The sequence below is a fragment of the Elephas maximus genome, chromosome 19, assembly GCF_024166365.1.
Source record: "Elephas maximus indicus isolate mEleMax1 chromosome 19, mEleMax1 primary haplotype, whole genome shotgun sequence".
Lineage (NCBI taxonomy): Eukaryota > Metazoa > Chordata > Mammalia > Proboscidea > Elephantidae > Elephas > Elephas maximus.
Genome location: NC_064837.1, coordinates 64,530,177 through 64,651,379, shown reverse-complemented (window position 1 = coordinate 64,651,379; position 121,203 = coordinate 64,530,177). Strand labels below are relative to the sequence as shown.

Sequence of the window (121,203 nt, the reverse complement as noted above, 5' to 3'; positions counted from 1 at the left end):
TGGGCAATCCCTCTGGTATTTGAAATCCTGGTGGCATAGTTTCCAGCACCAGCGCAACCCACCAGCCACCACAGTATGACAAACTGTCAGAGTGGTAGGGGTTTGATAAATAAGCCAAAAGAAGCTTGCTAGAGACCAAACGGTCCTGCAGGGGCCACAAGTTACTGTCCAGGTCTCTGGCGCAGGCTGCCCCCTGAGCCTACACCCCTAGGTGGCAAATGGATATGTGTTATGGATTGAGTTGTGTCCCCCCAAAATATGTGTCAACTTGGTTAGGCCATGATTCTCAGTGTTTTGTGGTTGTCCTCCATTTTGTGATCTGATATGATTATCCTGTGTGTTGTAAATCCCACCTCTATGATGTTAATAAGGCAGGATTAAAGGCAGTTATGTTAATGAGGCAAGACACTCTACAGGATTAACTTGTATCTTGAGTCATTCTTTTTTGAGATATCAAAGAGAGAAACAAGATATAAAAGAGAGAGATTAGATATAAAGAGATACAGGATATAAGAGATACAAGATACAAAAGGGAGAGAGAGAGAGAGAGATCTCATACCACAAAGAAAAAAGAGCCAGGAGCAGAGCGTGTCCTTTGGACCCAGTGTCCCTGCACTGAGAAACTTCTAGACTCAAGGGAAGATTGATGACAAGGACCTTCCGCCAGAGCCAACAGAGAGAGAAAGCCTTCCCCTGGAGCTAGTGCCCTGAATTTGGACTTCTACCCTCCTAGACAGTGAGAAAATAAATTTGTTAGAGCCATTCATTTGTGGTATTTCGCTTACAGCAGCACTAGATAACTAAGACCGTGTGCCTCAATCAGATTCAGGCAAGCTCTGAAGATGTGTCATTAATAGAAAAAGCCCTCCCAGCTCGTGCTTCAGACCCCTGGGTCTAATTTATTTGGATCAGCCATAGGAGACCTCTGATACAGGCCAACTGGGCTACTGTCTCGGTTACCTAGTGCTGCTGTAACACAGATACCGCAAGGGGGTGGTTTTAAGGAAGAGAAATTTGTTTCTCACAGTTCTGGAGGTTAAAAACCCAGATCAGGATCTTGGCCATGTGGCTCCTTGTCAGTAGCCCCAGGCATTTCTGGGTTCCTTGGCTTGTAGACAATGCTCACAGGGCATCTGTCTTCCCTGTTTGTGTCTCTGTGTCTATTCTGGTCTTTTTATGACTCAAAAGTGATTAGGTTTAGGGTCAACCCTACACTGGTCTGACCTCAATAACATAATCAGAGAAAAACCCTATTTCCAAACAGGATCACATCCACAGGTACAAAGGCCAGGAATTCAACAGATATTTTTGAGGGGACACAATTCAAACCATAACAACTAGAGCTATGTTTTTCTCTTTCTTTGCTATTCCTTGGCATGCATAAATCCCACCCAGGATGGTCTGTGGGGGTCGATGGATAAAAGTAAGAGAAGATTCTAAACAGGGAGGCCCCCATTCCATCTTACTAGAAGGCTCATCACAAACATCTCCATCCCAAACCATTTCCTCTGCTTGACTTCTCTGTATTTGTCAGCGACAACGCTGTCCTCTATATCATCACACTTCAAAATCAAATTTGACTTCCTTTTTCCCTTCATCCTCTATACTCCAGCCTGTAGATTCGACCTCTGCAAATGTTTCTCCTCTTTGTCATCTCCTGGTCTTGCCCTTGTCCACCCTCTGATCTGTCTGCATGGAAGGACAATCCTCCACTTATTTATCTGGCTAGCCCCTTCTTCAAAACCCATCTTACCCATTACCTTTCCCTTTCTTTTGAGGAGCTACCCCTGCTTCAATCCACTTGGGTCTGGTGAAGCCCATGACAGCATCTCATCCCACCCCCAGCCAAGCATAAGGCATGCCAGCCAGGCTTGGCCTTGCTCACAATGATTGGTCCAGCTGAGTGGGCTATGAGCCAAACTGGGCCAATCAGAGCCTTCCTCTGGGATTTTGTTACACTGAGAGGCAGGAGCTCTCTCTCACCTTTGGGATTACTGGCTGAGATGATTGAAAGCAGGAAGGGGAAGGGCCTGGATCCTGCCTACACCCTCCCTCATCACCAATACCTGGCACAGTGCTGAGTGAAGACAAAGTTACACAGCGGGTAAGCACCTGAGCTGGTTCAGACTTCAAAGCCCATAAGCACCATAAAACACGTTTTCTATTTATGGTTCCCATTTCAATCCCACAAGCTCACCACCAGGCCTTAGCCACCACCGAGGCATTTGCTCCTGGGTCTCTGGCTCTGGGAAGCAGGGCAGAGCCAGGAGGGGACCCCAGAGTTGACCTTGGTAAGTGGGGCTTGTCACTTTTCCTTTACCTCCCTCTGGGGCCAGGGTATCCTCCTTCAGAGTCCTGCTCTGAGGCCCATGAGTGCCTGGATACCACTCTGAGGGGAATAGAATACTGGGGCAGACCCTCCCAGTAGCCTGTTGGGCTGTCATCATTTTAAGCTGAAACATCAGAGGTTAAGTGGTACATGTATTAATCAAGTCGGCTGAGTGGGCAAGGTCAGACAGGAGGGGGGCAGTCTCACTCCGGGTGTGCGACACTTGGACTTCAGTGTGCTGTGGTCTGGCCGCTGCTCTCCCCACTTTCCAACTCTGCTTGGGTGTGTCCCTGCACCCAGACTGGATCTCGCATTCCACATTCCACACCCACGAGGATGGTTTACCCAGCAGCCTCTGGTTGGTGATGACGTGTCACCGTTTTGTCTGGTTCCCTTTTGGAGGAGAATAAGCAACAGCTTCCTGGTGAGGCAGGTGGGTGAGGTAAGTGGGTAAGGCAGGTGGATGAGGTGAGTGGGTAAGGCAGGTGAAGGTCATTGGTCACAAGGACAAAGCTGCATCGAGCACTGTGTCCATCCTCGGAGCTTCAGCCAGCCGCCCCTTGTCCAGCGGCATCTGTGGGGCTCTTGTCTTTTCTCCCACGGCCCATTCCTCAAATGCCATTGCAGCACAATGGGGTTCTCTGTACCCACGGCAAAGGGTCTGCAGATGGCTCACCTTTCCAGGCCCAAGCAAAAGGCCAAAATTCTAGTACAGCCAAAGAATGTTCTCCCTTGGGGCTCACTGTCCCAGATCTCACTGAGGGGTCCATCCCTGTGCCCAGGCTAACACAATATGGAGCTGGACTTTCTCCTGGGGCGTTTTATCTGGATAGGCTTTTCTCCCTTGCTCGGCCTTGGCTCTATCGACCTTTTGAAAAAGATTATTGTGGTAAACTCTATAGAACTAAAATTTGCCCCTTTAACCATCTTTAAGTGTATAATTCAGTGACGTTGGTTACACTCATCACGTAGTGCAACCATCACCTCTCTTCATTTCCAAATGTTTCCCATCACTCCAAACAGAAATTCAGCACCCCTTAAGCAATAACTCCCCATTTTCCCAGCCCCTGGTTACCACTAATAAACTTTTGTCTCTATCCATTTGCCTAGATATTTCATGTAAGTGGGATCATACGGTACTTGTCCTTTTTGCCTACTGACATTTTGGGTGGGATAATTCTTGCAGTGGGGGGCCGAGGTGCACACTATCTGATATTGAGCAGTATCCCTAGCCTCTACCCACTAGAAGCCAGTAGCATCCCCCCACCCCTTGTGTCAGCCCAAAATATCTCCAGAGATTACCAAATGTACCCTTGGGGGCAAAATTACAGCCCTAAAAACAGTACCAGAGCCCCTCCCCTTCCTTGTATCCTTCATAGTGAGGGGCCTATCACAGGAGGGGGGCCCTGGGTGGTGCAAACGATTCACGCTCAACTGCTAACCGAATGGTTGGAGGTTCAAGTCCACCCAGAGGCATCTTGGAAGAAAAGCCTGGCAAGCTACTTCTAAAAACTCAGCCATTGAAAACGCCGTGGAGCACAGCTCTACTCTGACACTCATGGGATCATCACGAGTCAGAATCAAGTGGACGGCAAATGATTCCGGGGAATTTGCAGAACGGGATGCAGGTGCCCTCAGCCTGCTGCCCGGATGGCAATGCTGGGTGGCAAGTGGAACTGGCCTAGCACACTCCTCTTTCAGGGGCTGGAAACCCTGGGAGCATAGGGCGTATGGTTTTAAGCACTAGGGAGCTAGGGCTGAGGTCCCCAGTCTGCTACTAACGACCATTGGACTTGGATGTGCTGCTTTCTCTCTCTGTGCCTCACCTGCCTCATGTGTAGCATAGGGATGAAGGTGGGGATCTCATCCCTGGGGCCACTGCGAAGATGAAGTCCAGAATGCAGGGCCCAGAGAAAGCGCTCAATACATGTGAACCACAGTTATTGTTTTCTCAAGGTCTACTCAATGCTTTTTCCTTTGGACACTGTGATAGTTAATTTTATGTGTCAACTGGGCTATGGTTCCCATTTGTTTGGCCAAACACTAGTCTTGTTGCTGTTCCATAATGTAATCTAATGTAAAATGTAATGTCATTCCTTTCCATAATGTAATCTAATGTAACCAGTCACTCAGCTGAGAAAGGAGTTTCCCTAGGATGTGTTCTGCCTCCAGACTATAAATAGATATGCTGCACTCTTCCTGTCACCTGATCTATGAATGGACCTTGGCACATAAGCCTGCAGCAGTCTCCAGCCTGTCACCTGACCTATGGATTTTGGGACTTGGCAACCCCCCACAACTGTGTTAGCCAATTTCTTGAAGTAAATCCCTGTCCATCTATTTATCTATCCATCCACCCAACCATCCAACCACCCATCAGTTCATCCATCCATCCATCCACCCATCCACCCATCCACCCATGTGTGTTTCAAGAAATCAACTGACATATTGCATTGGGCAAAATCTGCTGCAAAAGACCTCTTTAAAGTGTTAAAAAGCAAAATGTCACTTTGAGGATTAAGGTGCACCTGATCCAAGCCATTGTATTTTCAGTTGCCTCATATGCATGGGAAAGCTGGACAATGAATAAGGGAGACTGAAGATGAATTGATACATTTCAATTATGGTTTGGCAGAGAAGGTTGAATATACCATGGATTGCCAGGATGAACAAATCTGTCCTGAAGGCAGTACAGCCAGACTGCTCCTTAGACAGCAGGATGGTGAGACTTGTCTCATACTCTGGCCAAGTTATCAGGAGGGACCAGTCCCTGGAGAAGGACATCATGCTTGTTAAAGTAGGTCAGCAAAAAAAAAAAAAAGGAAGACCCTCAATGAGATGAACTGACACAGTGGTTGCAACAATGGGCTCAGGCATAGCAATGATGGTGAGGATGGTGCAGGACTGGGCAGTGTTTCCTTCTGTTGTGCGCAGGGTCGCTATGAGTCCAAGCTGATTCAATGGCACCTAACAACAACAACAAATCTATGTGTGTGTATATCTCTCTCACTGGTTCTGTTTCTCTAGAGAATCCTCAGACAGGCACGAAGGTCAGCTGGCCCTGGGTCCCTCCCTAATAACATTCTTACATGGGCATTTTTCAAAGGGCATTTAGGCCCCCCGTCAGGATCACCTGACATCCATGGACTGATCAGGGTTCAGAGGACTTCTCCTGGTACAAAGTTGGCTCTGAGGCACCCTCTTGCCCTACCACTGTCTCCGGCCATGGTCACCAACTGCTCTGTGGCACATGGATTCAAGTGACACCAGGAGAGCCCACTACCCAGTGCCTGGCCCACAGTCAAAAGCTATGCAAGGCTTGGGAGTGAGCCCGCCTGGGCTCCTGTCCCCACTCTGCCCTTCACCAGCTTGATGACCTCCAGCACGTCCCTGCATCTCTCCCTGAACCTCTGCTTCCTCAGCTGTAAAGTAAGGATAAGAAGCCCTGGTGGCACAGGGGTTAAAGCGCTCAGCCGTTAACCTAAAAGTCAGTGGTTCTAACCTACCAGCTGGTCCTCTGGAGAAAGATGAAGTAGTCTGCTTCCACAAAGATTACAGTCTTAGAAACCCTACGGGGCAGTTCTCCTCCATCCCATAGGGTCACTGGGAGTCGGAATTGACTCGATGACAAGTGGTTTGGTTTGGTTTTTTAAAGTAAGGTTACTATGAGCACAGACCTTACAGGATGCTTTCAAGGCTGATGTCAAAAAACATGAGGTGCTCTGAGCACAGGACGCATAATGAGCACTAGCTGTTGGCATTGTGGTTGTTAATTTAATCTTACAAGAATAAGAAAATGGGAAGCTTGGAGCACACAAAAGTAGCCACACTCATTTCACCAATGGCTCTGACACAACGCTCAGACCTCCGACGTGGCTGTCTGCACAAGTGCCCAGCGGAGTGGCTTTGACAGATAAATTCTAAGTGGATGGACTTTCTTGGCTCCCGCCTTGTATGTGGATGGGAGAGTCACTCTGGCGGGAGGTGAAGGACCCCCTCAGTCTTTCCAACGCCTTGCAATGGCTAAGACAAGCCCCACTGAGGCTGTGCAAGCTTGTGAAGGAAGACGATTGTCAAGGAATCAAAGAAGACATCCAGGGCCAGGCTGGGAGGTGAAGTGGCCTCAGGGCTGGTGTTCATGGTGGCGAAGGCTGACAGGGACCAGATCTGGGAGAAACCCTGCCTCTTCCCTTCCTCTAAGGGGCCGCCTGGGACTCCCCCAGTAAGTCAGTGTGGGCCAGTGATTTGCAAGGGTGGGAGCAGGCCAGGTTCCCCGGTGGCCCCCCAGCCCTCCCTTACACAGTGATGCTTTAAGGAGGAGCCCAGGCCCCCACTTGTGTGCCCTGGGCCATCCCCAGGGGTGGGAAGGGAAGGCACATGTGTTGTGGGGCTGCGGTTGAAGGCTGACCTTCTAGGCTGGGGTCTCCTCCTCACCCCTTTCTTCCTCGCCCTCCATCTCTTGGTCCAACATCTCCTCCTCCTCCTCCAGATTTCGTTTCTATCAAGAGAAGACATCACGGCCATGCTGGTGGGGGGCAGGCCTTTCCCTGGGATGTTAACCCCGCGAGCACACCAGCAGCTAACCCGTTGCTACGCTTCCTGCAGATAGTGCTGACAGCGCTGGGCTGGCAACGGCCTCTGTGTGCTCAGAGGGTGCTGGAGGGGGTATGGCAGACTGGGGGACAAGTCCTGCTTCTGCTGCTTGCTGACTGGGCCACCTTGGGCTAGCTCCTTCCTGAGTCCCAGCACCTCAGCTGTAAGGCTGGCCTGACACCTGGCATGGCTGAGACTAAGATCAGAAATAATAGGCTTCAGGGCCCAACACAGGAAACATGTACCCTGCACAGTCACACATGGCCCCTCGCTTGGAAGGACCCCAGGCTTGGTTTAATGCTCTGCTATTTCCGTCTTGAAATTGTTCATAATTTTTTTTAATAAGGCCCCCCCCAGTCTCATTTTGTACTAGGCCCTGCTAATTCTGTGGCCAGCCCTGCTCACAAGGAGAGATACTGGCGTACGCTTGCTTGTTCTTTTCCTTTCCATGCTGTTTTTTTGCTTGTCACATCTTGGCATCATGTCTGCGGGCCCCTAAAGGCAATGGCCCATCCCGACACTGTCCTTTCTTTCTCTGTTCCCTGGTACAAGAGGGTCTGGGAGGCAGGCAGACACCATCTTTGTAGCTCAATCTTCTCATTTTCCAGATGGAAAACTAAAGAACCAAGAAGCTAAGTGACCAGCCCAGGTGATAAGCTACAAGCTGGGGCCACGGGCAGATGAGTTAAATCAAGTCACATCCCTGACACCAGGCTTAGGGGAGCTAGGACAACACACCCCATGGCGTTCTGGGGACCTCAAAGCTTGCTCATACCCAATAGCTCACTTATCCCCAAAATCCTCACTCAGTAGGTCAGCGTGCATGTTCCAGGTTTGCCTTGGGGAGGTAACTGCCCTCGAGGAGGCTAAAGTCTGTTTGGAGACTTAAGCTCCCGCTGGAGGATTGCAACAATTTTTCCCATTTGCCAGATGGACAAATTAAGGTCCACCCTGCAAGGTTTGAGCAAGGCTCAAGGCGTTCCTGGAAGTGAGCAAGCAGAGCGGAGCCCAGGAGCCACGGCTCCCTACCCCCAGCCCAACAGTCCCTGCTGTGGCCCAACGGTCCCTGCTGTGACCCTACAGGCTTCTGCTTCTTCTTCATAGCATCCTTCTCCTTCCTCTTCAGCTCCGAGAAGATGACCTCGAAGAACTCCTCCTCAGCCTTGGTGACCAGCCCCTCCAGGTCTGTGGCAGTCTCCTCCTCCCTCAGCTCCTCCTCCTTGCCCTCAGCCTTGCCCTTCTCTTTCAGCCGCATCTCCCGGTGCCTGGCCTCCAGGATCTTCTCCCTTCGGGTCTCACGTTCAAATACCTGGGCATACAACGACAGAGAGGCCAATGGGGAAAGAGGCGGGGCAGCCTATGGCTACTGGCATGGTGGCCAGGCTGGGCTTTTACTGAGTGCTCCTTGCTCCACTCAAGGCAACCTCTGAAGAGGTCGGTGTTTAGGGCTGATATCGGGGTTAGAAGGCAGAAGGAGCCAGGCGCCAGGTTTCCCAATTCCGAGGAGCTCCAAGTACATAGATGCAGGGTAAAGAATGCTCTTTGGAGCTGGGCAACATGGCGGCCCTGGGCCCACAGAAAGACCAGCTCAATGGAGAGACTAATCCCAGGCAGGGCCAGGAGGCTCTCTTCAGGACACCTCAGCCCCCCAGTGCCCCGGCTGCAAGGTGGCCCCCAGTGCCCAAGCTGCAAAGTGTTTCCTTCCATTGGTTTTCTACTGAGATTCTACTAAGCTTTCATTTGAAAGCTTATATATGTGTGTGTGTGTGTACATAGATGCATATATGTGTGTTGTGTGTGTGTGTACCTATAGATGTGTATAAATAAAAAAAAAACTCATTGCCATCAGTTGATTCCGACTCATAGCGACCCTATAGGTCAGAGTAGAGCTGCCCCATAGGGTTTCCAGTGAGAGGCTGGTGGATTCAAACTGCCAACTTTTTGGTTAGCAGTCGAGCTCTTAACCACTGCACCACCAGGGCTCCATACATATATATACGTTTTTTCTTTATGTGTATATACATATGTAGAGAGTTTGAAATGAGACAAACTGACCTAGTCAAACCACTATATTTACAGCTGGAAAACTGAAGCCCAGAGAAGTAAAGAGACTTGCCCCAGGTCACCCAGCCACACAGTGGCTGAGCGAAGACCCATTCAGACACTACAACCACTTACAACACTCATTCCAGGACACCATGCTGCCTCCCCAAAAATGCTCATCCATGTCCCTGGGGGCAGGTGGGAAGGGCTGTGGGTTTTCTCTAACTGGCCACCTGCCATGGGGCTAGGTCAGACACGAGCAGGTGGGACCTTACGGAAGACGCTATGTTCTTCTCATTCCTCTGGAGGGTGGCGAGCCCGTGCGAGACCTCCAGCAGGGTGGTTGTCCCCAGCCGGGAGCCACAGGCAATGAGGCACCCGTTGTCCTGCACCCGGAGGCAGAAGAGGGCTTCATCACATACCTGTTAGAGAGGCCAGGCCAACCCAGGTAGAGAAGGAAAGGAAAGTCACATTTGTCTAATTAACTGACCTCTGGGGAATCTTAGCCAAGCTGCCCTGTTCAGACACCCTCAGGGACTCCCCATGACCCACAGGAGGAAGGTCAAATGTTGAGATTGCGGGTCAAGATCCTTCTCCATCAGCCTCACCTCCCACCAGCCCCACACTCCTCCTGAGGTTCCCACATGCACGCCTGCCATGGCCCCATGCCAGCGCATCCAGGTCTAGCTCAGGTCTCAGGATAGATTCAAACTTAAAGAGTCAGACATGGGGGTCCCACTTCCAGGGTTTCTGAAGAAACAGGCCTGGGGGGTGGGGGAGGGTGCGCATCTGCTTTTTAATTTTTTTTTTTTTTATGTTTCCCCCAGGTGATTCTCACTTTCCTAGGGACACTCTCTTCCAAAGGCCAAGTGGTAGTTAGCCAGCATGAGACTTCCCAGAGAGACCCTCAAACTCAAAGACACACCCAAACCCATGCATGGATGTGTGTGCTCCTGCCCCCAAGAACACGCCCCTACCCAGAGTCCTCACATCAGAGGGGCCCCAGCTAACTGAAGGCCTGGGTGAACCGGAGAGTGGACATGACCTTCAGGGTGAGGGCTGGGTCACACTGCTTGAACACAAAGTCCCAGATGTCCAGGGTTCCATCCATCTTGGTGGTGAAGAAAACTGCCGGCCTTGAGGGGCTCCAGGCGCCATCGGTGAGGTAAGCCATGTGGTACCTGTGGGCAGTTAGGCACCACCCGTCAGGGGCCACTGTGGGTCGGGGGAAAGAGAGGCTGCTTACCCAGAGTTCTGCTCTCTCAGCACCCCAGACCCCAGGATCTCTGAGCCTGAAGAAGCAGGACACTCTTCCTTGTGTCTGATTTCTGCCATCAAAGCCTCACCTGCCTAACCACTCGTGGGCTGCATTTTAAAGGACTCTAGGGTGGTTGTCCCTCAGGCTGGCTAGCCACTGGTGTTTCTGCACAGCTGGAGTCCCTGGGTGGTACAAACAGTTAATGCTCTCAACTGAAAGGTTGGTAGTTCAGGATCATCCAAAGGTGCCTCGGAACAAAGTCCTGGCGATCTGTTTCTAAAAATCAGCCACTGAAAACCCTACAGAGCACACACGGGGTTACCATGAGTCAGTGCGAGTCAACAGCGACTGGTCATGGTTAGCTCCTGGGAACAGGCAGCTGTTGCTAGCTCTGGGCCCGGTCCCCCCAGCTCTGGCTCGGCTGAAACGAGTCAGAGGACGGACATGCCCAGAAAAGTTCACAACATTGATTAGGAGAGTGTTATACTTTCTTCTTGGTTTAATCCAGATTTTCCAAAATTTCTGCAGTAAACGTGGAATATTTTAAATAAACACACAAGGTGGAGACTGCGATTTTATGCATCCCCCATAGCAGTACAATCACAGCTGGGCCTGTGGTGGCCATGCCAGAGACTCCATTTCTCAGCCTCCTTTGCAGCCAAAGTGGGAGAGGAGATCAAGACACATGGAACGTTCTAGAGATTTTTTTAGTTACAGGCTGCAGGGTTTTCAGGTCTCTCTAAATGAGTGAGCCATGTAGGTAAGAGGAAGGGATGGCCCAGGGTAGGTATGCTAGATAAACTGCAGGATACCCATTAAATTTCATTTCCAAACAACGAATAATGTTTTAGTGTAGGTATGTCCCAAATATTGCACGGGAAATACTTACACTAAGAAATCATTCATCGTTTGCACAAAATTCAAATTTATCTTGGCATCCTGTATTTTTCGCTGCTGTTGCTATTAGGGAAACCCTGGTGGCATAGTGGTTAAGTGCTATGGCTGCTAACCAAAGGGCTGGCAGTTCGAATCCTCCAGGCGCTCCTTGGAAACTCAATGGGGCAGTTCTACTCTGTCCTATAGGGTCACTATGAGTCGGGATCGACTCAACGGCACTGGGTTTGGTTCTTTTGGTTTGGTTCCTGTTAGGGAAACCCTGGTAGCATAGTGGTTAAGAGCTACTATGGCTGCTAACCAAAAGGTCAGCAGTTCGAATCCACCAGGCACTCCTTGGGAACTCTATGGTGCGGTTCTACTCTGTCCTATAGGGTCGCTACGAGTCAGAATCGACTTGACGGCAGTGGGTTTGGTTTGCTTTGGTTGCTGTTAGGTGCAGTGGAGTTGGTACCTGCTAAATCTGTTAAACTCTAGGCAGGGGGAGGCCGGGGGAGGGCCTGGGCTCCGGAACACAGGCTCACCCGCTCCCCCTAAGGGCGAGTTCTGAGAAAGGCCCAGGGAGAGGGTGCTTCGCCCAACACCCATGCCTTCTCTCCTTTAGCGCATCCTGGCAGCCAGCAGGTGCCTGCAGAGTCCAAGCCATGTCAGAAAGGCTCCAAAAGTTTTGGGGAAGGGCTCCACTTCCACTCAGAACCTCCACGCAGGAGATATTACTTTGCCAAGTGATTAACTGAATCAAGCCACTTGGTACCACAAGCTCTGGCGGACCAGTGGAAAACAGCAGGGGTGATTTTCTGTTTTATGATGGACTCCTGGGCCCAGCTGGTCCCTTCCACCCCTCCATCCCTTTCCTGTCCCCAACTTCTGCACTTACTTGGTCCACATGATGGATGACTCCCGGCTGTCTTCAGACCAGATGCGGGCCGTCCAGTCCCCGACGGTAAGGAAGTTCTTTGGGTAGAAGGGGTTTCTCTGCAGGGCGTAGATGGGGCCGTGGTGGCCAGAGAAGGTGCACACAATCTTCTCGGCGGGCGTCTTGCCCTTGCGGTTGCAGGAGATGACAACGCCCTGCTCTGTCCCCACCATGAATTTGGTTGGCTGTGCGGGGGGGGGCACGGGGGTGGAAGGTCCCATGAAACAATGGCGGCTCAGGGCTCTGATGGCGTGGAGAGCAGCCTGCTCCAAGGGGTATGCAGGTGTTGGAAGGGCCTCCAGTAAAAGTCTTTGCTCAGGCTGTGCCCCCTCCTAGAGAGCTGTCCTCCCTGCCCCCACCTCAACAGACCCCTCCCTTCTCTAGAACCCACTCAAGAACCACGTGCTGACTCTTCTAGGCCCTGGTGAGGCTCATCATCAGTCCGCTCCATGGAGCATAATTGTCTCCACTAAGCAATTTGCCATAAAGATCACCAACACTTGTTTTTATTTATAGAGAACATAAACAAGGCCCAGAGAGGGGACAACCCCGCGTGTGTCAGAGTAGAGCTGTGCTCCACAGGGTTTTCAGTGGCTGATTTTTTGGAAGTAGGTCACCAGGCCTTTCTTCTGAGGCACCCCTGGGTGGACTCAAACCTCCAACCTTTCAACTCTTGGGCTAGCACATCAACCGTTTGCACCACCCAGGGGCTCCTTTGACCAGATCATTCCAAAGATCGGTAGAGCCTTATCTGACAAGACAGTGGCACTGATGATGTTGTTATTTTTGTTAGTTGATTTCAAGTCGGCTCCAATTCATGGTGACCCTGCCTGGTCCTGTACCATCCTCAAAACCGTTGTTAGCGTTTGTGCCCATTGTTGTGGCTCTTGTGTGATTCCATCATATGGAGGGTTTCCTTCCTTTTTGCTGACCCGCTACTTTACCAACCATGATGTCCTTTTCCAGTGGTTGGTCTTTCCTGATTGGCCTTTTGGATTGGTGTCCAAAGTAAGCGAGCCAAGGTCTTGTTGTCCTTGCTTCTAAGCACCGTTCTTGTTGTATTTCTTCTAAGACTGATTTGTCTGTTATTTTGGCAACCCACGGTAAATTCAATATTCTCCACCAACACCACAATCCGAATGCATCAATTCTTCTGTCTTCCAGCACCAACCATAGCACTGTCTAAATTACATGTCCCCGCCCAGTGGTAACTCGGAGCAGGTGTCTACCCAGCACCCAGAAAATGACCTGCCAGCAGGTGCTTCGCCTCCCCTGCTGGTGGAGGAGGCTTATCTTACTTGATTTTGTAGCCCAGTAGCTGGCATACAATTGTTGCTCAATATGTGTGTGTGGATTGCATGAATGAAGGAAGGTCTCCTGACCACTGACCCAGAGCTCCCGCCAGGCCTCTGAGCACAACCCCCTCCATCATGCAATGCCATGCCTTGTTCACTGTTCCCCCTCTTAACCTCCAGGTCAGACCATACGTCTACATGGCAGGACCCACCATGGCCAAAACAAAAGGACCTGGTCAGCTTGGGAAGGGAGGGGCTGTACTGAGTGGGCAGAGGGGGTGGGAGAGGCCTTTGCAGGCAGGCTGAGGTGTCCCCTATGGGTGACAAGCCCACCCCTACAGAGCTCCCTGATTAGAGACTGTCATGAGTTGAATTCTGTTCTCCAAAAAGATATGTTGGAGTCCTAACTCCCCAACACCCCCATCAGTGAATGAGGCCTTATTTGGAAATAGAATCTTTGCAGATGTAACTAAGGTATTGTTGTTGTTGTTAGGTGCAGTGGGGTCGGCTCCCACTCATAGTGACCTTGTGTAACAGAATGAAACACTGCCCGGTCCTGCGCCATCCTCACAAACGTTATGTTTGAGCCCATTGTTGCAGCCACAATGCCAATCAACCTCATAGAGGATCTCCCCTAAATTTGTAGGTGGGGCCATGGTGGCCAGAGAAGGTGCACACGATCTTCTCAGCAGGCGTCTTGCCCTTGTGGTTGCAGGAGATGACCATGACCCGCTCTGTGCCCACCATGAATTTGGTGGGCTGTTGAGGCGGGGATACAAGGGTGGAAAGTCCCATGAAACAATGGTGGCTTGGGGCTTCGGTGGTGTGGAGAACAGCCTGCTCTGAGGGGTCCGCAGGCTCTGGAAGAGCCCTCGGTAAGAGCCTCTGCTCATGCTGTGCCCCTCCTAGACAGCTGTCTCTAGGGCCGGTCCTAGTCCAATGTGACTGGTGTCCTTAGGAGAAGAGACACAGAGATGCACAGATGGAAGACACGCATGTGAAAATGGAGCCCATGGGAGTGATGGTGCCATAAGCCAAGGTACACCTTTGGGGCACCAGAAGCTGGGAGAGACAAGGATGGATCTTCCTCTAGGGCCTTCAGAGGGAGCATGACCCTGCTAACACCTTGACTTTCAGACTTCTGGCCTCCAGGACTGAGAGAAAATAAATTTCTGTCGCTTTCAATGCCCCTGCCTCTGCCCCCTGCCAGCTTATGGTACTTTGTGTCCAGCAGCTCTAGGACATGATTATAGAGGCCATCCCAACACAGCTCAGACAGGCGGGACAGGCTGGCTGTTCACTCACTGTTTTTTTCTCTGGCTAGGCATCAGAGGGGAACAGACTGCCTCCCCAGGGATGCTCTTGCCCACCACCCCCAGCTGTCCCCGTAAGCACGGCCAAAGCTGCTGGCTTCCACCAGGAAGAAGGAAACAGCCTTATCTAGCTCTATCCTGGCTGGTTCAAGAGATTAGGAAGGGGCATCAGATGCAGTTGCTGCCACCAGGGGGAGCAAGAGGGCTCTGAAAACGCAGTGCCTAAGACAGGCTCTAAGGAGCCCCAGCCGCACGGTGGTTAAGGGCCAACTGAAAGGTTCGAACCCAACTGGAGAAAGATGTGGCAGTCTCCTTCCATAAAGATTACAGCCTAGGAAACCCTATGAGGCAATTTTACTCTGTCCTATAGGGTCTCTATGAGTCAGAATCAACTCAACAACAATGGATTTAAAAAAAAAAAAATTTTTTTTTTTTTAGCGGGATATTAATCTGGCCCATTCCATTTCAAACTCCTGCTGAGAATTTGCATTTTTACATAAGAATCACCTGGGGATCTTGTTAAAATGTAGATTCTGATTCAGTATATCTGGGAGTAGAAATGCAAATTCTCAGCAGTGGTTCAAACCGGAATAAACCAGTTCAAAGCTCGGGTTTTAGGATCTACTCTGAACAGGGGAGGGCCCACCGAGGCACCCCAAGGGGGCTTCGGAGTCAGAGCCCTGGACTTGAGCCCCAGCTTGACAACGTACTATGGCACGTGATTTAACCTCACTAAGACTTACTTTGTTTATCTGTCGAGCAGCGATGATAACATTACCTCACAAGATGGTTATGGCACATTACAGAAGCTTGACGCGTCACATGAGGTGTTGGACGTGTCCAGCACACAGGTTGCACTCAGTAAGAGACAGGCGTGGAGGAGGTGGGGGCTAGTGGTAGTGGGGTCCTTATCATGTAGCACCTGGTCTAGAAATTCTTGTGTCCAGGTTTTTCTGGGTCTTTCCCATCCCAGCCTCCATACCCGTGCTTTGTCCTCTTAACCCAGGGTTGGGGGTTAGTTAAACAATCCTCCCCCTCATCCCACCAACACTCAGCCCCAGCCTTGCGTGAGGACTCCCAGGGCAGGGAGGAGGCCAGAGCACCTCCTACCTCCCAGGGGCAGAGGGATGATGTCATGTGACCCCGAGGCAAACAAGTGACAACCCCAAGGGGGAAACCAGGCCTGGCTTCAGTGAGACATAACCAGGAACCAGTCCGAGTCAAGAGCCATTTGGAAAAGTGGCTCTCTTGCTTTTTTATTGGGGGGGGGGTTTCATTTGCTGCTTCTAGAAGATTCTCTCCTCTGACACATTAGCATTACTTCTCAACTTTGAAATTTACAATTCCTTCGCAGATACTAAGTGCTGTAATTACGCTCTGGGTGTCCCAGGAGACTCCTCTGATATCATTTCTCTCTCCCAACACTCCTTCTTCCTCAAGAGAAGGTAAAATGACCAGCCCAGGGCCCCACGCCAGGTAGTGGCAGGGCATGGGCGGGAGATCAGGCCTTCTGATGTCGGTCCTGGGCACAGCTCTTCCCATAGAATGGAGCTGTTCTAGAACCTTGTCCTGGTCAAAGGAGTCCCTGGGCGGTGCAGACAGTTCATGTGCTAGCCTACTAATTGAAAGGTTGGAGGTTCGAGCCCACCTAAAGGTGCCTCACAAGAAAGGCCTGGTGATAATACTTCCAAAAAATCAGCCACTGAAAATCCTATGGAGCACAGTTCTACTCTGGCACACATGGGGTTGCCAAGAGTCAGCATCAACTCAGTGGCAACTGGTTTGCCCTGGTGAAAAGACTGCCTTCTGGGCAGCCCAGCTACTAGCCCAACAGTGACTTCTGTGAGAGAAAAGCCTTCCTTATTCAAGAAGCTCTGCTGCCCCCTGCTGGACAATTGTTGTAACGACCACACAGGTCTAGGACTACACAGAGAAGGGCGGTCCCTGGAACTGCCCAGTACACAGTGTAAGAAGCAATGGGCTACCAGAAACATATGATACACTGGCCACGGCCTGCCCTTAGCTCTGGCCACCCTGGCAATGGAGGTCAGGGGAAGGAGGAGAAAGGGCACTCACCAAGGTCGACTCGAACTCCAGGGAGATGGCGCCCAAGGCGTTTTCCAGCATCTCCTTTTTGCTGATGTCCATGATCAACACCTCAGTGGGCTCGCTTAGCTTGCGGATGTCCCACCACATGACCTGACGGGGGAGGTGGCGACATTGAGACATCGAGGTCCCGCGATTTCCCCAGCTTTTGCCTTTCCCACCCCTCTGCCTGTTGACACATGTTGAAGGAGCGCCTTCTCTGCGCCACCAGGGGCAGAAGGGCGCTGACGGAGCTCCCAGCCACTCCTGAGTGCAAACGCACTCTGAGAATGAGAACCGACACTCTGGTCCACAGTTACCAAACCTGGCTGATCACCAGAGTCACTGCTGAACTTCACAAAATCCAGTTGACTACCGAATGAAAACCGCCAGATGCAGGCTCAGGAATCCGTATTCTTAAAAGCTCCTCACAATATGGCAACCCATTGCCGTCATCAATTCCGACCCATAGTGACCCTACAGGGCAGTAGAACTGCCCCATAGGGTTTCCAAGGCTATAATCTTTACGGAAGCAGACTGCCACGTCTTGGAGTGGATGGTGGGTTCGAACCACCTACCCTTCTGTTAGTAGCCAAGCACTTAATCACTGTACCACCAGGGCTCCTTTGGAAATACATAGCAACATTAAAAATGCACATACAACTATGTTTAAATGTTGTCGTCTTTGTTGTTGGATGCTATCCAGCTGATTTTCAACTCATAGGGAGTACATGTGACAGAGCAGAACCGCCCCATCAGGTTTTGTAGGTTATAATCTTCACGAGAGCAAATCACCAAGTCCTTTCTCCCCGAAGAGCTACTGGGTAAATATGAGCCACCACCCTTTCCGTTAGCAGCCAAGCACTTAACCATTGAGCCACCAGGGCACCTAATGTTTAAGTGGTACCTTATTTTAATTTGTAATTCTTTAATTATGAGTGACATGGAGAGATTTTGAGAAATCTTTTGAAGGACTTTTGTTATTTGTATTTCTTTTTCTTTGAGCTTGTTATCTACCTTGCACATGTTTCTATGGGGCTGGTCATCTTTTTCTGATTGATATGCAAGAGCTATTTGTATATTAAGGAAATGGTCCTTTTGTCATTTGTGTTGCAAATATCTTTCCCAGTTTTTCATTAATTTTCGCCCTGTAAGAATCTGTGAATTATTTTATAATTAAATCTATCACTATTTTAAAAAGAAACCTGCACATACACTCTGACCCAGAAACCCCACTGCCAGGAGTATAGGCTATGGATGTACCTGCAGCGTATGCAATAATCTAGACAAATTTATTTGTTGCTACATTATAACAGCAAAAGATTAGCTTCTACTTAAATTAGGATACTCCCACATAATACAGTCTTTAACAGGCACGGGGCAGCTTTTTATGGAATATGAAATTGTCTCCCAAATATGTTAAATAAAAAACATCAAGTGCAGAACAGTGTGTAAGACACAAAAAGTGCAATGAAGAAGGCTATGTACTTGCATGTATATGCAGAAACTCTCTGCACACGTAAGAAACAATACCAGGGGCTGCCTCCAGGAAGGAGGACTGGGAGGCTTGGGGACAGAGGTGGGATGGAGACGTGTCACTGCCTACCCTTTTGAATCTTTTGGGTTTTGTTCCATGTGCATGTATTACCTGCTATTCAACTTAAAAAATAAAATGTCAAAGAGAAGATTCCCCCAGGCGATTCTGACGGTGGACCAGGGCACGCCTACTCCTCCCAGCCCCCTACGGCACCTGGCCAGGTAGTACCTGCCCGTCTGTGGAGGCTGAGAAGCACTCAGTACCCGTCTTCGACTGCAACCAGATGGTGCCGTACACAGGGTCCCGGTGGCTGAACTCGATGGTGGACAGCTCCGCCACCAGGCTGCCCTTCCGGGTGTCCCAGCAGGCTGGCGGGCAAGAAAATAAAGGGTGGTGAGAGGGGGCACGGGCTGCCTTCTGGGTGCAGAGAGCAGGGGACAGAAAGCTGATGTTTCCCTCGTTTTGGCAGGAACAAGGTTTTTCAGAATCACGACTCAGTTCAGGCCATCCTGAGATTTCTACCAGCTCTACCTATGGAGAGACTTCCAGAGCCCAAGCTCCATTCATTCTGTTGAGCCCCTACCACGTGTTGAGCGCCACTCTGGGCACTGGGGAGGCAGCTGGGAATAGGGCAGACACGGTCCCCAGGGAGGCGAGAGGGGGCCCCTCAAGCACAGCCTATGGTGTGATTGCTATTGTGGGGGACACCTGGGAGGGTGGTCAGGGAGGGCCTCCTGGAGGAAGTGACAGTGCTGGAAGACAGAGGAGTAGCGTCAGCGGAGTAAGCCGGGCAGAGAGGAGGGGAGAGTCTCCGCCAGCAGGAGAAAGCATGTGCAAAAGCCCCCGAAGGGGAGGACACCATGGCCAATCCCTCCTGCTGCACAGTTAAGTGCTCAGCTACTAACTGAGACATTAAACTTGTTACTGTAGTCAATTTCAACTCATAGCAACCCTACAGGATGGAGTAGAACTGCTCTATAGGGTTTCCAAAGAGCGGCTGGTGGATTCGAACTGCTGACCTATTGGTTAGCAGCTGTAGCTCTTAACCACTGTGCCAGAAGGACTCCTAAAAGGTTGAAAGGTCGGCAGTTCAAATCCACCTAGAGGTGCCTCCAAAGAAGGGCCTGGAGATCTACTTCCAAAAAGTCAGTCATTGAAAACCCTATGGAGCACAGTGCTACCGTGACACACATGGGGTCGCCACGAGTTGGAATCAACTCCATGGTGTCTGGTTTGGTTTTGGGTTCTCCATTTTGTCAAACCCATCTCCTCTTATCCTCTGCTCCTTTGCTGCCTCCTTAGGGAAAGAAACCCAGAGAGAGAGGGAGCTTTGCCCTTTACTCTGATCCTCTGTTAGCGCTTCACCTTTTCTGCTTTACCAATAAGTGAAGCTTATCTATTTTTTGTTCTGTTAGTGCTTTTTTTTCCCCCACCCCGTTACTCAGAGCTGTTTCTAGGAAAGCTGGTTTTGTGTAACAACAAAATATCCAGTTCATATATTTCCTTAATATTTCTCCAAGTGCAAGGCACTGGCCCCTGGACTAGCCTGGCCCAGAAATGCATTTTCTTTAGCCAAGCTTGCTCTGCTTGGGGAAAAGCCGTGCTTGAGGCTGGTCCCACTGGTCCCCTGATGCTCCTTCCCGGCCCTTTTCACAGGCAGCAGGTCTGAGCGGGCAGGAGAAGCCTCTGAAATGGGTTATGAATAATGAGTGAGGCGAGGCTCCTGAATAAATCACAGCAGTGTGGCTCCACTTCAGTCTTTTAGAGCCTTGGCACCCAGGTAATTTGGCAGAGAGATTTGTGGGGGCTCCTGTCTCTTCCATAACTCAGCAGCTCCCCTGGGGAAAGGGGTGGGTCTGAGAAGATGATCAGAAGCTTCCAGAAGGCTGAAGGCAGTGGCCATATAAGATTCCCAAGGAGAAGATTCCCAGCTGTTATGGATTGAATTGTGTCCCCCCAAAATAGGTGCTGTAAATCCTAACCCCAATACCTGTGGTTAGGAGCCCTGGTGGTACAGTGGTTGAGCACTCGTCTGCTAATTGGAAATGGTGGTTCGAACCCACCAGCCGCTTGTCGGGAGAAAGATGTGGCAATCGGCTTCCATAAAGATTTATAGCCTTGGAAACCCTGAGGGAGTTCTACTCTGTCCTATAGGGTCTCTATGAGTCTAAACCTACTCAGCAGGTTTTTTATACCTGTGGTTATAATCCCATTTGGGTGTGGTTTTCTTTGTTATGTTAATGAGTCAGTATTAGTGTAGGGTGTGTCTTAAATCCATCTTTTTTGAGGTATAAAAGAGCAGATTAGACAAGGAAGCAAGCAAGCAGAGATGGGGGAAGATAGATGTCATGCCACCTGGAGATCATTAAGGAGCCAAGGAATAGAAACTGAAGAGACAAGGATCTTTCCCCAGATCCCACAGAGAAAGAAAGCCTTCCCCTAGAGCTGGCGCCCTGAATTCAGGCTTCTAGTCTCCTAAACTGTGAGAAAATAAATTTCTGTTTGTTAAAGACACCCCCTGTGGTACTTCTGTTATAGCAGCACTAGAGAACTAAGACAATCTGCCATTCCTGCTCCACTCCCAAAGGCAAAAGGGGGGAGGAAAAGGGCATGTGAATGCGGGAAGGGTAGGTGACCCTTCTCATACCCAAAGCCAAGTCTGGCCTGGGGTGCAGTCAGGATAGGTTAGGCGTATGGTTACTCCAGGACTAGAGGTGAAGGACAAGCAAGGACTTTCGGAGCCGATGTGGGCAGGTTTCTTCCAAGCTCACTAAATCAAAACTAAGCCCGTTGTCCTCGAGTTGATTCCAACTCGTATTGACCCTATAGGACGGAATACAACTGCTCCATAGAGTTTCCAAGGACCACGTGGTGGATTCGAACTACCGACCTTTTGGTTAGCAGCCATAGCTCTTAACCACTACGCCATCCAAGCTCATTAGAGATCAAAAACAGCAGTTTTTTTGAGGCTAATGAGTGGGTGCTGACCAGACCAAGAGGGACCACCTGGGGGCTCAATGCTGACTGTGCCTCATGAGGCATGATGTTATCATGGCCATGTGGTGAGGCTGTTAAGAGCCCTGAGCCCTGGGGCTTTGATGGAGCTTCCTGGCTGGTGACAATGCACGGGAGAAGGTAGCACGTCCCTCTTCGGGACCTGGAAGTTTCACATTGTGACCTCTTCCAGGCCTCATTCTATGTATCTCTTCATTTTTTTTTTTTTTTAGTTATAATAAAGTTGAAGCCATAAAAAGAAAAAAAAAAAAAGAAAGTCATTTTTGGTGGAGCAAGGACATTTAAAAATTCTCTCTTCCATAAAAGCAATGAACTGGCAAAAACTGTCATAATCAATTTTTCAGACTCCAGAAGTTAGCCAAAGGCTTGCAGCCACCTGGGAAGCATGTATTCAAGAAAAAATAGCAGTTGTTGGTAAAAACAGTAAGCTTTGTGGCATTTTAACTTGCCCTCATCCTAACCCCCACTCTCCAGGTGTGTGGTAGCCTTGAGAAGTTACTGTTGTTAGATGCCATTGAGTTGGTTCCAACTCATAGTGACCCTGTGTACAACAGAACAAAACACTGCTTGGACTTGCACCATCCACACAATCATTGCTATGTTTGAGCCCACTGTTGCAGCCACTGTGTCTATCCTGTTGGGGGTCTTCCTCTTTACCAATGACCCTCGAAAAGTAACAGCCCACATTCCTGGTGAAAACCAGTAGCCTGGCAACCACCAAAGGGAGCAGAACAAGGCCAGGACTTTTTTAAAGTGTCATTCCCAGAGAACTGCCATTATTTGACCTACCTGGTGGTTCCTTGGAACATCCCACTTGCAAAATTATCTGTATTTGATTTGATTCAGAGCTCACCCAGTGCAAAAAGCCTTTTCATTGGGGATGATTGTCAAAAATAATTACAGGCAATTGATTACTTTTGTGGCTTCCTAAGGTAGTGGGTAATAGGTGGGGCAAACAAAAAGGTAATCAAGAAGCTTAAAAGGAAAATGTGGAGAATGAGATGTTCATACAGCTTTGAAAAGCTACTACATACTCCTGGGAATCTAAATGGCCATGTGCAGGGCTAGGGCTGTGCACATCAGCAAAGACCTCATAATGCCCTAAGTTCTCACCTCTAGCTGACCTTGAGACTCTTCACAGAGGCTAAGGCAAAGTTGTCAACTGCCTGGCTAAGTCTTTAAGCCACGTCCTGGCACACACATAGAACACCCCAGCAAATGCTGGAAGATCTACTGGCTCCAAATGTTTAAGGAAATCTCTGTCCCATCACTAAATGACCACCAAGCTAACCAAGCAGAGTCTTTAGTGGCCACACACGGCAAAGAATACAGACTTTATAGAATTAGTTCAGAAAATTCATTAAATAAACTAACAACAACAACACAACAAACAGCAACAACAACAAACCCTGGGGAAGAGTAAGGATCTGATTTATAGAGTTGCCACAGTACATATTTGAAATGTACAGTTTTCAACAGAAAATCATAAGACATGTCAAGAAACAAGAAGTATGACACATATGCAGGGGGAGAAAGTAATAAGTAGAAAAGTCCCTGAAAAATTATTAGACAAAGACTTTAAATCAGCTATTTTAAAATATTTTCAAAGAAATGGAGGGAACCACGACCAAAGAATTAAAGGAAAGTGTGGGAACAATGTCATACCAAATAGAGAATGCAATAAAGAAATGAAAATTACACAAAAAAAATCCAGCCAAACAAATAGAAGTTCTGGAGTTGAACAAGAACTGAAATAAAAAAGGAGCTCAACAATAGATTTGAGCAGGCAGAAGAATCAATGAACTTAAATATAAACCAATTGAGATTATCCATTTTGAGGAACAAAAGAAAAATAACAAAGGAAAAAGAGCAGAGCCTCAGAGACCTGTGGGACACCATCAAATGTACCAACATATGCATAATGGGAGTCTCAGACAGAGAGGTGAGAAAGGGGCAGAAAAATATTTCAAGAAATAATGACCAAAAGCTTCTCAATTTTTATGTAGAACATTGATCTACACATCTGTCATGGATTGGATTGTGTCCTCCCAAAATATGTGTCAACTTGGTTAGGCCATGATCCCCAGTATTGTGTGGTTGTCCTCCATTTTGTGATTTTCCTACATGTTGTAAATCATAATCTCTGCCTGTGGTTAAAGAGGACTAGGGCGGAATGTAACACCCTTGCTCTTGCTCTGGTCACATTCCTGATCCAATGTAAAGGGAGTTTCCCCAGGGTGTGACCTGTACCACTTTTTATCTCATGAGAGATAAGAGGAAAGGAAAGCAACCAGAGAGTGGGGACCTCAAACCACCAAGAAAACAGTGCTGGGAGCAGGGCGCATCCCTTGGACCTGGGGTCCCCGCACAGAGAAGCTCTCAGACCAAGGGAAGACTGATGACAAAGACCTTCCTCCAGAGCTGACAGAGAAAGCCTTCCCCTGAACCTGACACCCTGAGTTTGGGCTTGTAGCCTACCAGACTGTGAGAGAATAAATTTCTCTTTGTCAAAGCCACCCGTTTGTGGTATTTCTGTTATAGAAGCACTAGATCACTAAGACAACAACCAAGAAGCTCAATGAACTTCAAGTAGATATAAGGTGGTAAGATAGGATCACACAGTATGGCCCATAGCTACCAGCCTGTAACCTCTGGGCTACCTAAGTTTCTTCCTTTGGCATCCAAAGTCCTTTATGATCTGATCCCTACCCACCAGGCTAGGCCAACCTTCTGGAACTGTGCTGAGAGCGCACAGAGTCCAAACTCACCAGAATTTCTGGAATGAACCCTGACATTCCACGCCCTCTGCACCTCTCCACCTGGAGTGTCGTTTCCCTGTGTTCCTCCTTCAAACATCATTGCCTCCTCCATGAAGCCTTCCCAGGCTGCCCCCATGCCCTGCCAACTCCCCTTCCCCAGGGAGAGTTAGTGTCTTCCTCCCCATGCTCTACCTCTGTGCCTCCTAAGAGCCCTGTACTTCGGTACCTACTGCACTAAATGATAATTAAATCATGATTATCGGTTCCCTGAGACTGAGCTCCCTGAGGACAGGGACTGCCTCTTATCATCCCTTTACCTCTGGCCCCTGTTACCATGCCTTGCTCAAGAAGGGTGCTCAGTAGATGTTTGTTGACTTTATTTGAACTATTTTCTTTTTAACTTTTTATTTTGAACTGATTTTAGACTTACTTGAACTGCTCCAGCTGGAGGTGATGCTGAGGTATCAGTACAACCTCACTCTCTTGGGTGTCAGGAGTTGTTAGCCGTGGGAAATCCCTGCCTACTTTTCTACTTCCATCTCTGTCCCCGACCCAAGCCCATGCTGGCAGGTGACCCTGGTCCAGACGGCTGCAGGGTCTGGACTGCCTTAGAGCCCAGGAGGAGGCTGAGTGGTTTTCTGGCTAACTCCCGGTCGCTCCTTACCAATCTGCCCATTGTAGCAACCTCCCAGGAGGACGTGGGAGTCCTTGGGGTTGTACTCCAAGGTGACCAGGGGCGAAGATGGCCTCAAGGCAATTTCAGGTTTGTTGGGGTTTTCTATAAAGAAGAAAAAGAAAAATCCCACTAGGCCTGGAAAGATAAGGACAGGGTCAACAAGTTTAACCCTTTCTCTAGGCTGCAGCCTCTGGCCCCTGGTGACCAGAATCTAGCAGCCTTAGCCTTAGGGCTCTTCTAATGGTTTTATTTGATGATCACATTTGGGTGTGTGTGTGTGTGTGTGTATGTATGCTTTCATGATACTTCTAGTCCATTTCCCAGGTTTGGTTTGAAACAAGTTTTTGACCCTAAGGTTTTTACATAGTCATCTTTCCATTAACTCCTCCAAGCCAGTTTCTTCATCCGTATATCAGGATAATATAATGGTGAAGCCCACTCATGGGGTTGTTGTAAGAACTCAATAAACTTCTCCGTGTTTGGCACCTACACCTACTAACAGGCGAATGTCTACTAATAACAGCTAATGTTTTTTGTGATAATGGCGATGGCAAAGGGAAGTCTGAGTGTGAGATGCCACCATCACCTGGTACCTAGCCAGGGGCTGGCCCTCAGAGTGAGCCCTTCCATAAACTATGGTCTCTGCTCCCAAGGGCACCCATTGCCTCTGGTAGCCATTAACTATGGGGAAGTGTCAAGAAAGGTGGGACAAATGGGGTCCCCTGGCCCTCCCTCTAACGTCCCTTCTCAGTCTGCTGGGGACTCCTTCTGAGATGTTCTTCAGGGCCAAGAATTGGGATGCCATGGGTCTGGTCTTTAATGCCCTGACTAAGGATCTGGAAATGAAGGCAGTTTCCTACTTCTGATTTGGCTTTGCTGGGCTGCACCTGAACCCGGTCAAGGAGGGGAGAAGATAAATGGCTTCCTCCTCGGTCCCAGGCCTCTCCCTGTGAGGGACAGCTCTGTGAGTGCCTTCTATCCCTGCTTTCACCTCCTACTCCCTACTCTCCCTGGCTCCTTCCTGCCTATACCCTCAGCCCTCCCTGGCCAATGCGACCCCTCACTTCTCACCCATGTCCCAGATGTACGAATCAAAGCTCATGCCTACAGGTGCCCGCTGAAAATCCAAGCAAGAATATGCCACCGCCAACTTCCGGTTGCCATCGGGGTGCCAGGAGAGATGCGTGGCTGCCCGTTTGATTTCCTGGGGATCCCTTTAGGAGAGAACAAAAAGGGAAGCGGACTGAAGAGCAGCGCCCCCAAAGTCTATCTTTTTTTTGTTTTTTTAACTGCGGCACAAATATATATATATAAAAAAAATTGCCATTCCAAATTTCTGATTTACTGAATGTTTTCTTTTAAAAAGTCAAATATATTTAAGCAATCACATTCACTCAGAGAAATTTATTTTAAAAACAAAGTTCATAGGACTCCCATAAATAGAAAAACCAATCTCACCAGCCATAAATAAAAGGTAATGATAAAAATTAAAACAGTGGAACAGGAATATTAAATTTCTCCTGCTGAAAATTTTGAGCCCGGGATGTGATTTCCCACTGTTATTTACAAAAGGTGTTAAAGACCAGATAGACCCAAACTGAGACCTTCTCCTTGAAGGGAAGGAATGAATGAAAGGAGGAAAGGAAATAACTCTCTCACCACGGGATTCAACCACTTTGTTCCTCCCTGGGTGCACTCTTATGGTATAAAGAGCCAGGCTGGGGCTCAGGAGACAGAGTTTCACCCTTGGTTGGCCCCCATCTACCAACTGGCCCCCACCCATTGCATGCCTTTGAGCACCTCCCCTCCCTGGGCTCAGTTTCTTCACCCGTAAAGTGTGCAGCTTGGATGGGATGACTTCTAATATATCATACTGCTTGGATAACCCATGTACGAGGCCAGACCATTGCTGGGGGCAATGGAGGAAGGACAGCCCGGCCTCCCACGCCCTCTCCTGAACAACCTTTGCTGCCGGCCCTACCCTACCCTCTGCTTAGCACACCACAGTCACCCTGCACCAGAATGAGTCCTTTCACACTCAGTGGAGGATATCTGTGGGAAAACTTCCTGCTGGCAAACTTTCGTCTTTAGACGTTATTCCCAGGTACATGCCCATCAGTGTTGGACCACAGTCTTATTTGCCTGCAGTACTGCTGGGTCACAGGGGTGCCGTACTTTGTCCTGACTATATTGTTGTTGTCATTAGGTACCATTGAGTTGGCTCCAACTCACGGTGGCCCTATGCATAACAAATCATCGCCCAATCCTGTGCCATCCTCACAATAGTACGTATGTTTGAACTCATTATTGGAGCCACTGTGTCAATCCATCTCATTGAGGGTCTCCTATCTCGCTGACCCTCTACTTTACCAAGCATGATGTCCTTCTCCAGTGACTGGTCCCTCCTGATAACATGTGCAAAGTAAGCAAGATAAAGTCTTGCCATCTTTGCTTCGGAGTACTTCCTCTAAGGCTGATTTGTTCATCCTCCTAGTAGTCCATGGTGTATGCAATATTCTTCAACACTAGGATTCGAATGTGTCGATTCTTCTTTGGTCTTCCTTATTCATTGTCTAGCTTTCACATGCACATGAGGCAACTGAAAATATCAGAGCTTGGGTCAGGCATACCTTAGACATCAAAGTGGCGTCTTTGCTTTTGAACACTTTAAAGAGGTCTTTTGCAACAGATTTGTCCAAAGCAATATGTCATTTGATTTCTTGACTGCTGCTTTCATGGGCGTTGATTGAAATCTTCATAGAAATCCAAGTAGAATGAAATCCTTGACAACTTTGATTTCTTCACTGTCTATCACAATGTTGTATGTGGGCCCAGTTGTGACAATTTTCTCTATACTGCATGAATCAACACCAATTTCCTACACCGCTTTGCAAATTCCCTTAGTTTTTCCCCAGAGTCTGCCCTCCCCTTCCTTCAGCCAGACCCACCCCCAGGGTAAGGACTTCTCCACTGGGTTCTTAACACTCTGTCCCTTATCAGGGTCTTCGCACAGAGGGGATTGAACTCATGGCTCAGAGTAATCGGCAAGGAGTAGGTGGCTTTAGGAGCACCTGCCTACAGGAAAGGAGCCCTGGTGGTGCAGTGGTTAAGAGCTTGGCTGCTAACCAAATGTCAGCAGTTTGAATCTACCAGTTGCTCCTCGCTTGGAAACCCTCTGGGGCAGTTCTACTCTGTCCTATAGGGTCAGTATAGTCGGAATCGACTTGATGGCCATGGGTTTGGTTTTGGTCCACAGAGTGACAGAGTTGGCTAGACACCTGCCTGGCCTTTGAGGTACCTGAAAACATTGATAGTTTTAGCGGAAGGGGCCTCCTCTGTCACCTCCACCGGGTCCTCATCATCGAAGTACTCCTCATAGATGTCGATGGCATTGTTCTGCTTGATGCAGTGCTCCATGATCTGAGAAGAAGACACCAGTGATCTGAGCAGTAAAGAGAAGTCCTTCTAGACTGAGTAGGCCTGGGATGGAGTCTGGAAGGGGATGCCAAGAAGTATCTAGTGGGCTTTTCCCATCCTTCGAGCCCATGCATTCTCAGCAGGGATGCTCTCGCCCCCCAGAGGGTGAAAACTGGCTCTTACAGGGCAAAATCATATTATTCCTTTTATGTGTGAGGAGCCCTGGTGGCTCAGTGGTTAAGAGCTCTACTGCTAACCAAAAGATCAGCAGTTCGAATCTATCAGCCGCTCCTTGGAAACCTTATGGGGCAGTTCTACTCTGTCCTATATGGTCGTCATGAGTCAGAATCTACTTACCAGCGACGGGTTTTCTGAGGGAAGAACATACATACACACAGCATATAAACAGATATACAGTATACCTACGGCATTAAAATGTGTTTAAAAGTGTTTCTTCTTTAGTTTAAACTGAGAAGAAAACATTCTTTTGTGGTTATGAGAAGGGGGAAGGAGGGAGGGTGGGACAGGGTATTCACTAATTAGATAGTAGATAAGAACTACTTTAGGTGAAGGGAAAGACAGCACACAATACAGGGGAGGTCAGCACAATTGGACTAAACCAAAAGCAAAGAAGTTTCCTGAATAAACTGAATGCTTCGAAGGCCAGCATAGCAGGGACAGGGGTCTGGGGACCATGGTTTCAGGGGACATCTTAGTCAACTGGCATAATAAAATCTACTAAGAAAACATTCTGCATCCCACTTTGAAGAGTGGCGTCTGGGGTCTTAAACGCTAGCAAGCAGCCATCTAAGATGCATCAACTGGTCTCAACCCACCTGGATCAAAGGAGAATGAAGAACACCAAGGACACAAGGTGATTATGAGCCCAAGAGACAGAAAGGGCCACATGAACCAGAGACTACATCATCCTGAGACCAGAAGAACTAGATGGTGCCCGGCTACAACTGATGACTGCCCTGACAGGGAACACAATAGAGAACCCCTGAGGGAGCAGGAGAGCAATGGGAGGCAGACCCCAAATTCTCATAAGACGAGACTTAACAGTCTGACTGAGACTGGAAGGACCCCAGTGGCCATGGCCCCCAGACCTTCTGTTGGCCCAGGACAGGAACCATTCCCGAAGCCAACTCTTCAGACATGGATTGGACTGGACAATGGGTTGGAGAGGGATGCTGGTGAGGAGTGAGCTTCTTGAATCAGGTGGACACTTGAGACTATGTTGGCATCTCCTGCCTGGAGGGGAGATGAGAGGGTGGAGGGGGTTAGAAGCTGGTGAAATGGACACAAAAAGAGAGAGTGGAGGGAAAGAGTGGGCTGTCTTATTAGGGGGAGAGTAATTGGGAGTGTGTAGCAAGGTGTATATGGGTTTTTGTGTGAGAGACTGACTTGATTTGTAAACTTTCACTTAAAGCACAATAAAAATTATTTTAAAAAAAAAGTGTTTCTTCTTGAAAATCGATATTTTGTTGTTGTTGTGTTAGATGCTATCGAGTTGGTTCCAACTCATGGTAACCCCATGTGTTACACAGTAGAACTGCTCCGTAGGGTTTTTTGTTTTTTGACTGTAATCTTAATGGAAACAGATTGCCAGGCCTTTTCTTCTGCAGTACCACTGGGTGAGTTCAAACCGCCAACATTTAGGTTAGCGGTCAAGCATAAACTGTCTTTGCCACCTAAAGAACTTTATGGCATTAAAATTTTCATGGGGCAGAAAGAGGCAATTAGGAAGCAAGTATCTGAAAAGTAACTGGTTACTGTGCCCGGCAGACTAGACGTTCACTCCAAATTTGAATGAATGAATGAATGATCCCTATTGGCAGGGAGTTTCTGGGTGGGGTTCTTTTGGAGTCCTCTGCCCAAGGGGTTCCCCACTTTTCATACCAACATCAGTTGCCTTTGAGTTGACTCCAACTCATGGCGACCCCATGTGTGTCAGAGTAGAACTGTGCTCCACTGGGTTTTCGATGGCTGACCTTTTGGAAGTAGATCGCCAGGCCTTTCTTCAGAGGTACCTCTGGGTGGACTCAAACCTCTAATGTTTCAGTTAGCAGCTGAGTGCCTTAATCATTTGTACCAACCAGGGACTCCCACTTTTTAGAATTCTCCCTACAGCCTGGTTAGCACTTGTATCTCCCTGCCTCATCCATCTTCCTGCTGTTGTGTCCCCAGACAGACGCCCCCTAAGGTCAGCAGCCAGGTCCCTTCCCCTGAAGAGCTACATGGACTCAGCACAGGGCTGGGCACTTGATCGGGCTTGACCCCCCACTTGGGAATGAAGTGGCAGGTGGGGCCCAGACAGGTAGAGCTGAAGGAGCTTACCGAGCCGAGCTGCGTGATGGCGTTAATGTAATTCTCATCCTTCTCCACTTTCTTCCGGAAGCGGATCGTCTGCTCCAGTTCCAGGGGGTTCACATCCTTGGGCCAGCCCCCCTCGACGTGGTTAACCCCCCTAGTCTCCATCTCGAACCGCTCTGTGTTGGCCTAAACAGAGAGCTACAAGTGAGAAGATGCCCACCCAGGCGTGAGCATCCGGCTGCCTCTGCAGACCACGGCCTGGGGCTCCCAGGCAGCCAGCCACTGGGATGGACCCATGAGGCGCCCCTGGCCAAAACCACCACGTTTTCAGGTCCTGTCAGGGAACTTTCTGGTTCGCAAGCAGATACAGGTAGCCATGAAATGCCACCCTGTGGAGTTAGCAGCTTTGTACCTGATGCTAGTGGCCACGGAAAATTCAATTCTGGCCTTACCTGAGTCCTAATGGACCAGAGGAGCCCAGCCATTTGCCCTCTGAGATTCCAGTGAAAAAAGAAGTAACATTCGTTCTCCTCCCTGCCGTTTACAACGTCACAGAAATTGATGCATAAAAACAGGGGGTGGTGGTGAGTAATTTGGAAAGGCCTAGTGATGAGGGTTGCACAACACAATGAATGTGGTCAGTGCCACTGAATTATACGTGTGAAGATTGTTGACTTGTCAGATGTCTTGTTATATATATTTTTACCACACACACACACAGACAAACAAGAGTTTGGATTTGCTTTGCCCATCTGCTCACTGTAGCAGGTAGGATGGCCCATTCATTTTACTCCTTTCCATTTTTAAGTCGGCTCTCACAAAAGCTTAATGTCTCAACAGGGCGGAGCTGCTGACAGGAGAGCCCTACTATGATGTGACTTCCACGCGCCATCTTGTTTAGTTGGCTATGCCAAGGACCTAGGCGTCCTGGTCCCCATGACAGCAATCAGCTGTGGGAAAGCAAGGTCAGTTCATTTGAACTGTGAGTCACGGGTACTACCATACCAACCTGGCAGCTGAACGTCAGTTTTGGCCAAATTGAGTGTGATTTTTCACTCAGTTGAGTCTGGACGTGAGTAATGGCTTGTCTCATTCCATCAGATTTTCCCTCAGCAGTTCTGGCCCAATCATTAGCTGATCACCTGATTCAGACAGAGAGCTACCTGGGCTTCCAAACAGCGTGATCATAGCCCTCCATTCTCTCAACCTGAAATTTTCTTCAGGCCAGAGCTTTCTAGAAGACATTTTTCTTTTCTCAAGTTACCTACTAGATTCTAATCCCCACCCCCTCACAACACCTCTCCCAGCTGTAGCAAATGCTTGAAATGACTCCAGTAGGACACTGAGTGCCTTCCTGAGCCTGGACACTGCAGTGGGTCTGGGATGACTCTGTCCCCTCACCGCCAGCATCTCCACTGATCCCCTTTAACTGGCCTCTAGGTGGACAGGGACACCCAGTCCCACTGACCCGTGTAGCCCGCCGCCCCGCTGACCTGGGCCAGGGACACACCTCATGCTCCGACATGCTGGTGGAGCACTGGATACCCGTGTCCACAGGGTTCCGCTCCACGAACTGCTCAGCCAGTTCGGGGTTGGGCTGGATGTCGATGTTCAGCTCAGCCTGGCGGTCTGAGAAGTTGCATTGCTTCCCGAACTCGCTGCGCTTCTTGAGGTACACATACACGATCTCCATGGTGCTGGCTGTGAGGGCAGAGGACAGGTGTGGGAGGGCCCGGCCTGGCTGCTGCCAGTCTCCATGGGTCTCGCCAGGGGCATCCCCAGGGTCTCAATCTGGTGAGGGGTAAGGGGTCTGTTATGGATTGAATTGTGTCCTCCAGAAAAGATATGTTAAAGTCTCAATCCCTGGCACCTGTGAGCATGACCTTGTTTGGAAATAGGGTCATTGAAGTTGTTATCAGTTACCATGAGGTCATACTGGAGGAGGGTGGGTCCCAATCCAATATGAGTGATGTCCTTATAAAAGAGAAGAGACACAGAGAGAGAGAGAGATGGAAGGAAGGTGGCCCTATGACAATGGACTTACAATGCAGCCACAAGCCAAGGAATGCCTGGGGCTACTAGAAGCCAGGAGAGACAAGAAAGATCTTCTCCTAGAACCTTCAGAAAGAGCATGGTCCTAGTGACACCCTGAATCCAGACTACTAGCCTCCAGAACTATGAGACAATAAACTTCTGTTCTTAAGCACCCCGAAAACCAAAACCCATTGCTATTGAGTCGATTCTGTCACATAGTGACCCTAGAGTGACCCTATAGGAGAGGGCAGAACTGCCCATAGGGTTTCAAAGGCTGTAATCTTTATAGAAGCACACTGCCACATTGTTCTCCAGCAGAGCGACTGGTGGGTTCAGTTAGCAGCCGAGCACTTAACAACTGTGCCACCAGGGCTCCTTTATAAGCACCCAGTTTGGGGTGATTTGTTACAGCCGCCACAGGTGACACATACAGCTGCATTTGTCAGAAGTCTGCATCTACAGCTTTAAAAGTCATTTATTGAGTGCTGACTATATGGCGAATGCTGTCTTGTTCAATACTTACAATTACCCTCTGAAACGGGCAATAAAATTACCATCTTACTTTTTGAAACTCAGAGATTGTCTGCTATAGAGCTGGAAGATAAGCCTTCTAGGTTGGGAGGCACTCAAAAATACACAGTGGCTGCAACAATGGGCTCGAGCATACCAACGATCACAAAGGTGGTCTGGGACCAGGTAACGTTTTGTTCTGATGTACGTAGGGCTGCCATGAGTTGAAGCTGACTCGATGGCAGCTAACAACATAAAGCTCCTGGCCCTGCACAGGGTCCAAGGAAAACAGCTGTTGGCTGGGTGATGGGGGTGGGGGATGGAGTGGAGAAGATGAATTTTACGAGAGCCTTGCTGTGGGAGGTATAAAACCAAAGGCTTTTGGGTTTTTGTAAGCAGGTGTTGCTATCTTTGACTGAAACAGAAACTAGGCAGGAAAATGCTTAGAGGGCGTGTTCCCTAGTCAAAAAAAAAAAAAATCCGTGGACAAATACCCAAACTTACAAAACTGATCAAACACTAAATACACAACAGAAATGCTAAGGAAGTAATTCACTTTACAAAGCAACTGTGTAAACGGATTTTTGACCAAGAATGCCCTCAAGGACACCCAAAATGAATTCCATTAAAAAAAAAATAACCATAAATCTAGTAACACACACTTTTCTAGGAATGCATGGGTTTTTATAACATGCCAAACTGCCCGCTTCATCCTCGTTCTAATTACAGCCTCCATTATTTCACTTACTCATTCAACACTTATCAAGACCGACTTTGAGTAATCGAGACAGTCCAGTACTGGCATAAAGATAGACATACAGATCAATAAAATGAAACCAAAGTCCCGAAAGAAATCCATACACCTACGGTCGATTGGTTTTGACAAGGGTGCCAATTCAATTCCACAGGGAAAGGCCATTCAAGGGGGAAAGAACAGCGTCTTCAACAGATGACGCTGAGACAACTGGACATCGTCGACATGCCAAGGAGTGATCATAAATCCTTCCCCACACCATCCACAAAAATAACTCACGATGGATCAGAGACATAAATATAAGAGCCAAAACTATAAAACTTTCCAAAGAAACCATAGTAAATCCTCACGACCTTGGTTAGGTGAAGATTTCTTAGCTATGACATCAAAAGCGCGGCACATAGGCCAAAAAAATGATTAACGGGACTTTACTGAAATTAAAAACTTTTTCATTTCAGAAGACACCATTAAGAAAATGAAAATACAAGCCACAGACTTGGAGAAAATGTTTGCAAATCATATATCTGATAAAAGACTGTATCTAGAATACATATATAAAGACCTACTAAGTTCCAGGCACCATGAACAGCCATTTGTGGGCACCCTCTCACTGCCAGCTCGCCACAATCCCCAAGGCAGTTACTATGACTCCCATTTTACAGATGAAGAAACTGATGCTCAGGGAGATTAAATGACTTGTCCGAGGTCACAGTTCTCAAGTCCAGGCAGAGCCAGGACCCAGGCCCACCTGGCTTTAAAGCCGTGGTTCTTAACCTTGCTTACACATTTAGAAACACCTGGAGGATTTTGAAAAATCATGCCGCCCGGGGTTGGACCCCAGACCAACTAAATCAGAATTTCTTGTCAGTATTTTTTAAAGCTCTCCAGGGAACTCCAATGTGCAGCTGAAGTGGAGAATCACTGATTTAAAGTGAGGGGCTCTTAATCTCTCATACCTGGGGTGCTCGTTAAAAATATACACATTCCCAGACTCTACTCCTGGAGATGCTGATCTGTATGTCTGGGGTGAGGCCTAGAAATCTGTATTTTTCACAATCACCCCAGATGACTATTGTGATCAGATATGTGTCTAATCCACCTTCCCCCAGCCCCAGGGCTTCAAGGAAGCAGACCAGGGGGGCCCCAACTGGTGGACCCTGGGATTAGGGCCAAGGGCTGTGCAAGAACCTAGAAGGAGGTGCCAGGGGCACCCTTGGGCCCTGGGGCAGCTCCTGGGTCCCTTTGCAACCACAAAGTTGTTCCCGGAAGGCAGACCGCCCCATCCCACCCTCAGCCCCTGCATAAGTCAACCTGAACCAGATGCTCATGGAAAACAGTTTGTCCCTCTTTCTTGTGGGTTTGGAACTCTCTGCCCTGGGTTGAAGCAGGCTTGGAGGGCAGAGAAGAGGATAAAGTACAAATTGCAGCAGGTGGCCCTAAAGTGTTTCACATGGACAAAGACAGGGCTTCGTGAAAAAGAATGCAAATTGAACTACAGTCTCCCCCTCTGCCACCATACTGTCACAGCTCAGCACCTGTGCCCCCCCCGCCCCCCGGACTCGGGCAGTTGTGGGCTGTCTGTCTCGCCTTTAAAATGACAAGTGCTGTGAGCCAGCCAGCTCCCAAGGGACACAAGGAGGCTTGAGAGAATGAGGAAACTCCAGGAAGACACAAACAGCCTCTTTGGCCCGGATCATCTTTTTAACAGCTTTGCCTTCCTTCTCGTTGCTTCCCGAGGCCAAGCCAGGGTGAGAACAGACGCATTGTCTGCTTGTCTGGAGGCAGACAGAGAGGATATTTAAAGGCTGGCCCGGTGATGGGAAGACAGCTCATTCGAGGACCCAGAGCAGGCTTTGTCTCAATAGCTAGCAGGGCATCAAGATGAATATCGAGGTCAGGACAGGGGGTCTCAGGAGATGTTCCCCTCACCATGAGACAAGTGCTGCAGGGTGGTTTCCCCTAAACAGTGCGGAGGTGGGAGGGTGGGGGGGCTGTCTGCCCACGGGGATACGAGGGAGGCGGGGGCAGAGTTGAGGCCCTCTGGGTGTTTCGGAGGAGCCTGTCCACCGTGGGAACCATCAGACTCGTCAGACCCAGAGGCATTGTGAATGCAGCGGTGAGTCTCAAACACAAGGACTCGCAGAGCCTGACTGCACTGGTCCCAACATCAAAAACGCAGCCGTCTCCTGCATCCTGGGGCAGTCAGATGGAAACGTTCTCCGATTATAAGAACAAAACTGCCTTGTGCTGCGATAATGAGCAGATGATTCCTGGAAAGAACCTCCTGGGCTTAAAAGAAAGTGCATTTTCCAAGCTAGGAGTGAGGCCGAGTCTGCAGTGATGGTGGGAACGAGGGGTAGCAACATGGGAGCCTGGTGGAAGGCCTGTTGGAGGGCCCCCCTGCCCTTTGCACTGGACTCTGTAAAGAGACAGTTTTCCTCTTCTTGGTCCCTGGTGGCAGCCCCCTGGAGGAGTCACGAGGAAGAAGGGGCAGAGGAAGCACTTCCTTCCCTCTCTCTACTCACCTTCTGGAGTTCTGTGGTCCTGGTGGTGCAGTGGTTAAGTGCTAGGTTAGGCTGCTAACTGAAAGGCTGGCAGTTCAAACCCACCAGCTGCTCTGAAGAAGAAAGACGTGGCAGTCTACTACCATAAAGATTACAGCCTTGGAAACCCTGTGGGGCAATTCTAATCTGTCCTATAGGGTCACCACGAGTCTGACTCAATGGCAACTTTTTAAAAATTTTTTTATTGTGCTTTAAGTGAAGCTTACAAACCAAGTCAGTCTCTCATACAAAAACTTATATACACCTTGCTATATACTCCTAGTTGGTCTCCCCCTAATGAGACAGCACACTCCTTCCCTCCACTCTCTATTCTCGTGTCCAGCTTCTGACCCCCTCTGCCCTCTCATCTCCTCTCCAGACAGGAGCTGCCCACATAGTCTCATGTGTCTACTTGATCTAAGAAGCTCACTCTTCACCAGTATCATTTTCTATCACATAGTCCAGTCCAATCCCTGAAGAGTTGGCTTTGGGAATGGTTCCTGTCTTGGGCTAACAGAATCATGACCTCTGGGGTCCTTCTAGTCTCAGTCAGACCATTAAGTCTGCTCTTTTTATGAGAATCTGAGGTCTGCATCCTACTGCTCTCCTGCTCCCTCAGGGGTTCTCTGTTATGTTCCCTGCCAGGCAGTCATCAGTTGTAGCGGGGCACCATCTAGGTCTTCTGGTCTCAGGCTGATGTAGTCTCTGGTTTATGCGGTCCTTTCTGTCTCTTGGCCTTGTGTCTTTGGTGTTCTTCATTCGTCTTTGCTCCAGGTGGGTTCAGACTAATTGATACATCTTGGATGGCCATTTGCTTTTTTTTTTTTTTTTTTAATGGGACTCACTGTCCCTACAAAAGAGGCTGACCTCCCTAGGGATCCCCCACCCCCGCATACTTTCTGCTAGGGTAATGTGAGTAACGGGGTCACCCCGGGGTGAACTCCACCAGGGAGATGGGAGATATAGGGAGCTGTGGAAGGAGGAGGACATGGAATCAACCAGGAAGGTGTTGAGGACAGGAGAGGGTGGGAGAGGGCCCCAGACCTGGAGGAGGATGTGGATATAATGTTCACCTGCTTTCTCATGCCAATGTCATGTCCTTGACAGAAAAGCTATGATCTTTTATTCCCCTCCTATCCCCAGTGCCTGATGCTGGAGAAGGGACTCAATACTCGTTTTGTCAGGTGCGGAGTGCCTAGCCATGAACATGAACCCTACACCAGGCTCTCCTTCAGAGCTCCCCACAGCTCCTCCTCTTCCTCTTCCCATGTGAAGAATAAAGTGGAATGATCCCAAGAGGGGTGGGATTGAAATGCACTTCTGCAGTTCAAGAGTACGTGATAAACTTTGAGCTCTTTACAGGAAAGAGGAACATGCACAGGCTATGTGTCCTTGAACATGATATCTGTATAATGGGCACAGTATAATGGGCACAGTATAATGGGCACAGTAATGCCCACTGTGGGGCTGAGAAATAAATGAAGTGATCCATTCAAAGTACCTGCCACTAGGCAGGTGCTCAATAATTATCAATATCCTGCCTCCCATGCTTCTCAGAAAGTTCTCCTAACCAGCCAGTCTTCCCACCACCCAGTCCACAGCTATATTTCCCATCCATTCAACCGTGAACCTTCAGGGTGCAGAGTGTAGCGGGGCCCCATAAACGTAGGGGGTGCAGGAGGCAAGGTGTTCAGAGTCGGCAGGATCCTGAGACTTGGGAAGTGTGCAGGGCGGTGAGACTATTGGGCCAGGACCCTGCCAGCCCAGTCCTGGCACCCACCGTGTAGCAGAGCTATCCTAGGAAGACGCACCCCTTCCCCACTCCCACACAAGGAGTTTCTCGCCCCTTTACCCTCCTTTCTCCTCTTCAGCTCCGACGTCTTCCCCGCACCCTCCGTTCCCCCTTACCCTCGGTCCGCTTCCTCCGCCGCTGGGCCGAAGGGGAAGTGCCAGAGCCTGGGTCTCGGCTCCAGCGCTTCTCAAACGGCTCCGGGAAGCGGAGTTTACCGGTTGCCTGGCAACCCCGGCTGGGCCCGGGACGCGGGGCGGGGCGGGGCGGGGCGAAGACGACCCAGAGCACGTGATGGCCCTAGTCGCTCTGCGGGAAAGGTGCTCAGGGTCCTCTCCTTTTTCGGGGCGGGTGGGGCGGGGGAGGGGGTCCTCTGGAATTAGGAGATTAACCGACAAGTTAGTGAAAGGCTGATAATGATCGTAAGTGTTCTTAGGGCGCCTTGCCAAAGTGACTTTCCAAGTCTACAAATCGCACTGGGCAAGATACGGAGAAATACAAAGAGTAGTCTGTGCTGCCGACCTCGCGAGCCATGGTTAGTGATGTCGGTTCTGCTATTTGTTTGCTTGGAATTTTGGCAGTCATTTTGCCACTCCTTACCTCATTTTGGAAACCCTGGTGGCGTAGTGGTTAAGTGACCAAAAGGTCAGCAGTTTGAATCCACCAGGCTCTCCTTGGAAATTCCATGGGGCAGTTCTACTCTGTCCTATACACTTGCTATGAGTTAGAATGGATTGGACAGCAATGGGTTTGATTTTTTTGTTGTTGTTGTTCCTCATCCATAAAATGGGAATTATAACCCCCATCCAGGGGTGGATTATCCAATAAGCACGGTGCTTACCTTGCTTGCCAGGTCATCTGTAGTAAAATTGTTCACTACAGATTAGCAAGTAAGCAAAAGTGAGCCAGTGCTTACCTTGCTTACTGGGCCATCTGCCCCTGTCTGGGATTATACATTTGAAAGAGGCTTTGATTCTGTAGGAAGGTGCTGTGGCGTTGGGAGAGAGACAGATGCCAGCCATACCTAGAAGCAGAACCTTTGATGTGGTGAAAAAAAAAATGTGAAACTGTTCACTACAGATGATCCGGTAAGCAAGGTAAGCACTGTGCTTATTGGATAATCCACTCCTGTCCCTATCCCACCCTCTGCTACCATATCCCCAGCGCCTTGTGTAATGACTCCATCTGACTTTCCCACCAGGACTGGAAACCCCTTGAGAATAGGGGCTGGAGTCCCCTGAACTTTGTATTTCCACAGCTTAGTTCAGTGACTGGCACATTGTACCCACCCAGAAACCCAACCTGTTGCTGGGTTGGTTGATTCTGACTCATAGCAACCCTATAGGACAGAGCAGAAATGCACATTAGGGTTTCCAAGGCTGTGAATCTTTATAGAAGCAGACTGTCACATCTTTCTCCTGCAGAGCGGCTGGTGGGCGTGAACCGCCAATTTTTTGGTTAGCAGCCGAGCGCTTTAACCACCGCATTACCAGGGCTCCTTCAGCACATCGTAAACATGCATTAAGTGTTGAATGAATGAGTGAGATGAGTTGTAAAGATTGCAGAAATGGCAGTTGTTTTGTTACCTATTTACCACAATAAAAAAACTACAACCAAAAAAAATGAAAAGAGCCATGTTTTTCATGAAGTTGAAGCTATTAAGTGAGATAATGTAAACTAAAAGAAGGTGCTTTGGGGTTAGAAGACATGGGTTCAAATCGCAGGTTGGCACTTACCAATCGTGTGACTCAACTTTCCTCATCTGCAAAGTAGGGGGACAGTGGCAGTTCGTACAGGATCATTGGGAGGATTAACTGGGATGAGCCTGCAAAGTGCCGATGGCAGGGCCAGCACCTGAATGACTGTAGCACTGTAATGCCCACGGCGGATGGCTGGGCTTGGCATTCAAGGAAGGGCGCCGGAGATTTGGACTGGGGCAGACAGAGAATGTGTCATCCCAGACGTGGGATTTGAGGTTGGCAGGCCTTGAAAAGTGGTTACAGGGAGTTGCAGGGGAGGGAGGAGTAGAGCATTCCAGATTGTGGGGAGGGCATGTGAACGGTGAACTGTGGTTGTCCTGGGGCAAGGGTGTTTCAGGGCACAGCCAGTGGGCTGACAGTCCCTGCAGGGGAAGAATCAGAGAAGAATTTGCTTCGGTCAGCTGGGGTCAGCTTGGGGGGCAGTCCTGAGACGCAGGCTAGGAGACCCGCTTCCTGTGGGGAGCCCTGGACAGGCTTTGGAGCTGTGGAAGCACAGGAAGAAAATGAACACCCCTCCCTCGCTCACCCCACTTCTCCTGATGTATCTTCACCCCTGCCCACCTGCCACCAGCAGGGTGGACGTGGCAACATCACCCACCAGATGGCCCATTTGCCAGGCCACACTCACCAAAGACCTGGCCCTAAAGGCCTGCTGCCACCAGCCCTCCCACTGGGCCCCGCTCCTGCTAGCTGCTCAGAGCAAAGGCCTCCTTGAGGGGTGACTGGGGCCAGATGAGGAACATTACTTGGCTTTTGTGGTCAGAGACCAATCAGATCCAGGCAAAGCTTCCAGAAGAAATGGATCCATTCTATAGGGGAGCATCGGCTGGTGGGGATGGCCCGCAGACACCCTCCCCGCCCTGCCCAGAGCTCTGAGAAGCTGAGGCCTCTCTTCAAACCCACTATTCTGGGTCTGGGGGAAGGAGGGCAAGTAGGTAAGAAGGGGAAATAGAAAAAGTCAAAAGGAAAACTGCAGCTTCCTTTCTCATATTATCTCTATGGTTTAGTAAGACCCCCTTCCCCACCCTTGGAGCCCCTGCAGAGTGCAAACAGTTAATGTGTTTGGCTGCTAACCCAAAGTTTGGCAATTCAAGATCACCCAGAGGCACCTCAGAAGAAAGGCCGGGCGATCTACTTCCAGACAATCAGCCATTGAAAACCCTATGGAGGATGGAAAGATGTTCCACGTTCACAGATTAGAAGACTTAATATTGCTGAGATGTCAACACTACCCAAAGCGATCTATAGGTTCAACACAACCCTGATCAAAATTCCAACAGCCTTCTTTACAGAAATAGAAAAGCCAATCCTCAACTTTATGTGGAGTAGCAAGAGACCCCAAATAACTAAAGAAAACAGTGCTGAAAGAGAACAAAGTAGGGGGACTCACACTTCCTGATTATACTGTATACTATATAGCTCAATGGCAACAGGTTTGGTTTTTTCAGTATACAGCCCTGGTAGTGTAGTGGTTAAGAGCACGGCTGGTAACCTAAAGGTCGGCAGTTTGAATCTACCAGCCGCTCCTTGGAAACCCTATGGGGCAGTTCTACTCTGTACTATAGAGTTGCTATGAGTTGGAGCGGACTCCACGGCAATGAGTTCGGTTTTTTATGAGCTAAACTGCAGTCTGGTTTTAAGAAGACTTCAGGGGATATTGTTGGTTTAAGGTTTAAAGATGATCTCAAGGCAATAGTTTTAGCGGTTCATCCAACCTTTATGGCTCCAGGAAGCCTGGAGTCTATGAGAAATTAAAATTCTGTTCTGCATTTTACCCCTTTTGATCAGGATTCTTCTCTGGAATCTTTGACCAAAATGTTCAGTAATGATAGCTGGGCACCATCCAGTTCTTCTGGTCTCATGGCAAAGGAGGCAGTTGTTCCTGGAGGCAAGTAGCCACAGATACCATATCCTCCTCCCATTCCTGGCTGTCCTTTCTCTGTTGCTCCAGGTGAATAGAGACCAATTGTTGTGCCTTGGATGGCTGCTTGTTATTAGGCCAATTACCTGGCTGTCCCATGAAACCATGACCCTAAACCTCCAAACCAAGGTCAAATCCACCAGCCACTCCTTGGGAGCTCTATGGGGCAGTTCTATTCTGTCCTATAGGGTCGCTGTGAGTCGGAATGGACTAGAAGGCACACAACAACATGGCAGTTCTAGATTTAGTTTTTGGGGGGAGCCACCACACTCTTTTCAACAACAGCTGTACCATTTTGCATTCCCACCAGCAGTGGGTTGGGGTTCCAAAATCCCCACGTTCTCACCAACATTTGTTGTTTTCTGTTTTTTTATCTTAGCCATCGTAGCAGGGGTGAAGTGGTATCTCACTGTGGTTTTGATTTGCATCTTTCTGATGGCTAATGTTGCTGAGCATCTTTTCTTGTGTTTGGTGGCCATTTGAATGTCCTCTTTGGTGAAATGTCGTTTACCCATTTATGATTGGGTTGTCTTTTTGTTGTTAAGCTGTCAAAGTTTTATATTTATTTTGGTTATTAGGTTTTTGTTGGATATATGGTTTCTGAAGATAGCGTCCCGGTCGGTAACTTGTTTTTAGACTTTTTTGGTAAAGTCTTTTGATGAACGAAAATTTTTAATTTTTATGAGATTCCATTTATTTATTTTGTCTTTTGCTGTTTGTGCTTTTGTTTATTATATTAGACAATCCATTGTTAAAAGCTAGGCCTGACAGCTCGTGCCTGCTTTTTCTTCTAAGAATTTTATGGCTTTAGTTTGCACGTGTAAGTCCTTAATCCATTTTGAATTTGTTTTTGTGTATGGTGTGAAGCATGGATCCTATTTCATTTTTCTGCACATGGAAATCCAATTTTCCCAGCACTGTTTAGTGAAGAGACTCTTCTTTCCCCATCAAATGGACTTAGCGCCTTTGTCAAAAATCAATTTGCCACAGATGTGTAGGTTTACTTCTGGACTCTCAGTTCTATTCCATTGATCTATGTGTCTATTGTTATAGCAGTCTGTGTGTCTATTGTGATACCAGTACCAGGCTGTTTTGATTACTGTAGCTGTGTAAAAAAACCCAAAAAACCAGACCCATTGCCACTGAGTCAATCTGACTCATAATGGCCCTACAGGACAGAGTAGAACTGTCCCATACGGTTTCCCGGGAGCAGCTAGTGGGGGGATTTGAACTGCTGACCTTTGATTAGCAGTCAGTCTCTTAACCACGATGCCACCAGGGCTGTCTGAATTGACCAGCAAGTTTTAAAATCAGGAAGTATGAGTCCTCCTACATTGTTCTTCTCTTTCAACACTACTTTCTTTAGCTATGTGGGGTCTCTTGCTATTCCACATGAAGTTGAAGATTGGTTTTTCTGTTTCTGTAAAGAAGGCTGTTAGAATTTTGATCAGGGTTGTGTTCAATCTATAGATCGCGTTGGGTTGTATTGACATCTCAGCAGTATTAAGTCTTCCAGTGCATGAACGTGAAACATCTTTCCATTCAATGGCTGATTGTCTGGAAGTAGATTGCCCAGCCTTTCTTCTGAGGTGCCTCTGGGTGATTCTGAACTGCCAGCCTTTGGGTTTGCAGCCAAACACATTAACTGTTTGCACTCCGCAGGGGCTCCGAGGATGAGTAAGGGGGGTCTTAGTAAACCATGAAGATAATATGAGAAAGGAGGCTGCAGCTTTCTTTTTGACTTTTCCTATTCCCCCTTCTTACCTACCTGCTGCCTCCACCTCTCCCCTACCCCATACCCTCCACCCCCAAATAGTGGGTTTGCAGAGAGGCCTCAGCTTCCCAGAACTGGGACACCAGCATGAAGTCATATCATTAGGATTATTAGGATTATTCAGAGACCTAGTTAAACCAAATTCAAGGTCTCTCTCTCAGTTCTCCGCCCAATCACAGCAGAACCGGCAACTGAAATTCTTCCCTGAGGGCAGCCCCAGCTCTAGATACCCCCAGGTCATCCACAACCCACTCCACTGGCCACTTTTAAAAAATAAACGTTTAATTTTAGAACAGTTTAAAATTCACAGATCTATTGCGAAGGTAGTACAGGAGTTCCCTTATGCCCACGCCAGCTTCCCGTTTTTACCATCTTACATCGGTACAGTAAATGTGTTACAATTCATGAACCAATATTTGTACACTGTCATTAACACCCATATTCCATTCTGATTTCCTTAGTTTTTCCCTAATATCTTTTTTCTGTTCTAGAGTCCCATCTAGATACCACGTTATATTTAGTTGTCCTGTCTCTTTAGGCTCCTCTTGGCTGTGACAGTTTCTCAGACTTTCCTTGTGTTTGAAGACCTCGGCAGTTTGGAGGAGGACTGGTCAGGTATTTTGTACCTGACCCTCAAATGGGATTTGTCTGATGTTTTTCTCATGGTTAGACTGGAGTTATGGGTTTTGGGGAGGGAGACTATAGAGGTGCCATTCTCATCACATCCTATCAAGGTGTGTACCGTCAACATGACTTATCACCGTTGTTGTTGACCTTGAGCACCTGGCTGAGGTCATGTTTGTCAGGTTTCTCCATTGTACAGTTACTTCTCCACTTTCATACTGTGCTATTTGGAAGGAAGTCACTGTGTGCAACCCACACTTAAAGAGTGGGGAGTTAGGCTCCACTTCCTTGAGGGTGTTGTTGTTGTTAGGTGCCATTGAGTCGGCTCCCACTCATAGGGACTCTATGTACAACAGAACAAAACACTGTGTGGTTCTGTGCCATCCTCACAATCATGGCTATCTATGTTTGAGCCCATTGTTGCAGCCGCAGTGTCAATCCATCTTTTTGAGGGCCTTTCTCTCTTTCGCTGACCCTCTGCAAGGGTGGTGTAGCTACCTAAATTATTTGAAATTCTTCCGTAGAAGAGATTGGCTGGTCACTTTTTTAGACTTTATTTTCCTTGGCTGATACTTATGCAATATAATAACATTTGGTAGAAACCATCCATGTCCTAAATCAATACTTAAAACAAGCCACAGAGTTGAGCGAGACAAAGTTCTAAAATTTTAAGTTGCATCTAAGCTGCTTGCATGCCTTACTTTCAGGCTGCATGGACCACAAACTCACAAAGTGGGGTCATCAGGGGAAGGAGGGAGATCACGCTTTGTGGGAATAATTCTGCGGCTGAAGCTGTGGAACCTCGCCCAGTGGGTCCATTGATTGCGTTCCCAGCTTCCCTGGAAGAGTAGGAGTGCTGGAGAGTGGAGACTTGTCTTTGTAGCCACAGTACTGCACAGCACCTGGTACCTAAAAACTTCTCAGGAATGCATCAGTCACATCAATGGTGGGGCCCCATATCCACTTTTTGTTACCAGTTGCTGTTGTTACTAGTTGGCATTGAGTCGATTCTGACTCATGGCGACCCCATGTGTACAGAGTAGAACTGTTCCACAGGATTATCAAGGCTGTGACCTTTTGGAAGCAGATTGCCAGGCCTGTCTTCCGAGGCATGAGGTGTGAGCTTGTGCCTGGTACTCAAGCCTTTAACCATTCCAGCCACCAAGCGACTCCTTTGTCACACAAAAAAAGAATACCAAACCTGTTGCCGTTGAGTTGGTTCCAATTCATAGCAACCCTACAGGACAGGGTAGAACTGCTCCATAGAGTTTCCAAGGAACGGCTGGTGGATTCGAACTGTCAACATCTTGGTTAGCAGCTGAACTCCTTTTTTTTTTTTAATTGTGCTTTAGGTGAAAGTTTACAGCTCGAGTTAATTTCTCATACAAAAACCTATACACATATTGTTATGTGGCATTAGTCGCTATCCCTATAATGTGACAGCACACTCCTCCTTCCCACCCTGTGTCCATCCAGTGAGCTCCTGTCCCTTCCTGCCTTCTCATTCCGCCTCCAGACAGGAGCCATCCATTTGGTTTCATGTGTCTGCTTGAATGAAGAAGCACACTGCTGAGAATTCGCATTTCTAACAAGTTCCCAGGTGATGCTAATGCTGCTGGTTAGGGACCAATTCTGAGACCCACTAGTAGAGCCGTGGTTCTCAAAATTTATTATACATAAGAATCACCTGGAGATCACCTTAAAATGTAGATTCTGATTCAGTATATCTGGGGGGTGGAAATGCCAATTCTCAGTAGGGGTTTGAACAGAAATGAACTGGTTACCCTGGAGTGGCTGATGGGTTCAAATCGCTGACCATTCTGTTAGCAGCTGAGCGTTTAACCACTGCAACACCAGGGCTCCTTTTGTTACTAATTAAGTATCTCCGTTGCTCTTGTCAATCAGACCTTTCCCTGGTATCTCAGACCAAGACTCCTTTTCGTCCTCTCCAGAACCATCAGTCTTGCCAAACTCCACTCAAAGTTACTCTCTTCTCTCGCTCCGTCTTTTAAAGGTCTGAGCTACCATAATACTTGAGCAACCAACAGGCAGCTATACTTGCCCAAGGTACAAACCCTTACTCAGGCTGGGGCTCATGTAGACTTGGCTTTTTGGGGGGAATCGGGGACCCCAGACTAAGGAAATCATCCATAGTCCATGTCTCAGGAATACAAAAGAGGAGAATGAAAGAACAGCATTGGGGTGCTGTTCTGTGGCCAGCTAGTAAAGGTGGAGAGTATGGAAGGGTAAGAGTCTCTGGATGGTGTTAACAGTTGGCAGTTCAAGGCTACCCTGAGGTATGTCAGAAGAAATTCCTGATGATCTGCTTCCAAAAACTCAGCTATTGAAAACCCCGTGGAGCACAGTTCTACTCTGACACACATGGGGAGTTCTTTTTGTAAGCCCCAGGTGACTAGGACCTTCCACTTCTCTGACAAGGCACTCTACTGAGCCTGAGATGCCACCATGAGACACCACACCCTCTGGGGACAGGGAAGATGGGGATGCGGGAATGGGGTGGGCAGCAGACCGTGAGTCACAGAGGTTTAATCAGATTCCCTTCCGCTGACACCAGCTGAGATCTGGGAGGCTGAGGGTCAGAGTGTGGGGTCACCACAGGGCACCTGGAGCTCGAGAGAGTTTGGGAAGAGGACGAGCTAGCCTCCAACCACAAAGTCCAAACAGTTCGCTGGCCAGCCCTTCCTTCCCTGCTCCAGACGAGGGAAAGCAGCTTTCCCCTGGAAGATGGGCAAAGGCTGAGACCTCCCAGCTGCCTGACCCTGCAGGGCTTTTCTGTCCTCCTTCCACCTGGGGCACCACTTGTTGGTGTGGACCACTCCCCATCAGGCCTCTCCTCCTCGCTCCCCAAGGCGCTGCTCTCTGGCTGTCCTTCTGCCTCTGTTCCAGCTCCTTCTTCCACTTGCTCCTCAAACATTCCGGGTGCTGCGGAGTCAACTGTGACTCATGGCGACCCCATGTGTGTCACAGTAGAACTGTGCTCCAGAGGGTTTTTAGTGGCTAATTTTCTGGAAGTAAATTGTTGGGCCTTTCTTCAAAGATGCCTCTGGTGGATTTGAACCTCCAACCTTTCAGTTAGTAGCCAAGTGAGTTAGCCGTTTGTACCACCCAGCAACTCCCCTCAAATGTAGCTGTTCCATACTCCATTCTTCCCTCTCTTTCAGCGCATCGCTGCCTCTCCATGCGTTAGCAACTGCACGTGTGTGCTGACTCCCCATCCCCGTCTCCCGCCTAGGCCTCCTCCCCAGCACCAGTCCAGGCCAGTGTAGCCTGCAGGACAGTTCCATGTGGACATCACACACACCCCTCAAACCTAGCCTAGTGGGAAAGAGGTCCTCATCCCCCACATCTGCTCCTCCTCCGGTATTCCCTGGGTTTCCAGCACCCCCGCCCATCCACCTCATCGGCTATGATTTAATGAAAGTCTGCAACTTAATGAAACTTTCTCAACAGGGTTCCTATGCAGGGCTTCAAACCGGTTTGTTTGGGTTCAAACCCCTGCTGAGAATTTGCATTTCTAACAAGTTCACAGGCAATGCTAATGCTACTGGTTAGGGACCAATTCTGAGAACCACTAGTAGAGACAAAAGCAAAACAAAAAACAAAAACAAACCCATTGCCATCAGGTCAATTCCAACTCTTAGCGACCCTATAGGACTGAGTAGAACTGCCCCGTAAGGTTTCCAAGAAGTGGTTGGTGGATTTGAACCCGTAGCCTTATGGTTAGCAGTAAAGCTCTTAACCACTGTGCCACCAGGGCTCCTAAACCAGACAAGCCCATAAAATAAACAATAACACCCTAGAGGAACGTGCTCCTTAGGACAATCAATTATGCGAGGTCAAAAGGGAAACATTTGCCCAAAAGCAAAGATGAGAAGGCAGGAAGGAATAGAAAACCAGGATAGGATGAAAGGAAACAGGGAACCTAGGATGGAAATGGGGACAGCGCTGACACATCATGGGGAGTGAAACCAGGGTTATGGGACCCTTTATGTACAAACTATCGAATGGGGAATAAATTTGCTATGTAAACTAGCAAATACACACCTAATGCGTGCACACACACAAAGAAAATCACCTGTTAAGATGTAGATTCTGATTCAATATACCTGGGGTGGAAAAGCAAATTCTCAGCAGGGGGCTGAACCGGAATGAACCAGTTCAAAGCCCTGTTCCTATGAAACCAACTGAAAAACACATGTACAACTACCACATCCTTCAGCACAGACATCTGCCCATCCATTCAGCTGACAGTGGTTGAGTGCTGCTTTCTCTGCGTGTGAGCCTCAGGAAAGCTTGTGCGTGGTGCTCGAGAAGACTCCCATCAGAGCTGTCAAGTGGACAAATCACTGGCAAGAAGATGATGCTTTCCCTTGATGGAGTTCTGGAATCTTCCAAACCCTCTCTCTCCTCCTCTCTACTCATTCGTCAGTGATGGAAAGCACAGCAGAATTTAAAGAATGGTGGGAACGTGTCCAAGACACAGTATTAAGTGGAGAAAGCAACTGCAGAACAACACGCATAGTGGGATTACTTTTTCTACAAATACTTAGAACAAAACCTGGAGAACTTGCATCAAATTATGGGTGAGTTTTTTTTTTCCCCGCCTTCCGGTTGTTGGATTATTTCTTATACAGTTTTGTAAAGTTTGAAAAGATTACATCATTCTTTTGCAATTAAAAAAAAAAAATGAAGACTAAAAAAAAACAAAAACCAAACAGGAAGCACAAGACTCAAGAAATATTTACCAAATGTCCACATAAGACTCGGAACGTGTGTCTAAGCAAATCCATGTTGATCGTGTCACTTGTCTTCCTTGCTAATTGGCAAACGCCATGAAGTCACAGCCCATGGCTGCCTTAGACATACCTGTAGTCCCAGAATTTAGCAGAAGGTGATGTGTTACGTGAGGGGTCAGCCAACCTTTGCTGTAAAGAGTCGGTTAAGAAATATTTTAGGTTTTGGGGGACAAAAGGCAAAAACCTAAGATACTACATAGGTATTTATATACCAAAAGAGAAAGTAAACTTCCATACATTTCTTCACTGATGAAATTAAAAATACAAAGACTAAGTATAATCCTTTGGAAACCTGGGTGGCGTAGTGGTTAAGTGCCACGGCTGCTAACCGAAAGTCAGCAGTTCAAATCTACCAGGCACTCCTTGGAAGCTCTATGGGGCAGTTCTGCTCTGCCCTATAGGGATGCTATGAATTGGAAGCAACTCGACGGCAACAGTTTTTAAGAGTAATCTTTAGTAATCCATGTCTACCAATAAGAAAAATGTATTCTTTTGAGGGAGGGACAATATTTCACTTAAGATGCCCTGGTGGCGCAGTGATTAAGCGCTTGGCTGCTAACCAAAAGCTTGGAGGTTTGAACCCACCAAGCTGCTTCTGTGGGGGAAGGGTGTGGCAACCTGCTTCCGTAAAGATTTACAGCCTAGGAGACCTTATGAAGCAGTTCTACTCTGTCCTACAGGGTACCTATGAGTCAGAATCGACTCGACGGCAACAGGTAATATTTCACTTAACTAAGGTTCGCAGTTAGTGTTCTCTATCATCGAAATAGGTTGCACACGTTTGATTTTCCCCCAAGCGTTTAAAGATGTAAAAACCATTCTCTCCTCACAGGCCATACAAAACAGGAAGCCCACCTGATTTGGCTCATAAGTAGTAGTTTGCTGTGCTAAGCAATTGATACATTTTTAATTAAATGAATGAAAGGAGGAAGAAAGGCAGGTACATTCTTCTTATCTGCACCTACATGTCACTGGGGCACACCAGCCTCTGGAATATTAGAACAGCAGTTTTCGGAGTCAAAAAAACAGTTGCTGAATGATTCAGACTCACAGCGACCCCATGTGTGTTAGACTAGAACCAGGCTCCAAAGAGTTTTCAATGGCTGATTTTTGGGAAGTAGTTCACCAGACCTTTCTTCTGAGGCGCATCTAGATGAACTCGAACCCCTAACCTTTGGGTTAGCAGCCAAGTGCGTTAACTATTTGCGCCACCCAGGGGCTCCTTTAAGAGTGAGAAACAGTTTTAATTATCCTGGAATCCATGTTTTGGGGTCCATGGATTTGGGGTGACTTACCCGGATCATTTGCCCTTAGGTGTCTTTTTGAACCTTGAAGAAACTGGTTTCCTAAAGTCATGTTTAAATCAAACAATGGCCTAGGAGGCAGCTGAGTGATGACCGTTTTGCCTTCGGCCTAGGGTTCTTTTGGAGACTTATCCACATGTAGTCAGTTTCAGCAAACAGGAACTCCAGGGTCTGCCTGGAAGCTGTGTTTCAGGGTAAATTGTTATTATAGAAACAGTGTCCTGGCCCTGTTTCCATGGCAATACTGATAAGATGTGGTAGAAGAATTTGGGAAGTTCTCATCTTCAGAGTATTTTTGACTTTCTAGTCAAAATGTTACCGCGATTCACAAATCCTATACTGAATAAATTTTAATCAATTTCTGTTATTGGCTTAATTGGGTTTTTATTTTAACAGGAGTCAAGAGGTAGTGATATCATCTCCGCTGCTTCTAAATATAAGACCTCCCAGCTTTTGAGGGAAAAAGCAGTGCCGAGCTCGCATCAGGAAGCCTGGCTTTAGACGCTCCACCATGGGTAAGGCAGCTCCAAATGACAGCATGGACTGAGCACCTGTCCCTGGCCAAGGCGCCACCTCAAAAGATGGCATGATGAGTTTATTACACGTTCTCTCCAGAGCAGGCTGAATACCAGCCCCTCTTCCCATAGCTGGCTCTTCTTGAGTCTGGAGTCAGACTGCTGGGCAGAGAATGTTCTGGATGGTAAGGGCGAGCCAGACCAGCTGGCAGTGGCGCTGTGTTTGCCGAGAGGCTTTTATGGATTGAATTGTGTTCCTCAAAAAGTCACGTTGAAGTCCTAACCCCTATACCTGTGAGTGAAGCCTTGGGAGCACAGTGGTTAAGAGCTTGGGCTGCTAACCAAAAGGTCAGCAGTTGGAATCCACCAGCCACTCCTTGGAAACCCTATGGGGCAATTCTGCTCTGTCCTATAAGGTCGCTGAGTCAAGAGTCAACTTGAAGGCAGCATATTTTTTTGGTACCGGTGTGACCCTGTTTGGAAATCAGGGCTTTCTTTTATTATGTTAATGAGTCATACCAGGGTAGGGTGGGCCCTAACCCTAATCACTTCTGTGTGATGTCTTGGCAGAATAGACACCGCACACACGGCACACAGGAGGAAGATGCCACGTGAAGATCCATCTACAAAGGAACACCAAGAGTTGATGGCAGACACCAGAAACCAGGAGAGGCCACAGAAGGAACCGACACAGTGGAGAGCCTGATTTGGACTTTTAGCCTCCAGGACAGTGAGAAAATAAACTGTTTTTGTGCTATTTTTGTTATGGCAGCACTAGGTAACTGAGACAGAGCTCCCCTCCCACCCCTTGCCCTTGGGTGCAGGCTGGGACAGGAGAGGGAGCTGGACACACATGGGTCAGAACGACCCTTGGGCCTCACACTCCCACATAGCGTCCTTCCTGTCTCATGCAGGGCCTGCCGGCACCTCAGGCCTCACTCCAGATAGATCCCAGAGTCAGTTAAAGCTCCTAAAGCAAATCTCATTTGGATACTGAGCTGCAGTAACCGTAAAAAAGTCAGAAGAGTTATAGAAAAGGGGTACCCCGCTCCTCCAAGCCATTTCCCCGCTGCTCTTGGTATTCCAAGTCTAGGGAGAAAGGAGGCTACTTTGCTAGGACTAGACTAAGGGTGGGAAAATTGTATTCCCATGAACTCAAGGGATGCCCTGCTCCTGGCTCTGTCCTGTGCCTGGGCTGTTAGGGTACAGAGGCCTCTGCACCTCCCCGGAGGGGTTCCCAAAGGACACAGAAGCTGCTCACTTAGAGAAGCACCTTGAAACACTGTCAATTCGAGGCACACAGGTGCTACACAAGTCAACAGTAGCTTAGTGACTCCTGGGAGACCTGGTGTTGGCCCTGCCAAGCCTTCCTGGGCTGGCTGGGTTTTTCATGTCAAATGAGACACTGCAAAAAAGGCCTGAAGGGTGCTGTGCTTCTGCCAGGAAAGGCGAACAGTTTAGGGAGAGCTCGTAAGGACTGATACAGAGCTGGTGAGCAGCGTGCATGCTCCCCCTGGGAGAAGTGGCCCCCCGCCCTCCCTCCACCCACTGCATTATACAGAGGGTCCAGTGGAGGGGGCGTCTAGACGGGAGCTCAGGGTCAGACACTCTTGGTTCTGGTCACCTGCCCCAACCAAGTCCTCAACCTCTCTGCACCTTTGATTTGTTGTAATGAACGATCTCGTACAGTTGTTGTGCACTTAATTAACAATTAACATATTAGGGGACACTCATCTTCTGTTGGAGCCCTGGTGGTGCAGTGGTTAAGAGCTCATCTGCTAACAAAAATGTCGGCAGTTCGAATCTACCAGCCACTCCTTGGAAACTCTATGGGGCAGCTCTACTCTGTCCTATAGGGTCTCTATGAGTTGGAATCGACTCGACGGCAAAGGGTTTTTTTGTTTTTCATTTTCTGTTAAGGGTGATGGAAAAATTTGGGAACCATCGGTGGTGATGGCTGAACAACAGGGTGAATGAAATTAAGGGGCCTGATGGCACAGTGGTTAAGCACTCAGCTACTAACTGAAGGTTGGCGGTTTGAACCCACTTAGAAGCCGCACGGGTCAACGACCTGCAGTCCGTTCCCATAAAGATTACAGTCAAGGAAACCCAATGGGGCAGTTCTACTCTGTCACGTGAAGTCACTATGACAGAACCTAACACCATTACCAAGAATATTAAGAGCATGGCCTTTGGGGAGAAAAGACTAGGGCAGCAGTGAGGCCTGTTTTTTGAGATGCCTTGTGACCTTCATTCAAGGCTCCATCTTTCAATCCTGTCACTGAAATTGTTACTGACATCTGCTTTGAAGCCCCTCCTTGCTTACTACATAACCCTGGAAGAGACTGCTCAACACCTGCCTTATTCCCTGCGGCCGAGGAAGCGGGAGGCTCACTGCATATTTAGTGTAAGTGGTTTATTTCTCTTCCAGGTGAGGCTACACAGGTATGAAGCAGAGCTCTGCCCACCTGGCTCCGTCAGGAGCCACCCAAGGAATTTGAGCTCAGTTTACATGCATTCAAAACACCTCTTCTAGTTGCCAACAATGACACATTAAGAACACCTTGATGGTGCAGGCACCCCCACCCGCACGCAACATGGACATACAAAGGGTAGGCTTATGGTACACGGTATGTACAGGTTAGTGTGGGTGAGACACAGGCCCAGTTCTGTCACAGAGGCTTGGCTGGGAACCACTCTGCTGTAGGTGTTTTGATGACAAAGTGGCTCTTCCCAAGCAGGAAGGGAGCCCCGCCCCAAGCCATGGCACCCCGTGTCCCTACTTTGGTGTATGAGGTAGGGGAGGGGGTTCCCTGTTGTGCACCGAATTGGCAGAGGTTGGAGCACCAAAGACCCTCACCCTGGATCCTCCGCAGGGCAGGAAGGTGGGTCATTATTCCCTCCCGACCAACAAGATCATTTCCATCTAGCAGGTACAGTCAGGAGCCTGGGACACGGTAGTCGGGAGGTAGGGAAGTAGCCTGTCTCCACTTCGAGACTCAGTTGTCCTGCTTTTGCTAAACCCTGCTTCTGCTAAAACCAAGTCAAACTTGCTTGAAGACAAAAGGGAGGGGACAGGTGGCTTGGCCATTCAGCTACCCCAACCCCACCAAGAACAGGGGGCTCTGTTCAGTTCAGCTTCTCCCCCTTCTTAAAGAGCCTCCCTCTGGAGTGGGGTCAACCCAGATCCCCACCTAACAGCAGCTTGGGGCAGAACATCTCCCTGATCTTTATTCTGTTTAAAAGTCCAGCCCCACCTCCAGGTCCATCAAGAACTGGTCAGTGCCAGAAAAATCTGCCAAGTAGTGGCAGAAAAACCAAGCTGAGGAATGAGCGCCGAGTCTACAGTAAAAATTGGACGTGCTATAGGCATTGGTTCTTTGGATAATCAAAATATTTAAAAACTGGGAGGGAAAAAAAAAAGAGTTAAGGTCGCTTTCAAAGTGTCTGTTAATACCTGAGACCGCCCCTGGCCACAGCTGACTACCTCAGAGCATCATTTCTGGGATGGAGGTGAGATCATGGAGGCTGTAGGGAAATGCTGCCCCAATAGGGCAGCCGTGAAGGACAACGGCAACTCGGAGAAAGGTCACCCGGGCTTCTGAGCCTGGCTAAGCTAACAGGGGGCCAGGTCCTGGCAGTGGGGCCCCCAGAGGGATTGGCTCCAAGGGTGGCGGCACCTGCCCGGCCCTGTCCTTGCTGCCTGCCCCATCTGGTGAGAGTGGAGGTCAGGTCGGGTCCAGCCAGGCTGTGGAGAGGGGATGAGGAGTGGCAGCTTGGGGGCAGCACCTCCAAGGCCGCCAAGTGCTTGGTGGCAGCAGACAGAAGAGGGAGAGGCTGCCCAAGTCATGGGTCTTCCTCCAGCTTGGGCCTTAGTCAGGAACCTCTGAGGCAACCCCAGGCTTGCATCTTCACCAGTCTCGGTGCCAACATCCATAGTCCTGCCTTTGGTTTCTATGAAAGAAACGCAGCTGCGAGGAGGCTAGAACCCTGGGCAGGTGTCATTAGGCTGGGTAGTGCCCCAGGTGCTCATCCGCCACGGACAGGTAGGTGGCCCTCATGCTGGGGGAGTACTGTGGGGAGAGAAGAGAGGGTCAGTCAGCAGAGGACCATGCCTCAGGGACAGACAAATTGGACACTGTAGTAAAGGTGTCCAGACTTCTCAGAGTGTGAGAACTGGACCTGCTGTAGCAGCAGCCAGGTACCGAGTTCTAATCCCAGTATACTGTGGGGACTGGAGGATACCACAGAGGCCTGGGCAGGTGGCCATGCCTGGTGGTACATCCAGCCCCCAGGTGAGCAGCCCTTGACTGGGAGGTGGAGAGGGACCCACTCAAGCCCAGGTCCATCAGGACTTCTGGCTCGCAGCCTCAAATGCAAAACCTACTCACAGGCTAGCTGCCACCCCTCCACCATGCTGCACCTCCACTCCAATGCACGCCACTGCACAAGGGGGCGACAACACCCAGGCCATCACCTCACGTCAGGGGCAGCTGCAGCAGGGTGCACCAGTGCAGCTAGGAGCCCACTGGGCAAGCTGGCTGTGGTACAGGCGCTAGGCTCAGGAGCCAGGTGCAGACCTCAGCTGTGCCGTGACCATGGCTGAGGTTCTCCAGTCTGTGAGCCTATTTCCCCACCTGTCCAGTGCACCTGAGAGTGTTCAGCTCTCACCCTGAAAGGCTGAGATGACACAACACAGCCACGACCCCTCCCACTGCAGTTCTTTAGAAACACCAGGGGGAGCTTAGGAGATCTGCATGCCCAGGCCCCACCCCACTTGCATTTCCTAAAAATTGAGATAAAATTCACATGACATAAAATGAACCATCTTACAGAGTCACCAGTAGTTTTCAAAGCTGTTCAGGTGATTCCAGTATGCAGCCAGCTCTGAGCAGCAGTGACCTCACGCAAAGAAAGTGCTCAATAGCAGCACCAGCTAGGGATCCTGTCCTGGTCACTGACACAGTGAGGCTCAGCTAGCGTGGACACGAATCACCTCGGGAACACCTGCGATTCTGCATTTCTAACAAGCTCCCACACTGTCTGTCCACTGACCCCAGGACCCTGACTACTGTCTCTGGGACCTCAGGGACATTTGGGGGGCCAGGCCATTGGCACCAGAGAGGGAGGGAGTGCCTCCAGCTGGACAAGAGGACAAGGCTCTTTAACCCTGTGGGTCTTAGCTGGGGGCGATTTTTGACCCTCAGAGATATTCAGCAATGTCTGTAGTCATTTTTGGTTCTCATGACTTGGGGTGGGGGCGAGTGCTACTGGCATCTAGTGAACAGAGGCCAGGGATGCTGCTAAACATCGTGCAACGTCAGGACAGCCTAACCACAAACAATGATCCTGCCCCAAACGTCAGCAGGCTGAGAAACCCACCTCAGAGCGGTGATTCTCCAAGTGTGGTTCCCAGACCTGCGGTAGTAGCTTTCCCCCGAACAAGTTAGAAATGCAAACCTAACCCTCGGCTCCACCCCAGGCTTTTGGAATCAGGAGCTGGGGGTGGACCCAGCAGGCTGTTTGACCAGTCTTCAGCAGAACTGGAGGAGCAGCTACCCAAACTTTCTGGTGATAAGGATCGAGCGGGGTCTGTTAACTAAAAACTGCCCAGAAATCCTGATTCCATGAGTTTGATGTGAGGTCCAGGATAGGTCTTTTTTTTTTTTTTAACAGTTGCACCCAGGTCCTTTTCACCCATCAAGTTCAGGCAATAGCTTGGAAGGATAGGAAGGATTCCAGGAGGCAGAGCTCTGGGGGAAGACACCTTTCTAGCCAAGGGAGCAGACTGCATTCCGGTTGGCTTTGCTGGGGGGATCACTCACTGGGGAAGTCCTGTCTGTCCCAGAGATGGAGTTTGGAAGAGGGAGGAACTGCCCCAACAGCAGGCACATGGAGTACCAGTGGGTATTCAAAGCTGGCAGCAGGGGGAGGGTGGGTTGTCCCTTCCCATGCTCCAGGCCCTGGGGTTTCTTGCTCAACAGCACCTTTGGGTGTATCTCACCCAGCTTACTTGGGGTGTGGTGTGGGGAAGGGTCTTCCCTGGGGCAGGATGAGCTGGGTGGGGCCTGACAGCCAACTTTATCAAAGCAGTAAGTGTGTATGGGCAGGTCTTAATTCTAGGGAAGGTTTATTCTGCTCTGGAGCCTTGCAAATAAGGTCAGTTCTTAATCTCTGCTAGTACAGGAGAAATGGCCTGGGTATTTCCAAAACAAAACCGGCTGCCATTCCGACTCATAGACAGTTCTACTCCGTCCTATAGGGTGGCTATGAGTTGGAATCCACTCGAGGGCAGTGGGTTCCAAAACAAAAGGTAATTCAAAAATCATTTTTAATTGGCACCACAGTGCATCAAGGAATTCTTTTTTTTCAGATTTCCCCTGGTTGTGTTTTGCCTGGATTAATGTTAAACTCAATCTGTATTTCTGGATCCCAGTGGCTGTGGGAGGTACAGGAATACCAGAGATTTTTGGTGAGCGAGGAAGCCAGGCTGGAGTCTAAAATGCAGTCCAAACAGCCCACCTTCCCTTCCTGAGGACCCCAGAGAGAGAACGAGTCAGGCTGGGTCTAGTGCTGCCTGCAAAGCTGCTTAAAAACTGGCAGGTTTGACGCTCTGGGTAGAGGCACCAAGGAGGAGTCACGGGAGGGAAAGACAGAGGACTGGGTAGAACAGGCTCTCTCAACCCAGCACCATTGACATTTGGGGCTGGCCCATTCTTTGTGGTGGGGGCTGACCTGGGCATTGTAGGAAGGTCAGCAGCAACCCTTGGCCTCACCCCTTAGGTGCCAGTAGTACCCTCTCCCCAGTTTTGAAAAGAAAAAATGTCTCCAGACACTGCCAAATGTCCCCTGGGGGCCAAAATCACCCCTGCTCTAAGGTTTGGTTCAAATGCCACCTCCTCCACGGAACCATCTGGGGTCTCCAGGGCAGAACCGACGGCCCCCCCACTCCCCATTCCAAAGCACTTAACCACAGGAAAGTTCTCCTGACTCCCCTCCTACAGACCGTACACTTCCTGAAGACAGTGACTGGATCCCAGTCACATCTGGGAGGTTGGTTCAATGGATGCCCCACGAGCATCCTGGGGTCTCAGGTCCCAAGCCCTCTTTCATCCATTTACTTGAGTCTCCAGTGTTGGCCATCCCCTCCCAAAGCACCTGGGTGTGGCAGGTGACAGCCATCATACAGCGAAGGCAAGGGCTCCCTCCCTGACCAACACCTGGCTCCAGAGCTCTGCTGCCCACCCCTCTTGCAGACTTCCAGCCCCTCCTTTCTTATTAAGGCCACATTAATAGGTACGTGCTATTATTACCATCCCCATCCTATAGATGGGGAAATTGAGGCAGGGAGAGGTGAAGTACTTGTCCAGGGTCACAGAAATCATAAGTGACAAGCTGGAATTTGAACCTGCATTTGGCCCTGGAACCTGATCTTCCATATTCTAAACCAAAGAAACCCCAAACCCATTGCCTTCAAATTGATTCCGACTCACAGCGACCCCATAGGGCAGAGTAGAACTGCCCTATAGGGTTTCCAAGGCACGGCTGGTGGATTTGAACTGCCGACCTTTTGGTTTGTAGCCAAGCACTTAACCACTGTGTCACCAGGACTCCTTCTACATCCTACTGCCTCTGTCTATAGTTCTCTCTGTATCAGCTAGTATTCCTGTGACCCTCAGATCCTTCTCTTGGGTAAAAGAGCATGATGGTCTTTCCTTCTCAGCTTGCCCACCCTCCACCGCAGGCTTCTGCCCTGATGATGCATCTTGGTGTCCTTGGCTGGAGGTGGTGTAGTGGGCAGGAGGCACAGACCCCACTGGGGCACAGTTCCAGGGGCAGGAGAGCTGGGCGGGGTTGAGGAAGACTATCTAGTATGAGCTGTCTGGTATGACTGCCATCCCAGCCACCCTGCCCTCCATAAACCAAACCAAAACGCACTGCCATGGAGTTGATTCTGACTCATAGCAGCCCTGAAGGTCACAACAGAACTGCCCCATAGGGTTTCCCAGGAGCAGCTCGTGGATTTAAACTGCTGACCTTTTGGTCTGCAGCTGATCTTCTAACCACTGCACCACCATCGAGTCATTGAGTTGGTTCCGACTCATACTGACCCTGTAGCACAGAGTAGACCTGCCCCGTAGGGTTTCCAAGGCTGGAATCTTCATGAAGCAGATCACCACACTGTTCTCCCACAGAGTGGCTGGTGGGTTCAAACAACTGACCTTTTGATTAGCAGCCCAGCGCTTAACCACTGCGCCACTCCTTGAGGGTATAAAGGCAGATACGAATCTGGGTAACAGGAAAGAGTCTATCTCCCCTTTTTTCTAGAAAATTTGTAATTTATTTCTCTGTCCCTTTGCCAAAACCAAAATCTGTTGCCATCAAGTCCATTCTAACTCATAGGCCCCTAAAGGACAGAGTAGAACTGCCCCAAAGGGTTTGCAAGGAGCGGCTGGTGGATTAGACTTTTTGGTTAGCAGCCTATAAGCACTTTAGCCACTATGCCACCAGGGCCCTCTCTGAGATGTATGTAAATCTTTTTAAAGGCTAAATAAGCCCCTTGTCAGTTTTAAAACTCAGGAATGCTTCTTAAGGGTCTTAGCTTCATCTCTGAAATGCAAGCCTCAAGGGAGACGGTGGCCTAGTCTCCCACTTTCCAGGAATTTAACTTGGGTGCCTGGTTCCAAGCTGTGATACCCTGCTTGTCATAGAGATGTGGGAAGTCTTATCTTCCTTTGGATAAAGGTAGTCAGCTTATACCCTAATAACCAGGTGGCTTTACGATGGATTATGGATGACAAAGGAGTCCTTGGATTGCAAGAATCGTTAAGTTTTCAACCACTAACTGAAAGGTTGACAGTTTGAGCCCACCTAGAGGTGCCTTAGAAGAAAGTCCTGGCAATCTGTTTCCGAAAGGTCATGAAAACCCTGTGGAGCACAGTTCTACTCTGCAACACATGGGGTCACCGTGAGTCAGAACCAACTCAATGGCAACTGAGAAATGTGTGAAAAACGGTGCTGTTGAATCCTCTCATTTGAGGACAACTTATCGTTTATCTTGAGAACAGGCGTCCAATGGGTTGGCTCTGCCCGGCTATACAAAAGCGTGAGATGTCTCACTGTTCTGCAGTCTTTTCATCCGGTGGCCAGTGTCAACCATTTCAGGCTGGTTTCATGCTTATTCCAAAATAAACTATCTCATTCTTTTATACCTTTGTGGAGCAGTCTCACTGGGCCAGCAAAAGGTTTTGTTTTTAATTATTTCCCTCCCACCTGCTCCCCCAGTGGAAGTCCAGGTTACCGTGGGAGGGGGGGAGCCTCTTCCAATGAGTGGCACGTTCTCGTAGCGGGGGTTCCCACCAAAGAGTGCAGCTTGGTTCCTGCGGGGGCCAAGATAGGAGCTCAGGAGGGGTAAAGGGTCTAAGTGCGCATACCCATTGCTATATGAGGTCCCTGTGGTGTGTACCCCGGAGTAGGGGATGAAACAGACAGGCATGGATGGGGGCATGTGAGCAGGAAGAGAAAGGAAAATGTGTTAGGAGGGGTCCAGGGAGAAGCAGCGGACTAGGGCGACAGGTATGGGGAGCAGGTGGCAGCTTCTTGTCCCTGTGGCCCACTCCATGGGCTTGTGGCAAATGCCTGCTGATGGGCATGTACAGTGGGTTCCTCTTCTGCACGTGTGGGTGGAGGGGTGAATAGGTGCTCTCTGGGCCCTTCTGGGTGGGCACCCTGTGGCTGTAGAGGGGTGGCCCTGGGTGGCCTTCATGCCTTCCCTTCCCACCTGGCTCTCTGGAGCTGAACATGCAATCACCATCCCCCTTCTAGGGCTGAAAGCTGAGCCTAGCTGGGATGGGTGCCCCCCGCCCCAGCTCCCGCCGTACATGTACTCGGAGACAGGGGCATTGGAGATGGTCTGGGCCGGGGGCTGCAGGCTGGTCTGGCTGCCCAGGCCGCTGCTGTAGCTGCAGAAGCTGTGAAGCGGCCCCCGTGGGGGGTTGTGTGCAGCGATGCGCCGGGCCTGGGGGTTAAAGGGGTCGTCGTCGTCGATGTCGTTGTAGTCCCTGTCCCTAAAAAAGATGTGGAATGGGGGGGGGTGTGTGAGAGGTGAGGGAGGCTCCAGGGGTCCTGTCTGCTTCCCAATCTTTTCTCCCAGGACTCACTCTGGCCAGACAGATCTCCTTGAGTCTCTTCTAAAATGTAGTCCTCAGCCCAGCCTCCTACCAATCATTCCTCCCCTTTCCCAACTTCATGCCCACTTCTTCCTCCAGGAAGCCCACCATCCTGACTGTACACACTGAGTGTCTGATCTACTCACGAGGGGCTGAGATACCACTTTGTCCCTCTGTCTCCTCAATGAGACCATAGGTTCCCTGACAACACTGACTACAGCCGACCCTTGGTATGCCCTGGGGGCCCTCTCCCAGCACCCAAAATTCTCCTCCCCACTGCACACCACTAAGTCCGGCCCAGGAAGAGAGACACAAGGGATGCCAGCTGCAGCATGGGGGCTGTCACCATCCTCAGCCCCCCACTCTTGCCCCGGGACCTCCCTTTGGGGGTCTGTCTGGACTCTGAGGAAAGCTTCTGCAGAAACTCAGCCAGCCTCTGGGACCTGAAAAGGCCCTGGGTCCTCTGCCTCCCTCTCAGCCCAGGTTATTACTCTGACTCTGTCACAGAGCAGAGCCTCCCACCTGCTCCCCCAGGAAACCCCTGGGTACCAACCGGCAGGCGCTCCCCTCCTTACCTGGTGGCAAAATGCTTCCAGGCCCGTGGCCCCACACAGATCATGGTGGAGAAGGCCAGGGCGGCCAGGAGGGAGAAGAGGCCGAGGTAGAGCAAGCCCTCGATGCCATCATAGCAGATGCCAGTGAGGGCATCCAGGTAGTCCTGGGGGGAACGGAGGAACAGGCCGTTGGACAGGGAGTGGAGGGCACATGTGGGCTCTGAGCTCTTCTTGGAAGCCCCTCTGCTGGGCCTGGATCACCTGGCCACTCCCCATTCTGAGCACCTGAGACAGCCACACTCTGGCACACAACACAATGGGCTTCCTGGGCTCACCCTACAAACATTTGCTGAGCATGTTAGGACTAGAGGTTTGGCGCCAAAGAAGGCAGCACAAATGCTGGGAGATGGGCAGGAGCCAGGGAAAGGCTGTCCGAGGAGGGGGCATTTAAGGTGAAGCCAGGAGGGCAAGAAGGTACACACCTTGAGAAGAAGGGGACAACGGCACAAGGTTGGGATGTCCAGGAAGGAGAACAAAGACAGCAGGAGGTGAGGTCAGGTGGGGCCAGGTCATGCTGGGCCTTGGGGGCAGGCAGGGAGTTTGGATCTTGTCATGGGGTGACAGAAGGCCCGAGAGGGATCAAAGATGAAAGAGATGTGACCTGATTCATTTCACAGCCCCTCTGGCTGCCCTGTGCAAGAGGTAAGGATGGAAGGGGGCAAGAGAGAATGTGCGGACCTATTAGGAGCCCAGGGGAGCAGGGTGGGGAAGCCGTGGCCAGAGGAGCAGACTCAGGATACTCATGGTGGCCACAACTCGCTGCGGGACTGGATGGCTCGCATGTGGAGGGAGACAGGATACCGGAGCACTGCCCACGTTCTGAGTTCTACTAAGTCGGCTCCAAAACCCAACTCCTTGACTCGCCAGCTCTGGAATCTTCAGTGTCCTACGTGATAGACATCCACATACATACACAGATCTTTGTTCCTTGAGTGTAAAATTTCCCTTGAAATAAAATCTATTCACGGTATAACTGTGAGGCTAAACGACATACTGAATATGAGGCGTATAGAATAGTGCTGAGCACAGAACCAAGTACTCGGTAAACGGCATCGCGATCCTTATTTTTATCATTTGCTCTAAATCCACCTGGGATGTGAAAGCTGCTGACTTCCAGAGGACGCACACTCCTGAAGTGTTCCCTGCATTAGTGTGCCTGTCTGATATTTCAAGTTCCTGGACAGCCAACCCTGGCCTCCTCTTGAAGCCCAGTGAAAAGGGCAGGTCGGGGCCTCCTAGCACTCCAGGGCTAATGGGATGCTACCCCACCCCATGTTGTCCCTTTCACCAAGCCTGTGTCTCAGCCACTGGAGAGAATCAAGAAGCCAGGTACCTCTGCCACCTCCCCTCCATCCAGCCAAGTCCTGAGGGGAGCCCAGGCTTTGCTCTAGGAAATGGCCTGCTGTGCGCCCCAGCCCCCCACATGCCTGGGACCACAGCACCTTGTGCAGTCCTCGGCAGTCCAGCAGGGCTGTCAGCTGGTGAAGGCTGGCCTCAGACGAGTTCAGCAGGAGCTGGATCCCCAGCAGATCTTTCTGAAGTGGGGAGAGACACCGAGGCAAGCATGCAGACACACAGGGTGTGTGGTATGAGGGGAGGGCTTGCAGAGAAAACCACCAACAGCAGCTAGGGCAGAGAAGCCTGACGAGCCGGGGGAAGGGCCAGCCTGCCCGGGCAGGGAACACAGAACCACAGCCTTACTCTCAGAAGCTGGCCCTGGGCCTTGGCCTTACCTCTGCCGTGGGGAAGAGGGGCACAGCAAACTGCAACAGCCCGGCGGCCTGGATCTGCATGGTGGTCAGCGAGCGCTGGAAGATGGTCAGCGCCTGTGCCGGGAGAGAGCACAGCCGCTGTGAGCCCAGGGGTACCAGCTACCGGGGCCTGTTCCCACAGGAGCACCCTGATTTGGCCCTTCCCACTTGCAGGCAGTTTCTCCCTCATCCTTTCAGGCTCTTGAGAACGACAAGCCTCTTGCTCCCTGTTATTCAGAGTGAGGTCCTCAGACTGGAAGCTTGTCAGAAATGCAGAATCCTGGGTCCCACCCCAGATGCAGCATAGCATCTGTGTTCTAGCCAGCTCCTGTGTGATGGGAAGGAGCCCTGGTGGTGCCACAGTTAAGAACTAGGCTGCTAACTGAAATGTTGGCAGTCTGAATCCACCCAGAGGCTACCTGGGAGAAAGACCTGGTGAAGATTACAACCTAGAAAACCATGTGGGACAGTTCTCTTCACACGGGGTCGCCATGAGGCGCAACCAATCTGACAACACACAACAACGGGGGATGTGCACACAGGTTAAAGAAACACTGATCTAGAATACAGTGACTAAGGGCACTGACCCTTCAGGGAAGCAGCTAGACAGAGGACCCAATGAAGCAAGGAACACCCCAGCCACCTCCAGGTCCCTCCTTATTGCTCAGTGTTGGGGTGTGGGACCAAAGGGGAGTGAGTGGGTGGAGGGGCTGTGGGTGGGGCGAGGGCTGGTCTGGTGGGCTGTACCTGTTGGAAGGGGCTGCTCACACTCTGGCTGCAGTACAGGTAGTATCGGGTCACCTCTGCAAGGCAAAGCCATTGGCGTCAGGCAGGAGCTCACAAATGACCTGGTGGCCCAGCCAGGTTTCCCAAAGGAGGTTGTTTCCAGGACATGGCCCAGAAATCCAGCCGGCCTTGAAGTCCTGGGGCAGGGAAGGGCTGGGACAGTACAGAGCTGAAAGGGGTGAGTAGAGGCTCATTCTGGCTGGCCACATGGGCCTGGCCTGGGCTTCCAGAGTGGTCCCGGGCAGCAGAAGCTGGAGCGCTCTTTACCTGTGCTGATCCGGCCCTGCGTGACGTTCAGGATGAAGGTGTCGGGAGCCACGCAAAAGTCGCTGGTGCCCTGAGCCAGGGAGAGAAGGGGAATGAAGGAAAAGTCAAGAAACCAGGGCCCTGGGGGTAGAGGGGAGGCAGGAACCGTTGCCCCAGCCACTCAGCACCTCAGCTCATTCCGAGGTGGGAAAGAACCCAGGGCTGGGAGCCAGCCTCCCTGAGTTTGAATCCTGTCTCTGCTCTTTCCCAGCTTTGTGGCCTTGGACAAGTGAATTATCCTTTCAATACCTGTTTCTTCACCTATAACATGGAGATAATAATGCCGATCTTATGAATTCATACATGTAAAAGTGTTCAGAAAAGTGGCTGACAGACAGCAGGGACTATATAAACATGAACTCTTCTGGACAGACCCTGCGGCAGACCTGGGCCCAGGGGAGCTGCTATATAAACAGAACTCTTCTGGACAGACCCTCAAGGGCTGGCAGACCTGGGCCCAGGGGAGCTGCATGTAGGATATGTGTTAGGAAGCTATTATTTTATTTTTTGTGTGGCTGTTTCAAGTCTTATAGGCTCCGGGGGTCGATCTATGAACCTCCCTTGGGCTCTCTTTCTCAGAATTACGTTCCCCTGGATCCGTCTTGGAGGCTTTGGGTACAGGACCCACTCATATCAACAGGCTGGGACGGAAGGAGCATGGACCCTAGAGGATATGGGTCCCAGCTCAGTACTGGGGCTCAGAGAGTGTCATTCCCAGCAAGTGGCCTGGCTGGGTGACCGCAAGGGTCTTTGAAGACGTTATCAGTTAACAAGAGGTCATACCAGAGTAGACTGGATCCTAATCCAGTCTGAGTGATGGCCTTATACAAAGAGACAGAGACACACAGAGAAGATGGGCACGTGATAACAGAGGCAGATTTGGAGAGCTGGAAGCATCTGTATGCGAAGGAACGCCAAGGATGGCCGGCCGTCACCAGAAGCTAGGAGAGAGGCATGGAACAGATTCTCCCTTAGAAGGAATCAACATGGCCGACACCCTGATTTTGGACTCCCAGCCTCCAGAAGTGTTAAGAATAGATTTCGGTTTCTATACAAGCTACCCTCTTTGTGGTACTTCATTGACGCAGTCCCAGGAGACTGGCACATCTCCCCTCACAGAATCACAGAATCCATCTCAACCCCCTTTCCTCCTAGCCCTGAACAAACAACTCATCCTTCTAGAACTTTCCAATGGCTGTGGCTCTGTCCCCTGAGCCCTCTCGCCTTACCTCCTGACCCTGCAGAGGGCCACCAAACAGGTCATCACTGGCTGTACAGCTGGGGTCACAGAGGCCAGGAGGCTCAGAGCATCACCCGACAGCCAGAACCCAGCCCCCCTAACTCCCACCCACCCTCCTATCTCTTGGTTAACTGAGCAGATTCTCAGGGGCAGTGGGGTCCTTTCTGGGTGACAGAGAGGAGGGGGAGGGGCCTCAGTGTCAGCTCACAGTTCTCTGCAGGCTCGGAGGCCACACAAAAGCTCTCCACAACAACCCGCTGACAGCCCCCCTTCGCTCCTCCTCACCCCACTTCCTATTAAAATGCAGCAGTATCTGGGCCCTATCAAAGGTCCATTCAGCTCAGCTCACACTCTCCCTGGCTCACACAAGGGCCTGACTAAACAAATTAGGAAAATGGCATCTCTCTCTGCTCCTTTGCATTCCTGGCACCCCGTTGGGAGATTCAATGCGCTCTGGTTTCTAGAACACTGAAGCCTGGTGCAGGGAGAAGTCCCCTGGGCGGTGAGGGCTGTCTCCCAGAGTGTGGCTCCCGTGGCCAGCTGGAAGCAGCCTCTGTGCCCGGCAGGCAGAGGGTGGCCATGGAGCGGGACAGGCCAGGGGAACCAGAGCTGGGCTTGTTCCTTTGTGCCTACCCTTGTCCACCAGGAGGGCCCTCGGAGCCGCAGCTGTGCCTGCAGCTGTGCCTGGAGCCCTGGCCAGCCCGGATCCAGGCTCCCTCCTCTCCCCTGGGGCACTTCCAGCTCCCCAGGACATCGGGAGGCTTTTGAGCATGACTGGGCACTCCTACCCAGCCTCCCCTGCATCTTAGGGGGCCCCAAGTCCTTGGCTCTCAGCTCATGCCTGTGGAAACCGTTTGAGGGGGACAAACAAGAAAGGCCCACCCCCTCTCCCTCTTGGCCCCAGCTCTGCCTAAATCTGCCACGAGCCACACCACATAGTCCCAGGCTCCACGTCTTCTGTGGGCATCGTGGGGGCAACTGCCCCTGTCCAGGGCTGCTGGGTGGAGTTTGGCTCTGGTCATAAACCTACGTGTGGTCTTGCAGGCCTGACTATAGACCATTACAAAGGCCTCACCTGGCAGGTCTAGAGGCAGCCCCCTGCCCCAACCAGGCCCGGTGCACGGCTGACATGTGGCAGTCTCTGAAGGGGGGTGGCCAAGGACTCAGGCGTCCCCCTCCCCCCCAAGCCACACTCTTTCTCTTATCTGCACTCCTAACTCCATCACCTCCACACGGGGCCTCTTTACCTATGGTGGGGGGCTTCGGCAGAGGCCTGCCTCAGGCACCTTGCTGAAGCCCCCTTATTAGAGGGAAGAAAGAGGAAACCTTGAAGATACTTTATTTAGTATTTTTCTACTAGCCCATTCCCCCACCCCACCAACGCTGGCCCCCAGGCCCAGAAAACTGCAGCCTTTTGTTCAGGGTCCCCAAACAGTAAGAGAGGGTCCCATGTCTGCAAGGGTCTACCTGACCCTCACCCAGGCACAGTTCCTGGGGAAATACGGAATGGGGGAGCCGGAGGGCCTTCTCCAGGTATCTCTTGCTTATAGGGCCACAGTAAGTGACTAAAGGCCTGGTTGTTACTTGTCTCTGAGTGAAGCATGGGTTTGGTGGGAGCTTCTCATACAAGGCTCCACCCTTTCATCCCAGGTAGCTAGGGCAGAACGGAGGCAGGCCACCTGGTGGGCTTATGGCCCCTGAATGAGCCAGAACCCAAAACCCACTGCCAGTGAGTCGATTCCGACTCATAGTGACCCCATAGGGCAGAGTAGAACTGCCCCATAGGGTTTCTGAGGCTGTAAATCTTTACGGAAGCAGACTGCCACATCCTCCTCCAGTGGTGTGGCTGGTGGGTTTGAACCGCTGACCTTTCTGTTAGCAGCCATGCTTGACCACTGTGCCTGCCACCAGGGCTCCTTGAAATCCCCTAGTCAATCATGCCCCTCCCCCCACCACACATACACTTCCTCCAGGTACCGCCTGCCTCCCTGCACAGGGGTCTGCAGGAAGCTGCCCTCAGGCTTTTCCTTCTACTGAGCTGGGATATCTCAAGAGCAAACGCCATGCCTTGCTTTGCATCCCATGGCACCTGGCAGTGGTCGGTACCACAGCAAAAAGTCAGCTGAAGGATGGAACAGGCTTGTGCACAGCTAACTCAAGCGTTAGGCCTATTAAAGACCAAACGTACCTGTATAGGAAGCCCCCAACTTTTCCTTAACGTTTTGAGGCACTATGTGCAGAAACATGCACCATGTGTGTTTTAGACTACTTACGTGAGTCCAAGCACCATGGGAGGGAAGGCAAGCTCAAGGGCCTTTCCCATGTCCCCCGGGCTGGGGAAGTGGGTGAAGGAGGGGCTTCTGAAAGGCGGGAGGGACTCCTCCAACCAGAGGCTCAGACCCAGCCCATCCCACCTAGACTAAGACCTTACTAGCAGTGCTGGAAAGTGGCCAGTGGGGTGGGAAAGGAATCAGGTTTCAGGTCTCACATCTTGGGCAAGTCATGTCCTTTCTCTGGGCCTGTTTCCCCACCTGTAAGGCAAAGGAGCTAGACCAGATGATCTGAGCTCCTTCACTTCTGAGATTCCAGGCTCGGGACTGTGGCTGGAAGCTGGCCCTGCCCTGGGGGCTCTGGACAGAGCACGAGGGACTGTGAGATGCAGTTTGGTCTTTTGTCTCAGAAAAAAGCCTGAGCAATTAAGGTGCCCTTTGCCTTTCTGAACAGCCAGGCCACACTTAAACATATGTAAATGAGCTGGGAGGGCCCAAGTCATCACCCTGGCAACAAACCTCCGAAAGGGGAGGGGACACGATGAGGCCCCCAACGTCCCCACCCACCTTTTGAGGCCTGATGTTTTCCCAAGTAGCATGGTACACAGGCCTTTGCTGTTGTTGGGTGCCAACTCACAGCGAACCCATGTGACAGAATAGAACTGCCCCATAGGGTTTCCTAGGCTGAAATCTTCATGGAAGCAGATCGCCAGCTCTTTCTCCCGTGGAGCTGCTGGTGTGTTTGAACAGCCAGCCTTTTGGTTAGCAGCCAAGTGCTTAACCACCACACTACCAGGGCTCCTCAAGAGGGTTTTAGGGTATGAAAATGGTACCAGATGGAAGTATGAGTAGCTTAAGTGTCTAGCACACCTAATTAGGCCTAGCTGGACCGGTAGAAGGAGGCCCCCCTTTTTAAGTCCCTCACCCACAGCAGAGTGGGGTGTCCATGGAAGGGTCGTCATTTCTCCCAGACAGGCTTCTCAAGTTAGTGGGTTGCTCAAAAAATGGATTCAGTTTGCTCTGGTGTGTTGAGTGCTTCTTGTTGTGACTCCTAAAAGCTACTTTCCACGAGCGAACGCTCTGCAGGAGGAGCCCTGGTGGCGCAGTGGTTAAGAGCTCGGCTGCTAACCAAAAGGTCAGCAGTTTGGATCCACCAGCTGCTCCTTGGAAACCCTGTGGGGCAGTTCTGCTCTGTCCTATAGGGTCGCTATGAGTCAGAATCAACTCGATGGCAACAGGTAACGCTCTGGAAGCTTCCAGTGTGTACAGGCTCTGATTGAAAGGACGTGATGTTCACAGAGCAATCACATTTAGTGATTGGTCCCCTTTTTCTAACAGTCTCCTGGCTATTTACTCCTGCAGTTTTGGCATGGTGTCCCAGAGGGACGTACCACCAGACAGGCCATCTGGCTGACCACCCGCCACCTGCAGCCCCACATCTCCAACTCACCACTGCGGCAGCGGTGTCTGCAGCCAGGGAAGCCCAGCTGAGGAGCAGGGTCAGCACCCCACAGCACAGCATCCTAGAAGAGAGGCAGCGCTGATGGAATTCCGGTGGAGGCTGGCGGGCAGGGGACAGTCTGTGACTGTTGTCACTTCATGGACCTCCAGTGACCGTGGGGCTTGAGAGAAAGTATGCCGTTCCCCCGGCTCCAATCCTGCCCTCCCTCCCCCAAGACTCCCGCAGGGTTCCGGAGGCAGCCTTGGCCCCTGCCCTCATCGTCAGCCCTATTAACTGCTGGAAGAACCATAAGGAACCTGTGCCTGGAGCATATGTCTCTGGGCTAAAGGGACACAGCTGGACCTGCAAGCTGAGAAGGAGAGAGCTGGTCAGAAAGGATGGAGGCTCTAATTCTCCAGCTCCGTTTCTTCAGCTACTCAACAGATGGGGCATACGTGGAGGGTCAGCTCAGTCCTGGCTGACCACTTGGTTTCTGGATTGCAAGTTGGTGGCTGCAGTCTCTCCTCACTGGGGCTGAGGAGGGGACAGGAAGTGGCTCTGGCAGCCTGGCTGCCCCCTGCCCTCACTCTCTGAGCCTGGCCAGACCCTGATCTCTCTGTCCCTCTCTAAGGCTTGCTCAGGAGGCCCAGGGGTAGGCTACTCACGAGGCCAGCAGACACTTGGAGCGTTTGGCCAGCCCCAGGCAGGCGATCAGGCAGATGACCACGTCCATGATGAAGAGCAGGAGGTAGGAGAGCCACCTGTGGGGAGGAAGGGCAGTCAGGGGGTGCAGGGCAGAGCTCCCCACCTGCTGACCACTGCAGAGGCCCAGAAAGGAGTCCCCAGGCCACTCTGACCCTTGTGACAGCACAGTGCCCGAGCTACTAGCTCAGCAGACTAGGCCAGGGCACATTCCCTGCCCTGAGCAGGAAGGACCCTGTGTGCTTGGCCTGAGGGTCTTCGGGGGCCCACCCCCATTTCTGCCTGGACAAAGGGACTCCACCATCCCCCTGCCTTAACCTTCTGGCTGAGTGTCCAAACCAGCGCCTGCCAATAGAACTTCAGGCAAGGATGGGGGGGTCCTGTATCTGTGCTACCCAATTCGTAGCCACTACTTGCATGTGACCTCTGAGAATTGGAAACGTGGCTTGTGCAACTCAGGAAATAAAGTTTTATTTAATTTTGATTAATTTAAATGTAATAACCACATGTGGTTGGTGGCTACCATACAGTACGGCACAGGTTTAAACCGTCTCTGCAGTCTCCCAGCAGGCATGTCCTTGGACCTGCTCCCTCTCCTTCTAGAACTCTCTGACGGCTTCAGAACCAGGCAAGGTGGGACATGCATATCCAGAGATCTAGGAAGGGCCCCTGCAATGTCCAATCCTTTGCCAAAATCTCTACCTGGATTCCCCAAGGTCTCCTGTCTTATCCTCCCAGCTCTCTGGGGTCCACCATTTAGGACACTGCAACCAACATTTGTGCCTGAACTGAGCTTGGCACAGGGATGCCCAGAGAACTGGGCTCCCCGCCAGATCATCAAAGTGCTTGTGATGGGGCAGGGGAGCCCAGGGCAGCCCCAGGGCACCGACACAAAGAAGCACACCCAAAAGCAAGGCCTTCCAGCCCCACCCTCCTCTGGCCTTTATGCCCTGTTATGAATTGTGTCCACCCTCCCCCCGACCAAAAAAAAAAAAAGAGTTATGTTGATGTCCTAACCTCTGTACCTGTGAATGCGACCCCGCTTGGAAATAGGAGTTTTCTTTTTTTATGTTTATGAGGTTGTATCAGAGTTGTGTACTGTTGGGTTGATTTGGAATCATCGTGACCCTATAGAACAGAATAGAACTGCCCCATAAGGTTTCCTAGGCTGTAAACTTTATAGGAGCAAATTGCCAGGTCTTTTCTCTCATAGAGCCACAGGTGGATTCAAACCACTGACCTGTCAGCAGCCCAGTGCTCAGCCAGGGCCCTATGAACTTGCTAGAAATGCAATTTCTCAGCCCAGCCCCAGTCCTACTGAATCAGAAACTTTGGAGTGATGGGTGTTTTAAAAAGCCCTCCAGGTGATTCCAATGCCTGCTCAAGTTTGAGAACCTCTGAGAGAGGCTGTAATCTTTATTATGGAAGCAGAGCGCCAGGTCTTTTCTCCCGCCAAGCTGCTGGGTGGGTTCCAGCTGCCAACCTCTCGGTTAGCAGCTGAGTGATTAACCATTGCACTACCAGGGCTCTTATATCAGAGTAGGGTGGTACTACGCCAAACCTGATGGCAGCTGGGTGGCACAAACAGTTAAGTGCTCGATTACTAGCCAAGTTTGGTCGTTTGAACCCACCCAGGGCTGCCCTGGAAGACAGGCCTGGCAATCTGGTTCTGAAAGGTCACAGCCATGAAAACCCTATGGAGTAGCTCTCCTTTGCCCACATGGGGTTGCCATGAGTTGGAACTGATTTGACAGCATTAACAACCCAAAACCCAGTGCTGTCGAGTCGATTCCGACTCATAGCGACCCTATAGGACAGAGTAGAACTGCCCCGCAGAGTTTCTAAGGAGCGCCTGGTGGATTCAAACTGCCGACCCTTTGGTTAGCAGCCATAGTACTTAACCACTACGCCACCAGGGTTTCCGCATTAACAACAAGAACTCTAAATCTAATCCCTTCTAAAAAGAGCAGAATAGACAGACACACGAAGGTAGAAGAGACCAGCGAGGGACCGTCCACAAGTCAAGGAATGCCTGGGGCTGCCAAAAGGAGGGATTCTCCCCTAGAGCCAATGCCCTGATTTGGACTTCTAGCCTCCGAAACTGTAAAACAATACATTTCTTTAAAGCTACCTACCCCCAACACCCTTTTAACTCCCCTGGACACCTTTTTAGCTCAGTTCTGAAGTCACTCCTGAGGTTCACCTTTCAGCCAAAATTAGACGGGCCCATAAAATAAGACTAAATGGAAACGCCAGTGCAGGGGCAAGGATGAGAAGGCAGGAGGGGACAGGAAAGCTGGTAATGGGGAGCCCAAGGTCGAGGAGACTGTTGACATGTCGTGGGGTTGGCAAACAATGTCACAAAACAATGTGTATATTATTTGTTTAATGAGAAACTAATTTGCTCTGTAAACCTTCATCTAAAGTACAACTGAAAAAAAAAAAGCTACCCACTTTTATTTTTTGTTACAGCAGCACTAGGTAACTAAGACATCCCTCAGGGCTGATGGGGGAAGGCAGACACACATCTGCTGGAGCTCTGGGTAAGTCACCTAGCCTTTTGAGCCTCAGTTTCCTCATTTGTACAGGAAGCTGGAACTTGGTCAACTTGATCCCTGCTCTCTGGCATCTCCAAAGCCCAGGCTGAAGAAGGAAGAGGACTTCAAGGCTGAGGGGGCTGAGACTATCCCAAACAAACCACCCTCCTCTCTTTCCCTTACAAAGAGAATTTCAAGGCTACCTCCCAACCCAGGCCAGCCTTATCTAGCTGCTCCTGCTCCTTCCACTGCACTGACCTGAGAGGTAGAAGCTGAGACACGACACTTCCCCCAGTCACAAAAGAGGGGAGTCTTTTGATCATGATTTCTCCTGATGCAAAAACTAAACGAATTCTTTAACCCCTCCTCTCCACCAATGGCTTTCTGCTTCACTAACATCACAAAACCAAAAACCCGTTGCTGTGGAGTCGATTCTGACTCACAGGGATCCTCTGTGACAGGATCTGGGTCTCCTCTTGGGCAACCTCCATCTTTGCTTTCCAGAAGATTCTTGAGCATAGCCATCCAGCTTTGTAGTTTCATACAAGGTCTGGCTAATTATTGTAGGAGTTAAAAGCCAGGAGACAACCATCTTCAAAAGGCTTGTACTCCAGTGCGGGAAAAGGCGTGTATACTGATAAGATCAATGCCAGGATGGATATGGGAGGTGCAAGGGAGTGAGGGTGGAGCAGCTCCAGCAGAGCCAAGTTCTTGGTTAGCATCACTGAGCTCCCTTGGGAAAAGCAGAACTGTTTCCAGGAACCCATTACAACAGGAGGCGTGGGTGTGGAGAAAGGGATGGAGACACAAACGTGCACAGTGGCTTAGATGCAACCCTAACTTGATTTCCTGCCGATGTTAAGTGTAGGGGAGGAGGGCAGTTCTACTCTACGGTCGCTATGAGCTGGAACTGATAGCAACGCATACAGGTAGAGGCAGTTCAGGTCCCTGGGTGATGCAGTTCAAGTCTACCCAGAGGCACCTTAGAAGTCAGGCCTGGCAATCTGCTTCCAAAAGCTCACAGCCATGAAAACCCTGTGAAGCACAGTTCTACCCTGCATACTTGGGGCTACCACGAGCCAGAATCAACTCGATGACAAGAGGAGCGCTTTACAGTCTGGGCCCGGAGATTCAGGCATGGATGGAGGAAGTCAGCACACCCCTCGCCCCTCCGTCTGCCTTACACGGCCCCTCACCTGTAGTACTCCACGTAGCTGGTCTGGTTGGCCACCTCGGTCAGCTCGGCGGTGACGTCCCTCCACGCGGGCAGCCCTGAGAGCTGGGCCACGATGCTGCCGGCCATCTGCTGCATCAGCTTCAGGGTCTGGATGTAGTCACCACGGGCCATGAAGATCTCGCTGAGCCGGGCCAGGTGCTGCTCCAGGTCCACCTGCATCTTCTGGGTGGTTCCGGAAACCTGCGGGGGGTGGGGGGAGGAAGGGGTGAATCTGGCCCACCAGGTGAGAGGAGGTGTGTGTGTGGAGGGGGGTAGGGCTCCTGGCTCTTACTCTGGGGAAGAAGGTCTTTGCAGGGGCAGAAGACAGCTGCTCATGCGTGAATGAACTACCGACCACCCACCCCAGCCCCAAGGAGCTTGGGGGGTTGCAGCCCCAGGAAGGAGGGGAGGCAGAGGCCCTGTCACCCACCCAGCCCCTCACAGGCCTCAATCCCAGGGACAGCCCCTGAGCTGGCCTCAACCAGGGCCTGGGCTCCAAGTTCCAGAGTTTGGCTGTAAAGAGAGACCCGGAAGGGAAAACGAACAAAATAACCTTTTTTTTTTTCCCTGAAAATTTTCTTAAAACTTTAAACTCCTTGGATGATGAGTTCTTTTTTAGAATGAGGAATAACATGTTTAAACTGAAGAGTTCCTCTGTCACTCCCTGATCTTTTATCCCCAAAGGATTTCTAAATTCCCCAGAAGAGAAAGCCTTTGTTGTAGAGCGAGCAACGCTTAGAGCGTCCAGTGCACAACAATCGGATGTTGAAATGACAGATCCGGTGCCGCCTCTGAGGAGCCTGGGTATTTGATGGTAGGAGGAAATCAGCGCCTTTTCTGAACTCTGCATGTTCATGGCCCCTTCCCCCTCTCTGGGCATGTGTCCTGCCGGCTGGGTGAACGGGTTCCTGTCCTTCAGCTGGGCCTTAAGTGCTTTGGAGCTGAGTGGACCCTGAAGAAAGTACCTGCCAATTCAGAGGGAGGGATGGAAGGGACAAGGGCTGTGACCGTCCTTGATTACAAGCAGGGAATACAGCTGGGGCTTGGTACTACAGGATTCTGGGAAAGGTGTTATTTAGATGAATGAAGCAGGGTTTTGATAGGCTCAAAGCAAAGTAAAGCAAACCAGTCGCCACTGAGTCAGTTCCAGCTCACGGTGATCCTGTGCCTGTCAGAGCAGAACTGTGCTACATAGGGTTTGCAATGGCTGATTATTCAGAAGTAGGTCACCAGGCCTTTCCTCCAAGGCAATTCTGGGTGGACTGGAACGTCCAACTTTTTGGTTAACAGCTGAGTGCACTAACTGTTTGCACCACCCAGGGACTCCCAGGGCTTGGTACTAGAAAGGTGTTTTCAAGCCACCCAGACCCAGGGTTCCCACAGGGCCTGGGGACACAGTCCAGAAAGCCCAGGCGTGTCCCTCCTGAGCCTGCACAGGGCCTGTGTGTTGGCCGTGAGGGAAAGAAGGGCTTTGTTGTTCTGAATTGTCACATTCAACTAAGGAGCGCAACTGGTGGTGGGGGCGGGCGGCACTAATCCTCACTGGGAAGCCTTCAGCTTCATAGTTTGGGAAGGATGATAAAAATGCCACAGTGACAGCTCAGCAATGAGGCCAATGAAGTAACACTCCTAGGAGCAGACTCTGGGTTTGCTGTGTTAGGGCGATTGAACATGGAGGTTGTGGCCTTTCACATCTGCTTCATACTCTAAGCTCCTGATTCCAGAAAAAAGAATGGCTCTCTTTGTTTTGCTCTTCAACGTCAGAGGCTTGTTCCCTCTTCCTGCTTGTGCCTGGCTCTTAAAAGCTGGTTAAACGGCTAAGAGATGCCAGTGATCTTACCGAGTCCAGAGGCATGTAGCTTCACACACAGGGAAGCATGTAAGAGTAAATTCAGTCACTAAATTAAAAAAAAAAAAAAAAAAAAAAAAACCACTGCTGTCGAGTCAATTCTGACTCATAGTCACCCTATAGGACAGAGTAGAACTGCCCCCACAGGGTTTCCTAGGCTGTAATCTTTACGGGAGCAGATCACCAGGTCCTTCTCCTATGGAGCCAACCTTTCGGTTAGCAGCCAAGTGCTTAACCACTACACCACCAGGGCTCCTCTAGTAACTAAAAAAGATCATCCCAATAAACTTTCCTTCTTGATTTAGTAAGATAATATGTGTCGAAGTGCTTTGTAACCATGATACAAATGGCATGATCATTAAATGATAACATCATGAGCAAGCCAAATAGTATGTGATATTTTTATACATCTATATATTTTTTTTATATTATATCAGGAGTCCCTGGGAGGTGCAAACGGTAATGTGCTTGGCTGCTAACCAAAAGGTTGGAGGTTCAAGTCCACCCAGAGGCACCTCAGAAGAAAGGTCTAGTGATCTACTTCTGAACAGTCATTGTACACCCACAGTTCTATTCTGACAAACGTGGAGGTCGCCATGAGTCGGAACTGACTGGATGGTGACTGGTTTGTATATCAAATGAACTTTCGAGTGAGAGCTTTGAAAATTATCTTTAAACTTTTTCCATAAGACCACTTTTTTTCTTCCTTCCCTAGCTCCAAATTTTTAACTTTTCTACTTCTTAAACCCCAACTTAAAAGAGCAAGACATTAAATGCCTGTCAGCCTCTCTCTTTCCTCCTGATGTCTTCCCACAGGAAACAAAACAAAGTAACAAAAAATTTATAATCACAAAATTGACCTGCTCTCAGCTCTCCTCCTTCCCTATTCCTCAGGGATTCCGGTACACAGCACTCCCTGCAAGGAGACACAGGTGGACAGGCTCCAGAGGCCTTTCTCCCACAGAGAAACAGTAGCTCTGAGAAGGAGTGGAAGAGGTTGGCCTTCCTCTAGGCGAGGCAGGGTTAGGGAGGAGCAAGGAGATGGTAGAAGCTGTTATCCCATGGGGCACAGCAGTGGTTCTCAAAGTGAGGGCCCCCAACAGCAGCATCAGTTGTTGTGTGCTGTGGAGTCAATTCTGACTCGTAGTGACCCTACAGGACAGCGTAGAACTGCCCCACCGGGTTTCCTAGGCTGTAATCTTTATGGACTGGAGCCCTGGAGGCACGGTGGTTAAGTGTTTGGCTGCTAACCAAAAGGCTGGCAGTTCGAATCCATAAGCCGCTCCTTGGAAACCGTATGGGGCAGTTGTACTCTGTCCTGTAGGGTTGCTATGACAGACGTGGCGAAGCTCCAGGGGCAGCTGAGAAAGCTGAGACCCTGAAGGGTTAGGGGCTTGCCCAGGCCCCCTTCACCGTGTGGGTGGTGGGGGTGCTGGATCCACAGAAAGACTCTTGGGCTTTGCCTACCTTTGGGCTCCAGCGCTCCCAAATGACCCCTTTATGACCCCCCAATTCGAGTGTGCAGAACCCTGTCAGGCCTGCCTGAGCCTTTACTCACTGCCCAGCCCACTGAGGCCTAAGTCCCTGTGGTGTAGAAAGGCACAGGTGTGGGGCTGGTGGTCTAGGAAAGCGGGGCGTAGAGGAGGGTCCGCCCCGCTCTCTGCTGGATGCAGTCCCAGAAGGCCTCTTGCTGGCCACCAGATCTGGGCTCCCAGTATGGCCCAGGTCTAGGTCAGCCTGACCAGTTCCATGAGCCCCTCCCACTCTGCCACCCACCAGGCCACCCCCAATCCCAGCCTCCTCTCACCTGCACAATGATTATAATAATTATTGTAATGGCTCTCATTACTGTAATCACCCCCATTTGGAGCTTACTCTGTAGCTGACGAGGCGCCTTCACTGACATTATCTCATTTAGTATCATTCATCTGCTGTTCATCCTTCACCCTCAGGGCTGGTCCAGTGCCCTGGCTGAGCCCAGGGCGAGGAGGGGGAGGCCATGGGGATGGAAGTGCCCCGAGGCCCTGGAACTCCTGCATTGACTTCTTAGTGTTGGTGGAGAGAGGATGAGGGCTGATCTCCAGAACCTGCAGGGCCCCTCCCTTTGGGGGCGTGGGGGATTTCAGAGATGTGGGGCTTGCTGAGAAATGTCCAGACATTGCCCCAGAGACCTCCCAGGCCTAGAGGCAGATGGGCACATCTGGGGGGGGTCTCATTCCCAGCTGGTCTTCCTGCAATATTCTCATCCACAGGGATGACGACGCTAAGCTTTTGCTTTCCCATCTCGGAAGCTCTGGAAGTTTCTCAGTCCCTGGGGAAGTGCAAAAAGTTTAAACTCTACTACTAACTTTTTTTTTTTTTTAACTAGGCTAAAAGGTTGCCAGTTTGAACTTACCCAGTGGTGCTATGGAAGAAAGGCCTGGCAATCTTCTGTAAAGCTTACAGCCAAGAAAACCCACTCTGTTAACTCATGGGACCTCCGTGAGTCAGAATTAATTTGGCAATGAGTTTGGTTTTGGTTTGGAGAGACAAGGATGACCCCTATAACTGTCACAAGTTAGCCAGTAAGGGTCACAGCACTGGGGCTTCCCAGGCAGGGGACTCTCCCCTCTGGGCTGGGTTCCTCCTCCAGGGCTCTGGCAGGGCTGACTGGAAGAAGAGGGGGAGGGTAGACAGAGCCCAGAGGACAGTAATCATGGAACCCCTCCAGGGCCCAGGCAGGGGTGGGAATGCCCAGGGGGTGAGTTCCCTCTGGCCTGGAGCCAGGTGATACCCATGCCTCCAGGACTCATCAAGCCAAGTCAGTCCCTGTGTTAGCTCCTCCATCCCAGCGGCCCTGCCCTCACCCAGGCGCTGTCCCAGCCCAGTGGACACAGGAGACCTGCTCCCTGCTCTGCCCCAGACCCTCAACCTCAGGAAGGGCTCTCTGGGGCCAGAGACAGCCTGTATCTTTAACATGAGTCACCAGAGGGAGAGGCTAACTGAGGGATTAAAGTCTTAGACCAGCTTAGGGCAGAGGCTCAAAGGAGGTCGAATCCTCTTCCAGCAAACGCCAGGGCCGAGGATGCTTGACACAAAGGGCCACGTGCTGGGGCTGTTACCCTCTGCTAGGGATCTGATCCAGAAAGGACCCAGGAATAGCTTGCATGGCCAAGGACTGGTGTCCCTGAAAGCCACCCTTTGCGGTTTCTACCAAAGCCTGGCCTCCAAGGGAGCACCAAGGCTGCATGGGGCTGCCCAGAAAACCAGCCCAAAAGACCCCACAGCTATGGTGCAGGCAACATGCACCCAGGGGTGAGGTTGGCATCTGAGAAAACCCCAGCTCCCCGCCCTCTGCCACTATGCCTCTGGTCAGAGGGCTCAGCAGAGTAGCCCTTTCCTTCCTCTGGCCAGCCCAGCAGTTTTTCACTTGAGCCCCAGCAAGAGTTGTGGCCCCTGGAGCCAGAGCCCAGGTTTGGGGTTCAGTCTGCTCCCATGGGGCTCTTTACCTGGTTCTCCTTTGGCAAATGGAGACCTGTCCTTCTCCTCCTGAAAATGACCAGATTCGATCCTGGCGCCCTCCACCCCTCCAGGACCCTCTTTAGTCCTCCCCCCTGCCCCTGCCACTGTTCTCAGCCGGAGAAGCAGAAAGCTCCCGTTCACTCCTGGTAGGGGACACTGTGGCCCAGAGGGACTTCAGCACCACACAGGCCTCAGTGTTGGAGCTGCCACTGATGGGGGCCCGACTAGGGGGTGGAGGCTTGTTCTGGCAGCACCGACCTTCTGGATTGTGGGCAGGCCCTGCTAGCTGCCCACGAGCCTTACCAGAGCATCAATCCCAGAGAAGGTGTGATTGGCGTTGTCCAAGGAATAGATCAGCTGGTACACCCCATCGTTGGTCTCGCTGTTTCCATAGAAACCAACGCCCACAGCAGCGCTAGAGGCAAGACCCCAAAGGTTAGAGGTGACACCAGAGGGGGACAGGTTAGTGACTAGCTGAGGGATACATTCTGGGGCGGCAGGGATGTGGGTAAAGTTCAGGCAGGTGAGGTAGTGGGGGTGGGGCAGCACAGAATTCACACAGCAGGAACCAGCTGGTTCCCAGGCTCTGGTCCACTCGCTCCATACCACGTTTCATGTAGGTAACAGGAAAATACTACTGTCTTCTAGTCCAGTGGCTCTGAGAGGTGGGGGATTGTGGGTCCTGGCCCTAGAGGTTCTGACGCAGCAGGTCTGGGCAGAACCCGTACTTCCCACCAGCTCTCAGGTGATTCTGACATGGAGGTGGGCGTGGGAACGGCTGATGTCTAATAAAACCACATGCCCGGTGCCCTAATGGGTCTCTCCTGACACCTCCAGAAACAGGGGGCTCTCCCTCTGCATTCTCCACCCCTTCCCCCATTCGCCATGCCGCCCACAGGGCAGCCTGTTCTTGTGCTGAAAAAGTCCAGCTACTGGAAAGTTCCTTCTGAAATTGAGCTGCAACCCACTTCCTACACTCACGGACCGTGGGGGCAGCCCGGGATCTCTCACCCACACGACACCACCAGACCTCTGTATGTGGCCCCTGTGTCACCATTTACTCTTCTGCTGTCCATGTTGGACATGTGTCCTCCCTCTGCGTAAGCTCTCCAGACCCTTCTGACCTCAACACCAACCTCCAGGCTCAACTGTCTTGACTTGGCCAACATCCCTCTTACACCTGGCCTCTGCATGAAGCACCAAAGCCACGGTTGTCTATGTAGGTCCTTGCACAAGGGGGCTAATTAGTTATGCCTGAGGACCACATGAAGGTGGCCTGTGTGTGCTCCCACCCCAACCCTGTGGTCCACAGCCAGCTCTGCATTTCCTCACACGAACTGCCATGAAGGTGGCCTCTCCTCCAGCCTATCACGCTGTATTGATTTTCTCTTTTAAAATAAAAGCAGAACTTTTAATTTCTCCCTGTCAAAGTCCATCTAGCTGGCTTCAGGCCAACATTCCAGGCTGAATGAAGCACTTCAAATCTTGACTATGCCACCTATCATTTTATCTGAACCACACCACTTGGGGTCATCTGAAGATTTATGAATCAGCCTCCTGGGTTTTCACTCAGCACACCAATAGAATCTTCTGGAAGCTGTTAGAGACCTCCTTCCAGGCCCCTAATTTAGTGTTTCTCAGGGAGTGGTCTATGGATCCCCAGGACAGAATCACCTGGGGTCCCTGTTAAGGTGTGGGTAAGTGGGCTCTGCCCTCAACCCACTGAATCAGTGTGGTCTGGGAAAGTGCACTTTAAAACAAGGTTCCAACAAGCTTCATGTGCCTATGTGTGTATATACAGATACATGGATTAGACATAAGTAGACACAGTCATAGACATAGACTAGACATACATATAGATCAGACACACATATAGACCAGAGACACAGAGTGGACATAAGACATACACATCCACATGTCTGTGGTTTGTGATCCACACTGTACTTTGGCTTCAGCCAGGGTTGTTCAACCAGCTTTGAACCCACTTAACTGCACCATCATCTAGCCCATATTCTTCTGTCTAGCCCACGGGGATACTGCGAGGAACTTTTATCAAATTCCCAGTTGAAATTTTAATATATTACACTTATTATATTTCCATGATCCTCCATTTTGTAACTTCATTAAAAGAGAAAACTATTTGTATCATGACCTGAAAAAGACCTTTTTTTGGCTCCTTGTGTTTATAACTTGCTCTTCTGATTAGCTACTTCATGATCCAGTCTTTTCTGGAGACTCCACACAGGAGCAGAGGCTTTTCCATTCATCTAAGCCTCCCTTCCCCTGTTGCTGAGGTGGGGCATTCTAGGTTTTTGCGCTTCTCCTAGTCTTTGGATTTATCAGAGACTGCCCATGCGAGTGGCTGTGAGATCGCTCTGGTCTTCCAGGACCAGAAGTCACCCTGGCAGTTCAATGAGGATCCCTCTCAGCCCTCTCCTGCCTGTGCCTGTGGAAGTCTACTCTGCTTGAGTGCAAAGACAAAACAAATGAGTTGAGAGGCTCCACCTTCTCTGTTACAACAACGCCAGCAACTTTCCCAAATATAGGGTCATGGTCTGCCCTCGACCCAAAACAGAGAACAAGGATGTCTCCTCTTACCCGGTCTTTCTGCCCCTTTCATCTTTTCAGGAACCCCTTGCTCACACTCTCTTCTCTGTATCTAATCTCTTCTTTCCACTGGGTCCTTGTTATGCTCAAACAAGCTCTCTCCCATCTTAAATTCCCCCCACCTTTGACCTTCCATCCCTCCCCCTCCTGCCCTCTTTCTCTACTCCTTCCCCTCTCTTTTTTCTTGCCCCTTCTCTTCCTGAACACACTCCAATATGACTCCTCTTCCTGAATCCCCATGAACACAATGACCACCAGGCCACTCAGTCTGAGGGCGCTTTCCATCCCCCATCTTACCTGGCTGCTCATGACACTGGACAGGGCAGCTCTCCTTATCCCTAAAACCCCTGCCCCCTTGGGTCTTGTGACCTTGTGGTTTCCCTCCTCCCTTTCTGTCCTGTTTCCTTTATCAGCTCCCCCTTTTCTCCCTGGCTGTGACATGATGTACTTCAAGGCCTGGATCCTCTTCTGTCCCCACTCTTTGCTCTTCCTCAGGCAGATCTCACCTGGATCCATGGCCTCCACACCATCTACTCTACAGCTCCTGAATTTATAACTCCAGCCCTGTGTTTCCACTGGTGTCCTTGACATTTCCACTTGGAGGTTTCAAAGGCATCTTAAACTCAATCTGTGATCTTCTCCCTCCTTAGCTTCTCCATCAGGTCCCACAGCTCAGTGGGTGCCCCACATTGTCCATCCAGGTGCTTAAGCCAGAAACCAGAGGGTCAACCTTCAGCAGCTCCTCCTCCCATCTGTGTCATCATCATAGCTATCCGCCTGTCCTCTCGCCACAGCCCACGCCCTATGCTGCCCTGACAGCCAGCAAGCTGCTTGCTCTCACTAGGAGATCTTTAACACCACAGTGACTTATCAGGAGTTCCTCTCTGTTGGGAATCACACTCATCTTTAAACTCCAGGCCTGAGTTGGACTCTTTATTATTTAAGTCCAAGCCACATGTCTGCCCAAGCCCCAGGCCCCGTCATGTGCTCGGTGCTTCGTCACCTCTGCAGCACAGCTTCAGGCTCTTCCCTGTCTCTGGCTTGGATGATCATTACACCCCAGGCAGGACAGTGATGACAAACGTGCCCTCACCTGCCAGGTGAGCGAGCTGAGGCCAGTGAGGTGAGCCCAGCTGGGCTGAGAACTCCGCTGCCTACATGCCCAGGTTCACAGGCCTGTTCCCACTGTAGCCCTGCTGCCGGGGGCAGAGTGACAGCTCCTGCTCAGATTCTCAGACAGGACAGACATTTGAGAGTGACGGTCTCTCACCCTAGAGGGCCAACACGCCCCGGAGCATCTCAGAGTGACACTAGCCTTTCAGAAAAGCCTCTGTAGATACCCGAACAAGAAAAACACAACAGCTTCTGTAAAACAGACTCAGCTAGTGCGTGGGCACCCCTTCTTCCCAGATGGGGTCCCCAGGAATCAGGAACTCTCACCTCCTCACTGAAAGCAAAGAGCAGGCTAATGGCACCAGAAGTTACTGATCTCGTGTGAAGACGGAACCGATGTGGGCCGGAGTCAGGCCTCCTTCTGAGCTTGCTGACCCAGGGTGGCAGCTGGGAGGGGGCAGGGGCAGAGATGCCCGCTAGCTGGGATTGCTGCTCAGTAAACCTCGCAGGAAGCTCCTTGCCTGGACTGGACAAGCCCACCCGAGGGCACGGCTGGGTAGTCCCTGGTTTCTCATTCCCATTGCTTGGCAAGAAAAGGAACAACATTCGCTAAAGTTCTCCCATGGAGGTGCGTGGGGTCAGTCAGTAGGGTGTGGCCACTTGAGGCTTGCCAGGGAAAGAAGGGGTGTCACTCTTGGTCCTGGTGGCTCACCCACCACGGGGGCCCAGGCAAGCTAATGTTTTAACTTCAGCACGTCTGCTGAGGCTGTTCCCCCAGCACCTGAGCCGACTGAGAGCCCTCTGAGCCCCACATGCCAGACCCACCTAGAGGGACACTCACCAGCAGATGAGCCCGGCCACCACGGCTGTCCAAGTGACGCAGCAGGAGTTGCGCTGTTTGGTCTGCACCCCATCCTCCCGCCGGCAGCAGCACAAGCAGACCAGGTAAACCGCCAGGAAGATGAGGTTCAAGGCCAGTCCCACGGAGGCCACCAGCCCCAGGAACAGCAGCGACTGGGAAAGGGGAGAGGCTTGGTGTCAGCACCTGGTTCCAGCAGGGGGGATTCTGGAAGTGCCTGCCCATGGGGCCCCCAAGTACCCCAGGAGATGAGGATGCAGGGTCAGGGACGGAGCTGTATGTTGGTCACCAGCTGTACTGGACTGAATTGTGTCTCCCAAAATGTGTGAGAATCCTACCTAACCTATACCTGTAGATAAGGAGCCCTGGTGGTGCAGTGGTTAAGTGCTTGGCTGCTAACTGAAAGGTCGGTAGTTCAAGTCCTCCCAGAGGCTCTGTGGGAGAAAAGACCTGTGGATCTGTTTCCGTAAAGATCACAGCCTAGGAAACCCTATGGGGCAATTCTACTCTGTCCTGTAGGATCACTATGAGTCGAAATTAACTCGACGGCATACAACAACAATATACCTGTTGATATAACCCTATTTGGAAATAGGGTTTTCATTATATTAATGAGGCCATGTCAGTGCAGGTAATCATTTCTGAGTTACAAGGAGCTGCGCAGACACAGAACAAGCATAATGTGGTTGGGCGGGGAGAGTATCGGGGGGATGCCACGTGAAGATCACAAGGAGTCAAGGAACGCTGGGGCTACAGAAACTGAAACAAGGATCTTCCCCCAGAGCCGACAGGGAGCCTTCCACTAGAGCCAGCACCCTGAAATCGGACTTCTAGCCTCCTGAACTGTGAGAAAATAAATTTCTGTTCTTAAAGCTACCCACTTGTGGTATTTCTGTTATAGCAAAACTAGAAAACCAAGACACCATCCTTTCTTCTTTTCTTCCTTCCTCCCTTCTATAACTAGAGTCCCTACTCTATAAACAAGTGTCCCACACTTGGGCACTGGGGTTGGGGGGTGGGCTTAGACTAGGATGTGGGCAGAGGACATGAGGACAGTGGCCGGGCTTCGTGACCAGCTGAGTGGAGAGTGTGGGGGGAGAAGCTGCAAATGGCTGGCCCCCAGGTTTCTGGCTCCCACACCTGGATGCAGGTATGGGCCTAGGCTGCTTGATGAACAGCTCAGAGCAGCCCTAAGGGGCAAGACAGGAACCGCCTGCTGACGGTGAGGCCCGGGCTGATGAACTGCTTGTCTGGGGGAGACAGAAGTGCTCGAGGGAAGACCTTCTTGGAAAGGGACATTCCATGCATCAGAGTGTCCTGAGACCTCCTGGGGGGGAAGGGGTGAGTCGGACGCCTGAGAAGCTGCGTGGGACCTGCAACAGGGCCAGGAAGGGGCTGCTTGGAGTAGCTACCTCCTCCGTGCAAGACAAAATCAGTTGCTGTCAAGTGGACCCCAACTCATAGCACCCCCATGCATGTCAGAGTAGAACTGTGCTCCACAGAGTTTTCAATGGCTGAGTTTTGTAAGTAGATTGCCAGGCCTTTCTTCTGAGGTGGCTCTGGGTAGGCTTGAACCGCCAACCTTTTGGTTAGTACCTGAGTATGTTAACTGTTTGTACCACCCAGAGATCCATTTGTGCAAAGGGCCCCACTATTCCAGTTCAGTCATCCTATGCCCGGGATGTAAAGAGCCTTGTTCTAGGTGTTGGGCATCTATCAGGATATATACTGTGAAGTGAAAGGGACAGCTGGCCACCAGGTACCAAGGGGGCGCCCAGCCCTGAATTCTGAAGGGGCAGGAGGTGTCCCTGACCTCTGCCCCGAGGAGACGGCCCCTTTCTTAGGCAGCCTAGCCCCTCAGGGAGCCACGGTCCATCAGGAAGCCTGGTGTCCCCTCCCCCTTACTGTCTAAACTCTAGATTCAGCCAGATGGACGTTAGCTGGCACCAGGTTTGGTGGCAGCCAACCAGGGCTGGTCTTGGCTCTAAATCAGGATCCTGAGCTGACAGCCTTCCCCTGAGCCTTGTGGCCACCAAGAGGCTGAGGTCCAAAGCCCCCAGTGCTCCAGTCTAGGCTGTCAGGATGGGGCCTACTTTGGGTTCCCCTTTTATAGGTGGTGGCAATCGGCTGAGTAGGGAGACAATATTGTGCAGGACGGCATATACACACACGTGCGCACACACACGCATGTACACTCACATGCAAGCGTACACAGGCACAGGCACAGGCACACGCACACGTATGTGTGCACACACACCCACGCATACACATGAGGGTACACATGCATGCACACACACACACAGCCCTGAAGAACAGGCTGGGGGCTGTGGTCCGGAGGTCCCAGGGGCATTTTCCGGAGGCAGCACGGGGTGGTGAGGGTGCCTGTTGGAATCACCCTTCCCGTGCCTCCCCTGAATTGGCTGCTCTGCTGATGGTTACCCTGAATCCACTGGCTTCTGAGTCTCAGGAATGAATGGCCCAACTGGTGGGGACAGCACAGAAGAGGGCAGGGGTGAAGGGTCATATAGGAGCGGGCCCACGGATTTGACTCAAAACTTGGCTTTCACCTCCACCTGGGACAAGTGCGTCTTAGGTGCCCCTGGGAGCACCTCCCCACCCCCACTCAGCCTCCAGGCAGCTGGGAAGACAGGGCCAGGGGAACTTAGCTATCACCTGCTAAAGTCCTCACAGTGCAGCAGGGGGTTGGGGCTGGTGTTCCCTCCACCCTCCCAGACCACTGGTTAGCACAGCCTGCCCCGGGGACTGGCCCCAGGAGTTCCCTGCCCTGGTAAGGCAAGGCAATTTAGGTGCCCGCCTTCCAGCCTCCAGCCCATGCCCCCTCCTGGAGGACCCCTGCAGCCCCAGGTCAAGGCGAAGAAGGCCAAGATGGATGGGGGGACTACTTGTTACTGTCTAGTCTACTTCGATCCCTAGTGATCCTACAGGACAGAGTAGAACTGCCCCATAGGGTTTCTAAGGAGTGGCTGGTAAATATGAACTGCTGACCTTTTGGTTAGCAGCCGAGCTCTTAACCGCTGTGCCACCAGAGCTCTATGGGGGGACTAGAGTCTCACTATTCAAAGTGAAAGGAGCCCTGGTGGAGCAATGGTTAAGCACTCGGCTGCTAAGCGAAAGGCCAGCTAGGCAGTGCTGGCTCCATGACAGAAAGACCTGGCAATCAGTTTCTATAAAGATTACAGCCTAGAAAGCCCTATGGGGCAGTTCTGCTCTGTCACACGGGTGGCTATGACTCGGAATGACTGGATAGCGCACACAAAATTCAAAGTGAAGTTCAGCCTGTTAGAAATGCAGAATCTCAAGCCCTACCACCCCAGGCTGAGCAAATCACAACTGAGATGCTCTCCAGGTAGTTTATATCCCCCAAGAGTCAGAATCCACTCAACAGCAAATAACAACAAAGTTGGGGAGGGGTCCCTGGGTCGTGCATGTGGTGAAAGTACTCCACGGCTATACAAAAGGCTGGAGGTTCGAGTCCACCCAGAAGTGCCTCCGAAGAAAGGCCTGGCTATCTGTTTCAGAAAAATCAGCTGTTGAAAACCCTATGGAACCCAGTTCTCCTCTGACACACGTGGGGTCACCACGAGTCGGGGTCGACCTGATGGCAGTGGTTAAGCCTGGGAAGCACTGCATTAGTGTTAACAGGGGCTCTCAAACTTTTTCCAGAAACTTAAACTTTTCTTTATCAGAATCGTTTAGCAGAGCCCCGGTATACAAAACAGACACAGAGTTCTGACTGAAGAGTGGATGTAAAATGCCATGCTTGGTCCTGGCCACCCCCCTCCAGGACGAACCCATGAGATCCCTTTGCTAAAACCCAGGAATCCCTTAACAGTTTGCAAACCACTGTGTAACATGCACATCCCATAACCCAAGAAGTCCATTCCTGGACCGTATCTTACAGAACGGAGGCTCATGAACCCCAAGACACATACACAAATGCTCACCAGTCCAAAACTGGAAACAACTCAAAGTCCACCAGCAAGGGGACTGATACATAAAATGTGTTATATTCTTAAAATGGAATGTGACGCAGCCATAAAAAGCAGGTTACAGCTACACACACAACAATACGGATGAATCTCACCGACGAACGTGGAGGGAAACAAGCCAGGCACAGAACAGCAAAGACTGGGCTGTTTAATTTATACAAATTTTAAGTCAGAGAAACTAACTCGTCTACAGTGGCAGAGGTCCGAATGCTAGAGACCTTTGGAAGGGATCGACTAGGAGGGAAAGTGAGGGAGCCCCTGGGGGTCAGAAAGACTCTGTTTTCGATCTGGATGGTGTCACCCTATATATACATGGTTGCTATTGGGTGCTGTTGAGTCGGTTCCGACTGAAGAGACCCTGTGTACAACAGAACGAAATGTTGCCCAGTCCTGCGCCACCCTCACAATAGTGGGTAAGTTTGAGTCCCTTGTTGCCGCTACTATGTCAGTTCACCTCTTTGAAGGTCTTCCTCTTTTTCACTGACCTTCTATTTTACCAAGCATGATGTCCTTCTCTAGGAACTGTTCCCTCCTGATAACATGTCCAAAGTTAACAAGACAAAGTCTTACCATTCTTGCTTCTAAGAAGCATTCTGGCTGTACTTCTTCCAAGACAGATTTGTTCCCTCTTCTGGAATTTCATGACATACTCAATATTCTTTGCCAACGCCATGATTCAAATGCATCAAGTCTTCTTTGATCTTCCTTTTTCATTGTCCAGCTTTCACATGCATATGAAGCGATTGAAAATACCATGGCCATATATATATGTGGCCTTGGTATTTTCACATATACATAAATATATATATATATTTATATTTCACACACACACACGTATATATAAAAGCCAAAATCAAACCCTTTACCGTCAAATTGATTCCAACGCATAGCTACCCTATAGGACAGAGTAGGACTGCCCCAGATGGTTTCCAAGGAGCGGCTGGTGGGTTCAGTGAGTTGCACAGGTAAGATCAGTGCACATTCCGGTACATGATTCCTGATATTAAAAAAGGTAACAAAACAAAAGCCCAGACCAACCTCTGATACAGATTGGAGGTTGGCTAAGGCTCAGACCTCCCCAGCTGTGCTTTGCTTCCAGCTTGCCTCCTGGGCAGCCCCACTATCACAGGAAAGAACACTGAGTCTACCATGTGTCCCTGCCCAGCAAGGAAGTCAAAGAGGTGGAGAAGACATGGGTTAGTGCTATTTCAATTTCTCCAAACTCGCCCCACCCCATGCCCGCCATGAGCCCTGGGCTGGCTCTCCTATTCCATACGCTCACCCACCCACCTAGCGGGCCTTCTGACCGCCTGCAAACCCATCCAGCCACCTGCAGGGCCCTGGGACTCTGCAGCCTGGGGTCTCTCCCAGCTCAGCAGCTGGCTTCAATTAAGTGAGTGATAATGTGGAGGAGGCCTGGGGAGCCCAAACTCAGGCCTTTTGTTAGTGATTCACCTCTGGAAACTTCTCCAGGTCTGGAAGACCAGGACTGGCTCAGGAAGTTCAGGGTGGTGGTGGTGGGGGTTGGGGGGGTGGTGTGGGAGAGGAGGAAGTTGGGCCAGGGAGGAGAGGAGGGGAGGAGGAGGAAGGAGGGAAGAAGGAAGGGGGAGGCTGAGGCCTAACCAGCAGAAACACCTCCCACAGAAAATGGGTAAGTTGTACACACTCCCTAACAGGCAATTACCTTCCTGCTCCTAATTAACGCTACAAGGCCCCAGGTGCATAGGGGTGGGCCTCCTAGTCCCAGAGGGAACCAAGAGCTCCGCTCATGCCCCTCCTGCTCTGACGGTCAGAACTTAGCAAGGACAATGTCCCACATCACCTGTGTCCCCACAGTGTCCACTGCGGCCCCCACCACTTCCCCATCCCATCTCATCACTAAGCCCACAAGCTCCTCCTCTCCTCTCATCAAAGAGACTACAATTAGCTCTGGCTGACACTTGGTAGCAAGAAACCCAGATCAGGAAGCACCAACCCAGGACCCAAGTGGCGGGGCAGGGTGGGGGCCAATTTGCATTTGGGGAGTGCTGATGCCCTGGTGGCACAGTGGTTAAGTGCTTGGTTGCTAACCCAAAGGTCGGCAGTTGGAACCCACCTGCTCTTGGGAGAAAGATGTGCCAGACTGCTTCCGTAAGGATTATGCCTTGGAAACCCCATGGGGCAGTTCTACTCTGTCCTATAAGGTTGCTATGAGTCTGAATCAACTCAAAGGCAAAGGGTTTGGTTTGGTCTTTTTTTTTTTTTTTTGGATACTGGATCTGGACCCCAAGGGGCTTCTGCATGGGGATGCAGAGGACAGCCTGAGCCCCAGGGCCCCAAGACCCCAGAAACTATTAGACAGTAAGCCAATCTGGGGTGGGTGAGGGGAGCGAGGAGCACCCAGAAGGAGAGGCTGCCCGGGCTGACTGGGGCTGGTTAAGTGCCCCCCTGCCTCTGGGCCAGCATGACTGTCTGGTGACCATGACTCAATGTTCAGATGGGCTGAATGGGGCTTCCTCATCTCAGTCTCTGCCCCTCTCCAATCTCAGATCTCAGCCAGGCTGGGCTCACTGCCCTGGCCTTTCCTCTAGAGCCATGGCCTGAAGTCAAGGGGAGGGGTCCTGCAGCTTTGGGGCCAGCCCCATCCTGCTTCTCCCCTGGCCTGGGGACACACACCTGGAACTCTCTGCGGGGTGTATGCGTGGAAATGAACCTCCCAAACACAAAAAATTAATTCTATGTCTTAACCCACAACCCCAAAGAATAAGCATTCTACTGACCCAGGGAGAGAATGGACAAACTGGGAGCAAGCACATGGCTCTTGCATGTTGACAGTAGCGACAACCAGCATTTGCCCAGAGTTTGGATATTACGAAGTGATTTCAAGTGCATTAGTGCACCAGTGTCTGGTCTCCCCATGGGGGACAGGTGGATAGTGATGGTGGCGCCAATACCTGCAAGAGGTGGACGCTGAAGAGGCTTGTTCGGGGACACACAGCTGGACTGAGTACCAAGTACCCTTTCTGTTATCCCTACGCTGCCCAGTGGACTCCCAGACGGCTGGGGCGTCCTTCCCCAACAGCGGTGACTGTGATAATTTATGATGAGCCTGGCACTGGGCACAGGATTTACGTCTACTAACTCACTGGGTGTTCTTACTATCCTTTGACAGATGAGAAGGCTGACAGGCCTGGGGTGCATCCCCTCAAGACACAGCTACAATGGGTAGCCTGGAGTGGGGTGCCCACCCTGGGCCTGGGCTCCCTCCTCCACCAGCCCTGCCTTGGAGTGCACCTTCATTGTCTCTGCTGATCCAAGGCCAGCCTTCCCAGGAGGCCTGGTGGGCACAAGCCAGCCATCCCTAGGGAGGACCCAGGCTCGAGTCCGCCGTGGGTAGAAGAGGTGGTGGAAGGATTGACCATCAGGGGGACCTGGGTATCCGCTGTTCCCAAAGACCCTGAATGTGAGTGGGAGTACCCACCTCCTCGGGTAAGTTCTGGGACCCTGAATTCGGTCAAGAGACTCCAGTTCACCAATCGACTCACCCTTCAGCTGTCTGCACTTGTCTCAGACCGCCCCTCCCAGCTTTGCCTTCTAAATCCTACACACAACTCATCTCCTGAACTTTTCTCCAGGCCCGCATTTGCCTCTTTCCATCCCCACTTAGTCTTTGGTTCTTGCATGCGAGTGCACACACACATACGCACACCCTTAACCACAAGCCTGCACTGTTCCCTTGGACGAGCTGAAGCAATTTCTCCAAGTGTTTTTTTCAGTCCCTCCTGACCATTCTCTGAAGATCTCTTTCCCCTATTTCCTAGCAGGTAATGTACTTGAACGGAGCCCTGGTGGCACAGTGGTTAAGAGCTGGGCTGCTCACCAAAACGTGAGCAGTTTGAATCGACCAGCTACTCCTTGGAAACCCTATGGGGGAGTTCTACTCTGTCCTACAGGGTCGCTATGTGTCGGAATTGACTCGACAGCAACGGGCTTGGTGTTTTTGGTTTATTGTACTTGGACAGGTGGCTAAACCTCAGAGCTAGTTTGTCTAATGATTCCTATCCCTGGGTCCTACTAGATGCTATGTACTAAGCATGTTACGGAGCCCTGGTGGCACAGTGGCTAAGAGCTCGGCTGCTAACCAAAATGTCAGCAGTTCAAATCCACCAGCCACTCCTTGGAAACTCCACGGGGCAGTTCTACTCTGTCCTAAAGTGTCGCTATGAGTCAGAATCGACTTCAAGACAGCGGGTTTGGTTTTTTTGGTTTTTAAGCATGTTACTTGGGATATGTCATTTAACACTTGTAGATAAGGGAAGTGAGGCTCAGAAAAGTTCAGACGCCTGCCCAGCGTCACGCAGATAGAACTGGGATTCCAACCCAGTCAGATGGCAGAGCCTCCACCCCGAACTGCCAGGCCAACGCTGTATAGCACCGAGCCCAGAGCCTGGCCCCAGAGAATGCCCAGAAACTGCTCCTGAAGGCTCCGTCTGCTTTGATTAGCAGTACTATCACCCCTGTTTGGACAGCACTCAGCCTCAATCAAGTCTGCCGAGTGGATGACTGACAGCAGAGGGACCCTACAGATGGCCTTAATGACCTGCCACCCGACTGTCACCCTGACATGCAGGAGAGCCCATGGTCAGACCACAGGGGAACTTACCAAAATAGGAGCCACTGCTGTAAATAACACACAGGGCCAGACTTCCCATCCTGGCCCACCCTCACCTGTCTCCCACTCAGTATCCTCAGGAGGCCCAAGCAGGACAGAGGGGCACAGGCAGAGCCGGTGTCTGCTGCCCAGGAGCAGAGGCTAATGGGATGGGGCTGCCAGAACCCCAGGAGGAGAGGGGCAGGGTCTGTGTGTGGGTCCCGCTGGCCCAGCTGCCACCTGTCCATGGGACTAGGGGTTGGAGCAGGCTCAGGCCCTGCCGGGCACAGCTGCTGGCCGGACAGGTGTTGTTTCTGGTGCGGAGGGCGAGGAATGCCCTTACCATCACTACCCTACTCAGGGGTCTTTTTGATCCGCACAGGAGTTTAGATTTCCACCAGTAGAGAGGAGAAAACTATGATTGGAGACCCCAGGTACAGGAACCGGAGCACAAGGTTTGGGAGACACAAACACACACACACACATGCACGCAAGCCACAGCTGTCTCTGAAATCATATCCGCCTCTTTTCGCGCATTCAGCTGGATCGGAAGATCCCCTGGAGCTCTCCCCAGGCAGCCGTGTTCTCAGGAACACAGACTTCCAGAGGCAGGCTCTGGGAGAGGGCGGGGCAGACAGATTAGGAGGGAGTCTGTGAGCCAAGGGAATGGCCTTCGACACTCAGCCCCCATGCTGGCCTGAGGGTTTCTGCCTAACAGCAGGAAGGGGGCCGATTCTCCCCTACCTCTGGAAGGGCATACACCCACGTGCCAGGACCTGAAGGTGGCAGGGGCATTTGGTGTTTTTATTAGGCTCCCTGCCACTGTTGCAGGCGCTTCGGCAGCGCACAGCCTAGCAGATCAAATCCCCTGGGTCTGCAGGAAGAAGTTCTGGAGTGGGGGTGGCAGGGTGGAGGGGCGACAACTGATTTCCTCCCTCCACCTGCAGAGAGGCCCCGACAAGCTCCACACCAGGAGCTCACGCCTGACAACGTGACACTGCCCACAGAGGCGCTGGGGTCAAAGTCTTGAGGTGTGCACATAGCTCAGAGCACATGGGCCACCCGGAATCTTTGACCCAAGGGAGGGAAGGGACTCAGGTCGGGGGACTACCACCCTGTCTGTGGGGTGCAGAAACAGCAGGGGGAAGGGACAGCAGAGCAGGCACGGGGCAGAGGTCCAAGGATGAAGAGAGGGGCTGGCCAAGAAGCCAAGGCCCCCAGAAATGCAACCAAAAAAAAAAAAAAAAACCAAACCCATTGCCCTCGAGTGGATTCCGATTCATAGCGACCCTATAGGACAGAGTAGAACTGCCCCATAAGGTTTCTGAAGCGCGGCTGGTGGATTCCAACTGCTGACCTTTTGGTTAGCAGTCTGAGCTCTTAACCACTGCACCACCAGGGCTTCCTCTGAAACTCAAAAAAAAAAAAACCAAAAAAACCGGTGCCGCCGAGTCGATTCCGACTCATAGCGACCCTATAGGACAGAGTAGAACTGCCCCATAGAGTTTCCAAGGAGCGCTTGGTGGATTTGAACTGCAGACCTTTTGGTTAGCAGCCGTAGCACTCAAGGCCACCCTAAACGACGTGGGCCTCAGGGCCTAGGTGTGTGGGATGGGGGAGGGGACACGACCTAGGTGACAGGGATGGGGTGGCGCAGGACCCAGTGGAGGACAAAGCGAAAAGCTGGGTGTCAACACAAAAGACAGTAATTACGACGATGGCGTGAGACGGCTCTGATCGAAGGCCACTTTCCTTCCCAGAAACAGGCGCGCTGTGGTTCTCAGGCACAAGAGGGAAGTCACTCATCGCCGCCCCCCAGCCCTGCGCACAAAGTGTACCACCCAGCGGGGTGGAGGGGAGACCCGCACTGCCCACAGAACTCGGGAGACTCGAGGCAGTTTCGGCCCAAACTTCTCCCAGGCCACCCAGCACCGCAGAAATCGCCCGAGGCCTCGTCTTGGAGCTCCCTCAGCCGGTGAACCCCGGGGCGCCCCTCAGCAGCCCCGCCCCTCGGCGCCGGAATCACCCCCGGGCAGGCGCAAGTGCCCCCGCCCCCATTGCACGAGTCCTCCCCCACCCCGGCGCCGGGCTCGGTCCCACGCCCCGCGGTCTCCGCGCCCTTCCTCGACCCTAGCACCCCGACCGCCTGCAGCACCCCGATCTGTCCAGTGCTCCCGGCCCCCGACGTTCCCAGACGGGAGGGGCTGTGGATCAAGGGTCCCGGGGGAAAGGGGAGAAGGGCGAAGGGACGGCACGGGCAAGGGGAAAAGGGGGAAGTCTGGGCGCAAGGAGGGAAGTGGCGGGCAGGGGAGGCAGGGGGACGTGGGACGCGCTGGCCGGACTCGGGGCCTCGGAGCCGCCGTGACCCGGGTCTGGGGCGGCGCGGACTCACCTCCTGGTAACTCTCGTCGCGGGGGTTGAAGGTGCTGTTCACAGGCTGCAGGCGCAGGCCGAGGTGGGGTACGCTGTGCAGCCACACGACCCACCAGGGCGCGATGTACTCCACGCGCGCCGCGGGCATGGCTCGGCCCTACCACGGCCAGCCAGCTGCAGCAGCCACCCGGCCTGGGCGCGCAACCCGCTCAGGTCCCTCCCAGGCCCCAGGCCCCGCCCCGGGCTCCAGGCCCCGCCCAGGTTTGGGCCCGCCCCTCCCTTGCCCCTGGCCCGCCCAGTCCCGGCCCCTCCAGTCTCTGGGCGCACTGCCGCCTCGCCCAGCCCCTGCCGCGCCCCGAGCTGCAAAGGGTCCAGCCCCAGCGCCTTCATCCCCCCTTCTGGGTCCGGATCTGCCTTGGCCTTCCGTGCAAGGGAGGTGGAAAGAGAAGTGGAAAATGCTCCCCAGCTCTCCTAGATCTGTTTCTGAATACCAGTCTCTAGACCTCCGGGCTTTTTATTAATTACTAATTACCAAATCAAGGACCTAAAGTGTGAGTGAATGCAGCTGGCAGTCCTGGCACGAGAGGCGAGAGGCAAGGCTGGCTGTCCCCAGGGCTTGTTAGGGGTGGCTGAGCCCCTTCAGGGCCGCCAGACCGACAGGCTGGGGACAGAAGGGAGCCATATTCATTCAGCCGCTCTGTCACTCATTCCGAATTCACCACCAGTCATTTACTGAGCACCTCTTGTCTTAGTCGTGAGCGGTCAGACACATGCCGTGCCTCGGAGAGCCTGCCGCTGCACAAACACCTCACTCACAAGCACTGTGACAGGGTGTCCTGGGAACCGAGGAGGTTACTTGATTCTTCCTGGCAGGCGGGCCAGGTCGGGCTTCCTAGAGTAGAGGAAGGGGCTTGGAGCTGTCTAGAAGGGTGGGTAGGAGCACAAGAGGCATGCTGGAAGGGCCTGATCAGGCACTGCCCTGGCACAGCCTTTGGTCTCTATATTCAGAACAGGAGGGACCAGTCCCTGGAGAAGGACATCATGCTCTGTAAAGTAGAGGGTCAGCAAAAAAAGAGGAAGGCCCTCAACAAGATGGATTGACATGGTGGCTGCAACAATGGGCTTAAGCATAACAATGATTGTGAGGATGGCGCAGGACCGGGCAGTGTTTTGTTTTGTTGTATATAGGATCATTGTGAGTCAACCGACTCAGCTCAACGGCACCTAACAACAACAACACTCAGAACATGCTGGTTGCTAAGGAAAGGGCTGAAAGGTAGAGGTGGAGGTGGAGATGTAGGGCTGGGGAAGATGGCTGGGTAACTGGCAAATGATGACAGGTACCTCAACAGGAAAAAGTTGAAGCCTCTGGGCCGGTGTCTGCTTGGGGAATCCCAGGTGAAGGAGGTGCTAAATGCTGAGCCCATTTCCCTTTTCCAAGACATTCCATCCAGACATTGCCATCTTGGCAGTGGTGAGTGAATGAGGCCGCGCTTAGCAAAGGAAGGAGGTTGTCCAGGAAGTAAAAGAGCCAGGCAGGCAGGACTTAGCGGTGATGACTGGGACAACGCCTGGGCCCCGCTTGTCATTCACAGGAAGAGGGCAGAGAGCAGTCCCCTGCTGAGGCTGGCTTGAACCTGGGTAAGGCCCCAGACATTCTTGGTGCCTCACTAACCTGTTGCTGCCAAGGTGATACCGACTCATGGAGACCCCAGGTGTAATGGAGTAGAACTGCCCCATAGGGTTTTCATGGCTGTAATCTTTGTGGTAGCAAATTGCCAGGCCTTTCTTCTGCGGTGCTGCTGGGTGAGTTTGAACTGCCAACTTTTTACACCATCTGGGGAACTTTGTGCCTCAGTATCTTTTATCATAAGGGGCTCCGGGTGAATTCAGACACATCAACTTCTGACCTCTGGATAATGGCACTGAGACCTTATATTTTATTAGTGTTTAAGGCTGATGGTAGGATTCACCACAGGGACAGGTTAACCAGTAAGCAAGGTATGCACGGCCGTAATTATGCTTACATACTAACCTGTAGGGCACATCTGACGTGGTGAAAACTAGGCGAAATTGTGCACTACAGATTAGTACGTAAGCACAGTTAAGCCCGTGTGTACCTTGCTTATTGGGTAATCTGTCCCTGGTCATGAGATAAAGGAAATGAAGGGCTTAATACAGCTCTCTCCACAGGAAGGGTCAGTCAGTGGCCACTAGCCTGTCTTCACGGACACTGTTAATGAGGACACTGCCTGCAGCCGACTCTTTCCCCTTGAACCAGTGACAGGCGCTGCCTGGTACCATGAACACATCCTTCCTCTTTCTCTTCCTCTTCCTCCTGTATGTCAGTGGTGGGGGCTAGAGCTGCTTGGTCCTTGCCACTAAGCCTCCCAAACACCAGCCCATCCCTCAGTGATTTACAAGTTAAAAGAAGTTATCATTTCTCTAGGGAGAGATTAGAATTCTAATTGTGAATTTACAGAGCCTTAGGAGGGAAAGGAGGGCCAGACACCGAAGCCCTAGTGGGAGAGGTCTGAGAAACCTGGTGCAGATGGAGCCCAGGCTGGAGCTGGGGCTGGGCATGGGGAGGAAGGGGAAACCCTCGCACACACACATTTCTTGAAGTAGAGGCACAAGCCCTCCCTCAGGGTTATCACCGCAGCTAATTGGAACAGCTCGGAATACCAAAACCTGCTTAGCCACTGTGCACGGGGCTAAATGGTAACCATTCTAGCAACTTCCCCAGAGGCCTGCTGACCTAGACAGCCAAGCCAGTGAAGCAAAGAGCAGAACAGAGAGTCCTTCCAGAAAGGTGTAAAGTAAGGTTAACACTCCTTCTGGTTATTTGGTCTGTCCTGCCTGCTCCAAATCACCCACCCAGTATGCAGCCTGGATGCGCTCAGTACAGCTACTGGCAATCTCTAGAAGGCTGTGCTCAGCCCTGGCTGCCCGTGACAGCCACCTGAGGCTTAAAAACATACTTATGCCCCCAACAACTTAGAATCTCTGGAGTAGGCCCTGGTCAGCAAGGTAGTTTTGCAAAGTGCCTCGGCTAGGGTAGGGAACCCCGGTATGAAAGGATGTCTTCTTTCAACGAGGAGGCCAGGCAAATCCCTGCAGGGGTGGTCTCCTAGGAGCTGGTACTCGTCTTTGGACAATGTGCTGGGGACAAAGCTGCCAGAGCAGTAAACTCACCCTCTTCCTTGGGAACCTTAAACGTTTACAGAATGGGACAACTGACAGCTGCTTAGGGGCCGCATCTGAGCCTGTCAGCAACCAGAGTGCCCCTGCTGTCCCCTCTCCCTTGGGAGAAGCAAAACCTCTGCCCCTCAACAAACTCACAAGATTAAAAAAACTGCCTCGCACACTTAAAATTCTCTTACAGAAATAATCAAAGACTGGTGCTTACCAGTTACAACCCCCTTTAGTAGGTATTTGGTTTGAACCTACTGGCTGCTCAGCGGGAGAAAGGTGTGGCAGTTGGCTTCCATAAAGATTACAGCCTTGGAAGCCCTGTGGGGCAGTTCTACTCTGTCCTTTAGGATTGCTATGAGTCAGAATCGACTGATTACAATTTTTTTTTTTGGCTCACTTAGACCGCCACAACTGTTGCAGTATGGCGCCACCTTGTGGTCTCTCGCTACACACCACACCCCTTCACCCCGCCCCCCCCAAAAACAGACCCGTTGTTTCTGAGTCCATTCCGACTCATAGCGCCCCTACAGGACAGAGTAGAACTGCCCCATAGTTTCCAAGGAGCGCCTGGTGGATCCAAACTGCCCACCTTTTGGTTAGCAGCCACAGCTCTTAACCACTAGACACCAGGGTTTCCACAGCCTCACTCAAATTTGCTATCAAGCGCCAGGAATTTTCTCAACTGTTAAGTATCAGCTCACTGGCGCGAGTCAGGAGTGGCTGGACCCTTAACCACTTGCTATCGTGTTGGGATTTGGGCCTTCACAGGCCTATTTGAGTAGCACCCCTCACTCACCCACCAGAGAATCCGTCCCACAGCCTAGAGACCCACGGTGAGATCAGAGGCTCTATCTCTATCACTGAGCTCTGGAAGGCCTGGCCTGCTCTGACCCAGGCTCCTCCCTTTCAATGTTAATTACATTTTGCATAGGTCTCTTTCCAGTTAAGGAGGTCCCTTTTCCTTGGAATGCCTGTCCCACTTTGCCCTAGGCCAACATCTAGGGATGTTACACTTCCAAACCGGACAACGAAAAAGGAAGACTGAAGAATTTGTATCTTTGAATTATGGTGTTGGCAGAGGATATTGAATATACCATGGACTGCCAGAAGAACAAATCTTAGTCCAGCCAGAATGCTCCTTAGAAAAGAGGGTACTAAGACTTCATCTCACTTTACAGATTTATCAGGAAGGACCAATCCCTGGAGGACATCATGTTGCTAGTCAGTGAAAAAGAGGAAGGCCCTCAAATGGATGGATTGATGGTGGCTCCCAACGATGGACTCAAACACAGCAACGATTATCAGGCTGGTGTTTCCTTGGGTTGCACATGGGGTCACCGAGGCAGAACTGACTCACGGGCATCTAACATCTATTAGCTTGTGTTCTTAGCTTAAATGTTCCTTCCTGGAAGGGCTTACCTAAATCATTCTTCTACCTTCATCGCACCCCATGGTTTTCCTTCTTAGAGTATTGGGTAACAATACTTATGAAACTAGAAACTTTTCCCAGTGCTGAGAGTACTCAAGTATTACCATCTGAGAAGTTATCTTTATGGGGCAGAAAACCAACTTGAAAAAAAAAATGTGTGGAGCTGGGAATACTCTCAAGGGGAAGATAAGCGATCTGGCATACCAAGGCTACATTCCAAGGATGGGATGGCTTCCCACGGAGCTACCTGCCAGGAATGTTAACCAACTCCTCCCTTTAACCATCTTCATCATAAGGCAGCTCATTCTACTTTGAGGTTCCAGGAGCGCAGGTGGCCCTGCTTCCAGACAGCTGGCTCTCAAGCTGCCCATTCCCACTATGGCCTTCCTACATCTGTATCTTCAAATTTTGGCTAAAAAAAAAAAAAAAAAAAAAGGATGGCTTTATATAGCCACTGAAATTACAGCCCAATACTAGGGACACAAAGAGGTGGCAACCAGGACCCACAACATATTCCCATCAAAAGCTGCCACAGAGCAGAACATCCCTTCCCATCCTCAAAGACAAAGGACACTGAAGAATTTTTAAAATTTTATTACTGTTCAAATCAGCATGTCTGGTTCATTTCAGCTCCTTCACTGCCAAGCCTAGAGGAAAAGAGACAAAGGTGAGTCGTTCAGGAGATACGTTCGTACTACTGTTTGATATTGTGCTTAAGCTAAAGAGAGCTCACAAAACTCAGAAATTAAGCTCACCCAGAGAGGTTTTGCTTAAAATATTAAGCTACTGTCCAATAATAAAAACGTTTCCTCTCAGACTTTATAACCAGTTAATTTGTACAAATCTCAAGCTGCACTGGCTGATTGTCATTCCCAAGTGGCCTTTAGAGCCTCCCAAGCCCCTTGCCCCCCACAGCACCCCCGTCTCCAGTCTGTATACCACCAGGAAGCCCCCTTTGTTAACCTATGCTCACTTCCTGTTGTATCTGATCACAGTGCCCTTACCTCTGCACAGAGGAAAGACCAGTATCCACCTCAGAGGACTGTGGTGAGGATTAATAGTTGTGCAGAGTAAGGGCTAACTATTATTTATTCTGTGTTAGAAAAGCCTGAAAGAGGCTGGGGTGGGGGACAAGGACAAGACAAAAATAAACTTTCCCCTGGCCAAGAGAACTGTTCTGGTGTTGGATATAATGTCTCAGAGCCCAAATTATTCCCTGCACTACAAATAGCAAGAGTAGACACGTAGACAAACCACAAAATGGGCTTTCCAAAATCTGGGGATGACTCAAAACAGAGGATAACACATCTACCGTCCACACTTTTGGTCACTCCTGGCTTCTGTCCTGCCCTTCCCTCCTGGGATTTCAGGCCACTCACCTGGGGGCAGGGACTGCTTCAGTTTCTCTGCCTTCTCTTTGTCTGTGATGACCAGGGTGTAAAGGTATCTGCTGCACCGAACCTTAAACTTCACATTGTCCTTATTTTTCTTGATCTTGACAGCTAGCAACAAAGAGACCAGGATTAGCGATTACATTGTTTCACATAAAGTCAACATCACAGTTCACCTACTTAAGCAGCAAGTGGCACTTAAGTGACCGCAACTGGCCACTCAGCAACCACTGACCTCCAACCCCCTCCCCGTACCGACCTGTCAACTCAAAATTTTAAGTGATGTTACAAATTTACATTTCCCTTACTCTTAATTGGCTCATTTATATTCATAGATAGGTACTTGGCACATTGAACACAACACTGTAGCACAGCGTGGACCCACTTTATTTTTAAAAAGGGCTGGAAGTAGTTCACAAGAAGAGACACGGAGTATCTGCTGGGGTCAGGCTTTTCACCCATCCACTCCCGGAAACAGATTCTCTGTGAAGCTGAAGTGATGCAGTGGTGTCACCAGCTGGCATCAGGATAGAGCTCTTCCTTCAGGGCCTCCCCGCTGGACAAAGCAAACAGGGAAGCAAGCAGGTAGCAAGGCTCTTCTTAAAAAACTACTGCGGAATCCATTTCCTGGGTTCTTTACTGCTTTGGAAACCCTGGTGGTGCAGTGGTTAAGCGCTACGGCTGCCAACCAAAAGGTCAGCAGTTCGAATTCACCAGGTGCTCCTTGGAAACTCTGTGGAGCAGTCCTACAGGGTTGCTATGAGTTGTAATCGACTTGATGGCACTGGCTTTACTATCTCAGAATCACAGCTCAGACAAGAGTCCTCAAACCAAACTCGTTATGTACAACATCAGTGTCTCCACCCACTGGCAGCTACTCAGCTGCTGGAAGACACCTGCTTCCCAGGCACAGGCAAGTCATTTCATGGACTTGTTTAATTTGTCCCTTGTTCCCACTTCGTAAAAAACACCTCACAGACATTCCCAAGGATTCATTGTTATAAAAGCAGCCAAGTGTCAACTGAAAAGCAGGTGGCTAAGGACTGAATACGGGCTCTCGACCCTAGCACCCAGGCAGACATGTGCACAGCATCTAGCACCTTCCAAAAGCAGCGCGAGATTACCACGTGCTCACAACCCATAACTCTGTTTCTGCCAAGAATCGCTAAAGGGACCAGGAACGGCACAGGAAGCAGACGCGTTGCTGCTCCGAGGCTGCCCAAGGCACTGGCTGCCTGGGATTAAGTTTCTCATAAATCCAGAAACCTGGACGTTCATTCAAAACGTATTTCAGTGTCCCAGCATTCCTCTTACAATAAAGCAGATATACTCTACTGCCCCAGCAGCTGTGACGCTCTTCAGGCTAAGCGGAACACCGTTAAGATATAAAAACCACACACACACACAGACACACACACACACACACACACAGACACACACACACACAGACACACAGACACAGACACAGACACACACACACACACACAGTACCCCACGACATCTATGCCCAGAGGACCACGATCCCCTCTCTGGACCACACGGTCCTGAAACTGGGGAGAGTAAACTGCAACTAAAAGCAGGCTCCCTGACAAAACTAAAATTCAGACGAATCTAACGGACACTGGTATCACTTATTCGATGTGCTGAGCTTTAATGGATCGTTGGACTCAACCCTCACACCAATCCTGTGAGACAAAGACACTATTTCCACCCCATTTGAAATGGAAGGAGACTGGTGCTTAAGCTTGCTGAGGATGGTGACTATTGGCAGAGCTGAGATTTGAACCAGGCGGTGAACCCACTGTGGGCTGAACTAAAACAGACAAGACAATCTCATCCCTGTACAGTGTGGCAGTATTCAGAACAGTCACCCGTGACCCTTATGTCAACCGTCCAGGCAGGGCAGAAAACACTCCCACCAGATGCCACTTGTACCCACGTGTGCTCATACAGTACCAGAGGATCCAAGCCAACAGGCTGTTTCAGGTAATGGGGCTCACGTATGACCCTTCCCTGCCCTCATTTTACACCCCTCGCAACTGCTTCCAAGGGCCTGCCCGCACATCCTGGTGGTCCCCACCACTGGCCCAATGCTGTTCTACTTTCATAAACTATCTGCCGTTCTCTGACAGATCTGAGCGAAAGGTAGCGGTGTTGGTGTAGCAGAAAAAAAAGTGACTGTGTTAAAGCAGAACAAATGCATGAATTCAAAATGTATTTTATACACAAGATCCCGAACCTCTGTCAACTACAAAGCTCAACTTCCTCTCGTGTTTGATGTAAAAAATGAGAGTCTATAGGCAGCAAGGACCGGCACACACCAGTTGAACACTTGCTGTTTTGTTTTTGATTCCACTTATTTACAAATAGGAAACTAAGAAGAATGAAATCACGTAGCAGATGGGTCATGGTGAGCAGGGACACTACTCAGTCCACGTGCAGCACTAGCTCAGTGTTTATGGGATGTTTCCAGACTTTTAGCCAGTTAAGTCTTCCACGCAGAGAGCACCTACTGTACACATAACAAAAACAAAACAAACTCAGAACAGTCTTCAAGATGCTTACAGTTAGCTAAGGAAGACAGTCCTAAGAACAGTTCCCACCACCTCATGCTGGCCAAACAGGTTTTTCTTATGGGATAGATGGTACACACAACTGCTCCCGAATAGCCAGGCACATGCTCCCATAGCCTAACCCACATCCGGACGGACACTCTGGTGAAGATACCCCAGGAAGGGTCACCAGTGTCAGGAGCTCTCCACGCAAACAACAAGTACCGCTCCGTCATCTTAAACCTTCACAGTCTGGCACTTACATTTGGCATCCTTTCGCCTGGCTGTGAGCAGAAAGTCCTTGATTTCCTCAATTTTGCGAGGCTGTGATACAAAGGAAACAGGATAAACTACTGCGATGCATTATTATTATTTAATCAATTGTTTTAGAGCAACTTCAGGTTTACACGAAAAACTGAGCGGAAAGTTTTGCAAATGCCCCCTCTCCCAAGTTCAGTTTCCTGTTATTGGTTGGCTCCAACTCATTTTGACCTTATGTTACGTACAGCAGAAAAAAACGTTGCCTAGATTATTGCTATGTTTTGAGTCCACCGTCGAAAAAATCAGTATTGACAGATTATTAACTACTAAAATCCCAGTTAACGCTTTATTTTGCGCATTTGTATCACTTTTGATAAAAAGATAAAATCCCGTATCTACCATTACAGTATCACGCAGACTAGTTTCACCGCCCTAAAAACACCCTGTGCTCCTCCACCTACTGATCCCCTGGCAATCCTTGATCTGGCCACTGTCTCTGCAGTTTTGCCCTTCCAGAAAGCCATATAGCTGGGATCACACACTATGTAGCTGAGACCCGCTTTTTCTGCTGATGGTCATGTTCACCACCTCCCTGGGGCTTCCAGGGTCCCTTGGAAAGCCCATCCTGCGCTGGCCTGGGGCCCCGCGCCCCTCCCCTGAGAAGGTTCCAGGCAGGGACCGTACTCACCATGGCGACAAGGCGCGCAGGGAAGCCGGCGCGGACCAGCACCTACAGGGAAAACATTCCTCGGCGTTAATAGGGTGCGCAGGCGGGCAGCGACCCGCTTCCTTTACCTCCCTCCAAAATAACCGCCCCATCGCACCCCGCCTTCCTTCCCCGCACCCTCGATCCAGATCTGGAGTGCCCAAGTGTCACCTGACAGAGGATTGCCCCGGATTATACCCTCTCCCCCGCGTACCGCCCGAGACACAACAAGCGGCAAGAACCGAGGAGGACGGAAAAGACCTGGATTTCCGCTTCCGGTGAGTTAAACCCTCCCACGGAAGGAATCCGCTACGGTCTCTGCAACGGGTCAAGATTCATGGAGGCGTTCTTCCTTCCCATTTCAGCACCCCTGCCCCCTGTTGGTCTAGATTAATAGTGCAGCCCCACAAAAGCAGTGAGCCTCCCCGCATCGTGTCTCTTCTTCAGCCTTTTCCTTAAGTCTATTCCCTCTCTTCTCCGTCTCTCCTTCTTGCTTCCTCCTCTCCCTTCTTGTCTCTTCCCTGCTCCCCTCCTTTTCTTTACTCCTCCACCGCAACCCCGCAAGCTCCCCAGCTTGGCTTTTCTAGGTTTTATTTCAGATTCAACTGGAGGAGCTAAGACTACGTACTACCTTCATTAGACTCGTGTGTTGGGCGTCTCCACAGAGATGTCCTCATTTAATTGAAGAACCCTCTATATACATTTGGACTCTCTTGCTCGGGGTTCCTCCATCCCCTGATTCCTTGACCCACACCTGATCATCCACGCTCAGCAGACCCTCCTGTTTTCGTCCTTCCATTCGATGGAGCTTTCCACTTGCTGCTCCCAATTCCATTAAGAACTGGTGTTGACTGAAGACAAATTAATACTTCCAATAGCTGCCATTTTTGAAGCACTTTCCTTGGGCAGGCCCTGAGCTAAGCAATTTACCCATATGACCGCTTGTGGTCTTCAGGTGTACCTAAAAGAGGAGGCTGTTGTTATGACCAGTCTTCCCGATGATGTAGAGACTGTGGGCTTCTGAGGCATCTTGTCCAAGGCCAGAGCTGGGAGAGGTGAAGTCAGGACTGGAACCCAGTCTGGTCAGATTCCCACGTCCGAGCTCCTGACCACTTCTTTATGAGGCCTCCTGACAGACACCCAGGTTTGTACATGTACAACAGGCTGCTAGCTTTTGGAAGGCAGTGCTTCCTTTGCTCATTTGGTTCCTCCCAGCCTCTATCCCAACCACACCTGATATTATTTGCTTGAGCACATATTTATCCTCTGCTCTTATAATGGATGGAAAAGAGGTACCTTTTCAGGTAGGCTCTGGGAAGCCTGTGGTTATCGGTTTTATTTTTTATCCTCCACTTTTATTTTATTTTTAATCTCTCTACAAATGTCTACATTTTATTATATTTGTTCCCCAAATTTAATAACTGTGAATTTAATAACTGCTCAACAGACAGGATGGAATTGCTTTGTGCCTATTATAGAAGAGCTCACCTGAAGAGAAAGAGGACTTTGCCACAAAAACCGTGAGTCTTGTGGGCTCATTCTCCTGCCTTTCCTTCCTTCCTTCACTCCTCCTTTCCTTCCATTAGACAGGCCTGGGTTAAGCACCTTCCTAGGGGTGCTGGGAATACAGGGAAGAATAAACCAACAGTCTCTGCCCTCAGGAACTCTGGTGGCGTAGTGGTTAAGAGCTACGGCTGCTAACTAAAAGGTTGGCAGTTCAAATCCACCAGGCACTCCTTGGAAACGCTGTGGGGAAGTTCTCCCCTGTCCTATAGGGTTGCTATGAGTCCTAATTGACTCAACGGCAATGGGTTTTTTGGTATGTGTGTGTTGTGTGCCATCGAGTCGATTTTGACTCATTGCGACCCTCTATGATAGAGTAGAACAGCCCCATACGGTTTCCTAGGCTGAAATCCTTTCGGGAGCAGATCACCAGGTCTTTTCTCCCAAGGAATGGCTGGTGGGTTCAGACTGCTGGCCTTTCATTTAGTAGCTGAGTGCTTAACCATTGTGCCATCAGGGCTCCCTAATTGTATTAGAGAGCCTTTTAAAGAAGCCAGACTATGTTTCTGCAACTCTAAATGTGTTTGGGTTTTAACAGTGGGAAAAGTTAATTGGTAGAAACTTAATTTTTTAGGAGTCCCTGGGTGGAGTGAATGATAAATGTGCTCAGCTGCTAACTGAAAGTTTGGAAGTCCAAGTCCATCCAGAGGTACCCCGGAAGAAAGGCCTGGCAATCTACTTTTGAAAAATCAGCCATTGGAAATCCTATGGAGCACAGTTCTAGTCTGACACACATGGGGTCGCCATGAGTCAGAGTCAACTTGACAGCAAAATGGTGGTGGTGGTGAGGTTTGCGTTCAGTCTAGAATCCTGGGACTCTCCACCCTGGCCTGACAAGGACGTTCCCAAACTCCTCAGCCTGACTTTGCCAACCCTTCTTCGTCTCAGGCAGATGCCTTTCTGGTCTTTTCTACCCCACTGCTCCTTCCAAGCAACTGCCCTTCCAGCCAAGCCAACTCACCTCTTACCGTGTAGTGTACCTTCTGACCTCCAGGCACTTGCTCTGCTGGTGTCCTCTGCTACTGCATCGTACTCTCCCTTTAAAGCTCATTTCCACCTGTCCTCCTTCAGGCAGGACCCTCCACCTCTGGACTCCTCCTACTTGTCACTCGTTCAGCAGTGACTCAAACACCACCTCTCAGTACAGTTGTGTGGCACTGTTTAACATTTCATACATCTGTACTGACTTCTCTCTGCATATAAGGACAGGGTTCATAATTCTGTTGAGAATTCTTGGAGTGCAGGACTTAGTAGGTGCTTGATGCTGCCATCACAGGTTCTCAGACTGGGTGTGACCGTTGAGATCACTCAGTACATTAAGGAATGGATGGATGAACAGACGGATGAATGGGTGGAGGAATGGATGGATGGAGAGTTGGTGGAATGGAGAGGTGGATGGCTGGATGGATGGAGAGAAGGAGGGATGGATAAATGGATGGAGGGATGGTTGGATGGATGGATGGATAGGTGGAAGAGTGGATGGAAAGATGGATGGATGGCTGGAAGATGAATTGATGGAGGGGTGAAGGGATAGAGAAGTGGAGGGGTGGATGGAAGGATGGATGGAGGGAGGGATGGAGCGAGGAATGAAAGGAAGTATGGATGGATGACTGGAAGAATGAGTGGATGAATGGAGGAAGAGGGATGGAGAGAAGGAGGAATAGAGAGTTGGAGGATGGATGAATTAATATGCCCAAAGCAGTGTCTGGCATATAGTAGGTTCTCAAAAAATATTTGTTGAGTAAACAGACTGGTGCCTCTCCTCCCCACCGCAAGACCAACAGGACAGGGACTGGACAGGGGGAAGTAAGAGTGGGGACTGCTTCTCCCTTTTGGCAGCAATCCCAGAGGAACAGATGTTCACCCTCTTGAATTGTATAATTTCAGTAGAGTAATGAAATACCAGGGCAAATTTGTTCAAGTACCACAGGTTTTCTCCAGCTCCCCAAGGCGGCGGGCCGGGGTGGGGGAGGAAATAGCAAAATCAGCTGCAGTTACTGCGGGGTGAAGGAGGGAGCCCCTAGGAGTGCTTCCTGGGAAGGCCGGCCCCAACATCATGCTGTGACATGCCAAGAGACTGGGGATTGTGGGAGATGGATGGGGCTGGAACACCTACCTTTAGTGAAAAAGAAATTGGGAGGGGGCTTGTCCTTCGAAGAGTTTTAGAAACACTGTCTCAAGAGATACCATAGGGAGAAAAGGAGTGTCTCTCCAAGCCTGTTCCATGGACCTTTTGCGTCAGCATCACTGAGGGGGCTTGTGAAGATGCAGGTTCTGGGCTGTGCCCCAGACTGACTGTGTCTGCGTCCCTGAGAGAGGAGCCCAGGACACTGCCTTTGATATAAGCCTCCTTGGTGATTGCGATGCACTCTCATGCCATGGGCCTGTGAGCAAGGCCAGGGCATGGTCTAGTTTGCCTGTTATGATCCCTGTGGCTGTCAGGTGTGTAGGAAAGGTTGGACTGTGCAGGACTGGAGGCCTCGGGAAAGGTTAAAGTCATTGCCATTGTCTGAGAGGCCAATGAGTAAGTAGGGTCTTAACCAGGGTGGTGGCAGTACAGTTAGAGAACCGGAGATGGATGGAGGGAATGTCGAGAGCTGCAGGACGCATTCTTTTCCTTCCAGATGCAGCTCGGAACAGGGCGTCCATCATCCCGCTGGGCCCAGGTCTGCCCTGGCTGGCTCTTCAGCAGGGCACAGCAGAGACAGGTAAGGCACGCAGCCCCCTCCTCCTCCTTCCAGCAGGCTTCTCCCGCCCCCAGCCACCCCTGAAGGCTGAACAGTTTAGATTTCTCTCCCCTGTCTTCAGAGGCATGTTGGAAGTAGGACCAGGACTGGTAAAAAACTAGCAGCCACAGGTAGACCACCTTAGAGGTGTGCAGAGGGATATTAACATCCATGGGATGATCCGAAGGGTCTTGGGAGGCCTCACCCAAAACAAACCCACTGCTGTTGAGTTGGTTCCCACTCATAGCGACCCTGTAGGACAGAGTGGAACTGCCCTGCAGGGTCTCCAAGGCTGTAATCTTTACAGAAGCAGACGGCCACATCTTTCTCCCATGGAGCGGCTGGTGGGTTTGAACCATGGATCTTTCAGTTAGCAGCTAAGTGCTTAACCATTGCTCCACCAGAGCTCCTTAGAAGACCTTGAAACCTCCAAATTTTTCTCTTATTCAATTCATTCCATTCACTCAGTTAACAGGGAATGAACAGAACACCTGCCCTGTGCCAGGCAGTGAGCTGGGCTTTGGGAATAACCACCTGGACATCAAAGCTCTGGGGAGCTCCCTGCTTAGCAACATTTGGGGCCTGTTGTCACACATCATTGCTGGGAGAATTTAGCATTGTCCTTGATGCCACAGGGAGAGGATGACTGGAAGCTTCATGCATGGAACTTCCCTGAACTCTGCCTCATGCCTCCTCCCTTGGCTGATTTTAACCTCTATTCTTTGGCTGTAATACATTCTCATGAAATAGCCCCAGCCTCTGGGTTCCCATCTCCCCTCCCTCACTTAGGAGCTGTGATTCCCTGAGCTCCACTTCCCACGTTTGAAAGGAGGGGGTGTGTGACACAATCTCTCTCTCCTTCAGTACTGTGCTGATGTGTATCTTAAATAGGATAGTTAGAAAACCTAAAGTCACTTAATGCCACCCTTGGCTTCCTCCCAGGTAATCTGAAAATAACCCACTCCCTGCCCTGGATGGCACCAACGGTTAAGTGCTCAGCTGCTAACTGAATCCACCCAGAGGCATCTCCGTGGAAAGGCCTGGCTATCTACTTCCAGAAGATCAACCACTGAAAACCCTACGGAGCGCAGTTCCACTCTGAAACACGCAGAATTGCCATGAGTTGGGATTAACTTGATGGCAGCTGGATTTTGTTTTCCCCCCAGGTGTGGAGCACAGTTCTAACCTGACTTACCTGGGGTTGAATGGGTCCCAATCTGGTGAAAGAACTGGTTTCTTTGGGTTGCTCTGGGTGTAGTGGCACCAATGGCCGCATGGGGGAGCTAAGGCCTTGGTTGGAAATGGAAAGTAAAGACGTCACTCCCTTTCTGCCCTGAATCCTAAAATCTCAGTCTCAGAGTATGGTATATAAATTATGAGTAGTTTTTTTTTTTTTTTCATACCTGAGGAAGTGCTTTCCGATCTTCCACCTCATATAATCTCCTGGAGGCCCCCTAGAGGCTCACGCCTTTGGCTGCTGGCAGGGCTGGGTTTTAAACCACCTTGGGAAGGGAGTTGTTTATTAATCCCCGAAAGCCCTTAGCAGGGGGAGAGTGTAACCCTGGTGGGGTAGTGATTAAGAGCTACATTAGTTCAAATCTACCAGGCACTCCTTGGAAACCCTATGGGGCAGTTCTACTCTGTCCTTTGGGGTCACTATGAGTTGGAATTGACTCGACAGCAATGGGTTTGGTTTTGATTTTTGCTGAACTTGGTTAACTGGGAAAAGGAGGGTGAGGGAGGGGAGGACGGAGGCTATGAGCAGTGGGGCTGGTGCTTTTGGGGGAACACAAGATGGCGGCTCAAGGAATACTGGTTACTCCCTGCCTCCCTCACCCTAAAGAGTCCAGGAGACCCTCAGGCGCTGCTGAGGGACAAATAGGTTTACTGCTCTCCCGGTGGCTGTGCTAAAAGCCACAGGGCAGAACTGGTCTGACTTGAACAGGGTTTCTCAAACTACCTACTGGCCTTTTGGACTGGATCATTCTCTGTGGTGGGCCCTGTCCTGTGCATTGTAGAATGTTTAGCAGCATCCCTGGCCTCTACCCACTAAATGCCAGCACACTTCTGGTTGTGACAACTGAAAAAGTCTCCAGGCATTGCCAAATGTTCCCTGGGGGGCAGAACCACCTCTCGTGGAGAAGCACTGGAATAGGACAAAACCAAGAGGGTATTCTTTGTTGTAATGGGTGTCCGTTCTGTGCCTGGGTCCAGGCCACTGTCTTTGCACGGAGTGGCCATGTACTCACGTCTGTGTCTAGCCTAGTGTTTCAGAGACTTTCCCTGGATGCCCAAAGGATTACGACCTCCCTGCGCCGCCTCTGCTAGATCAGGGCGCCACGCAGCTGAGCTTGGAAGGGGGGTGTGGTCAGCTGCAGCAGGACCAGTGGACACCATGGCAGCCCGCCAGCCGGAAGCTCCTGATTCTTAGGGACAGCATTCTCCTCCTCACCTGGGGCAGGTGAGGCAGCTAACGTCACACCAGAGTGCACTGGAGTCCCTTTTCCAGTGGGAAGTCTCATGTCGGGGGTGGAGTGGAGTGAGAGAACACTCACCCGCCCAGCTCGACTGACTAAATGGATTCAGCCCATTTTTAGAGTGCACAGCCTCTGTGCTAGGCATGTTACCTGTCATGACAATATCCATTCAACTCACCTTTGCTTAGTTCCAGCTTTATGCCAGGCCTGGGGCCAATGAAGATACAGAAAGAAGATCCTGTCCCCATCTCAAGAACTCACAGACTCCTAGGGGAGACAGTGACAAGGCAGGGTCATAGGTGTGGAAAGTACTTGTCACTGTGGGACCAGATAGTGGACATGGGGATCTGATCCAGGCTGGGGAGGGGGTCGGATCGGGGAGATCATGCTGGAGGAAGTAACCTTGATGCAGATTCATAAAAAAGAGTTTAACGTTGCTTTGTCCTGAGAACTCACCCAACACACTCAGGGGAGCCTGCCAGACCAGCAAAAAAAAAGCCTCCTAGGACGTAAGTTCCAGGAGGGATAAGAATAAAGGAGCAGCCAGGCTGGGTGGCATCCATCCAGGAAGTCTTCCTGGAGAAGGCGGAGGCGAACAGTTCCCAAAGCAGGCAGATTGGGTTCACACCTGGTGTCTGATAGAAAGACCTTGTATAAGCTTCTTGCTATCTCCGAGCTTCCGTTTCTGTTGAGGAGGGATGTTTATTCCTAGTATGAGCCAGGCTCCACGTCCAATTGTGTGCAGCCTGCACAGCTGTCTGCGACTTCCTTGGTTATGAGAAACCAGGAGACACGAGGAACAGAAAAGTGCTTAGCCCAGCAGCTGGCTCCGTTACTGTTAATTGAATATGAATCCAAGGCAAGGGTTTGGAGGAAAAGAACTGCAACCTGGGGAAGAGGAGGTAGGTTGGAGGAGCCAGAGTTTTCCCTCTCCCAGACCTGGAGAGCCAGGCAGAGAGGACCCCTGAGAGGGCCTGCCCTGGTCTCCTCCCTCGGAGGGGCTAGTCAGTTGTGACAGATGACACCTCAGTTCTCTTGCATCCTGCGACCAGCCCCGTTAACTCCAAGAAGTGCTTCCACAGTGTCCAATCTGCTCCCGTAAAAAGGATGGATGTGATGATATCCCCCAGCAGCAAGGAAAATAATATCGGGGCCAAGGAGAATCCATCTTGAGCAGAAGAGACAAGCACCCCTTCTATATATCAACATGTGCAGGGTGAGGGTACCTTAGAGTGAGGGGGGAAAAAAAAAGCACAGTCCCTTCAAAGTAAGGGACAGGGGCCAGCCTATCGGCTTGTGTGTATCTTGCATTATGCAGTGGGAGAGAGAAAATCAATAGAGCTGTCAGCGATTTAATGCATTCGGTAGCGCCGACGTCCCCATCTCGGGATGCTCCAGACAGATGCTTCAAATTAAAAACTGGTGGGGGGCGGCGGGGGGTGGGAGATAAACACCCTGACAGGCCAGAGGCAGAGGAGGGACACAACAGTGGAGGAGCTGGGAAAATTAAAGTCCATGAATCACCAGGCTTGGTGAGTCCTGGCGTGAATGACAGAGGGGGGCTCCCATGGGTCTCAGGTCCCCTGTGCCTGGTGGGAGTCCCCGGGAAGCTGGTGACCAGGTCAGGTGACAACCTGTAACTCGGGTTGTGTGGGCATGGGGTTCTGTTCTGGGTTGAATTGTGTCCCCCCAAAAGATCTGTTGAAGTCCTAACCCTGGTACCAGTGAACGTGACCTTGTTTGGAAATAGGGTCTTTGAAGATGTTATCAGTTAGGGTAACAAGAGATCATACCGGGGAAGGGTGGGTCCTAATCCTTTATGAGTGGTGTCCTTATGAAAGAGAAGAGAGACAGAGAGGCAGAGGAATTGCGGCCAGGTGAAGATGTGTCTACAAGCTAATGAACGCCTGGGCCAGCAGAAGCTGGGCGAGACCAGAAAGGTTCTTCCCCACAGCCTTTGGAGAGAACATGGCTCAGGTGACAGGTTGGTTTGGATTCTCAGCCGCCAGAGCTGTGAGACAATTGATTTCTGTTCTCGTAAGTCACCTAGTTTGTGGTACTTTGTTAAAGCAGCCCCAGGACACTAATCCAGGTCCTTGTGGGCTGGGGTGGGTGACCCAGCAAGCAAGGTAAGCACGGGCTACTTGTGCTTACTTCCCGATCTCTAGTGAATTTCGCCTGTTTTTCACCACAGGTAGTGAACAATTTCACATGTTTTTCACCATGTCAAAGATGTGGTGAAACCCATGTGAAATTGTTCACTACAGACTAGCAAGTAAGCGCAAGTAAGCCCATTCTTACTGGGTCATCCACCCCTGTCAGGGATTGGAAGTTTAAACAGAGGCATTAATTCTGTAGGAACGTGCTGAGGGTTTGGGAGAGAGACACATGCCAGCCGTACCTAGAAGCAGAATCTTTGATGTGGTGAAACAATATGAAGTTGTTCCCTACAGATGATCTGGTAAGCAAGGTAAGCACAGTGCTTACCTTGCCTATTGGCTAACCTGCCCTTGCTTATGGGCCTGGGCGAACTGGTGGATTGCAGGATTTTGGTGGGGGTGGGGGAAGGAAGCCGGACTTGGCTTCTAACTCGTTGCTTCCGCAGGCTCTGGCCTCTGAAGGCTTGAGCCACGTCCCTGACCCACTCCCTCAGCCCCACGACAGGACCCTGCAGAGAACCCTTTGCATGTTTTGCCCTGGAGTTGACTCTGGGGGTTGGGGTGACCCTGGTGGGGAAGCCCGAGGGGTCCACGTGTCCCTCCCCAGGGCTGGCCAGCGCTAGCCTAGGATGTAGGGAAGCTGGTCTAGAGATCTGGCCTGGGCAGCCCCTCCTGAACCAGGAGCCAGGGAGGGGTACGTGCGTGGGGGTGGGGTCACCTCACCTCTCCCCCTCCTGCAGGCAGCCCAGAGTGGCCAAGTCAGAGAAGACCAGTGCCAACCAGGCAAATCAGGGTGTGAAGGACGAGGGGTTCCTGGTTCTGGGAGGGAGGCCACTTCCACAAACACCTTCTCCCAGTCCAGGTCCTGATAGGACACAGACACACCCACACTGGGCAACTGAGGATAATTCTAATAAAGGGACTGGCTCGGAGGCCTGGGCAGGTGTAGGGGACCAGGAGGGAGGTGCTGGTGCTGAGCCCCAGAGCAGTAATGACAAGGACCCTGTTACTACCTCGGGCCTGCAGGGTGAGGGGAAAGGGCATCACCAAACCCTGAAACAGAGACGGGGTATGGAGAGGGCTGCCTGGTGGGGGCTGAGATGAGACCATCAGCCAAGGGGTACACCCCACCCTGGCAACCTCTCAGGAGGGAGCTGGGAATAGATAGCTGGAGTTCACCAGCCTTCTTCCCTCTTCCTTCTTTCTCTCCCTCCTTCAGTCCTTCCCTTCCTCCCTCCCTCTCCCCACCACCTCCTTCTCTCAGATCTCCTGCCAGAGCACCCCACAGGGGAGGTGGAGAGGTCAGAGGAGCAGACCTGGAGAGGACAATGGAAGACGCCCACCCACTTCCCAAATACACAGGAAGCCCCTCTCTCTCAGCCCTCAGACCTGATATGACCGTGTCACCTGTCCCAGGGCAGAGAGGTCCCCCAGGACTAAACCCTACCCCCTTCCCTCCTGTCCCTCACTCAAGCATTCTGCTAGCCCCCAGAGCCCTTCAGTCCCTCACCCCCAGACCCAGGCCAAGCCCCCAGGCCGTGTGCTGCCAACAGACAGAGCCACTCTGCTCCCATGTCTCCCACGCCAGGTGAGCTGCCACGCAGTCTGCGTACCTGCTTGTGCATCCAGGGTTGCCTGATTGTGTTACATCACCCGGGACAAGTGCTACCGATGAAACCGGTGACCTCATTTCCAAAAGCAATTACTGGAGTGAAGCGCTGCCCCTCATGGTGAGGAGATTAAAGAGACCTCTCTGTGGGGTGGTGGCAGCCAGAGGAAGCAGGGGCTAGAGGGGCCTGCTGGCTGTACCGGTTACGGGCATACGGGTGTGTGTGCGTGCCATATGCATGTGTACGCGTACCTGTTTTTGAGCTTGTGTGCACTCAGGTGGCAGTGGAAGAGAGTCCCACGGAGGAAGCTAGAGGTGTGGGGAAAGAGCCGGACCAGCAATGCAGCCGTGGAGGCCACCAGACCCACAGTCTGGCGGGGGAACCAAAGTCCTTCTGTCCCCATGTCCTTCTGTCTCCTCTCTTTGTTCCTCCCTGGTATGTGAGAGTAGGGGAAAAACAAACTGCTTGACTTTGGACTGAGTGAAGCAAATGGTTAACGCACTCGACTGCTAACTGAAGGCTGGAGGTTTGAGCCTACCCGGAGGAGCCTCGGAAGAAAGCCCTGGTGATCTATTTCCAAAAAATCAGCCATTGAAAACCCTATGGGGGAGAGTTCTGCTCTGATACACAGGGTGTTACCATGAGTAGGAGCTGACTTGACGGCACCTGGTAGACTCGGTTCCAGGTGGGCAGGGAGGAGATGTCTGCTTGTGAGGTTGGGAGAAGCAAACTGCTGGTGGTCTCCATGCAGGGAACAACCTCCTTCGCCTCTTCCCCTAAGGCTCACTGGCAGCTGGGGCAGCCTTGTGTTACAGGAGTTGCAAAGTCTTTGGAGAAGGAAGATGGAGGCAGAAGTAGCCTGAGCAGCTGCCTGGGGGGACAGCTGGTCCCCATGATGGGCCTCCAGGTGATGGCTCTGCCCCTCTCCCAACCTACCTGCTTTCACCTGCCAGGGTGGGTACAGGCTGTTTCCTTTGGTCTGTCACCTCTCTCTTGAATAGCATGTGGCCTCTGGGAGGTGTCAGTCTGAGGGTGGAGGGACGAGAAAGGCTAGGAGGTGAGGTGGGGTGGGGTTGGGGACCCTGGCCCCCTGTCTACGTCTCTCTTACCTGCCTGTTCAGACTTCCTTCTCAGCCCTTGCCTGACAGGCTGATCTGCTATTACTGGAGCAAGACAGATGCAGTTGGCTTGTTAATTACAGCAGATGAAGTCTTCAGCCCCAGCCTCCTGAGGGCAGGGAGGGCAGTGGTCTGGAGTGGCGGCAGTTGGTAGTCAATTTGGCCTTACCCTTGGACTTAACCTTCTAAGAACATGGTCCTGGGTGGGGTTGAAAGAGGGCTAATGTGTGTGGCTGACCCAGGGAGGGAGCCTGCTGGAAGGACAGTGAGGGACTCTGTCCTGTGGTTTCAGAAGGGGACAAAAGCTACCACTGTGTTGAGTGCCTAGTGTGTCAGGCCACATACCAGCTGCTCTGCGCAGACCATGTCCTGTGATCCTCGCGGCAGCCCTGGATTAGGCAAGATCACAATCCCCATTTTACCGGTGAGGCCCTGAAGCACAGAGAGACTAAATGACTTGCCCGAGGTCACACAGCAGCAACTGGTGGACAAGAATGGCTCCTTATCTGGGTGCAGAGTGTTTCCTTGTTGGATTCCTCAGAACTTTTTCCCTCCCTCTCCAGGGGCCAACTGGATCACAGGTTGCTGAGAGCAGAACAAAAACTGCGAAGTGGTTCATTTATCCTACAAGTATTTGTGAAGCACCTCCTATGGGCCAGGACTGGGGCTCTAGAGATGAATAAACATGGTCTCTGTCCTTTGGAGCTCGTCCTGAAGCCTGGGAGATGGCTAGTGTCCCAGCTGTGCCCATCGTCCTTCCCAGAGCCAGCCTCACAGCCCCTGTGGAGGAGACAGCGGGTGTGTGACCTCATGCTATGACTGTGTGACCCTGCCCCAAGGCCTCAGATGATTGGACCAACCTGGGCCAATTCTGGGTTTGGAACTGGAGCTTGGAGACTCTGGTTTGTGGCTGATTGGCCTGGGAATTCATGCAAACTATGGGGTAAGGAAACCCTGATGACGTAGTGGTTAAGAGCTTGGCTGCTAACCAAAAGTTCTGCAGTTCGAATCCACCAGGTGCTCCTTGGAAACCCTATGGGGCAGTTCTACTCTATCCTATAGGGTTGCTGGAGTTGGAATTGACTTGATGGCAATGGGTTTTTGTTTTTTTTTTGGTATAGTGTAAGGGGCACTATTGTGGGGGATGCCACATGGGTATGTGTAAGAAGAAGGCATGGACTAAGTGGCCCCAGAGAAGGAGCAGCTGTTGGACAACTTTCTAGCTACTGTGAGCCAGCTATGCTTCCTGCCTGTGGTTATTGTGATGTTCCCCTCTCTCCTTCCCTTCCCAAACATACTTACCTTTCCCTTTATCTGGTCTGAATAGGTTTATATTTTTGGCAGCCAGATGATCCTTCAGGCAGAAGAGCAAGGTGAGAAGTCCTGGTTGGGGTATGAGACCCCTGCACTTTAGACGCACATAAAAGAGGACTGGGCTTGTTCCTGGGAGCCTCACCAGGCAGAGGAGAGGGGGCAGGCGAGGCATTCCAGGGAGAGGGAGAAGACCTAGCAGAGGGAATAACCGTGCAAAGATGGGAGATAGGCAGGGAGGGGCACGATGAGCTCAGGGACCTTCAGGCATGGGTGTGCTGGCAGATGCTTAAAAAGCCCGCTTTCTGGAGGAAAAAAAAAAAAAAACCTTAATCTGTAGCATTTGCCAATTCTTGTGGTGTAAATACTCTCACCATGGCCGATTTCAAGGTGCCAACGTGAGGTCAACTGGCTTGCAAAACTTTTGAAAATGTAACAAGCAGCTCTCATGAGGTGACAAAAGCCAGTTCCAGCACGCCACAGCATCTGCCATTGCCAGATGCAGAGGGCGGGTGGGAGGACGGGAGATGAGACTGGAGAGGTGGACTGAGGCACGGTTAGGAAAGGTTCTGAATGTCATAATCAGGAGCTCGAGCTTTAAGCCACCAGTAATCAGTTGCTGCTGAGTCCATTCCAACTCATGGCACCCCCATGTGTGTGTCAGAGTAGAACTGTGCTCCACAGGGGTTTCAATCGCTGAGTTTTTGGAAGTAGATAGACAGGACTTTCTTCTGTGATACCTCTGGGTGGACTCCAACCTTTTGGTTCACAGCAGAACGCGCTAACCATTTGCACCACCCACGACTTCCTGAGCTTTAGTATGAAGTGTGCCCTGGTCTCTCCTCAAGCTGGCCCCTCAATTACCCCAAGGCGTCTTTTTGGGTGTAGTATTAGACCTGGAGAGGGGTGCACAGACGGTGAGGTGCACTATTTTCCAATAAAGAGGGAGCAGTGGACTTCGAGCTTACCCCAGCCAGCGGCACCTTGGGGCCATCCCTCATCTTAATGAGCCCATCCAAACCTCATTTGCTAATGAGGAATTTAATGGTCATAGACTGACAAGCGAGACTGAAAGGGGAAGGTTGTTACGAAAATGAAGTGCGTAGCTAAATGCCACGCCACTTCCATCCCACTCTGCCCACCCTGAGTGCCAGCCCACAGTGTCTGAGAGGTGGGAAGCAGGCACTAGCTTGACCTCACTTCAAAACAGGGCTCCTGGCTGGGTCAGCACCGCGGACAGTGGATACCTTTGCTCTTGTACGTTCCCATACCCTTCGATGTTCTTTCGCTTTCAACAAAAGTTCATTTTCCCAAGACTCGTCTGGGATGTCACCTCCCCTGGGAAACCTTGCGTGCAGCCCCAGATGGGCTACGCCCACAGTGTTTGTATAGCAACCTTTGCACATTCTCATAACACCTACCTCATGGTGCTAAAATGCTACATTTCCTTGGCTATTTTCCTGACTAGTTTGAGCAACTTGTGTGCAGGATCTGTATCACTCTCTCTACATCCTGAATGCTGATCATGTACCCAGCGCTGTGCAAAGCATAGAGAATTTGTTGAGAGATGGATGAATGAGTGAACCAGTGAATAAATGGGTAGGTAGAGGAGCAAGGGAAAGAATGCATGAATAAATGTGCTTGAATCAATGGCTATAGAGCTGTTGAAAGGGCAGGTAGGGATTTGGATACAAAAGAGATTTCCCATCCCTCAGGTTGTACACACAAGACAGACAGAGGGAAATTAGAACATAGATGGCCAGAAATCCCCACATCCACTCCCCCCTTCTTCCATGGTACAAAAAACAAAAACAAAAACAAAACCCTAAAACCAAACCTGTTGCCATCAAGTCGATTCTGACTCATAGTCGACCCTATAGGACAGAGTAGAATTGCTTCATAGAGTTTCAAAGGAACGCCTGGTAGATTCGAACTGCCGACCCTTTGGTTAGCAGCCGTAGCACTTAACCAGTATGCCACCAGGGTTTCCTAGGAGTATCCAAAATAAAAACTACATACCCCACCTTTCCCTGCAGTTATCTGTGGCCAAGTGACTAACTTATAGACAAAGGGGTATAAGGAGAAGCCTTGTATAGAATCTCTGAGAAAAGCCTTTAAAGGGAGGGGGTGTGGTCTTCTCCTTCTCATCTTCCCTCCTGTTGGCTGGACTGTGGAGGTAATGACTAGAGCGGCAGCAGCCATCTTAGACTTGGAAGCCAGCCACAGTGGAACACTGTGGTAGAAGAAGGGTTGGTCCCTTGAGGACAGTATGGAATAGAGTTTCCAGACCAACCCTAGGCTGCCTATATCCAGACTGCAGTGGGAGAGGAAAATTAGTCTTTAATTCATTTTCCTGTGTTATTTTGGGATTTCACGCTCAGCTGAACCTAAGTAATATAGGCAACATCATGAAAAAGAAACTCAAACATAAGATACAAGGGCAAATCATTACAACATAAACCATGAAAGCTAGCTCTGAGTGGAGTTGCCTCAAGTTACCCCAGGGTGATGTCTAAGCTAGGTCTTGAAGGAGGGGGGAAGCACATAAGTGGCTGGGATGGGCTAACTGTTTATAGTGGCCACTGGGCTCCCAAGCCCTGGGCTCCTCTCCTCATCCATCTTGGAGGAGCTCTCTTGCCTCTCAGCCTGTGCTCAGCATCCTGGGATGCAGGAAGGCAGCTGAGCAAGGCTGCTGGACCAGGAATCCCATGACACAGAGGACTTGAGGCCAGTGATAACAAAGCTGGTCTGGAGGAAGGGGAGTGAAATGGTTACTTCTTTGGTTGTTTTTCTATGTTTCTTCTCCCATGTGGGAAGACCCTCAGTCAATTAAGGCTGGTTGCTGGCCTGCTTTTTTTGGGTTAGTCCATTGGATTGGGGCTGGAGAGGCCTGTGGATGTGTGGGTGGCTCAGGAAGGGATAACTTCTCATGGCCTGGTCCTGTGAGTTTGGGGACGAGAGCACAGAGAGAGAGCTCTGGTGGAGGGTGTGGAAGACAGAATTCAAAGGTGACCTTCAATGACCCACACTCTTGCATAATTCCCTTCCCTTGAGTGTAGGTGGGGTCTGTAACTTGCTTCTAACCAATGGAATACGGTAAAGGTGAGGGGATTTTGCAGATGTAATCAAGGTCCTCAACTAGTTAACTTTAAGTTAATAAAAAAAAAAAGAGGAAGAAAAAAACAACATTCTGATTCATGGCAACCCCATGTGTGTCATGTCAGAGTAGAACTGTGCTCCATGGGGTTTTCAATGGCTGATTTTCTAGAAGTAGATCACCAGGCCTTTCTTCCAAGGTGCCTCTGGGTGGACTTGAACCTCCAACCTGTTGGTTAGCAGCTGAGCACATTAAAAATTTGCATTACTCAGAGACTCCAAGTTAATCAAAAGGGATGTTATCCTGGTGGGCCTGACCGAATCAGATGAGGTTTTTAAAAAAGGGTCTAAAAATCAGAGACTCTCTCCTGTTGGCCTTGAAGAAGCAAGCAGTAAGGAAATGAATTCTGCCAACAACCACATGAGCTCGAAGGAGGACCCCAATCTCAGGTGGGACCCCTTCCCCAGATAACACCTTGCCTACAGTATCGTGAGGCTCTGTGTGAAAGATGCAGGTAAGTCATGTGTGGGCTTCTGACCCATAAAAGCTGTGAGATAATAAATGAGCATTGTTTTAAGCTGCTAAACTTGTAGTTATTTGTTATGAAACAATGGAGAATGATTACAAAGGGTCAGATACGCCTGGGTCTGAACATGCTTTGGTCTAGCCCCACAACCTACCTCTCTTCAGCTGGGAAGTGGGGCCAAGATCACTGCTTGTGGTGACAGGACAGTGAGAGGGAAAATTGAAATCCAAGATGGAGCAATTCGAAAACTGTAATCTTGGCAAACAGTGGCACTTAGATTTCCCATTATTGATCCCCTCAGCGGATATTCTCCAATC

General features: G+C 50.8%; 3 protein-coding genes across 7 annotated transcripts; all 3 read right to left on the bottom strand.

The window, feature by feature from the left end:
* Window positions 1–5,957: 5,957 nt before the first annotated feature.
* DNAI2 (dynein axonemal intermediate chain 2) lies at window positions 5,958–38,273 on the bottom strand. 2 transcript variants are annotated; one of them, XM_049861429.1, is made up of 13 exons: window positions 38,196–38,273; window positions 31,957–32,147; window positions 30,471–30,632; window positions 28,012–28,133; window positions 25,785–25,927; window positions 24,702–24,815; window positions 18,492–18,631; window positions 16,718–16,840; window positions 11,995–12,218; window positions 10,011–10,146; window positions 9,241–9,387; window positions 8,004–8,231; window positions 5,958–6,827 (listed from the first exon to the last, which is right to left on the bottom strand). In XM_049861429.1, the coding sequence occupies exons 2-13, from the start codon at window positions 32,137–32,139 to the stop codon at window positions 6,741–6,743; spliced, it is 1,809 nt and encodes a 602-aa protein (XP_049717386.1). In that variant the 5' UTR covers window positions 32,140–32,147; window positions 38,196–38,273; the 3' UTR covers window positions 5,958–6,740. The 2 variants fall into 2 exon arrangements, with proteins under 2 accessions (XP_049717386.1, XP_049717387.1); XM_049861430.1 differs by lacking the exon at window positions 38,196–38,273 and having other exon boundaries at window positions 31,940–32,020.
* Window positions 38,274–48,993: 10,720 nt separating this feature from the next.
* Window positions 48,994–94,980, bottom strand: TTYH2 (tweety family member 2). Of its 3 annotated transcripts, none has more exons than XM_049861439.1 (14): window positions 94,785–94,980; window positions 83,735–83,907; window positions 79,477–79,588; window positions 73,804–74,024; window positions 70,034–70,129; window positions 69,378–69,450; window positions 64,379–64,448; window positions 64,073–64,128; window positions 63,308–63,400; window positions 63,002–63,109; window positions 61,536–61,678; window positions 60,673–60,858; window positions 60,093–60,171; window positions 48,994–49,101 (listed from the first exon to the last, which is right to left on the bottom strand). In XM_049861439.1, exons 1-14 carry the CDS (start codon window positions 94,911–94,913, stop codon window positions 49,033–49,035), a joined length of 1,608 nt encoding a protein of 535 aa, XP_049717396.1. In that variant the 5' UTR covers window positions 94,914–94,980; the 3' UTR covers window positions 48,994–49,032. The 3 variants fall into 3 exon arrangements, with proteins under 3 accessions (XP_049717396.1, XP_049717394.1, XP_049717397.1); XM_049861437.1 differs by lacking the exon at window positions 48,994–49,101 and adding an exon at window positions 53,173–54,864; XM_049861440.1 differs by lacking the exon at window positions 48,994–49,101 and adding an exon at window positions 53,174–54,864 and having other exon boundaries at window positions 63,017–63,109.
* Window positions 94,981–99,967: 4,987 nt separating this feature from the next.
* RPL38 (ribosomal protein L38) lies at window positions 99,968–104,576 on the bottom strand. Of its 2 annotated transcripts, none has more exons than XM_049861460.1 (5): window positions 104,471–104,576; window positions 104,282–104,323; window positions 103,596–103,656; window positions 100,769–100,891; window positions 99,968–100,036 (listed from the first exon to the last, which is right to left on the bottom strand). In XM_049861460.1, the coding sequence occupies exons 2-5, from the start codon at window positions 104,282–104,284 to the stop codon at window positions 100,011–100,013; spliced, it is 213 nt and encodes a 70-aa protein (XP_049717417.1). In that variant the 5' UTR covers window positions 104,285–104,323; window positions 104,471–104,576; the 3' UTR covers window positions 99,968–100,010. The 2 variants fall into 2 exon arrangements, with proteins under 2 accessions (XP_049717417.1, XP_049717418.1); XM_049861461.1 differs by having other exon boundaries at window positions 104,514–104,562.
* Window positions 104,577–121,203: the final 16,627 nt, after the last annotated feature.

Excerpts from the sequence above, each read along its gene's own strand:
- DNAI2 (XM_049861429.1), bottom strand. The coding sequence starts at position 32,139 with ATGGAGATCGTGTATGTGTACCTCAAGAAGCGCAGCGAGTTCGGGAAG. Across the intron at positions 28,134-30,470 it reads CCATCACGCAGCTCGGCTCG|ATCATGGAGCACTGCATCAA; the intron begins GTAAGCTCCTTC and ends TCTTCTTCTCAG. Across the intron at positions 24,816-25,784 it reads TTCGTACATCTGGGACATGG|AAAACCCCAACAAACCTGAA; the intron begins GTGAGAAGTGAG and ends TCTTCTTTATAG.
- TTYH2 (XM_049861439.1), bottom strand. The coding sequence starts at position 94,913 with ATGCCCGCGGCGCGCGTGGAGTACATCGCGCCCTGGTGGGTCGTGTGG. Across the intron at positions 83,908-94,784 it reads GCGACGAGAGTTACCAGGAG|TCGCTGCTGTTCCTGGGGCT; the intron begins GTGAGTCCGCGC and ends CCCCTTTCCCAG. Across the intron at positions 74,025-79,476 it reads TCTCTGGGATTGATGCTCTG|GTTTCCGGAACCACCCAGAA; the intron begins GTAAGGCTCGTG and ends CACCCCCCGCAG.
- RPL38 (XM_049861460.1), bottom strand. Across the intron at positions 100,892-103,595 it reads CAGGCGAAAGGATGCCAAAT|CTGTCAAGATCAAGAAAAAT; the intron begins GTAAGTGCCAGA and ends CTTTGTTGCTAG. Across the intron at positions 100,037-100,768 it reads GAAGCAGTCCCTGCCCCCAG|GCTTGGCAGTGAAGGAGCTG; the intron begins GTGAGTGGCCTG and ends CTTTTCCTCTAG.